This window comes from Phyllostomus hastatus, unplaced genomic scaffold, assembly GCF_019186645.2.
Source record: "Phyllostomus hastatus isolate PE091 unplaced genomic scaffold, TTU_PhHast_1.1 phas_scaffold_11, whole genome shotgun sequence".
Taxonomy (NCBI): Eukaryota; Metazoa; Chordata; class Mammalia; order Chiroptera; family Phyllostomidae; genus Phyllostomus; species Phyllostomus hastatus.
Genome location: NW_025334005.1, coordinates 6,639,316 through 6,775,606, shown reverse-complemented (window position 1 = coordinate 6,775,606; position 136,291 = coordinate 6,639,316). Strand labels below are relative to the sequence as shown.

Here is a 136,291-nt window from a genome sequence, read left to right as displayed (position 1 = left end):
GGGCTCCCCAAACGAGCCAGGGTCTGTGTCTGGGAGGCCAGAGTGGCCAGGGAAAACCCCATGGTGGAGACAACTTTCAAACACGAAGAAGGAGCCAGTCGTGCAGAGAGCTGGGAGAAGAATATTCCAGACTCGTGGCGGGGGAGGAGGGGTACAGGCAGGGAATAGCAACTGCAGGGACCCACGGTAACGGAGCTCAGCACACTGCTCCCGTTTCACCTCGTCTCCCTTCCGCACTTGGACACACCGGGGACGTCTGGGCCACAGGTCACCCTCATGACCTCCTCACACCCTGGGACCATTTGGTTACCAGCAATGACTCATCACCCCCGTTCCCAGAATAAAACCTGTGGGGCCAGGTACAACCCGAGGCATGAAGATCAGGGCTCCCACTGGAGCCAGACTTCCCTCTGGGCCCGGGGCCACGTCGGGAAGCTGGTTATCGCAGCCCCGCCACATCCCCGGAGGCACGGTGGACGTCATCGCTGACGACTGACCCTCCGGGTCGCTTGACCTCCTGGGCGAAACCTCCAGCACACCGATGGGACCCACAGGAAACAAAATGTTCTGGTTGGACCTTCCCTGTGTGATCAGGAGGCCCCCAGAGGTGGTCGCTCCCTGGGCAGAGCCTGGTCACTTCATTCCTTCTCAAAGGGCGGCCATGGAGTTTCCACAGGGGCCCCTGAGCCCGAGGCCTGGTGTCTGGGACTGAACTTTCCATTAGTGGGGACCTAGGTAATGTCCAGCCGTCCCCCCGCCCCGCCCGGGGCTGCCCCAGGCTGCCCTTTTTCTCCATCCAGACCATAAAGCAAAGTCCCCATACTGCATGAGTGGGTTCAGTCCCAGCCAGGGCCTTCCGAGCTCCAAGGTCTCTCTTGAACATCAAAGAGGCAACACGTTTCTTGAATCTAGGCTTGTCCAAGCCTCCTGACTCAGCCCAGTATTCCCTGAAGAACAAGTAAGACATTGGGAGCTCTGGCTGGCGTAGCTCAGTGGATTGAGAACGGGCTGCGAACCAAAGTGTCGCAGGTTCGATTCCCAGTTAGGGCACATGCCTGGGTTGCAGGCCACAGCCCGCAGCAACCGCACATTGATGTCTCTCTCTCTCTCTCTTTCTCCCTCCCTTCCCTCTCTAAAAAATAAATAAATAAAAATCTTTAAAAAAAAAAAAGACATTGGGTCTCAATTGCCAAAGGCTGGGCAAGAGATTTTCATTGCTCTAAATGTGGACCACTGCCACGCAGCCCCAGGTGGGTCAGTGTTACCTGAGTGAGGAGGGGGAGCCGTAGCACTGCCGAGCCGGACACGAGTCAGCCGCTACCTGCAGGACTGCCTCCGGCCTCCTGGTGCCACTGCAGCTGGGGCTGCCCCACTGTGCCTGGCGCCTGGCTTTCCTGTGGCTACGAGACCGCAGGGCTGGTGAAACAGCAGAGGACAAGCAGACTTGAGGAGGAAGGGGAAAGGACTCCAGTTTTGGCCCACGGAAGCCGGCAATGTTCTCTGACCTGTCCCTTCTCAGCGTTCTCCCAGCCTGAGAACCAGAGGCCGGGCCCAGAACTAAGCTAGCTTACCTTACAACCTCTTATGACCACGGGGGGGAAGAAGCAACGGGCTGAGGCCACATCCAGTGGCCAGGGGTGCTCCGATCGCCTGGCGGTGTCTGCTCTGGGTCCAGGGTGGGGAAGACCAGGTGCCACGTAACTGCCACCCATGAGCTGGGAGGCCTCTGGGCCCTGCCCAGTGGAACATCCTGCCATGCGATTCGGTCGGCTGAGATCAGGTAGTTAGAAGGCAGAGGTTACCATCCGGGAGGGTTGTGGATTCTTCGATGGAAACCCAAGCAAGGCGGAGGGATCGTCTCTCCTAAAGAAGTGGGTCCAAGAGAAGGACTCTGGGTACAAGGCGTGCCTGGGAAGTTCAGTGACTGAGAGAATATTTTTCTTGAAGGGTTACACTACTTTTTAAAAATTTTTTTAAATTTATTTATTTTTAGAGAGAGGGGAAGGGAGGGAGAAAGAGAGGGAGAGAAACATCAATGTGTGGTTGCCTCTTATGTGGCCCCCACTGGGCACCTGGCCTGCAACCCAGGCATGTGCCCTGACTGGGAATTGAACTGGCAACCCTTTGGTTCACAGCCCATATGCTCAATCCACTGAGCTACACCAGCCAGGGTAAGAGAGAATATTGTAAATGCTTTGAAGGAACTGCCCTTTTCTTCTCCAGCTCGAAATGATGCCAACAGTTAGAGAGTCATCAGAAGGCCACTGGAGGTGGCTGTCCCTCTTCCCCGTGGCTCACCACCAGCGAGTGTCTCTGGATCGCCTCCATGTGCGGAGCAGGAAGGATGCCCCCTGCAGCACAGTGACAGGAAGGCCCGGGGGCCCGGAGCTCTGGCAGGCGCTCTTCCCCGCCCCCACCCCCAGGGCCTTCTTCCCCATCCCAGTCCCTCCTGGGTCCTGCACAGGCTGCCCTTCTCTGTTACTCCCACCCACTTTGCCTTCCCGCTGTGCATCCCACCCGCCTTGCCTTCAAAGTATCTCACGGCTCCCCGCCTTGGCAGCCGCTCCCCAGGCCCTATCCCTTACCCTGCAGTAAAGAAGAGGAAGTGGGGGTGGTGGAGGAGGGGAGCTGCCCAGTTTATTTTTCCTAAAAACTTCCTCATTCCTTCCACCTCCAGGCCCTGACATGGCTCCTCATCTCAGGCTGGACAGTCGAGCAGCCCTGAGGGGTGGCAGGGTCATTCCCAGGACAGAAGCGGAAGAGACCAGCAGGTGAGGCTCCCATAACTCAGGCCCTGGGGGCCTTCCCAGCTCTGCTTTGCTTGGGCCCCTCTCCACATTGATAAGGACAGGAACTTCAAAATGCAAGTTTTTAAAATGCCTTATTACAAAGAAATTTCAAACACAACAAGAGGTTTCTTTTTAAAAAAAAAAAAGTGGTATCACAAATGCCTTATTTGATCATTCAGCATCAAAAATCACAACATTTCTGTCTTAGTCAGCCCAGGCTGCCACAGACGGGAGGCTAGAAATCCAAAAGCAAGGTGCCAGCCAGTTTGGCTCCCTAGGGCCCGCTCCTGGGCTGGCAGGCAGCTGTCTTCTCGCGGTGTCTTCACACAGCAGGGGGAGGGGCAGGCGCCCTCACGACCTCGTCTGACCTGATCACCTCCCAGAGGCTCCTCTCCACACACGGTCCCGCTGGGAGTCAGGGCTTCAGCATAGGAATGGACGGGTGGGCACGATGCCACCCACAGCCACTGCGCAAATCTTTGCTCTAGCTAGATCCTCCTTTAAAAGTTTTTGCCCTTTATTCATTTTTGCTGGAATATTTTAAAGCAGAGATGATCATTTATCTCTATATACGATCTCCACAATGCTATTCTAGCCCCCCAAAATGAACAACTTTCATGTCATCTAATATGCAGTCCATATTCAGATTTCTCTGAGTCTCTCGAAAAATGCCTTTCGACAGTTTCTTGTGCAAATCAGGAATCAGCATCTAGAAAACGTAGGTCTCTGTTGCATTTGGCGGTTGTTTCTTAAGACTTTTCACAAATAGCAGTCTCCCCCCCTTTGTATGCCATTCATTTGTTTGGAAAGTGAGAGGAGGTTTGTCCTACAGAACGTCTCATGTATTGGGTTTGGATGATGGTCTTCTTGTTCCTTTATGTATGACAGTGGTCTTCAGCTTATGTGCCTCAAAAATTTCTAAAACATACAGTACCTGTCTATTTCATCAGAGGCACTGACCTCTTTTCCCTTAAATTGTCAAATTTTTAAAAAAAAAATTATAGCAGCCAATACAACAATAACTGTCCAGTGTGAATGAATGAAAATTATAGCTATTTTTTTGGTCAGCTTGGCAAAAGGTATATTTTTCGGTGTGGTGCGGGATTTTCGTAACTAGTGTATGTGTGCCATGAGATGGAAAAGGTTGGAAATCGATGATGTACTATTTCCTGAAAACTGGTGGTTAGGTCTAGATTTGAGTCTGTAATTTTTTTACTGGAGTACTTCCTAGGTCGTCCCATAAACTTCTCACTGCATCACCTCGCTTCCCGAGGCACACACTTTCTAGCCGCCCCACTTTTATAGGTGCCCAGATTCGTCTGCGGGCCCTGATGTTGCCAGCCTCCTCCGTTCAGCACGAACTGCCTTTGACCTTTCGTCTTAGGTCTTAGCATCCACTGGTGATCTTTGCCTAGACCCACTGTTTCATTAGGAGTTGTAAAACACTGATTTCCTGATACTGCCATGCCTGGTGAATTGAATTGCTGATATTCTTCAATTAAAAAAAACAACTTTCACCCTGGCTGGCGTAGCTCAGTGGATTGAGTGCAGGCTGAGAACCAGGCATCTCAGGTTCGATTCCCAGTCAGGGCACATGCCTAGGTTGCAGGCCATGGCCCCCAGCAACCACACATTGATGTTTCTCTTTCTCTCTCCCTTCCCTCTCTAAAAATAAATAAATAAAATCTTTAAAAAACAACTTTCCTCCATCCACTATGTGCCTGCCCTCTGTGAAATACACGTCACCAGTATCGCAGGTTCGATTCCCAGTCAGGGTACATGCCTGGGTTGCAGGCCATGACCCCCAGCAACCGCACATTGATGTTTCTCTCTCTCTCTCTTTCTCCCTCCCTTCTCTCTCTAGAAATAAATAAATAAAATCTTTAAAAAAAAAAGAAATACACGTCACCCAGGCTAAACCAGCAGCAAACAGGAACCCTTATTTCCCTGCTCTCCCGATGACCACGGTCATACACTGGCTCCCTGACAACCTCCCATGGTGACAGGTTAGCTGTTGCACGTCCGATGAAGCTCCTGGCTTTTTACATATTTAACTTGTTTCAGCCTATTTTTGGCCAGCAGAAGCCTCTTCCTACCCATTCCCGAGCCCTCCATCAGGCTCGAGTCACGCGTCCCGGCAAGGCGCCCCAGGCTCAGCTAGCACAGCTGCTGGCCCCGCTCTGGAATGCGCCATCTCTTCGAAAATCTCCACGCCCTTTAGTGGAAAATGCTAGAGGCCACCTGCCAGGCCTCGGGCTAATTCACTGTTATCAGGTTTTCCTTGCTTCTAGTCTTTTCCATGTGCCGAGCCGGAAAAATACATACTTTTAGAACAAAAATAAGTACAAACTTACATTTCCAATTCAAGTTTTAAGATTGCAGGGTTTTACTTAAACTTCCTAGTTGTATGCTTCCATCTCGTTTCCACGAACAATCTTGTTTCTTAACAACATCAGCACAATTACTTACGTGCTTTAACCTAGAGTGTACATTGAGCAGTTTCAAAGGAAGAGGATCACCCACAGTAAGGCTGCCGGGTGCAGTTTCAGATTTCTTGGGGTTTCTTCTTTTCTTTTCCTTTTTAATTTTATTTTTGGGCTGTATAAAATATCTGCCAGTGAATGCAGAGCCAAAAGCTCTCCATTTTAAAGCCACCGGAAGTAATGTTTTGCTCTGGATGGATGATACAATGAAGCCCATTTGTCTTAGTTTGTTCTAAATTTCGAGGGCTGTGATTTCTATGCATTTATTTATTTTTTGATTCTGTAGCACATTCCCGTGATTGCCATGTCAAACGTAAAACAAGAACATTCTCACTCCCATCCCTGCTCTTCACCCTCCATTACAATTTTTATTAGTGTCCTGGGGTACTCTTCTACTGCTTCTTATTGAAAATATACATATATGTGTGCCTGTCTATGTGTACATAAAAGCAGCGAATCGTAAACACGGTTCTGCCTCCTCTTAAAATGAATCAATAGGCCCTAGAGATCTTGCCCATTCATCGCTCTTCCCACCTGCACCGCCCCCAGGTGGGTGAATGCGCGAGCACCTGTCGGCGGCGCCCCTGCTGATGGCCACTGCTCGTGTGCTTCTGCTTGTGGAAATGACATCACAGTGCACAGCTCGTGCCTATATCTTTCTTTGTTTTTGCCAGTGTATCTTTGGGATAGATCCCTAGAAGAATGGTTGAGTTAAAGGCCTTATGGGTGTGTCATTTGCTACATGCCGTCAAATCCCCTCGCGATTTGACCACCCAAACCTAATGTTCACAGTGTTCCGTAAGAAGGGGTGAGATGCAGAGCCCCCACTCCATCTGCCACCTCAGCCGGGAGACTAGGCCAGCCCCTGCACAAGGAATAGCTCTGGACAGACCCCACTTGGCACACCAAGACCCTGGGGGTCCTGGGAGGAACCATAAATCCCAGTCTCCCTACTTTGGCTGGGATGAGACTGGTTTCACGGGTATCCCTGCCCATTTCGGGCTGAGCAGAACCTCTGATGGTCGATTTTTATCTTCTTTGATTGGTAAGACACTTAAAAATTGATCGTGTCTTCGTATGGTTGGTTTGGCACACGAAATGTTTCTAAGGCATGGGTCCAACAGGGAAATTACATGAGGGGCTGGGCAAGTGGAAGTTTTTAAGTCTGACGGTTTATCTGACCCTGGGGTTCTTTTGATGACCAATGGAAGGAAAATTAACATGGGTCGCATGCTTCCAGTCATTCAACCAACATGAATTGAACATCCCCCCCCCTCACCCCGCAATCCTGTCTCCTCCACTCCCACCTCTGGGCAAGAAATACCACCTGCACAGCCTGCAAGCTGAATCCAGCCCACAGTTGCTTGAAGTTTGGCTCACACTACAATTTTGAAGAAAAAAAAAATTAATTAGTTGCTAACATTTACACATCAAGGGAGTTCACATAAATATCCAGACTTCAGACATCTCTTGAAAATTTGGTCCACCGGCCTGCGTGCTAGCATGGCAACCGCTGGTCCGAGCCGAGGAGAGGCTGCCCCTTTGTGGTGGGCGGGGCTGCCCCAGGCCCAGGGAGCCATCCAGCCCTCCCATTCCTTTCCCTTGCCCTCTGGGCCTTGAGCTCATGAGTCCTGCCCCAGACGGCAAGCTCCCCAAAGGCAAGGGCCACCCATCTTACTGGACTTCCCAGCATCTAGCCCAGACCCCAGCCTATTGTGGGTCCTCAATAACTAAATGTTTGTTGGATGAATAAAATATGTTTTGGACCCATGCATCACATTTCTTCCAATATTAAAATCGTACTGTCGTAATACTGCTCTGGCCTGGGTGTTTGAAGCAGAGTGGCGCCATAAGTACCCCGGATTTGTGCCGTCTCTCCCATTACCTAAAGCCACTCGCATGTCAGGGGGCTGCCCCGACATTGTCACTCTGCCATTTGACATCTATTCCTCCTAGCAACCTCCTCTCCAAGCGCAGACAGCGATGCGCGGCTCCCAGGATCCCTGCGAAGATGACACGAGACCAGGAAAGTCAAGCATGGCAGCTAGCATTTCTTTTTATGACATGATTAGCTGTGTTTTATCTCCAAGATAGTGAGCATCTTTCCAGTCTTTGTCAGATCATGTGGTCTCGGTTTTTTTTTTCCCCCAGCCAAGCCCCAAGGAAGAGATTACGACAGAGATCTCTGCATTCTGAAAATTTTCTAAGTCTCGTCCTTAGGAGCACAGATGGGAATAAAGATCTTATCGGGAGGCTCGTATTTCTTATCAGGGCCATCAGCAGCCCTCTGAGGGGGCAATGAGGCCAGGTGAGAGCAAATATAACCGGCAGTGCTCGCCCATCACTGCATGCTCAAAACTCCCAGTCTCCTGAGTGCGTGGATCCAAGAAGGAAGCATGAAGTGGATTGGGTTCCTCGGCCTGGTGGCCCTCTCAGAGTGCTTGGTCACGTGAGTACGGGGACTGCGGGTAGCACCAGCTCTCTTCCAGGCTCTTCCTCATCGTCCTCTTCTCCCTCCACCACCCAGGGGTAGAGAGGAGAATGCCGTCATTCCCTGTCTTGAAGTCTAAGTCTCCGTTTATTGATGAGTAGCAGCTGGTCGCGTGCACCGTGGGGCCCAGGGGTCTTGGGACAAGCCTGTGGGGAGCCCGGGTTGCACGTGGGCTCTGTGAACGGTGCTCCCCGGAGTTGTTCAGGGCACAGCCCGCGCAGCTGGAAGTGTGGTGCCACCTAGGGACAGCTTTTCTCTCCAGTTTGCTTCTAGATCTTCTCCCTGCTCCCTCTCGGTTTCCAGGTGCACGGGCCTCCGTGTCTTCGTCTCTGTGTCTCTCCCCCACCTCTCTCCATCTCCTTGGGTGTCTCTGTACACGCAAAACTCTCTGCAGTTTTTTGTTCCTACTTTGAGTCTTGTTGCTCTATCCTCTGAATTTTCCTAACGGATTCCCCACCGGCTGGCCTCCCCTGTCAGCCTTCTCCCCTGCTTGAACCCTGGAGAAAGACCAGGAGGGCTCCTCCGAGGTCCGGTTTTGCTCCCCAGGCAGTGTGACCAGCGCCAAGTCACAGACTCCCTGCAATTCAGATCCCCCTGCCCCCCATAAAAGAAGATAATGGTCCCCACTCTCCCTCCCTCCCCAGGTTTCATTGAGAAAGAGACAATGAGGCAACAGTAGCAATAGTAATGGCTCTCATTGTCAACATCTCCCCTATGTCAGGTGTGTTATGTCCATCATTTCATTTAATAACCAAAACATTCTAAACCCTGGCTGGGTAGCTCAGTGGATTGAGCTCGGGCTGTGAACCAGGCATTGCAGGTTTGATTCCCAGTCAGGGCACATGCCTAGGTTTCAGGCCATGGCCCCCAGCAACCGCACATTGATGTTTCTCTCTCTCTCTCTCCCTCCCTCTCTCTCTCTCTCTGAATCTCTCTCTTTCTCTCCCTTCCCTCTCTAAAAATAAATAAATAAAATCTTTTTAAAAAATAACTAAAACATTCTAGTGAGGGGGGCATTATCATTCCACTCCTTCACAGATGGGGAGACCAAGGCTCCACAAGGTCATAGGGCTTACCTGGGGTCACAGCAGAACCTACAGGCGAACCCAGGACCGTGGTCTTTTCATGTTGGGTGACCTGTCGTGACAATAAGACGACACGCATAAACATACTTGGAAAATACAAAGTGTGATTGCAGTGCCAGGTGTGGCAGTCACGTTGAAACACGGGGCAGTGAATTGTTGTCTTATATTTGTTTGTTTCCCTTTCCCAACGAAAGAATCCCTCTGACGAAGATCAAGTCCATGCGAGAAAGTCTCAGGGAGAAAGACCTGCTGAAAGATTACCTGGAGGAGCATCCTTACAGCCAGGCCTACAGGTTCATTCAGAAACAACCCGGAGTAACTTATGAATCCATGAGGAACTTCCTGGATGTGAGTGTGGCCAGGGTAGCACTCCACAGCACCCCCTAGAGTTCTGGGGAAGCACTAGCATTCATCTGCAGGTGGGAGCCAGCATGTTGGGGCTGGGGCTGGGGAACAGGGGTCCCGTCTCCAGAGGAGAAGTCACTCTCACCCTCAGCTCCTGGTCTGTGGTGACTGGGTCCAGCTATGACCAGATGGCAAGTAAACACCCATTTTAATGCCAGGGGTACGTCATTGGGCACCTGTGAAGCACAGCATTGGTTTGACAGATTCCGTTCCTTCTGAACTGAATGACCACTGTGTTATAGTTGAAGGGTGAGCCATGTCCGATCAAACAACAAAGCCAGTTGTGAATCAAGGTTGATACCCTGGGCAGAGGAAGTTTGGCTTCCACAGCCCCAAGAATGGCACCATTAAAAGGTTAGTGAGATTATAAAACCAATAACATTATGGTTATTGTTATCGATAACAAAGGGTCTCATCTCTTCCACAAGAAGAGACAAAGAGAAAATAAATCAGATGAAAGGGCCACCTGCATAATATGGACATTACAGGTTTTGAGTCTGGAGAAAGTGGCCTGGGGTAACCTGGGAAGGCTTCCTGGAGGAGGAAGCACTCCAGCTGGGCCATGAAGGGTTTAGGGAGCTGCAGGGGAGACTGGAGAAGTGTTCAAGTGAAGGCACTGGCCGGAGCCGTGGCTGAGAGGTGGGGTGGTTGGAAAGTGATCTCAGGAGACTCGGGGCACCCTAACAGAGGCAGGGACCCTGGGGACCAGGGCTGGCCAGGGCAGCCAGGCTTGGCCTAACCACCCCTCTCTGACCCCGGCAGCTGTATTACGTTGGCACCGTCAGTATTGGAACGCCCCCTCAGGAGTTCAAGGTCATCTTCGACACGGGCTCCGCTGACCTGTGGGTGCCCTCCATCTACTGCTTCAGCCGAGCCTGTGGTGAGTGCCCCGAGCCCCGTCCCAGCACCCACCCCACCCCACCCCCAGGCTTTGGGAGGCTGACGGACACGCACTCTCTGTGCCTGCAGTCAGACACACCGTCTTCAACCCGAAGAAGTCCTCCACCTTCCAGGGCACGAACCGGTCCTTCGCTCTCCACTACGGCTCTGGGAGCATGACGGGATTTCTCGGCTATGACACCGTTAAGGTGAGGTGGACACCAGAGGCGGGGGCAGGGCTGGCCCTGGGAGCAACCTCTGCCAGCAGGACCGGAGCAGGGTCAGCTGGAAGCAGCGTCTTCCCCAAAGTCTGTGTCCCTTGGGGAGAGAGTGCTTCTGCTGACGAGCTCTCTGAATGGCTAACCCAGAGAGTGGGCCGTGATGCTGCAGGGGCTGGGGGGTGTGGGCCTGCAGCCCTTTCTCCCACGGAGGGCTCAAGACTGATTTTGCTGAGAGCAGCACAAGGTGAGGAAAGACCTACTGGCATATTCTCAGTTTGCACCGGCACTGTGCTGGGCACTTGCACGGCAATAACATGTTTAATCCTCCAACAACCCCATGTAGTGGGCACGGCTGCTTCCTCTGTGACACAGACAAGGGGGCTGCGGTACAGAGAGAGGGAGCCCCTTGCCCGAGGCCCCAGACCGAGTACGCGGCAGAGCTGGGATGCGAGTCGGGATTCACGCAGGTGTGGGGAGTTTTTCAGGAGAGGGTGGGGTTGATCTGAGGCCTCTGGGGGCTGTGGAGGGCTCCAGACAGCAGTGCCGGGGATGCAGGGGGACGCAGATGCCAGAGGGCCCCCTGTGATAAAAAACCTTCCTACTTGGGGGGCCTTTGAGAATCTAATAAAAACTGTGGACTGCGTCCCCAAAGTGCCTGAGTACACACATACACGCACACACACGCACGCACGCACGCACAAAAGCAGACTTTTTCACTGGAACTCCAGGGGCTAGATGGTATGGCTGGCTTCTCTCTCCCGGGGATGCAGGATCCACAGTGAATCGCGATGAGTCCCCTCCACGTCTGTCATCAGACCCCGGCAATGCCAGAGAGAAGACGAGCTGCTCCCTGCTCACTTTGTCCTTGAGTAGGAGCCCCTTGGTCCCACTCTGAGCCTCCATTTCTCAGCCATAAAAAAAGGGGGGGAGGGACAGAGCATGCTTTATGAACCAGGGTGATGTCAGCAGGGGGAGCGGGTGCTGGCCGGACTCCCCAGCAATGCACAGTGCGTCCCTGCTCTGGCTTGTCGTCACCATCTGAGGGCAATGCGAAGCCGTGCCTCAGTTTACCCCTGGGGTGCCAGTGGCACCTCCCTGCTGGCCTCCACCCCAGCCCAGGCCCAGCCCTGCTCCCCAACATCCACACTAGAGCACCCCCTCCCTCTCACACAGATCGGGAGCCTTGTCGGCCAGTCCCAGGCGTTTGGCCTGAGCAAGACGGAGGTCAGCAAGATCTTGGAATTCGGGGCTTTCGATGGCATCCTGGGCCTGAGCTACCCTGACCTGGCACTCACTGGTACCACTCCCGTCTTCGACAACTTGTGGGCACAGGGCGCCATTTCTCAGAAACTGTTTGCCTTCTACTTGAGCAGGTAAGTCTGGGCTGGACAAGCCCTCCCTCCGAATCAGCTGTAAGACACTTTCCTGTTGCATAAAAAATTGTAGATGACCTCATCCACAAGTTTCCTGAGAGCGAGCCCAGTCCAGGGGTCAGCCAATAGTGGCCCGGGGGCACATCTGGCCCACCAGCTGTTATTTATAAATAAAGTTTTATTGGAACGCAGCCCTGCTCATTCAGTTACAGCCTGCCCATGGCTGCTCTGCTCTACAGTGGCAGCATCGTGCAGCTGTGTTAGAGGTCACGCAGCCTGCAAAGCCTGGAATAGCGACAATTGGCATTGTAAAAAGTGTGCTGATCCCTGCAGTTCAATTCCCTGCTTTGCTAGATTGGGAAACTGAGGCTCAGAGAGGAGCTCTGCACACAATTGCCCAGGCATACACTGGTAGTGGCAGGGCTCGAACTCGGGCCACAGGACTGACTGCCCACCCCCCCCACCCCCGGCCTCGTGATAGGTGATGAAGCCATTAGCAGGTCTAGAGTCACTGGGCTCAGCAGCAGGAAAAGCTAATGTCCCTGACTGGTCAAGGGCCTCAATGGGGTGTGGAGGGAGAAGCAGAGGCCACCGGTGGGGGCAGTTGACAGTTTTGTGTTTTCTCACCAAAGGCAGAGGCTGTCCCCCTGCATCCCAGGAGGAGGCAGAGGGTGGGGTTGAGGCTGTGGGCTCTGTGGGGACCCGAGTCCCGGGCTCTAAGGCATGAACTGAAGCAAAGTGTTTCACCTCTCTAAGCCTCTGAGATGCTCATATCCAAACAAAGGAGCTGACTCATTTAACAAGCATTTACTGAGCACCTGCTACGTGCTGAGTACTGCTCCGTGCACGTGAGGGAGACAGACAGGAGGGAGAAAGGGCAGACGGAAGTAAGTAAATAAATAAAAAGAAGAGAGAACTCCAGAGAGTAGCTGGTTCTGGGCAAGGCGATAGGACGGACAGCGTTGAGACCGTGGTTTTAGAAGGCCAGTGGCAATGACCTCTCCGAACTGAGAGCTCGTGATGGGAGAGGGGCAAAGGCCCCAAAGTGCAGCAGGGGACCGGCAAGGGGCCGGTGAGGCTGGAACACTGCAAGGAGAAAGGCAGAGGGGGAGGGCAGGAAGTCTGGAGGAGGCAGGGGGGCGGGCGTGGAGGCCTCCGGCATGGGCTTAGGCAGCAAAAAGACACGATCCAAGCTCCGTTTTTGAAAGCTCACCCTGGGCCCATGCTGGAGCTCGATGGACCAGAGAGAAGGCGAGAAGGCCTGTGCAGCCTCTTCAGGAGAGGGAGGGTGGCGGCGTGGTCCAGACAGGTGGAGGGAAGAGGAAGAGCTGTGGAGGGAGTCAGGACACGAGTGGAAGGGAAAGGCAACAGGGTCTGCTGACAGATTCGATGACAGGCAAACGGGAGAGCGGTTTGGCTGGAGTGTTTTCTCCCTCACTAACATTTTGCCACGAGCCTGGGACCAGCTGCAGAATGTGCAGGGGCCGGTGCAGAATGGAAATGTGGGGCCTCTTGTTCAAAAAGCGTTAGGAATTTCAAGACAGGGACAGCAGGGGCGTGGGGCCCCAACTAGTGTGGACCCTGCAGACGGCACAGGTCAGAGGCCTGGAAAGCCAGCCCCGTGGGAGCCCGAACTCACGGCCTGTGGCTTCCCAGTGGCTTCCGCTGTCCGAAAACGACAGGCTAGACCCCGCTGGCCCGGCATCCACCGGCAGCCTCTCCAAGCACTCCGGCGGCTGGAGGGGACCTGGCTGTCTTCAGAAAGGTGGGTGGGCGGTCAAAGCCCAGCGAGACTGTCCATGTTCGGGCCTTAGCTTTACCACTCACTAGCCCTGTGACTGGCCTTGGGTGAGCACTCACACAGCTGTGCCTCAGCATCCCCACCGGTACGGGGGAGACCGCAGCCGTGCCTGCCCCACAGGGCTGTGTGATGTGAGTGTAAGCGATTACTGCAAGAGCAACCCTTGGGCCGGGTGTGTCCCCGAGCTTGAGAAAAGCCACCCACCCTTCTCCCCTCACCATGAGCCCTCTCTCTGCCTCCTCCCCTCAGCAACGAGAAGAAGGGCAGCATGGTGATGTTTGGCGGGGTGGACGACTCCTACTACAAGGGACAGCTCGAGTGGGTGCCCGTGAGCAGAGAGGGCTTCTGGCAGATAACTGTGGACAGGTAAGTGCCCCCCTGTGTGGGGGCCAGAGCAGCGCCATCCCCACGCAGGCCTGTGCACACAGGCGCAGGTGCAACGGACACAAAGACACACACGAGTAGAGGGAGGGTACCCAGTGACCCCAGTGCCTGCTTTGTCCCCTGCCTCCCAGGATCTCCATGGACGGGCGGGTCATCGCTTGTGAAGGCAGCTGCGAGGCCATTGTCGATACCGGGACCTCACTGCTGACGGGCCCAAATTACGATATCTTCGACATCCTGAAGACCATCAACGCCCAGATGACCAGCACTGGCGAGGTGAGGCATCCTGCCACAGGGTCGTGCCTGGGCTCTCCATGCAGAAAAGGGTCCCCTGGACCAATCGTCTCCCTCCCCCTGTTTCTAACAGTACGTGGTCAGCTGCAATGCCATCAACACCCTGCCTGACATCGTCTTCACCATCAATGGCGTCAAGTACCCGGTGCCTGCCAGGGCCTACATCCGGAAGGTGAGGGGCCCGCCCCGGGGGCTGGTTCGCAAGTCTGGGATGGGCGGGACCCATTGGGCTGCGGCTGGAAGAGGCCCCCTGTAGGCCAAGCCGTGTCATTGCAGATGCTGCTCAGCACTCCTGGCTGGGAGGGCCCTTCCCACACAACAAACCTCTCCACAGCCAAGAGCAGGCGGGGGCATCCCTCATCCTCGGATAAACATGGAGTGGCCACCCCATGCTGGCACGGTGCTGGGCTCAAGGAGACGGGACACAAATGGCCTCTGCCCTCTTAGAGCTTCAGTTCAACCAGGGCACTCAGATGGGTGAATGTGGATACTCAGCCTCAGCAATCCTGGAAATGGGCAAAGGAATAGGGGCCGGTGGCCTTGGCAGGGGACAGCCCCAGTGTGCTGTCCCACCATAATTTTTAACTGTATCCCCTTCCCATCTCCAAAGTGTCCTGATTCCACTGACAGATCAAATGGCCACCCTGGTCCTAGTTGGAAACCCCCTTGCGAAGCCCCAACCCCCCTCTGTGACATGGGGCGCCGACTCCTCCCTTGGTGGGGGTGGTCAGATGCTGTGAATAAAGGATGCAAGGCAGCCACAGTTCCTCCCTGGCACATAGTTGAGGCTTCATGAATGTCAGTGTCCCTGTGGGTGTTCAGAGAAGGTGTGAATGGACTCAAACTAGGCCTAGAGGAAGAGAGGAATTTAAATAATCCTAAGCCCCCAGGCTCACGGAGGCAGGAGGAGGCCTGCCCGGGTCCAGGCAGCTCTACCCTGGATCCCATGCAAACGGCACCCCAGAGAGCTGTGCAGAGGGGTGCCCCGGCAGATCCAGTGTGACAAGGGCTAAAGACACAGGGAACTCCAGAGAAATCAGCGCACCCAGCTCGGAGAGGCCAAGGAAGACGGGTGCAGGTCCAGGAAGGCTGCTCAGAGCTCAGTCTTCGAGAACGAGTTGGGGTGAATTGGGGGAGGAAGAGCAAGCTCTGCAGAGGAAACAGCCGGAGCAGGTTCCGTGCCTGGGTGAGCGCCCCGCGTCTGCCACTGCAGAAAGAGCCACGCGGCTCCTAGGAAAGCCAGGAAGCGAGGCTGAGAAGCTGCCAGCTCTAGACCCCCAAGCGGGTGGCAGGCGAGGGCTCAGGCTGTGTGTTTTCTCCTCCCGCAGGGTCTCTTTGACACCTGCTACAGCAACTTTGATGACACCTTAAGCCACTCTACTCTCTGGATCCTGGGGGACGTCTTCCTGCGGCTGTATTTCACCGTTTTCGATCGGGAAAACAACAGGATTGGCTTGGCCCCTGCGGCGGCATGAAGGCTGGTGCTGCTCCAGGAAGCGGCCCCACCCACCCCAAACACGCTCCCACACAGACTCTAGGTGTTCCCGCCCCGGGGGAACCAGCTACAACTACATCTGCTGCTCCGAGAAGCCCTCTTCTCGGTGGAAAATAAAGGATCTCATTCTCAAGGGTGCAGACATGAATGGTGCCTCTCTTTGTGGGTGGGAAGTGCCTCAGAACCTGGCAGGACTCGAGAACCTAGCCTGGAGCAAATGTGAGAAGCCCAACTCCAGCTGGCTTGATTGAGAAAGGACATTTATTAGAAGGAGACAGAGGACCCAGGATGTGGAAACCAGAGCGGGTCCAAAAAGCTTGGTGGCTGGACCCAAGAAACCAAAACCCATGAGCACACTCTCTCCGTCCCTCTCCCTCCTCTCAACTTTGATTCCCTTTCCTGACAGCTTTCTTTGGTCAGGGTTCTCCAAGTAGTTAAGGACTTTGCCATTACCTGCCCCAGAGTTTTACACCCTTAAGGCATCCAGCTGGAAAGGACAGAAGCTGGGGGGGGGGGGGGCGAGGGAGAAGCACCAGGGAGGGATCTGATTGGTCCATCTCAGGTTATGTATCCAGCCCTGGACCAATCATCGTGACCAGGGCATAGAGCACTATGATTGGCTCTACTTGGTCCCACAGCTCTGTGCTGTGGGTGGTGATTCATAGTTTCCTCCAGAATCACTGGCTGGAGCTGGGTAGAAGCCGTCCCCAGAAGCAGGAGAGAGATGTTCTAGATTGTAGAAGAGTATGTGACTCCCTCCATCAACCCCACCACACTTCGTTCAGAGGGATGACAAAAACAGATTCTGTTTTTCCCGAGTCAGAAGACCTTTGGCAGTACCTTCTGTTTTAGGGCACTACTGGGATGGTTCCATCCCGTCTCCCCAACACACACACACACACACACACACACACACACTGAGGAAGGCAAAGACCCCAGGCACCAGCTCTCTGCCACCCAGGCCTGCTTCCCAGATGATGAGCCCACACGGGTGCTTGGGCCATTCCTACCTGCCAGACACCCAGCATGGCCCTGCCCTTGGCCTCCAAGGCTATCTTGGGGAGGGGGACCCTCATATACAGGGAGACCCAAGGTGCACAAGGCCTTCCAGAGCACGCCATCCTGCCCCGCCTCCAGGCGGGCAGCTCCCGGTTTGAGCTGCCACCGTTCGGCAAGTTTGGGGTCGGGGCATCACTTCTTCCCACGTGGAGACCCCAGGCAGAGGCCGGAGAGGGGAGCAGCAGGGGTGAGAGGCAGCGGAAGGGGGCCCAGACGGAAGAAAGGGCAGGAAAGAATAAAGGTGGAAGATGGCCCCTGTCTCAGTGCATCACACTGCCCTCTGCTCTGGTGAGACACACATCAGAGACAGGTGAGGTCTTCTGTCATTGGTCTGTCGCTTGGTGTGCATTTACTGAGCTCCTACTATGTGCGGGGCACTAAGGCAGACCCCTGGGCTTGAGGGCTGGGTTAGGAACCCACCGCTGAGTTGCACAGAAATATAAGGAGATAAATGGTAACACCAACGGTGGGAGCCGAGTGGGGAAAACAACGGCAGTGCCGGACAGGTGATGGGCTTTCTCTTCAGGGTGCCCGGAAGAGGTGCCCAGAGGTGTGGGCGGTCACACTGACCACAGCCTTGCCACTGCACCCCCAAGCCCCTCAGTCTCCATTGCCTGCAAATCCGCAGCACGTCCACAGTTGCGTGCGCCCAGTCCCTCTGCGAGGGAGGGCCCAGGGTTAGGAGCCGCGTAAGGGGAGGCAAAAGAGGGCTGGACGCAGAGCTGACAGAGGGCAGGGAAAGGGCGGGATCGGAATGTAAACAAACAGTACATATCATGAACTGGGCTTAATGGAGACTCCAGTGAACTGCTTGTTTGTAAAATGTATTTTCCAAGCAGGTTTTCATGGACCCATAAGCGACAGGTCTCTCGGTCAGAAACCAGCTCTTGCCCCACTTGCTAGTGCAGTAAAAGCAATGACAGTATCTCCAGTCGGTGACCTAAGCCATCTCACTGTGTCCCACGGCCCCCTGCATGGCAGGTAACGTTGCCCCTGTGGCAGGGGTGAGGGAAGTCTCCTGTGATCTTCCGCCTCCAGCGCTGGGTGCCCGCACACAGTAGGCCCTCAATAAATACAAGTGGAGACACTAAATGGCGGCAGCAGGGCGGACTGCCATTATATCAACTGTAAAAGGTCAGGCTTTCCTCCCTTAAACAAGCCCGTGGCCAGGGCTGAAGCCGTGTCCATTAAAACGAGCCACACTGTTCCTGAGGCTCCATATTTGTAGCCTGTGCTACCAGCATGAGGGTCAATTCTGATCCTCAAAGAAAAAATCCGCCCCCCACTCCTCCCCTTACATTCTTTATCATTTGCAGACCAAAGAGACTTCCTGCCTTTGGTGAGAGAAAATATGAAGAAAAAGGAAAAAGATAGCTCTTGGACACTTCTTGTAACAGTGTAAATTGGTACAATCTTTTTAGAGTTGATTTGTCCTTAAAGGTGTCTGGCCTTTGTCCCAGCAATTTTGCTTCTAGGATTTCTGCTAAGACAATAATCGGAAACGCCCACAAACATGAATGAGCAGGGGTGCGATCCTCCGAGTACCTGACAAAATGGAAAACCTGGGACCTCCCCTGTCTATTAAGCAGAGTGTCCATGGCATAGCTGGCTCGGCCATGATGCAGCCACCTAAAACTCATGTTTTAGAAGGATGTTTAACGTTATGAGAACTCATTGTAATGTGACGTGAAGAGAAAAGCACAGGACACAGAGCAGCATGAGCACAGGTGTGCTAAGCACCTGGAAGGCGGGGCCGCACGCCCGCCAGGCAGGCACATCCAGGAGCCGTACCGTCTGGGTTCAAAGCCCACCTCTGCCACACACGACCAGTCGTGTGACCTTGGACAAAGTCGTCTCTGGACATCTGTTTTCCATTCTGCAATTTTGAGAGAGGAAGGGTTCCTCCCTCGTGGATCAGCAGAGAAATGCAAATCTAAAGGACAGTGAGCTATCACCTCACGCCTGCTGGGACGGCCACTATCAGAAAAACAAAAGCTAATGAGTGTCGGTGAGGGTGCCCAGCACTGTGTACTGCCGGTGTGAGTGCACAGTGATGCAGCCACCGTAGAAAACAGTGTGGAGGTTCCTGGAAACGTTAAAAATAGAATTTCTATAGGACCCAGCTATCCCACTTCTGGATATTCATCTAACAGAATTAAAATCAGGATCTTGAAGAGATATCTGTCCTGTCGTGTTCACTGCGTATTATTCACGAGCACCAAGCTGTGGAGACAGCCTACGTGGCCGTCGACACATGAGTGGATAAAGAGAATACGGTGTGTACACACAATGCAATGCTATTCAGCCATAAAAGAAAAGGCTATTCAGCCACGTGCAACCGCAGAGATGAAACCTGAGGACTCAGGCTAAGTGAAATAAGCCAGTCACACAAAGACGAATACTGTACGGTTCCACACAGATGAGGTGTCTTAAGCAATCACTCACAGACGCAGAGAGTGGAGTGGCAGTTGCCAGGGGCTAGAGGAAGGGGGGAATGGAGAGTCGCTGCTCCACAGGGGTGAAGTTTCCCTTGGGCGAGATGAGGGCGTTCTGGGGACCTGTTAGACAACACTGCACCTCTAGTTCACAATGCTCTATTGTGCACCAAAAGTTTTTTTAAGATGTAGCTCTCATGGTAAGTGTTTTTACTATGATAAAGGAGTTATTAATTAATTCATAACAATAAAAGAATAGCCTGTTCTAGTTAGGGGAGAGGGCAAGGCTGGGAACGGCAGACAGCAAATGTGTATGGTGTTTCTTTTTGTGGTATCAAAAATGTTCTAAAGTTAAATCATGGGATGGCTGTAGGACTCCATGAATATGCTAAAACACACTAAACTGTGCGCCTGAAATGGTAGGGTCGATGATACACAAAATCAGGCTATGTGAGTACTACATATAAAAGAGTAACAGGAAAAAGTAGTCCCCACCTTCTCGGTCTATAGTGAAGACTCAATGAATTACTCTGCAGGAAACCTCGGGGACAGTGCCTGCCACAGAATGGCACGAGCTATTACTAACTTCACACACACACAGCAGAAAAACACCTGAAGTATCTGACGATGGTTCTGTCTAGGAGTCAGCAGTATGGGCCAATGTTTCCTCTCATCTTATACTTTTTTTTTCAGCGACGGCTTTTAAGATTGGGGGAAGCTAAGCATCATTCTCTGAAAGGCAGAGGCTTTCTGCAGAGAGAGCCAAGAGGGGCTCTCGGAGGGAGAGAGGACCGCCTGCAAAGAGAGAGGACCTCTGTGCTGGGGCTGCCTGCCGGAGCCAACGGATTCCCTTGGAAAAAGCCGTCCAGAAACAGATGGCGAATGGCTGACACCTAGCGGCCAAGATGGGTATTACGTGCACACGCCATGTGGTCTTGACCTGAGGAACCTGCCCTTTGGTTCCATGTACCTAGATTTATATATCTATATATAGAGATATATTTAGCTACAAATTATTATATTAATTATAAATATTTCCCCATGGGGTCTGTTTATACTAGTAAAAGTTGGAGTCCACCCTAGTTTCTAACGGCAGGGAAATTATCGCCGGGAAGGAATCTGTTCCCGGCTGTTAAAGTGATTAATGGGGGCTACATCCATGGAGGAAAAAATGAAGATAGGAAATAAATAAAACGGAGTCACTTTAACCAAGCTACTAAAATCATTAGCATTACAAAGGTTGAGGCGTGAGGAGAGACTCCATTTTTGGTCTAACTAGCCTGGGAACTTGAACTTTTCTGGACCTTGCAGTTCTGTGCCAGTGCCTGGACACATGTGTGGACACACATGAGAACTCCAGACAGTCCTCCGATGGTGCCCTGAAGCACTCAGGTGTCCAGACCACTGACATCATCCCCAGATGGGACCAGACCACCTGGCACCATCTTCCGGGCCACCTGGCATCTGCCACCCCGACGGCCTGACATCTGATTGGTCGTCATCCGGACCAATCACAGCGCTGAGAGTGTAGGACTGATCATTCTCAAGAGTGCACCTTTTAAGAACTTGTAACTTTTCGTTCTTCCTTGGAACACTGTTGGGGTTTTGCCTAGTTATGGTCAAAGTTGGCAACCTCTAGGACCCTTGAAAAAAAATCCTAGTCATTTATTTCTAGCCAAGCCACCAGATGCTTTCTGAGGTTGTTCAACAACCATACAAAGAAAAGGGCAGCCCGTGTACACCCGAAACTGCTGCAGTCAAACCCCAGTTCTCAAACAAGTTGGTTCCCGACCAAGTTATTCTTGAAAAAAAAGCATCCTGGTGGTCAAACAAAACTTCGGGTCTTGAGTCTCTACCCGACGACCCTTTCGTGCCGACACCTGTCTGGTCAGTCACGTGTCTCTCAGGCAACAGACAAAGGAGATTCTGCTTTCAAACAAATCGCTCCTCAAACAGTTTTCCAGAACCTGTTAAGTTTGAGAACCGAGATTCCCCTGGACGTAATAGTGTTGAATGCAAACAGGACTTGGCAAATAAAATTAAAATAATAATAATAACAATAATCGCATGTCATACAGCACTATTTTGTAGAAAGATGCAACATATCACAAATTAAAAATAAAAAAACTGGTCGGGAAAGGCGCAGCCCAGATTGCAGGCCACAAGCACCCGCCTTCCCTCCCCTGCCCCTTCAGATCCCTGTGCTAATGGCCCCTTCCGGGCGGGGCCTCCTCCGGTCCCTCTGTCTGCACTGTCGGTCCTCGCCAACACTCCCTGTCCCCTTCCCGGCCTTCACTCCCCTCCAGCGCTCTCACTTCAGGCACTGTGTAATTTGGTTCTCTCTCCTGCCCCCGAGTGTCACCTGGAGGACAGCGATTTGGGCTGTCTTGTTCTTCAGATGATCGAACCCCGCTGTCTAAGTCAGGGTCCGAAACACAGCATATACCGAATGAGTATTTCAGGGGGATGGACGTTATGTGAAATCGGGATTAAGGAAACACAGTGCTGTGGGCTCACACTAAGCACTATTCTGCAGAAGCGAGAAGTGAGGAAGGACCTCGCCAGCCCTAGCAGCGTGTATCCGTTTGCCCAGGCCGCCAGCGCAATCCCACAGGCTGGGTGGCTTGAACAGCAGACATGTGTCTTCTCACAGTTCTGAAGGCCGGACACCTGAGATCAAGGTGTCTGTCTGCCGGGCTTTTCTCCTGAGGCCTCTGTCCTCGGCTGGCAGGGGGCTGTCTTCTTCCGACAACTTCGCGCGGCCTTTCCCCCGTGTGAATTTGTGTCCCCATCTCCTTTTCTTGGGACATCAGTCAGATGGAGTAGGGCCCACCCCGGTGAGCTCGGTGTACCTCGGCCACCTCTTTAAGGACCCTGTCTCCAAACAGAGTCACATTCAGAGGTACTGGGGGGTTGGGACTTCAACATATGAACTTGGGGAAGCATAAGTCAGCCCCTCACACGGAGAAGGGCAGCGGGCGTGGCTGGTGTTACCGCCCCACCAGCAGTGGGATTTCCGAGCCTCCAGCCAGGATCCAGAGCCTCCTCCACCTACCCAAGCTTCAAACACATTCCTGAGGGTCAGCGTGCAAGCTTAGTGCTCAGCCACTTACTTCCTCAGCACCTTCTCTGTGCTCAGGGTTCCGATCCCTGTACAAATGTGATTCCCCCTGGGAAGGGAGAATATACTCCTGGCTGATGTCAGCTTCCAATTTAAAAATTATTAAAACAGCTCAAACACCTCCTCCTCCATAATGGCCCCCCAGATGTCCTCTGGAAGCGCACTCTTTTCCCTAAACAGCCCATAGCTCTTGGTCTCTCTCCACATCCTGCTCTATTTGGGGTACTCAGGACCCCAGCCCAAGTGGGAGGTTGCAGGGCAGGGAGGACATAAGAACGCAGCCAAGCCTTGCACTTGGACTTGCAGCCTTGCACTCCCGCCCCCACCCCAGGCCAGGCGTGAAGACCCTGAAGCCGCTGCTGCTGCTGCTGCTGCTGCAGGTCCGTTGGGCAGGGGAGGCTGGCACCCCAGCAGCTTGGAGACTGGCTTTGTCCATCTGGAGCAGGAGGCCCCGGGACAAGGGTTTTAAATACCCTTCCGCCACACCCCAGCTCTCTCTGCTGTAACCAAACATAATGGTCACGGGTCAGAAGCCAGGACCCAGGTCCCCACCGAAAGGAACAGGGCACAGGTCAGATCAGATGGGATCAGAAAACGCAGAGAGACGTGTTTACCAGGGAGTAAGGTAGCATAGAGATACGGAGGACAAAGACGCTGGGGCCCCATGGGGCGGGACCCATTATCAGCGGGACCTTGACCTTCTTTGGTCCACAAGAGGGGCTCACCCCAGGCCACCAGCTCCAGTAGGTTCTTGCTGGACCCCAGGGCAGGTTCAGCTCAGGGGAGCCACCACGAGGAGCAGCTGGGGGCTGCAAGGGGAGGAGGGGGGCCTTCTGAGAATCCCTTTGTCCCTGCTGTGGGCCTGCAGGCCAACTCCTTGGTTACGCTCCAGTTCCCAGGAATTTTCCATACCCTGCTTGCTTAATATCTCTGTCCTCTGCCAGCCCCCTCCCAGGTTTCAAACATTTCCTCAGCTGCCTCCAGTTAACCCCTGCTCTGCCCAGCTCTGAATTTCTGCTTCCCCCCAAGCCTTCCGCCTGCCTTCTGCCCAGAGCAGGTGTCAGCTCCCTTGCTGAGGGCGGCCAGCCCAGCCATGGGAGGCTGGGACTGGGGCTGTGGGCCATGCCTCTCCCCCCCAGGGAGCCCACACAAGCACGTCCCTGACGCCAGTACCCACAGCCTCCTCTCTGCTTCCTGACTGTCCACAAGCGCTTGGACCACAGCATCCAGGGCCGTCCCTGCTCGAGGGCCCCCGGAGTAGGGGCTAGCGGGGTCCGAGATGGCTCTCACTGCCCATGCTCCTGGCTCCTGAAGATGAGTGGGCTCCTCCTGTGCCTGGGGGTAGCTCATTCATTCAATCCATTGTTCATTCATTCATTCACTCACACTTGCATTCACTCAGTTAGTGGGTAGAGAAGGTCTGTGTTGCACCAGCTGCCAGACGGCGTCCCAGCTGCTGCTCCCAGGCCTCCCGTGCCGCAGAGCTCCCTGCCCGTGGGCCGCCTTACCCATGGCCAACAACTCCATCTGCTGGAGCAGAGCTTCCTCCCCCGTGTGGGCCCCAGGACGGGCTTCGGGAGCTCTGAAACTGGGTGTGTGTCTGCATGTGTGTGGGTGTGTCTGCGTGTGTGTCTTCGTGTGTGTGTGTCTTCCTGGGAAGGGGGCCCTGAGCAGTCGCCACGGGCTCAGAGGCAGTAAGTGCTTGCAAGTGTAGGCTCAGGATCCAGACAGCCCAGCTTTGAACCCCAGCTCTGCGCCCGCCTGCAGCATAACCTTGAATAGTTACTGGGCCCATCGGCAAAGCATGAATAAGAGGAGCACCTACATCACAGGGTTGTTGAATGGGACTTAATTCACATAACGCACGTGCCTTTATACATGGTAGCCATTGCCACGCTCACGGGCCTCTGTGCCTTGCTGTGTCATCAGCTGCGATCGGCCTCCTGGTCCTGGGGACCTGTCTGGGAGGGAGGGGCTTTGTTCCACCTGCCCCAAGGAGAGGAGCTGGGCTGGGACAAGCGTTCTCTTGCCCAGGAGCGCCCGGCCAGCCCTCCGAGGTCTGGACACCAGACCCACTTAGCGAATGAGGAAGAGCCAGAGCCAGGATGAGGGGACTACCCCCGAAGCCTCTCGCATGGCTCCATTCCAAAGAACATTCTCCCCATCTCTCCCGGGCACCTCCCAGGCCCTGCAGGACAGGCACAGCCAGCATCGAGACCCTCGCTCGGAGCAGAGGCGTCGAGGATGCCAGCTCCGCCTCTTGCTTCTCTGCACCCTCAGCGAGCTGCTGAGCCTTCTCTGCGCCTCGGTTTGCCAGCTGTGCCTCTGTAAGATGGAGCTCCAGGACCCTGCATCGACCTCCCGAGGAGAGACCACGCGGGTCCTTGGCACAGCACACACAGGTGTGCTCGGCGTCGGCAGACTGTCACTACTGTTCACTTGACTGGGGACAGCTAGAGGGGAGACGTGTTCTCGGGGACGGGAGAAATAGGGCTCCCACCTCTGCACCCCACACTGCCTCTAGTTCAGAGGTTTTCCAAACTGCGTCCCTTTGACTCCCAGGGGTTCCGTGGAAACATCTTGCACGGGCTGATGGGTCTTGACCTGTTCTGCTGCCGGAGCAACTCACCTCCCGTTTTCTGTAATGGCATCGCGTGCAAGGAAGGTAAAGACATTTTTCTCCTAAAAATTAAATTACTGATGCAAAGTTCTACACATTGTAACAGAAGACAACCCAAGGTTTTTACAGGAGCGGGCACTTCCTACAAGGACACACAAAGGGCTGGCGAGCTCAAGAACACGGGCTCAGCGCTCCGATTCATCAGGAAATGCAAACTGACCCGACGGTGGGGGATGCCTCCTTCTACCCCTGCCCCCACACGGGCTGAAGCGGAGACGACTGACGCGGCCAGTGTGACGAGGGCGGGGAGCCACGGGAACCCTCACCCACGGCTGCGGGGAGGACTAAAGGACCGTGGCGCTCTGGAAGCGGAACACCTGCTCCCCTGTGGTCCAGCACTTCCGCTCCTGGGCCTCCGCCCAACAGAAACACGTGCGTGCGTGCATTCACCCAGGGACACGGCCTAGGCCACGGGTGGCAAACACAAGGCCCACTGGCCGAATCCAGGCTCCACCTTGCTTTATCCCTCCGGGTACCTTGTTTCTACCCAGCAGGAGTGCCGACTCCTTGCCCCTAGTTAGGGAGTTGTTACATTTATACAGTCCTGACATTACATGTGGCCCTTTGAAGGCCACCGCGAGGCTGCTGTGGCCCCCGGTGACATGAGTTTGACACCCCTGGCCTAGACTGTTCAGGGCAGCACTGTTCCTGAGAGCCCCACGCCCGGAGCTGCCCAACCGCCCATCAGCCAGCAAAGAGATCGATGAATGTCGATGCACACGGCGGAAGGACACACAGCAGTGCGAACAACCGATCCGTGACCACACGCAGCCCAAGGCGACCCCTCAAACGCGGTTCTGAGCACAGAAGTGGGACGCAGGCGCACGCGTGTGACGTGGGGCCGTGTATCTAAAGGGCGAGAGCAGGTCAAGTTCATCTTTGAAGTGAGAGAAGTGATTGTGCTTGGGGTGGAGGGGTGTGGCTGGAAGGGGGCTTTGGGGGTCCTCGTAACGTTGTTTCTGGGTCTGGTACCAGCAACACGGATACGTGCAGTTCTCGAAAACTCATCACGCTGTTCCCCAGGACACGCACGTGTCTGTGTGCATTTTCTATTTCAAGAAAAGCTTTCAAGGTGATGATGTAGCGTTGTAAGAAATCACTTGGGCCCCGACTGGTGTGGCTCAGTTGATGGGGTGTCATCCCGCAGAGCGAAAGGTCGGCAGTTCAAGTCCGGGTCAGGGCACATGACCGGGTTGTGGGTTTGGTCCCCAGCTGGGAGCGTGCAGGAGGCAACCGGGCACTGTTTCTCCCACACATCATGTCTTTCTCCCTCCCTTCCCCACTCTAAAAATGAGTAAATAAAATAGTTAAAACAGAGAAAAAGACATCACTTGGAAAATACATGAGCACTTAATTCTCCTTTAGAAAGTAACTCGCAAACACAGTGTGCACGGTACTATGTGGCCCCATCTGTGTAAGTCAATAAATACGTTCCTCTGCAGCATTAACGATGGATAGTCCTGGGCAGTGGGATTGAGTCCTTTTGCAATTTTTATTTACCTGTAAATAATTGACAATAAACATGCACACGCCTTGGTATACCTGGGCCAAACATGCTATTGCAAATTTAATTTGAAACACTTGTGGCCGCCTCTGGAGAAACCCGCAGGCCTGGGCCTGGGACGTACGTTCCCTGTGTCGTGGGAAGACTTCGTGCCGGGGCTGAGCGCCTGACGGAAAATTCCAAGGGGACCGGCCGTCCCCAGGCCTGTCTATCTGGCCAGCTCGATAACACCCGGCGTGCAGACATGCGCCATCCCGGCCTGGCCGGGGCTGAGCCCTTTAGATTACATTCCACTGCTTGATTGGGTGTGTTCACAGAACGTTGCTGACTGAACACCTGTGCTTTTGTTGGGGGCTGCCCTCCATCCGAGATACAGTTCCCAGCGTCCCTCAGAGCCCAGGGCCAGGCCAGGCTAATGGCAAAGTAAACGTCGTTGTCTAATCTTTGTGCCAGGCCAGTCTAGCCCGCTCAGGTTACATGGGCTCCCCGCTGGCTGGCAGCCACCCATCAGCCCTGGCTGGCGGTCCGCCCCCAGGGAGAGCACGCGGCGCTGGGATTCCACGTGTCCTCCCAAGAGTTCCTCTGGGGACTGGGTAGAACGGCTTCTCCGAGTGGGCCTGTGGCGAAGGCCGGAGACCGAAGACCTCACAGAAGGTCCGCCTCACACTCTGACCAGTGGGCAGACGCCAGGTGGATGGTGTGGGTGCAGAGCCTGGCCCAGGACAAGCACCTGCCAAGCCCAGAGCCTCTGGGACCCCAGTTCTAGTCCTGCTCGTATCACGTCTTAGTTTGAATGAACCTGAGCCCATCACTTACACCTGCTGAACTGTGTCTACAGGGGTAGTGCAGGGACAATCATTTTTATGTACGTATGTACGTATGTATGTATGTATGTATGTATTTTTAAAGCCTCACCTGAGGACCTGCTTATTGATTCTAGAGATCAGGAAGGGAGGGAGAAAGAGAGGGAGAGAAACACCGATGTGAAAGAGAAACATCGATCAGTTGCCTCCCGTGTGCACCCTGACTGGGGATGGAACCTGCAGCCTGGGCGTGTGCCCCCACCAGGAGTCAAACCCTCAACCTTTCGGTCCGCGGGATGGCGTTCCAGCCCAATGAGCCACACCAGCCAGGGCAGGAATGATAACTTTTTAAAAGCTCACGTACCCCAAAGCACTCAGAAAAGCACAAAGAGCCATGGGGATGCGCACCTCGCTGTATCGGTGCAGGTTCACCCGCATGCAGACCCACAGTGCCGGCGCCGTCCTCTGATCGCTGCCGCTGCCCGCGCAGGAAGCTGCCTCGCCGGGCGCTGAACCGGCCCCCAGAAGCAGACAGCCAGGTGCGCCTCGGTGGAGTTTGCCAGGAGGTTTCAAACCCCCGTAACACAGTTTTTATTGCTGCTGACAAATTAACACAAACTTAACGCAACTCACACTCACCTCACAGCTTCAGTGGGTCAGGAACCCAGGCTCCCGGCTCCGCTGGGCTGGGCCCTCGGCTTCAGGGCCTCTCACAAGTGCAGTCGGCCGGGTGTGGTCTCCTCCGAGGTTCCAAGGGCTGTCGGCAGGATGCAGGTCCTTGTGCATTGTCGGACAGGGGACCTCAGGTCCCGGCTGCCTGTCGGCTGGAGGTGACGCTCCGTCCCTTGCCTTGTGGGCCTCTCCGTGGTTGCTGCATCAGAGACAGTCTGAACAAAGACAGACGTGACCGCCTCATATAATACAATCACAAGAGCGACATCCCATCTGCTTTGCCGTACCCCGCTGGTTAGCCGCAAGGCCCAGGCCCTGCCTGTGCTCGGGGGAGGGGCTGACAAGGAGCAGGCGACCCAGAGGCTGGGGTACTTGGGAACCACCTGAAGTCTGCCATGAGCCTGGAATCGGTGCCACGGAGCGTGTCAGCCCCCAGGCCTTAAAACCTCTAATGAGAGGTGACAACTGTCTTCACCTACCCAAGAGCTCCCCATGGGTGTGACCCCAAGACCTTCCCGAGTGGAAAGGAATGAGGCCTCCCCTTCCGCCCTCTCCTGGGCCAATCAGAAACTCCTTGACGGCTCGGGCCCGTCTCCATCCTGCTCATAGAGGGACCCGCAGCGTGGACGGGGCCTGCAGGCGACCCGCCAGGGCATCTTCTTCTGCTTCCCGAACACGGTTTTCTGCTGCCCAAAACCACCACGTGGGCCCCACGGACAAGCTGTGCCCCCAAATCCATGCCCCTCATTAGACCCCGAGGCCCACAAGTCAGCTCTGGGGCGCGCAGAGGAGCCTGGGCGCCATCTGCTCCTCCGAAACGGATCCTGGCCACCGGCGAGCTTTGCCTCAGCCTGCCCCCTTGTCACGGCCATCCTTCGATGAGACGACAAAAGCAGGCTGGGCACAGATTTACCCACGGTTCCAAGGACAGAAGTAGAAGCAGGGCTGGTGAGCAGGCTGTCCGTGCCTTCCTCACCAGCTCCGGTGGCATCGTGGCAGTTTATGCAAAATGAATCCAGCGTGTCCCTTCTACGATGCCTCCCCAGGCACAGCCTACTGCCCAATTTTCCCTCCGCTCCCATGGGTGGGACTGTCACTGGCTGTGTGTGTCACCTGCTGCGAAGTCAGGTGCTTCGGGTCTATTGTCACGAGGTGCAATTTACCTTTTCAGGTGTATAGTCTAGAGACTATATTTCTATCACTCCAAATAGGGGTGAAATATTTCTATCACCCCAAAAAGGTCCCCCACACCCCTTGGTAGCCAATCTCCTCCCCCCCAGCCCCTGACCTGTTCTCTGTCCCCGTTTACTTTTTTAAAGATTTTATTTATTTGTTTTTAGAGGGAGGGGAGGGAGAGAGAGAAACACCGACATGAGAGAGAAACTTCAATCAGCAGCCCTGTACCCACCACACAGTGTGAGACACCAATCACCTTTGAAGACCCCGCCTGACCCCCACCCCAGAGCATGCCCCTCCCTCCCTCCCAGCGGCAGCCTTCCCCCAGGGGTTCCCATCTGCTGCTCCTAGGGCTTGGGCAGCCATCTTTAGGACCATCAGCCCGAGGGTGAGAGCGTAGCTCTAAGAAGAAAGGCTCGAGGGGGAGGGACAGAGTGAGAGGAGGAAGTAGGAATCAAACAAACGATGTGAAAGTGGAAAATACAGGTCAAGGATCCACATCTGTGGCATGAAACTGACTTAACAGGCGAACTGGAAATACAAACAGGCTTTGTACTAACGAACCCCACCCCTCTGTACTCACTCAGAGGCACGGGGTGGGGGGTGGGGGGATTTGGAGCTTTACTGGAATCTATGTCTCCTGATACTGAGAAAACCTGGGGTGGCCCAGGGGATCTGATTTCAGAACAAGACCGGCAGATAGACCTCACCACCTACTGCTGACCTCCCCCCAATATCTCCCCATCCCCACCTTTCCTGAATCAAAGTTTTCACTCCACTTCGTCTACTGAATAAACCCCATAGAGAACCCACTGGGTTGGTAAGCATCCTCTTTGAAGAAGGGACTCTCTCAGGACTTTCTCTTCAGGAGAAATGACTTCCTGAGTCATTCACACTTTAGTCTAAATTTTCCCAAGATGGCTTTGCTCCACTGTAACTGAGTCAGACAAGTTTAAGATGGAGAACATGGGAGAGCCAGGCCCACTGGGTTCTCAAAGGTGGAAGCTTCAAGCAACCTGAGAGGGCGGAACAGGAGCAGCGGGATGGGAAGGTGGACAGAAAGTGAGGAGCACAGATTCCGAAGACACAGCTGGCCTGATTCAGAAAAGGCAGCATTCTTCCACCTGTTCCGCCCTCTCTTCTTCCACTGCTGCGCGCACCACTTTCCGGGACTCGGCCCAGCTGCCACTCAACAGCCGCAGATAATGACATTTCTGTAGGGACATGTCTGGAGTCCCAAGCCACTGACCCATGAATGTGCTTTGGGGTCGCAGCTACAGGAACATGGCCCATCACTAGGTGGGAAGCTGGTCTCCGAGAACCCGGCCATCTCTCCCACTGGGACAAATCAGGGTAACTGAGCTCCTTGGGCATCGGTTAAACGTGAAAGGCACGTTAGACCAATTTCGTTGACATATTCAGCTTGTCCAGATGCAATGCATTTCATGACCTAAGACGTACGCCTCCAGTCCATCACTCGCTCTTCCAGCCACAGGGAGGGGTTACCATGGAAAGCTTCTGTACCGGAAACGTCTCAGAACAGGGCTCAGGGGCAGGGGCAATCTTATCGAGAAACGTTCTGTTTGGGTTGGGAGAATGGGTGATATCTGAGGGCTGATAAGGCCGACTCCTGAGCACTTGGGCAGTATATAAGGAGCCGCTCCTGCCTGCGGCTGCACACTCTCCACCGCCTCCGCTTCTCTGGACACTCGGGCCCCGGGAAGAACCATGAAGTGGCTGCTGCTGCTCAGCGTGGTGGCACTCTCTGAGTGTGTCCTGTACAAGTGAGTTTGCTGCCTGTCACACTGCCTTTCTTTCCACCATCTTCTTCTTCCCTTGTATGGCGCCTCTCCTGACCATTCCTCAGTGCTCTCTCTGCCCTTTCGGGAAGCCAGCACTACAGGTGTGGTTAACTGCTCAGAGGAAAGGAACATTATATCCATGTAAACGAAAGAGAGCGGGACCGAGAGCCCAGCATGACTCTCTTGGGAGGACTTACTTTTTTCCAGTGAGAGTCTCTAGACCCCACGGAGTCAAGTGCTAATGGTGGAATTTTGTTAGAGACCTCAAAACGCTCCCAAGCCCGAAGCGCTCCATGCAAGACCTACCCAGGTGGCACACCCAGGCGTAACTGACTGCCTATGGCTTCCTCAGGGCCAGCCTGGGGTCGGTTCCCACTCCCCCAGGGGGCCAGGCGACTCGGGACAACCACAGGGCCCCCTTGTGTTACTGTGCCCCAAAGGGGAGCATCTCCCATCTTGACTCCCTCCTCCCTGCATCTCTCTTGGGTCAGCTTCCTTTTCCTTGCTGGGGTCCCCAGGAGCACCCCAGGAGCAGGCTCCTTGACTAATTACTCCTCTGCCTCCAAACCATCCCTTTGCAACATTCGCCACAGGGTTCCTCTGGTCAGAAAGCAGTCCATGCGGCAGAAACTGATCCAGCATGGCCTGCTGGAGGACTTTCTGAAGACGCACAACTTCAACCCAGCCAGCAAGTACTTCAAGGAGGTCGCCGACTTGGCGGCCACCCAGCCCCTTGAGAACTACATGGACGTGAGTGCACAGGCGGGCGGTGGGGGCTTAGGAGAGAGAGGGCCCCAGGGGTCTTGGAAGATGGACCAGAACTCTGAGGCCCCAGGCAGTCCCCCAGGAGTCTGCTCCCTGGATCTCAGAGGCACAGGGAGGGCAGGAAAACTCGCTCATTCCTTCCTTCCTTCCTTCGTTCACCCAGTGTCACGCATACAGAGCTCCTTGTGGTGTGGTGGGCACGGTGCCGGGCCGGGAAACAGCAGTGAGCAAAACCAGGCCCGGCCCCCACCCCCTTGGAGCTTACAGTCTAGTAGGGAGAGACAGACAGCACTCCGTGAGCCTCACAAAGCATGAGAAGTACAACCAGGCAAGGGCCACAGTGAAGTGACACCCTGTGCCAGTGTGGCAGGTGGCAGGTGGCAGGCAGGGACAACCCCCTGGAGCAATGAAGGAAAAGTGAGGGTTCCAAGAGGGTGGCAGAGAGTCCCGGGGAGCAGGAGGGACCCCTGTCAGACACCGTGACAGCGGGGAGCAGAGTGCGTCGGAGGAAAGGAAGCCAGGTGAGCGTGGAGATCAGGAAGAGAGGGAGGGGGAGGAGGTGCAAAGTGAGCTGGAGGGTCAGTGGGAGCAGCCAGGCGGAGACTCTGATAACCATCTGTATCTTAAGTGCCATGGAATCATCCTAACACATGGTTGACAAGGTCAGACTGAAATTACGGGAAGATCACTCTGACCCTTCTATTTGTCCTTCAGCAAAAACACTGCGTGTCCCCTGTGTGAGTGGCACTAGGCCAAGGGTGCAAAGCAGGGACACCTGTCATTAGGAGTTTAGCCTCTGAATTCTGCCAGGCCTGGTGCACATCTAGGCACTAACGGTCCTGGTGACCTTGAGCAAGTAGTTTACATTCTCTGAGTGAGCCCCAGGGTCCAGTCTGTCAAACAGAACCGCTAATACCCACTATCAGAGGGTTGTCCGAGGAATTAGTGCAATAATGTTTGTTTGTTTGTTTGTCTGTTTGTTTTGGAATACTTAGCACAGGGCCTGGCCCCTGGTAAAGCTAGCCCATGTACTTGCATGTTTATGAAGCACCTACTATGTGCCAGGGGCTGTGCAAGGAGCTGAGAAAACGGTAGTGAATAAGCAAAGTTCCTGGAGCTTCTATTCTGGAAGAGAAGGCAAACAAGTGACAAATAAATAAGTATGTAAGATAATGTCAGGCAATGACAAGTGGTAAAACATTAGAGTAATTGGAAAAAGACTAAGGAGGAAGGGCTAACTTAGCGTGATCAAGGAGGGCCTCTCGGGGGAGGTGACGTTGGTTAGCGCTCTGAATAACTGATGAGGAGGAGGCAGCCGAGGAAAGATGGAGAGTAAACATTTCCCAGGCACAAGACACAGCAAGGACAAAGGCCCAGGGATGGGAAGGAGGCGGTCCTCATCGAAGCCCAGCAAGACCAGCATGGCTGCAACCAACAAGGAAAGTGCTGGCACGGAGAATAAAAACCCTGACTACGCCCTTTTGCGGAGCCTGCGGTGCCCACTGAGATTCAGGACGAAGATATACGGGCGGGTTTCAGTGCCTTATGTATCTCCTGGTCAACAATGTAACGAACACGCGTGTCAGCCTTTCCTGAGCCGGGCACATTGAGGGCCCACGCTGTCCTCCAAGAACACGCGAGACCAGGACAGACAAGACGAGGTTACTGGGAGGTGTTAGTGGTGCGCAGAAGAGAGCAGTCAGAGAACTGGGGACAATCCGGGAAGACTCCGAGGAGGCGGGGAGACCAGGCTGGGCCTTGGAAGAGGGACGCATGGAACAGGGAGGGAAAGGCAGGAATGCAAAGGGGAAGGCGGGAGGTGGGCTGAGGAGCCCAGCCAGAGACAGTCGCTGGGGAGGCGGGGGTGGGGAGCTCCGTGTCGTGAGCTGTGCTGTCCCCCGCCGCCGCCCGGCAGATGGAGTACTTTGGCACCATCGGCATCGGAACGCCCCCTCAGGAGTTCAACGTCATCTTCGACACCGGCTCCTCCAACCTGTGGGTGCCCTCCGTCTACTGCTCCAGCCCTGCCTGCTGTGAGTGCCCAGCCCTGCCCACCCCGCACCCGAGGGCCCAGGGGCCCCGCACGCTCGGGGGCTGCAAGTCGGTTCCTTTCAAGCCTGCTGGGGCCACTCGGGATCCGCTCAGCAGGCATTTGCTGTGTGCCCAGCACTGCGCTCAGGTGCCTGGGGGGCAAAGCGGTGACTCACACATGGTCCCAGTGCCCCAGGAGTCCAGGCCAGTGGCAGAGAGAAGCAGGCAGCCACGGGCCTGCACCTCGCAGTGTTTGGCTGGGGCGTCCTGTGGGGTCAGCTGCGGACATTCCATCAGTGAGATTGTCCCAACTGGTCTAACCAGACAGCATGAAACCTGGGAACGCTCGGGCTCCAAAATCTAGGGAAAGGTAACCCATCTCCTCCAAAGCACCCACCCCCCCCAGCTCAGAACCCAGGCACCCACCCCAGGAAGACCGCCCCGGACCGTGACTCCCCACCAGCTGTCGGAGGTTGACGGCGTCGCTTCTTGCCCCCACAGCCAACCACAACCGCTTCAACCCTCAGCAGTCCTCCACCTACCAGGCCACCAGCCAGACGGTCTCCGTGGCCTATGGCACCGGCAGCATGACAGGCATCCTCGGATACGACACCGTCCAGGTGAGCTCCTGCTGGGGGGGCCGCCTCACCCTGCCCAGCCCTGGGACCCACTGCCAGGAAGCTTGGGGGCCCACCACCACCAGCACCCCCCAGAACCAGCTCATTCCAGCAATGTGGGTCTCCATGATCCCAAAGTCACCTGATGGGGGAACTCGGAAGGGGCAGTGGCAGAGGCATCACAGACATTTCCAGGTAAGGCAGCGGTGGGTAAAGGGTGGCGCCCAGTGCCACAAGCCCGCCTCAGCCCCACCCAAGCCGAGTGCTATGGAGAAGCTGAGAAAAGGCTCAGTTCTCTTTCAGCACCTCCTCCTCCTCCTCGCCCCCACTGCGGGGGCCCCCACCCCAGCCCTAACGCTCCCCCAGCTCCCCTCTTCCAGGGCGCAGCACGGGGGGTGGGGGTGGCAAGGGCTCCAGTTTGCCTGGGGTCTGCCCTGCCTCCGACCCTCAGACACACGAGCGCACGGTGACCATCTGCTCTGCAGCAAACTCACACACCGAGGCGCCGACTGCGGCCATCTGGAGCTCAGCCGCAATGGCCCCTGCAGCAGAACAACCAGTGTCCTCGGGGCTCGGCCCCTCTCCCGTCCTTCCATCCCGCCTTTACCCAGAGGCAGAGTCCGGCACAGGATGAGCCGGGACGCTCTGGGACCCGCGCTGGTGGCACCGCTGCTGCACAGAGCCCGGGGGGCGGGAGCCGATCACGAACCACGCGGTTTCCCCTGTCAGGTCGGAGGCATCGCTGACACCAACCAGATCTTCGGCCTGAGCGAGACGGAGCCCGGCTCCTTCCTGTACTACGCGCCCTTCGACGGCATCCTGGGCCTGGCCTACCCCAGCATCGCCGCCTCCGGGGCCACGCCCGTCTTTGACAACATCTGGGACCAGGGGCTGATTTCCCAAGACCTCTTCTCCGTCTACCTGAGCTCGTGAGTCGGGGCAGACAGGTCACGGTCCCCTGGCCCCAGCACGGGGCTGTCCAGGGCTGGGGGTTGTGAAGAGGGTCTTAGCAAGCGAGGGGTGGATAGGGTCAGCGTCTGCGGCTCGGGAGGTGTGTTTGTAGCGAGGACGGCGCCGGGCCCTCTGGGACCAGCCGCCTTCATCCGTCTCACCTGGCCAGCGAGCTACCCTGTCCCCTGGACTCACCCAACCCCAATGCCATTAGCCGTTTGCTCGGCAGCACCGGCCCCCTCATCGCCGGCCCCCCAGAGACCACCATCTGAAGTGAATCTGCTTGAAACGGGGGCCAAAATGTCACAGCCAGAAATGAAAAAAAAAAATGGGTTGAGATTTATATCCTGAACAGCGGAACTTGTAAAGGATGAAAGCACGTCTCTTTCGTTAGTTAACACCAGGTGTTGACTGTGAGTTCATTCCACGACCATGGAAAGTGAACCGGGTGTCGGTTGAGTAGAGGTTTGGGCAGGAATACCTGAGGGTGTCTCCCCCTTCCCCCGAGACGCCCAAATCCTCCTCTTCTGAAGCGGTTTGTCACGGCGGGTGTGTTTCCCCAGTTGTCCGCGGTTCTGTGACGCGCGGTGGGCCGCGTGTGCTGTCAGACGTGATCGGGGGAGGGGGTGGGGTTCGCGGAGTGGGGACTGTTTTACCTGCGGCCAGTTCTCTGGCAGCTCATTTCTCCGTCCGCACCTGCCCCCCTGCCTAACCCGAATCTGCGGGTTTAGACCATGACGATTCCAGGAGCAGGGACCTCTGCAGCTTCCAACAGAGAGGCCCTTCCATCCTTCCCCTCCCCCACCCCCCGGCGGGGGGGGGGGCACTTAATACCCAAGTCAGCCCTTAAACGCATTGGCCCTTACAGGTATTTCATGCAGGGCCGCCTCCTCTCTCAGCTGCATCAGTTTCTCAGTCTCAGCACTATTGACATCTTGGACCAGATGGCCAGCAATTCCTTGCTGCCGGGGGCCGCCTGCGCCTTGTAGGATGTTTAGCAGCCTCCCTGGCCTCTCCCTCCCAGACGCCAGTGACGGCCCCTACCCACATCCAAGCATGCCCATCAAAAACACCTCCAGACACTGGCGCGTGTGCCTGGGGGGTGAAATGCCCCTGGCTGAGAATGAACACGACACTCTCAAGTCCTTCAGAGCAAACATGGATTCATTTCACATGCTCTGGAGCCAGAAAGACCTAGGTTCTAATCTTGGCTCTGCCACTCCCTGGCTGTGTGACCTTGGGCAAGTCGCCTCACCTCTCTGTGCCTGTCTGTAAAGTGGAAATCACCATCATCATCATCATGGCCATAGCAGGGGCCTTGGTGGCCTCTGTCACACACTCAGCAAAGCTCCTTGCACAGGCTAGAGACCAAAATAGAGAGCAAACTTCCATAGCAAAAAAAAAAAAGAAAAAGAAAAAGAAAAGAACAGAAAGAAAGAAAAAAGGCAGCTCTTAGAGTACATGTAGTTTATGTTTGTTTGAATGAATGAATGAAGGAAAGAATGCATTCCTGGTTTTCCCCCCACTTTTCACAGCAATGACCAGAGCGGCAGCGTGGTGATGTTCGGTGGCATCGACTCTTCTTACTACACTGGAAACCTGAACTGGGTGCCTCTGTCCTCCGAGACTTACTGGCAGATCACCGTGGACAGGTGAGACCATTGTGGATGGGCGACGTCCTGGCTTGGACCCCAGGCCCTGTTTCCTTACAGAGTCCTAGTCAGCTAAGCTTTTCAGGGTCCTGCTGGAACAGCCAGCACAGGGACGGGTACCCCGGGAGGTAAAGGTGGGAGCTGGCCAAGCCAGAGAGACCCTGGACAGGCACTTCGCTGGAGGAGGAGAGCTGTCTGAGCCCCCAGACACTCTGCAGGGATGAGACAGCCACTTTCCTTCTGGTCGCAGAGGCAGGACAATCTACTGGCATCCCCAGGGAGAGCTGGAGGACCTGGCTGTCCACCTGTCTCAGCACTTAGGGGACCTGTGAACGGGCCCGTGCTCCTCCTGTTCCAGGAAAAATGTCACTGTTAGTCTAGGGATGGGGCAAACCGACTGAGAAGTTGTTTCAGCTGTTCTGTCCCTGCTTCTCCTACGGGGCCTGCCCACCCCCCACACAGCCTCACTCCCCAGCTGTCCTTGCCTCCCCTCCCCACCCCCCGCAGGCCTGCTAGAGGGACCAGTCACCCAGGTTTGCCCAGGCCAGAGCAGGGTCCTGGGACATGAAAATCTTCAGGACTAAAACCAGGACAGCCCTGCTAAACCAGGATGCGCTGGTCCCCCTATGTCTGTCCCAGCCAGGCCGCAACCCTGTCAGTTCTTCCAACTCCCGCCCCCGCTCCTCTTGTCTCCATCCCTGCCCACCTGCCGCACTACACCTGCCTCCAGCCCTTCACCTCCTGGCAACCTTTGGGCACCTGCTTCCCTGGGAAGCCTCCCTGGCTGCTCCTCGTCACCACCACCCTCACTCTGGATTGTGGTTCCGTCCCCCTGCCGTGTGCCCTGTTCACCCTGCCCTTCCTTGACCGCAACTTACCTTTCCAGCTAGGCTGTGAGCCCCCGCAGCCAGAAACTGCGCGGCTGTCTTGTTAGGCTTTGCATCTCCCAGGCCTGGCACCGAGTCGCGCTCAGTGCATAGCTGCGGAGAAATTAGTGCACGAACGAATGTACGCGTGAAGGAGAGAAGCTGACATTCCATATATTGGCCAGCGGGTGGGGAAGAGGGACCCTCTGGAGTCCCTCGGTTCCTCCTGGGGACGAAGGAAACCCTAACTCGCATCTCGCCCGCAGCATCACCATGAACGGCCAGGCCATCGCGTGCAGTGGGGGCTGCCAGGCCATTGTCGACACCGGCACCTCTCTGCTGGCTGGCCCCACCAATGCCATCGCCAACATCCAGAGCTACATCGGAGCCAGCCAGACCTCGAACGGCCAGGTAAACCCGGCCCTGGTGGCCCTGGTCTAGGCCCAGGTGGCGGATCTGCCACACCGAAGGAATGCAGCCTGAATTCTAACCCTTCCCTCCTTCCAGATGGCGGTCAGCTGCTCGGCCATCAGCAGCCTGCCCAACATTGTCTTCACCATCAACGGCATCCAGTACCCGCTGCCCCCCAGCGCCTACATCCTGCAGGTAAGGGGGGTCCGGGCCTCCCACCTAAGCGGGCCCCTAGGATGTGGCCACATCCTCCCCCTCCGCACGAGCTGTGGCTCACATCCGCCCCGGACAGCCTCCAGAGAAAAAGAATACATTACAGATAAAGGCAGGAGTGAGGGCGTGGACCCAGTCCCCGCCCCACCCACAGGAGAAAAGTAAGGCACACAATGGTGGCATGGAAAGAATTTCTAGGTGAACACCTGAGTCCACACCCCAGGTTTCCATCGCTAGCCTGTTGATGCGCGTGTGGTTTAGCGGCGCTGGGTGAGAGGAACCACCCTGAAGCCAGTAAGGGTTGGGCAAATGAAAGTCACAGCTTGTATGGGGTCAGGGATAATGTGCTCCTATGTCTCTACCAAGTAACACACCTTCGGTCAGACAAAGCACAGGAAAACCCCTTACTTTCTGCTGTGATGCCAGGAGGGAAACTTGTTTCGCCCAGGAGGTCGATACTATCCAGCAAGAGGTCCTTGTGTCCGGGCCACTCCCCACAAGATGCTGGTTAATTAGTAGGGTGAACCCCTGAGCATTGGGGTTTTTCAAAGCTTCCTAGGTGACTCCAGCATGCACCCAAGGTGCCCACAGCCTTGGTGAATGACAAGGACTAATAGCCGACCTGGTTTGTCGCTGAACGGGATCAGGATCATGAGAAAAGGCTGTGTCACCAGGGCTTGTCCAAAATCCTCCCCGGCAGCTTGCTTCCTAAACCCCTTCGCTCCGGTGCTGACGTCAGGCTTTGCGCACCTGCCAGAGACACTGGGCGATGTCTCGTAGCCCCTGGAAACCGACAGTGCAGGGAACAGCTCCTGCAGGCAGGCCCCAGGCAGAAAGAGCCCAGTCCCCGGACCCGAGCCAGGAAGCTCCTCCGTGCATGTGCCTGGCAGCGGGCCGTGGCCCCTGGGGCTCCGTCCGCCAGCGCCCGTCCCTGCGGAGTCTGTGTCCCATCTCCAGTTCCCTTCTCCTCTCCTCCAGAGCCAGCAGGGCTGCGTCAGCGGCTTCCAGGGCATGAACCTGCCCACCGCCTCCGGAGAGCTCTGGATCCTGGGCGACATCTTCATCCGCCAGTACTTCACCGTCTTCGATAGGGGCAACAACCGGGTCGGCCTGGCCCCCGTGGCCTAAGCCTGCGTCTTTCCGGCTCCTTCCCGGGAAGATCCGGCCCCCCCGCCCCCCTCCGCTCCGCGCCCACTCGAGGTGTACATAAGTCTCCCCGCTGCCCTGCCCGTGAGATCGTGGAGGTGGAATCTCTGTCCTGACCCCTACAACGCCAATAATGTAGAATAAAAACATGACCTCCTGAAAAAATGTTTCATGGTGTGGCTTCTCTTCGTTGGTATTCCTCTTCACGTCGCCAGGGTCGGGTCACCAGGGCAGGGGGGCAGACGTGGCCACATTCTCTTGGACAGCACCGAACACGGGGACAGGGGCAGCACACACTTCACGTGGAAGCAGGAGGACCAATGGGCCTTGGCAGGCTCTGCTGGGAGCACTGCATACAGAATTGGGAGTCAATTACACCTCAATTACAAAACAATAATAATACAATAAGTACCCTGGCTGGTGTAGCTCAGTGGATTGAGCTCGGGCTGCGAACCAAAGGGTCGCAGGTTCGATTCCCAGTCAGGGCACATGCCTGGGTTGCAGGCCACGGCCCCCAGCAACCACACATTGATGTTTCTCTCTCTCTCTCTCTCTCTCTCTCTCCCTCTCTCTCTCTCTCTCTCTCTCTCCTTCCCTTCCCTCTCTAAAAATAAATAAATAAAATCTTAAAAAAAAACTAACTCTTAAAAAAAGTTTAAAAAATAATAATACAATAAAACAGACCAAGGGACCAGAAATGCCAGGCTATTGCCTTCTCATGGAACAGGGCACCTGAGTTCTTTTTTTTTTTTGAAGATTGTATTTATTTTTAGAGAGAGGGAAAGTGAAGGAGAAAGAGAGAGAGAAACATCAATGTGTGGTTGCCTCTCATGTGGCTCCCACTGGGGACCTGGCCTGCAGCCCCGGCATGTGCCCTGACTGGGAGTCAAACCAGTGACCCTTTGGTTCACAGCCCGTGCTCAATTCACTGAGCTACACCAGCCAGGGCAGCACCTGAGTTCTTGGTGAAGGAGATTGACTTCTTATTTCTCCCAAACCCAATAAAGTGATGAGAAAAACCAAGGGACCAAGGACAGGTGGCCACCGATGACGACATCCCCAAGGAGGCCAGGCAGGGTGGTGTTGAGGGTAGGACGGGGGCTGGAGAGGCACAGAGCTGACACCCCACAGGCTGCCCTCCGTGATTGGCTGGCGGATCCAAACTAACAGTCCGGGATTGGCTGGCGGATCCAAACTAACAGTCCGTGATTGGCTGGCAGGTCCAAACTAACAGTCCAGGGCCCTTCCCCACTCTGGGAACCAGACGCTGAATGGACGTGTTTCCCCATCAGGAAGGAGGGTGCTTTTGCCCCCTGAACAGGGATTTCTAGAAAAGAAACTGAGCATGCTCGTTAGCAGATATGCCCTAGAAGTGCCACCAGGAAACAGAGCAGGGTTTCTCCGTGATTCTGAGACCAAAACGTTCAAGGAAAACCAAAGTTTCAAGATAAGTGTGGAACACAAGCTGTTCTAGGCCGTTCTTTGAGGCTGACCAGGCACGTGGTGGCCCCCCACCCCCACCCCAGCAAAGGCCCTGAGAAGTCCTGCTGCAGAGCGATCCGTTCCGCTGTAACTCAGCTGAGCTGGCCCTCAGCTCCCCCTTCGCTGTGAACCTACACAGGCTGTGCTCCTCCGCACGCACGTTGGAACCGTTCCCACAGCTCCTGCCTCTGCCGGCAGCTGGATTCCAGACTACTCGCCGGAGACACCGCCTGCCGGTGGGAGCTGGGCCTCCCCGCTGCGTGGGAGTGACCTTGGGGTGACCAGAACAACAGAGCGTTAGATACTCTCTTGTCATGCCATCCTGCAACTGCGTCATCCGTCACTCCCACCAGTGCAAGATTAGGGCTCCAGGAAGGAACAGCTGAGCGATCTTTTTGCAACATAAATTTGATCTCATCCCTTCCTTGCTTGCAACTTTGAATGAATGCCTTCCAAGTGCACTTGGGTAAGACGATAAAGCCTTGGCATGGCCTTCAGGCCCCGCAGCTCCGGTCCCTGCGTACCTGCCCTGACCCCTCTTACCCTGAGGTCCCACCGCCCTGGCCTTCCTCCACCCCCACAAACACTCAAACATCTTTCCCACCTCCGGCCCTTTGCACACACTGTTCCCTTTGCCTGGGTTGCTGTTCCCTTTCTCCTCACCTGCTAACACCTAGCGTCCTCTCAGCTGAAATGTCACTCTCCTGCAAGGCCGGCCCTGACCACCCTCCCCCAGATTCCAGCCTTCTGCTCCTTTCCAGCACCGGGCACAATCGGCCATCATGCTTCCGTGGGGGTGCTTGTCTCACACCCACCAGGGCGGGGGCTGTGATGGTCTCCCTGTCGGAGCCCCAGGGCCTGGCACACAGTAGATGCTCAATAAATATTTGTTGACTGAGGGATGGATTTGAGAAGATTTTTACAGGGAAACAGTTCGGACAGGAGGAGAGAGTGCATCTGATCTGACTGAGGTCATGCTTGAGACAACAGGTGGGTCTGCGGCCCGCCCCCCTCCCACCAGCATTCTGTCCCCGTCATATTTGGTCATGGGACCAACAGGTGGACTTCTCAGATTTCTGGGGAGGAATTTCACGGTGTCCTGGCTCACTGGCATTTCTGACATTTCCCGAGCCTCCCCGTGTGAGCCAGACCGTGTGCGGGGCTCCGAGGACGCAGGCAGGTCCTCCCGGACCCTCCCTGCTCTGGTGCAAGCCACCGGCTGCCTTCCTCCCCATCCTCAGCTCCGCCCCTGCAGCCTGGCCTCCCCCTCCCGGCCCGCTCCTGCTCCCTGGCCCTGGGATCCCTGCATCCGGACGGAATCTAAAAAGGCTCCCTGTGAAACGGACCCTCTGAAGTGAAAAACGCTGCACTGACACATCTGACCTGACACTTGCCGCTTTGCTCCACAGGATGAGATGGACTCACCTTCCTTCTCTCCGGTCTCAGGACCCTTCTCCATTCATTGTGCCTTATTTCCTGCGGGCCTCGGGGGTCCAGGAGCAGCTCGACCCCTCCTTTCCACCCACACTTGTCCGGGAGGGTTATTTTCACCTCACAGGTCTCTGCTCCACTCACCTGTGGAGCGCCCCACCTCCCCGAACACAGACTCTCGCTCCTTTGGTGGGAGCCCAGATTGGTGCACACCCGACAGAGTCGGCCCGTGTGGCAATACCCGTCAAGATCAGAAATGCGTCTGCCTTTGGCCCCAGTAACTTCACTTCTGGGAGTTTGTCTTAAAAATAACACGTGCACTCATGCAAAGTGTCAGTAGAAGGCTATCCTTTGTAGCATCTTTTGTAAGCGCAAGATCTGAAATGACCCGAATGTTCACCCACAGGGCATCGTAATTAAACGGCTCTCAGTGCGTGCACACCAGGGGCTGCTGCGCGGCTGTGGAAAGGGGAAGAGGAATGAGCTTGCTTGCTGGGCCCTGGGGCGCCGAGGTCCGGAAGAGAGACCGCCAGGTGGGAAAAAGCAGGTGCCAATAGGGCCTACACTACACTGTGTTTGGATCACAAAAATAATAATAAGGTTTGCTCGCATTTGCACCGGGGAACCGAGGCCCCCAAGAACCGGAGACCACAGAAAAGAGAAGGGGGAGCTGGGTGGATATGGGGTGGGGCAGGCCTCGCCCCAAATACAACTGTACACATTTTTGTTTCTAAGGGCGTAGATGTACTACCCATTCAAAGTAAGTGGAGGGAAAGTAATTTTAAACCTCTGAGAGCTTCTCCTAATTTGAAACCTCCTATGGCTTGTCTGGGGGCCGGTTCTCCCAACCATCTCCACACCTGGGTCTGGTGGGTCTGGTTGCTCAGCCCTCGGGGAATCCCCCGATCCCGTGACACTGACCTCGCGTGTGGAAGGGGCCCTGGCACACGGGAGGCTGCGCAGAGCCCTGGACGTGGGGTTGCAGGCCTGGGCACAGCCCGGGCGTGTTCACCCAGGGACACCCCCTCCTGCGTGTGCGAGCCCGGGCAGCTGGGAGCTCAGAGCAGCCCCGTCCTGTTTGTTCAGAGCACCACACGCCCATGTGGGGTCCTGACAGCGGTCTCCCGGCCTCCTGGAGCCAGCCCTGGGCAGCGGGCCCTGCACACTGGGGCTTACTGTGGACAGAGCATGTTCTTGCCGAGTCAGATCCCACTGGGGCTCTCCCAGCTTGTCACCCCACTGCCTGCCCACGGGGAAGGGAGGACTCTCCGACCCCTGCCCCTAGGGGCCCTCAGAAGGGACTGCGTTGACCACAGCATGAGGCTGTGAGAACCCTGGCCCAGCCGGGGGGTCCTCTGCAGATGGTCCCCGCACCTCTTCCCCAGGAGCCTTCTTGTGCCAGGGAGCAAGCAGACGGGAGGCAGGCAGGGTCCTTGGGTGGGGGCCAGCTGGACGTGCCAGGGACAAGAGTGGCAGCTTCAGGCCCTCGCTGGGGGCACCCCTGAGGCCTATGCCACATGGAATCCCAGAGGGTCCGCAGGACTGCGTGGCAATTGCCCACAGCAGTCACCCCTCTCATGCATCTTGACTGGTTTTCTTCCCTTCCCCACCCCACTTCCCCCTTCTTCACCTGCTTCCCAGGGTCACTTCCCAGGTCAGTGACTCACACACACCCAAACACTGACCTCTGGGCCTGCCCTTGGGGGAGCCCAAACTCCGCTGAGGTGGTCTCAGTGCCCTCTCATCGACTGTAGCCGTCAGCCGGCTCTCTTAAACCCCCGCAGAAGAACCCACCCACGTGCGGTGTGAAGGGACAGAGCCCAGACTGGGGGTCGGAACAGGGCTCTCCTCCCAGCTCGGCCTTCATAACCTGTGCAGCCGCAGGACGCTCGCCTAACCTCTCTGAGCCCCTGTGGTCCCGGCTGCAAGCTGGGGAAGGGGGCGGTGAGGGAGGCTCCAGATAAGCATGCTTTTGTGCTTGGACCAACCTGGGGAAAACGTATGCAGCTGTCCTGCCCCCTTCCCCCATGCTTTTTTTTTGGGGGGGGGGCCCTGTGCATTTTTTTTAACATTTAAAGTAACATCATTTACTTGAGTTCTGGGGGGCGGTGAGGGGGAGGCCAGTATTAACACTGAGTTGCACCCTTTATTAAACAGTGGGTAACGACGGGACAGTCAGCCCTGACTTTCAGCCGCCACCACCACGTGGACAGCTGGCTTGTTCGAGAAGCTGCCCCGTGGAGGCAGCCAGGGTCCCGCACTGTCGTCCTGAAATTAGATCCCAGGTGGCATCAGGAGGCTGGGTGGCTGCACAGCGTCGCATGGAGGCGACACCACCAGGGAGGGTCATGGTCCCACCGCACGGACGAAGGCGCCGAGCCCCGAGGTCCCTCGGCCCATGGCGGCGGAGCAGGGCTCAGAGCCGGTCAGGGCGCCCAGCCTGCACCCTTAAGTTAAATACCACCCGTCACGTCTGAGCCCTTTGCAGCTCTCAGCGCTTTCTTCTGCAGCCCCCCCGGGCTTCGGTGGCAGCAGGCGGGTGACACGGAGACATCCTGGTTCCCTGTCTCCCATCTCCACCTGACAGGCCCCATAAATGACGGCACTGTCCTCTTTCCACCTGCCATGGAAACTGGGCTGCACCGCCCAGACCCACCCCCCCCCCGCCCACACACACTGGCAGGTTTAGTCCCCCAGCTGCTGGGAGGGCCACTGGCTGACGGCACTCAGCCATCGCCCTCGTAGGGAGCTGCCTTGCCCAAGGTCATGCTGCTTTCCTGGGGCAGCCCAGATGGAATTACTGGTCAGCATGGGCACACAGAGCTGTTCCTTTGCCCCGCCTCGGGACAACTCCGAAGAATGAGGCGTCTGGCCTCAGAGGTCCTGGAGGGGGCTGGCTGAGTGAGGCCTGGAGACTCGGGGCAGCCGCTGACCTCTCCCTCGCGCCCGCCCCACAGGTGTGGATGACGAGCACCAGCTGCCCGCTGCTTCCTTCCCGCCCAGGGAGCCCAGGCTGCAAAGGCCTCTCCACCGTCTTTTTCCTTCTCACTTCCGAAGTCTCCCAGCATCAAAGGCCACCGGGGCTTACACCAGACACCTCCCCAATGCAGCCCGCAGCACCCCACCCCCCCAGCCCGAGTCTGGGGCAGGCTTTTCTCCCAAGTGGGGCGGGGACGGGGGCGGGGGGGGTGGAGTTTTCCCACCTTTCCAATGAGAGGTGAATGAGCGAGCAGGGCAGCCTGGGGGAGACCGACACAGCCTTTAATCGGGAAACCTCAAGTGAGGACAGTAACGCTGGTGCTGGCGGCACAGTCCCGGTGGAGTCTCAGGCCCTCGCCACCAGCCCTCCTCCTCCGGTGGAGGCAGCTCAGCAGCCCGGCCTCCCTTGAAAGAGGCCTGGCCTTCCAGGGACAATGCTGCCCCTGGGGAAGGCATCTGCTCATCCCCACGGCGCGTTCCAAATGCTTCCTGGGAGCAAGGCGTTATCAGCCCTGAGGGTCTGCCAGGCCCCCAGCAGCCCTGCAGGAGCGAGCCTCGCCGGCCCCCACGGTGTTCCTGCATACTCCCAGGGCCACTGGCAGCTCCCTCTGTCCGGCGTCTCCCAGGCGTGGCCCTGCGATGGAGGCCACCTTACCCTGTGGGCTCCTCTTTGCGTGAGGTCCCCCTCGTGGGCTGCTGAAGGCTGGGGCTCGCGGTAGCCACAAGGGCTGCAGACAGTCTGGAGGTGGTGGGAGAGAGTCTGCGAGGCCTGAGGGGGGTGGCAGGGGTCTCTGAGGGGCTACGGTCTATCGTGGAGCGGGCTGAAGCATCAGTCAGGATGGTTGCAGGCAGAAAAGGCTGCCTGGCTGCCGTGTGGGCCCCGGAGGCCGAGGTCAAAGGCTCTGGAGTAACGGGAGGTGGCCCAGGAGCCCCGGGAGAGGCCGGAGGTAGAGTGGAGGCTCCTGGAGGGAGGGAAGGCCCCGGGGATGGCCCCGCGGGGGGCAAGGGTGAGGCCGGGGCTCCTGAACGGCTCCTGGGGAAAGTCTGCCCATCAGACACGTTCGTTCCTAGGAGGAGCTGGAGGAAGCGGAGCACTGGCCGCCGAGGCAGGGCTGCCGGGGACCCCGGACAGGAGCTGCAGTTGATGGGGGCCTCAGGGTCTCTGCGGGGACCCTGAGCCGCGTTGCTGAACTCCACCTCGCCGGAAGGGCCGAGTCCCCGCCTTTCTTCCAAGGAATCTAGAGATGGGTGGAGGGAAACAAGAGGCCTGTGGTTCTCCCGGAAGCTGAGGCCGCTCTGGGAGGAGCTGCATGGGGACAGATGCCCAAGCCCTATCCTCTGCCGGTCCTCGAACACCCGGTGAGGGCCAGCCAGTGCCTGTCCTGGGGTAGGACAGACCAAAAAAAATGACTGAGCCCTGGCTGGTGTGGCTCAGTGGACTGAGCACCAGCCTGAGAACCAAAGGGTCAACAGTTCAATTCCCAGTCAGGGCACATGCCTGGGTTGCGGGCCAGGTCCCCAGTAGGGGGCACGTAAGAGCAACCACACATTGATGTTTCTCTCCCTTTCTTTCTCCCTTGCTTCCCCTCTGTCTAAAAAACAAATAAATAAAGTCTTTTAAAAAACGTGAACGGAAGGAGGCGGTGCACCAAAGCGGCTGTGCCAGGCGCTGGTCTGTGATGCTGTGTGAAACACGCAACTCCCCCGAGCCTCCGCCTCCCCACCTGTACGCTGACAATCGCACGGGCCTGGCTAAAGCGGCACATGGGACGTCTCAGCCTAAACCCGGGTGCAAACTGTGGACTTCGGGTGACCATCCTGTGTCGATGCAGGGTCACCGATGGTAACACAGGTACCATCTGCTGCGGGGTATTGACAGTGGAGACTGAAACATCATGAGGGCTTAATATTCGGGGGGGTCAGGAGGAGGGGACAAGTAAAGGAAGGAAGAGATAGGCAGAGAGCACATGCAGAGTGAAGAAGCAAACGAAGAAAATGTCAGGAGGGCATGATCACAGAAGAGAGGGATGCTGTTAAACACATTAAAAAACTGGACGGCCCTGGCCAGTGTGGCTCAGTGGGTTGAGCGCTGGCCTGTGAACTGAAAGACCGCTGGTTCGATTCCCAGTCAGGGCATATGCCTGGGCTGCAGGCCAGGTGCCCAGTAGGGGGCGTGCAAGAGGCAACCAGTTGATGTTTCTCTCGCACATAGCTGTTTCTCTCCCTGCTTCTCTCGCCTTTCCCCTTGCTCTAAAAATAAATAAAATCTTAAAAAAAAAAAAAACCTGGACGAATGGTACTTTGAAAATCGTCCAAGGACAGTCACACAACTCTGTGAATACACCCAAAGCCACTGACTGTGCACTTGGACCGTGTGCATCGTATGGCCTGTGAACTACACGTCAAGCAAGCTGGGTTTTGGCTTTGGGGTTTGGTTGTTGTTTTTTTTTGGTTATTAAAAAAAGCTTTTTTTTTGTTATAACCAACAAGCATTTTTTTTTGGTTATCAAAAAAAAACAGCTCATATTGTAGTTCAATAAAAAGTGGGTTGTCCTTACAAGGAGTTCTCATGAGAAAAAGTCACATGGAGAACAAACTGAGTGAGGCCTTGCGCTTCAGAAGAGCTGGCTCAGTACCTCCCTTCTCGGGGCTCACCTTCCCCATCTGGAGGGAGGAGGCCAGAGCGAGAAGGAGCGGGGGAGAGGGGATCCGAGAGGCCGGGCCTTGAGCCCGACACCAGCCGGCACAGCACAGCTTTAAAACAGATACTTCTGTCTGGCATAGCTCAGTGGATTGGGCGCGGGCTGTGAACCAAAGCATCATGGGTTCGATTCCCAGTCAGGGCACATGCCTGGGTTGCGGGCCACAGCCCCCAGCAGCCGCACATTGATGTTTCTCTCTTTCTCCCTCCCTTCTCTCTCTAAAGATGAGTGAAAAAAATCTTAAAAAAAAAAAAAAACACTTAAATGCCCTCAGCCCCTATTTCCCCATCTGAAGATGGAGATGACGGTAACGGCCCCTCTCAGATATTGCCAGTAGCACTTAAATGAGACAGTACAGGTAAAACGTTCCGTACCCTGCCCAGCACCTTTGCTAACAACTGGTCTCTAGGCAGCATGGGGAACACCACCTATGAGCCTGCAGGGCAGTTGGCAGTGGTTAAACTGAAGAAGGAACTATAAAGCTCTCGGTGGTCTCCAAGGTGGGCTGCACAGGCTCCGGCTGTCTCCGGGCTCCACTCCCGACAGCAGCTCGGCACCCGCAGACCTGAAGGGCTGCCCTAAATACAGGATACCCTCTTCAAAAGCCCAAAGGTGTTAAAAGCTATTTTGTACACGAGGAGATCCAGGCCACAAATCAGTGGGAAAATTCACCGTCTTCCTGGAAGTTTAAAAACCATAAAAGAGCCACATTTAAGGTGCTTTATGGACAGGTTAAATTGGAAAAACTGAATTGCATGCATTCAGGGCTGAGCTGGTGGGTATGTGGGGAACCAGCGGCCTCAAGGTAACTGTCCTCTTTCTCCAGGACCCCATTGGGTCTCGTGCTACCGTCACACTGTGCCAGTCAGCAAACCACGCTGGCGCCCTGGGACTCTGTCACTCCATCTATTGACCGTGTGTCCGAATGCAACTCACAAAATGAAAAAGAAGTTGTCTGGCCCTGGCTGGTGTGGCTCAGGAGATTGAGCGCCAGCCTGTGAACGGAAAGGCCACCAGTTTGATTCCCAGTCAGGGCACATGCCTGGGTTGTGGGCCAGGTCCCTGGTTGGGGCTGTGCAAGAGGCAACTGATCGATGTATCCCTCACATATCAATCTTTCTCTCCTTTTCTTTCTCCCTCCCTTCCCCTCTCTCTAAAAATAAATAAATAAAATCTTTTTTTTTTTTAAAGCTGTCTGACCAAAGATTTTTCACCATAGGTCCATTATGGTTAGAATAAAAAAGAAAGAAAGAAACCACCTAAATGTCCACCAAAAGGCAGCGGGTGTGCCAGGTATGTAAACCAGAGCATCTGGGAGCTTTTCGAACGACCAGCTAAGGGCCACATCGATCCTTCAAAGCTGCGTGTCCCAGCAGGTCAGCTGGGCCCTGCCTTCTCCTCTGGAAGCAGTGAACATGGACAAGCATCAACAACGGAGAAAGACAAACAGACAAGAGTAATGCTGAGCAGTCAGGACAGCGTAGGAGCTAAAAGCATCGACTCCGGGCTCAGATCCTGGCTCTGCTGCCCGACAGCTGCGTGACCCCGAGCATGTCGCTTTGCCCCTCTGTGCCTCAGCTTCCCCTCCTGGAAAACAGGGGTGACGACAGTGCCCGTCTCCACGGGCCGCTGTGAGAAGGGGATGCAGTCAGACCTGCGATGTCCCCTGACACGTGAGTGCTCCACGCCTATTAGTGACAACACTTCTGCCACATGGGTTCAGTCCCTGAATTCTGACTTTTCAAAAAGGAGGAACTCGGAGGAAGAGATTACGGAAGGGGATAGTGGAGAAGGAGGAGGCACTATAAACAAGCAACGTGTCACACGGCCTGTCGGGGGTGGCACGAGGATCACGGATGAGGGCCGCGTGTGACCTTGAGCAAGCCACGTCCCCTCTCTGAGCCCGGGTGTCTCACACCCAGGGCCTGGCGAGGTCTGCGTTTCTAGGAGGAAGAACAAAGTAGGAGCAGGCGGTGGAGGAACTCCGGGACCCAGAGGCCTGCTTACCTGGGCAGGACGCGCAGCAGTGCCCGGGGGACACGGAGGGGTCCGCGCAGGCCCGCTGGCAGGGGACCTTCTCACAGCTCACCTCTCCCAGCTGGGGAAGCACAAGGGGACACGTGAGGACGCCCAGAGCACCTCGCCCGCCCGGAGCAGCACCCCCAAAGGCCTCTGGCACCAGCAGTGGGACCCACGGGAAGATCCGGAGACAGGGGCTGCAGTGCCTGGCCCTCACCTGAACAACAGGAGAGGCCAAGGCCAAACGCAGCAGGGTGGCCTTAAGGACACCGCAAAGAGGGAGGATACAGTCACACCCAAAGGTATTCCGGCAGGTGATTCGAGTTGAAGAAAGTTGCAGGCAGGCAGGAGGAAGAGGAATTTGGGCTTACACGGGCTAAGGGGCTCCGGAGTTTGCAAAGGGACGCAAGGCAAGAAGCAGCCCCTGGCCAGGCGGCTCCCAGTTCCCAGGCCCCACTCACCTGGCACGTGCACTGGGTACAGGGCTCATCGTCCAAGGTGAACACCTGGCCGTTCACCACCTTCCTTCCCTCGTAGTTGCAGTCTGCGGGGGCAGGGGAGACAGGGGCCCGTGAGAGCCAAGGCCCACCTGGGAGCCTCTGACGTGGGGTGGCGGGTCCTACTCACCTCGGCACACCGGGCAGCACTCCCCGTCGGGGTGGAAGGGGTAGGTGCAGGTGATGGGGCAGTCCACGGGCGAGCAGGCCACGGAGCCCAGCTGCAGGACACAGAAAATGCACAAGGCCCTTCGTTCCGGGGGGGCTGATGGGACCCTCGGGAAGGACAAGTCACACAGCCACAGAGTGCCCGTCAGCACCCCCAAGGTCGGGGGAGCCGTCCATGGCGGGGGCAGGGGAGGGGGGTCATATTCCCTCAGTCAGAGTCTGTCTTCCTGCTGGGACACAAGCGCACAAAGTCGAGGCCCTGGCCTTGTCCACAGACCTCACCTGTCAACAGGCGCCTGCTCAAGGAAGCCGTGAACTGCCCAAGAAAGGCGAGCACCAAAACCCCAGGGGAAAGAAGGACCCAGGAGCCGAAGCTCCCGGAAGCACACGGCTGTGCCTGAGCGGGGGTGGGGGGGTGGTGGGGGGGGGGCACTCGGAGGCCCGAGACATTCACCCCAGCTTCTTCTCGGTCTTTCTGCAGGCCCTGTCCCTTTTCCCGCTGCGCCTCACCCTCCACCCGCAGGGGACAAACAGTCAGGATTTTCGCTCCAGCTCCCAAACGCTAACTGACACCACCACCAAAGGTGCTTTTCCGGACTGAGGGGCAGCATGGGGAGGGGGAGCAGTGCGCTTCCTGGAGCGCAGGTCCCGAGGGTGAGGGCTCGATTCTTGGCACCACAGTCCACGGGCTGTGGGGTCCGGAGCCTCGGTTTCCCACCCAGCAGATGGAGAAGACGGCAGTGCCTGCCTCCTAGGGTGCTCACGCAGATGAAGGGCTGGGCGCCGGGCTGGCCCACGCCAAGAACCTGAGATGTGAGTAGAGGGCGTGGGCTGGAGTCCCCCACTGGCACCCTGTCACATGCTACGGACTGGCCCCTAAGCCCCTCCCTGGTCACCAGAAGCAGAGGACTTCGCCAGGGCAGAGAATGAAAACTGGTCCCCGGGCCCTGGGTAAAGATTGGCCCTGGGCAGGGCTGGAGGGAGCGGACTGTCACCAGGACCCAGAAGTGACCTTTCTCTTGGAGGTCTCTGGACTTTGCCTCCAGGGTTCAGGAGCTGGTGGCAGTCCCTGGGGAGTTTCCGCAGACAGGGGTCAGGTCTGGGTGGCCGTACCAGGCAGATGCAGCTCAGACACGGGTCCAGCACAGACGGAAAGGTCTGGTTGTTGTGGAAGATTCTGCCTGTGTAGGTGCAGCCTGCCAGAGAGAGCACGCGGTGAGCGCCAGTGGGGTGGGGGCTGGGTGGAAGGTTGGTTAGTGACCAGGCTCCTGCCAGGGTCAAGGTCCCAGGCTGATTGGGGTGGTGAAGGCCAGGTGCCTCCTGGGCCAGTTGCCCCAGAGGTTGGGGACGGGACAGAACACAGGTCCAGAATGGGCGCTGGCTTTTTTGCTCTGGATTCAGCAGAGGGGCCAATGTATCTTCACTTCAGGGTCCTCCCACCCTCCCAGTCCCCCCTCCCCCCTCCCCCAGGATAAAGTGTTTCCCCCTCCCCCCCTCACCAGGCAGATCAGGACAGAGGGACCAGGAGACACAACCTGGGAGCCTGGCACCACAGCCGTCCTCTCCGCCCCTCCCCACTCAGCCAAACCCCACCTTCCAGAACATTCCTCCGCACCTCTCCCCTCCCTGTCTCCTGATGCCCACAGAGACCCAGTCTAGACGGTGCCTCCTTGATGGCATTTACCACATACTAGTAAGTAAAAAAACAGGTGATAAGATGGTAGGGAAACATTTTAAAGGAAAATATATGTATAACATATATCTATTCTACATTAGAGAGAAATACATATTACAGAGATGTTGTTATATAGAGGTGTAGATATTCCATCACAAAGAGACTAGAAAAACAAAAGCATGAGGTTTAAAAGCGATCATGGAATCCCTGGCTAGTGTAGCTCAGTGGATTGAGCACGGGCTAGGATCCAAAGTGTCCCAGGTTCGATTCCCAGTCAGGGCACATGCCTGGGTTGCAGGCCATGACCCCCAGCAACCACACATTGATGTTTCTCTCTCTCTCTCTATCTCCCTCCCTTTCCTCTCTAAAAATAAATAAATAAAATCTTAAAAAAAAAAAAAGTGATCATGGGCCCTTCTAAATGTTCTGTAACAAAACATGACTTTTGAATCCGGGGGAAAGGTAAAAGTCGCTATAAATGAAATGTCACTTTCACTTGTTCTCCCTGTTGCTTGTCACCCCACCTAAGCTGTAAGTTCCGCACCTCTTCCTATCTGCCTCCGGCACCAGACAGGCCCTGCCACGGGCCAATTCTCTACGTCTCTGAGCCCCAGTTTCCCCATCTGTGAGATGGGCTGCCCCATGGGGCAGGTGGTTGTGAGAATGACCCGAGGTGAAACCTGCGTGGTGCTTTGCACGGAGGGGCCCGGTACAGGGGGGCACGAAGGCGACGGCGGGGAGGGGTGCTCTGCAGCCCCCACAGGGAGCTACCTGCTGAGCAGTCTGGGCAGCACTGTCCAGGGATCCGAATCGGGTGCGGGCAGGAGTCCACGCAGTCTGTCCTCTGGCAGCTCACGGAACCATCTGCCTGAAGAACGAGGAACTTCACCAAGATCCCACCTGCGCACCGGTCTCCGCCTCCAGGCCCCGCTCCACCCTCCCAGTCCCACCCCAAAGGGCGGCAATGCTGCCAATTGGCCAAGGCTTGCCCTAAAGGGCACCCTGGTGCAGCAGGAGGTGGCAGGTCTCCCCAAAAGGGGACCAGCTACTCGAGAAGGGGTGTGAGGCTTCCAAAGATGCTCGTGTCCAGAGAGAGGGAAGGTGCGAACTGGGGTTCGGTCTCCTCGGCTTCCGGTCCCCCTGCTCCATCCTGCCACAGCAGCCAGGGCTGTGCCGTCACACCCCAGACCCCCCACCACTCCAAATTCTGCTCTCAGCGCTGGAACCCTGGCTCACCCCACACCCACGGAGTGTAATACAATCCTATTTTTACACTCCACCTGAAATGCCTATTTCAGAAGACAAAGGTGCCATGTAGTCTTCCTTTCCCTAACAGTCTGAACGTTCATGAACGTCCTGCGTTACTTTCTCGCAACCCGAGTGCCCAGATCAGTCGCGACCGAGAAAGACGGCAGCAGACGCACTTCCCTCCCAACTCTAATTCCGATGAGCCATCTCTCAGGTCTGTGAGGGTCTGAGGCTGTTTAACAAACGGCACATCAAAGGACTGGAAGGCCGTGCTTCCCACACGCTGGTGCGCCCCGCCCCACCCCGCTCCCTTCGCCCCCGCAGCCGGCGGTAAAGCGCTGCTTCTGCGCCACAGGTCTGGGCAGCCCCGAGACTCTGCACGTTCACCAGGTTCCGTGTGACGCTCACCACACCGAGGGTACAGGGGCTTGGCTCTGAGACACAAAGGTCTAGGAGAATCTGAATTCTTTTACCGTAGAAAGGAAAGCCAGCGTGCCCTTCAACAAGGAGCTAAAACAGTTTTGCTTCCTGGCAAGCAGCTATGTTGCCGTTTCCATCCATCTGACTCTAGAACTCAAGCACCCGGTCCTTACCCACATCTGATGAGATGAGGTCACGTGATTCACGTCAATGACGAGAACACCGCGAGTTCACAGAAAAGGCCGGGACCACGGGCTGCCCCAGGTCCTCACTTATCTGCGCCCGGGGGGACCTGCTGTGAGGCCTCCACTGTGGCACGCATGCGCAGCACGGCACACACCGCTCTCAAGGCAGAGACCACGCCCCGTTGGGTCCCGACCTTTTCTGTCTAAACGGAGCCTGACAGCACGGGAACCAGGCTGAGGGCAGGGATGGGTGGCCCAGCGTCCGGAGGGGCAGGGTGCCCCGGACCCGAGCACCCGGGGCCGGGCCGTGGGGTCTGCTCAGGTGAGGCGGGAGCAGCGGGAAAGCAGCTGAAGGCGCGCAGGTTGTCATTCACCTGGCAGATGCATAACTCACAGGGATCACCGGGAGACCAGATCTGTCCGACCGGAAACTCAACCCCATTGTCATCGAGAGAGCAGCCTGGCCGGGGAAACAGGGAGGGAGAAAGGGCGATTGGGCACAGAGGCCGAGGACTGTCCTGAGAGTCCGCGGGACCTGCAGCACCGCCCAGCAAGGACAGACGCCTCCACCCACTCAGGCCATATGTAGACAGCTCCGAGGGCGTGCGCTCACCCCGGGGGCTGCCCACAGCTGCCTGCCGGCTCCCTCACTTGGTGAGTGTGCCCTCCAAACCTGCACCTGGTGTACACAAGGCAGTCACACCAATGTGTGCTTCCATACACACCCATAAACACACACATCCACACACAGAAACCACTCACATACACACACAGATATACAGACACATGCACAAATACACAAACACACACTGATACACACTTACACAAACACTCACACAGGCACACAGGCAGATACACACACATGCAAACTGACACACTCAGACTCATTCTAACAGTGCAAGGGGTGCAGCCCAGCCCCCCTCCTCGAGGGCCTGTGTTGCAGGGCTGCAGCCCTGAGACGCAGGGCTGGGAGCCCTCACCTGTCATGGGCGTGGGCTCCCGGCAGGTGAAGCAACACTGTCCAGGGCCCAGCCACCACTCCTCACGGGGGCAGTCCAGCTCTGGACACGGTGTGAAGGAACATTCCACTTCCCCATTCTGGAAGAAAGCCGAAGGGCATGGGCCAGTGAGGGCAGTTTCCCAGCCCTGGGTCGCTGGAGGGTTGCCATCCCCCTCCTAAAAGTGACAAAGGAAGCTCCAGGGAGCAGGAGAGACAGGAAGGGCGAGTCCTTCCCTGGGGGCTGGGGTGAGGCTCATCCTAGGAATGTGCCAGCTGCTTGTGTGGAGGGCACCCTGCCTGGCCCGGCTGCAGCCATCAGCACCTCTTCCCTCCACGTCTGCAAAGCAGCTTCTGTCCAGGCTCCCCTGCTTCCTGCCCTCTCTCCAATCTGCTCTCTCTCTGCAGCCAGAGGACTTGCTCTTACACCCATCTATCTGATCACATCGCTCCCCCACCTAAAACCTTCAGCAGCACTGCCAAGTCCAAAGCCCTCAGCCTGGCTGGCAGAGCCTTTCACGCCTGAGCCCAAGGCAGAGGCTGTGGTAACACCTCCAGGCCCCTTCCCCTAAGTGCTACCCTTGGCCAGTGAGGACCGTGTCTTCCAGGTGCCGATGGTTCCTTCCCCCTGACTCCCTGGGGGGTGAGGAAGCATGCACAAGTGACTAATGCTCCCCGGGCTCCCCACACGCCCGTCTGTGCCGTGCAGTGCCCACTCCAGAGGCCCAGGGTTGTCAGCCTGAGCCCCAGTCCTCACTGGGCTCCCTCCCCTGACCCTTCTGCTTCCCTCACCTCAGAGCACTCCCTCGGAAAGTACCTCCCACAGGAATCCCACCCCAGGCCCTGTTTCTTGGAATCTAACCCAACCACAATCCCAACCCCTGCCTGAAGCCTCATCTCTTATCTGCCTCTAGTCGGATGCGTTCTGTGCTCCAGCCAGGATGGCTGCACGCCATGCCCTCTCTTGTCACCTCCTGCCCCGCACCAGGCACACCTGTCTCAGCTCCTCACCTGCTCGGTACTGGTCATCCCTCAGGTCTCGCCTTAGCATCCCTCCCTCCCTCCAAGAGGGCTTCCCTAAAACCTGAAACCTGCAAGTCTGGCTAGGAGCTCCGGTCACCTGTCCATCATCTACCTGGACTGTGGAGCCCCAGCACTCAGCATTGCTCCAGGCACATAGTAGGTGCTCTACAAATAGCACTGCTGAAGGATGAACTTCAAGGAGCCTGCGGAAGGCCTTGGTGAGTGCAGGTCCCTTTAGTCCCTTCCCTGCCTCGGTCCCTCTTTCTGCACGGCAACCCCTCTTCTCCTGGAAAAGGGCTGTGCCCTGCACCCTCCCGGTCACCCACCAAGTCAGCCCCTACCTGGCAGACACAGGTGGTGCACTCGTCACCACCCCCACTGAACACGGCCCCGTCTGCATACCACCGGCCGTGGAAATAGCACCTCACTGCGGAGAGGAAAGGGAGAGCAGCTCAAGGTTTGGGTGCGGGCAGCTAAAGAAAAAGGGGAAAAAACAGGTGGGGGACCCTGGGGAAGCTCACACACTCCCACAGCACAGCCCACGCCCGAAAACCTCGCTTACTTCTCCCCTCCAAACCCCCGACAAAAAATACACTATTCCTTAAAAATTGACAGACAATGAACCATGTGTAAGACAAGGTCCTCAGCTGAAAGGGTGAGGGAAGCCCAGAATAACTCTGGAGGAGGAGGAAAGAAGAAATGGAAAAAGACTGAGCCAGACACCTGAGACGGCTTGGGGAGCCGTGCCCTCCAGGGGGGGCTGGGAGGATTCAGTGGGGGCCTCCCATTTGAGGGTCCCCCACAGGAACAGGCAGCCTCAAACCTGCCCAGGCCCACCTGGCACTCGTCTGACTGCCCTGGGTTCAAATCCCACCAATCCAACCCACCAGGGAGTGACTGCCAGCACGACACTGAAGCTCACTGAGCCTCGGTTTTCTCATCTGTTCAGTGGGGTTGATAACAGTTCCTACTTCCCAGGGACTATATCACCTATTCAAAAAAAATTAGTTAAAAATAATACAACGGTTAAAAGTTAAGAAAAAAATTTTAAAAGGGGGCCAACTTTGGAATCAGGTAGACTTGAGTTCGAGTTCTGTTCTTGTACTAACTGGCTGTGTGTCATTGGGCAGTGACTTGACCTCTCTGAGCCTCAGTTTCCTCATCTATGAAATGGGGCTATGAACAGTACTCCCTCAGGGCAGTGACACCCAGATTCGGTGAGATCAAGGTCTGTCAAGTGTCCGCACGGCGATGGCACAGAGCTGGCAGGGAATATCAGTGATGGTGGTGAGGTCATCCCAGGAAAGAGAACCACATTTTTAACAAAGGACCAACTCACTAGTGGGGAAGATGATGCCCAATCTCTGTTGAGCAGTGCTCAACAGAGTGGGCTTAGTCCCCTTCCTGCCTGTGTTGAGGGTGACTCTGGGGCCAGGGGCAGGCCAGGCTATGAGCCCAGTCTAGCACCCAAACCACTGTGCGCATAGTAGGACTTCAATTAAAATGGGCACTTTGAAATGCAATACTTGATCTGAGTGCCTAAAGCAGAAATCAATCTCCTTCCTCTCTCCTCCACTCTAAAAGACACCCCTCCCCAGAACACACAGAAAAGCTAAATCCACCCTGGCTGGTGTGGCTCAGCGGGTTGAGTGTGGGCCTGCAGACCAAAGGGTCTCCGGTTTGATTCCCAGGCAGGGCACATGCCTAGGTTGCAGGCCAGGTGCCCAGTTTGGGGCGTGCAAGAGGCAACTGATCAATGTTTCTCTCACACGCCGATGTTTCTCTCCCTCTCTTTCTCCCTCCCTTCCCCTCTCTCTAAAAAAAAAAATAAAATCTTTAAAAAACAAGTGCTAAATTCCTACCTGGAACACAAGTACAGCAGTCCGACTTCGGGGAGGACTGACAGGGGCCGGGAGGACACTCGGGGGAGATGCAGGACACGTTCCCAGCCTGAGGAGGAGAGACCGTGGTGGGCGGGGGAGGGAGGGGAGAAACAGGCGCTCCTCAGGCCCATCAGGAACCAGCTCTCGCCCCACCCATCTCACACCACAACTCCGGTTTCCTGTCCCACGCACAAGCCCGAGAAAGCCTTCCCAGACCTTTAAATGCCACCATGGTCACAGCAAGGACAGTCTGCGGGGACCCAGTGCCTGCAGTTCATTACAGGATGGCCAGAACATCTCTGTTCTGGAGCAGGCTGCTTCCCGGTGGAAACGAGGCCCCTTGGTAGCGAGCGGGTGCTCTGGAAGGTGCCGAGAAGCGCGGGACAGAGGCTACTCCACCAGGGACACCTGCCAGCACGTCTGAGTTTTGAACCAAGTGACTACATTAGCTACGCCAAGAATCAAAGTTTAAAAACTTGAAGTTAAGGCCAAAAAGCCCCTGGCTTTGGAGCCAGCCAGCCAGCCCGCCCCGAGCTCCAGGGTCTGCTCCTCCACTAACGAGCCGAGTGACTTTCGGCAAAGCGCGTCACCGCTCTGAGCCTCGGTCTCCCACCTGCCAGGGGACGCAGAGGATTACGTGGAAAGAGATCACCCACAAAAGCGCTTGGCCACCACCGCGCATGCGTGGCGCGGCACCCAGGAAGAGCTCAGCAATGGGTGTGGCAGCTGTCTACGTGCCCCACCCCCGATCTCACACCGCAGCTTCCGTCATCGCTGCCAGACCCGGGGCTGCTTCTCAAGATGGTCAGAGAGGGGGGCAGTGAGGGTTGGTGGACAAAGTCCAGGCTTTGGATGCAGACAGACCTCAGTTCAAATCCCACCCCTGCTCTGTCCCAGCCCCAGTCTTCTCATCTGTAGAACAGGGACAGTAAAGCTGGCCTTGAAGAGCTGGCAGGGGCCTCAGGGGAAGCATCAGGTGAGAAGCCCCAAGGCCCGTGCCTGGTACACACTGGGTGCTCATAATCAAATCCGTGTGAATGCCTCTGGCAGTGTCTGGCACATAGTAGGTGCTTCATAAGTATTCTTGGAGGAGGGAATTTGCCTAGAGCAAAACACTCATCACAAACCGAGTCCGGTAACGAGCCTTCTCCCTCCCAAACGTGGAGACCTTCATTGTGCTGGCAAATATTTTGCCTGGAGAGAAAAACAGCCTCCCCGATGGGAAGTTTCCGAGGGGCTTTCGTCCCCTCCCCTTCCTAGACAGATGGACCCTGTTTGCCTGTTGGCTCTTCCCTGCTCAGCAGAAGCCCCCCTGATTCCACAGACCTACAGGTTTCCTGCCCCCCCACCCCTCGCTTTTAAATCCGACAGGTTCTGACCAAAATCTACAACCTGGGAACTCTCCCTCCATTCAGCCAGCTCACCTCTAACATCTGGTCTTCCCCCCTTCCTCTAAAACCCCCAAAGGTTAAGAAAACACCCGGGAGGTTCCAAGGCTTCGGGACTCCTGTGATGCTCACCAGGCAGACACAGATGGTGCAGTTCTCCGTGGGAGGGGAAAACACGGCCCCTTCGGCTCTTATGACGCCACTGTGAAAACAGCCTTGGGAAGACAAACAGGAGCGGAGGAGGCATCAGACCTCTTCAAAGCAGAAGCAGCTTGTGGTCTCATTCCTTTTCCAAGCGTAATGTGCCTGGAACCTTCTCTCACTGGCCGGGATGCCCCAGGAGTGGCAGACCCAGGTACCCAGAACTGCGAGGTCCCGAGACCCCAGGAGGACTAGCAGGGAGCATCCCCACAGGATGCCCCGGGGGTTCTGCGCATGCCTAATAAAACCACAGCTGTGCAGAGAGTGTGGACTTTTGTTCCATTTAGGTAGGAAAGGCAGCCAGACAGCCGTGGGTTCAAAACCTGGCCTGCCCGTTCGGTCACCCGAGTGGCCTTGGACATGCCACTCAAACTCTCTCAGTTGATTCAGTTGTCTTTACTGTAAAATGGAAATGCCGCCATGTGCCCTGTGGGGGACTTAGAAGGACCCACAACCTCAGACGTATAAAGTACCCAGCACTTTGCGTTTAGGGCTCAGGGTGAAAAGTAGGGACCCAGTAAAAGGTCACGATTATCATTCAGCAAATCAGTAGATGCCTTTTTATTCTAACTCCTGAGAAAACTTTTTATTGTTGCTGAAAGCACAGCAACCGTGGCATCGCATCACCATCGAAATGCAGATGCTTGGGCCTCTCCCCAGCTCCACTGAGTGAGAATCTGCATCCTAGGACTTGTTAAGATTTGGGGTCTTTATCCTAACAGCAATGGGAAGCAAATGAAAAACTGTAAACAGATTGTGGGAGAGAATCAGAAAAGGGGAAGAATTCACAAGGGATTACTCCTCTGGCTGTAGGGTAGGGCAAGGCCAGGGTCCTGCAGAGTGGAAACGCAGAAACTCACTGAATGCATGAATGAGTGAGGGATTGAGGCTCAGAAGGGATCCCCAGGAGATGAAAAGTTGTCCTTGAGAGAGCTCACAGCACAATCCAGAGCTCACTCACAGACCAGTGGTTCTCAAGCTGTGGCCCCCGGACCAGCAGCCACCAGCATCACTTGGGACCTTGTTAGAAATGCAAATTCCTGGCCCTCCCCGACACCTGCTGAATCTCTGGGGTGGGGCCCAGAGGTCCCTCTTCAGGTGATTCTAAGGTATGAGAAAGTTGGAGAAGAGTCTTTCTGTGCTGCAGAAGGGCTGGAGAAGGGAAGAGGTGGGACCCTGTGGGCACTCACGGCCGCCCCAGGACCAGCTCCCACCTGCACACGATGGACAGCACTCCCCGTCTCCGGAGGGGATGGGGTGGGAACAAGCAGCTTCACAGGTCACCTTTTCACAGGTCACCTCCCCGTCCTGGAAGCAGACATGCCGATCACCACAAGGCCCCGGCACCAGACCAGGGCAGCCCCGAGGACCCTCACACCCACCTCGCACCAGCACTGGGAACAGCCGGGCTCTGTCCAGTGGCTCCCCGACTCATACGTGGCTCCCAGGTGCCAGCAGGCAGAGGCCCCTGGTGCCGGCTGTGGGGCCGTGGGGCCCCTGGGCAAGGAAGGGGTGCCCACCGCCTTGTCCTGGAATTGTGAGGGAGGTCTGAACGTCCCCAACAGGGGGACACTAGGCACTGGGGTGTCCACCGGGCTGGACGGCAGCCTCGTCGGGGCCGAAGGGGAAGCTGTTGGTAGCGCAGGGGTGGGAGACGGCAGGCAGGTGGTCCTGACTCCGGCAGGAAGCCCAGGAGCCCCAGGAGGAGGGCTGTGTCCGGGGGAGAGGGCAGGCCGGCCGGCCTCTGGGAGCAGCAGCAGCATCTTGGGCGGGTGCTGCAGGGGCTGCAGGATGGCGGAGGGGGCCAGCACGGCTTTCGGGAAGGCTGAAACAGAAGCACAGGGGCCTCTTGAGGGAGGTGAGACTGGGGGCCTGAACTCAGCTCCAGCGCCAGAGTCCATGCGAGTCTCTGGGCCAGTTTCTTCATCCACATAATGGGTCTAAGACCACCAGTTCACCTCTGAAGTGCTGGGGCTGCGGACACAATCACACAGAAGGACAGAGGGAGAAGAACCCCAAGAGCAGGCCGAGGGGACAAGCGGGACGGTGTTCTGCCCCCCACCCATGTGCAGCTTCCTGGGATGGTGTGCTGAGGCCGGGGAGAACTCGCCACGCACCAGAAAGACCACCTTCGGTTTTGTATAATGTTATACCTCTAACTACGGGCATACTGGTAAAGCATGGCGGAGTGACTGTCCCTGGGAGCCCGGGTTACTGGGGCTCCTATGTCACATGCTCGTTTTTTCCCCCCTTTTACCATTTGGAGGAAAGCAGAAGGGCTAGGGAAACAACAAGGTGATAAGGGAGAAGGAATGGATAAAGACATGGAAGGAGAAAGGAAGAAAGTGAAGCCTTGGAAATAAGAGGAACGAATACAAGAGTGGGCGGAGACAGAACAGGGTCGGCTCCGGGAGGGCGGGGCCTAGGGCCAGGGGCGGGGCCGGAAGCTGGGAGGTGGGGCTGGACGCTCACCTTCACAGGACACGCGGTCAGCTCGCAGCCTGAAGCCAGGCCTGCACGTGCACAGGAAGCTGCCCACGGTGTTGTGGCAGGAATGGTGACAGACTCGCTTCTCCTGCGGTCTCCGGCATTCGTTAACATCTGCAGGAGAGCCTCGCTGTCTTGTCTGGGGCTACCGAGCCTTTTTCCCATCATCCCTTAGACCAAATGGCTAGGGGAGTCTCCGTGCCCCAGGGTACGGACGGGACTCAGACGTCTGGCAGTGGCGCTGAAATACATGCTAGTCCCCTTGGAAGGCTCCCACATCCAGGAGACACTCAGTGGATGCACCAGTGACTCGCCCCCAGCGTCATGCAGTAGTGATTAAGTGCTGGCGGGGATGAGCCCGCTGGGAATCTTATCTCCAAGCCTTCCACTACCCCACCTGTCAAGGGTCGGTGGTGTGGCCCCTTCTGGGGAAAAAAGGAGTCTCCAAAACCACTGTGCTGCTCAGGGGAGGTTTCAGGACAAAGCCCGCACTCTGCTAGAACAAGAACAAGACCTTTTTTCAGGCCCATGGGACCCCACCTTCAACTCATGAGCCAAGTGCAAGACAAACATGCCAGTCCCTTTCTGGAAATTTCAGCTAATGGGCTGAGAAAACAGGGGTCTCCTTCTAAACCAGAGGAACTGAGGAAGACATAACGTGCTTTATTTACCAAGGGGAGCAAAGGCAGCCAAGAAAATGGGTGAGCAGAAAGGGCTCCTGGGGTGTATCTGGGAGGAGGGGCGGAAGAGAAACATCACAGGATGAAAGGGGCACGTGGCCAGGAGGAGTCCAAGCGGGGTCTTCCGTGCGGAGCCACGCCAGCCCCAACGAAAGGCGGACTGAGCAGAGGCTTCAAGCGCTTACGGGCTCCAGGGCACGGGGAGGTCAAGACAGGCACCCCGCCCCGTCCCGTCCCTGGGCGTGGCCTGTCCATCTTCCTGATTGGCAGCCTAAGCGTGAAGACAAGCGGGTCCTCCCGACCTTACCTACACAGGAGTGCCGGTTGCCGTGCAGGTGGAAGCCGGTTCTGCAGGAACACCGGTAGCTGCCAATGCTGTTTTTACACCTCTGCTGGCAGGGGGTCCCGAGGCACTCGTCAGTGTCTGGAAGGGGACCGACAAGGCTGGAGCTCTTTCGCCCTTGGAGTTGCGGAACTACGTGGTCCCCTCATGTCTCTCACAGACACCCCCTGCCCCAAGCAGGGCTGTGGGGGGCCATCTTAACCCCTGCCTTCCTCACTGCCCACATGCAGCGGATCAACTCCTAAGTCCTCCCTGGGCCACCTCTGTATACAGTCTGGAGAAGAGAGGCAGCCTCGTGCATCGCCCTGCCTCTCCCTGAGCCATCCTCTGTACATCCAGCCGCATGTCCCCGCCCACAGGCGCCTTTGATTGGGCCACCCGCCCTCTGTGGCTCCCACAAGGACCAATACAGCCTCCCAGTTCACAAACCTAGGGCTGCCTTTTTCACCTCCTTCCCTGCCCCTCGCCTTTGCTCTGGCTTAAATTCTTGCTGTGTTCCAAGCACATCAAACTCTTGGGGGCCTCCCCTTCGTCCATGGTCTCCGGTCTGCTCAGACTGCCTTTCCATGTTGTCTGGCTGGAAAACTCCTACTCATACCTCAACACTCAGCTTCTATAGCACCTCCTCTGTCAACCCTCCCCCACGCTGGGATTTGGGACTGTGAAAAACTAGAAATAACCTCCATGTTCACCAGGGAGAGAAAAGTTAGTAAACCATGGAGTGTTTGCACTGCAGACTACCAGGCAGCAGTTAAAAGAACAAAGCAGGTCTGTTGAGCCCGAGGAGAGGTCTTCGAGACAGACCGTTGAGGGGGGAAAGGCGTGCAGAGGAAGGACCGGGTTCCCATCCCAGCTCTGCCATGCATGATCTTGGGCAAGTCATTTAATGTCTTTAGGCCCCAGTGTTCCTCCAAGGAAAATGGAAATAAACAGTACCAACGTCACAGGATAATTTTGAGGGTGAAACGAGAAAATGCATGTATAATGTTTAGTGCAGTGCCCAGACACAGCAGTTCAGGGCAGTGAGATGTTCGTCTCTTAGTGTCATTTCTGTGTGTGTGTGTGGGCATGTGCTGGGGAGAGGCAGCCGGGCACTCGGGTGCCGTGCTGAATCGTGTCCCCCAGGTTCCTATGTTGAAGCCATAACCTCTCATGGGACAGTGTTAGGAGGTGGGCCTTTGGGAGGTAACCAGGTTTGGATGAGGTCTGGAGGGCGGGGCCCTCATGATGGGACCGGTGCTCTTAGAAGAAGAGACACCAGGGATCTTGCTCCCTCTCTGCCATCTGCAGGCCAGGAAGAGGGTGCTCACCAGGAGCTCAACAGACCGGCACCTTGAACTTGACCTTCCAGCCTCCAGAACTGTGATACATTCCTGCTAAGTTGTTGGTATATTGTTATAGCAGCCTGAGCTAAGACATCCGAGTTATTCTCTGGGGAGAGCGGAGTGCAGGAATGGAAGTGAGGGCTTGGAGCTAGCAACTTGTAAAACCTTTTTTACAATGGATGAAAATGTCAAACACACAGAAAATACTACTGCAGCATCAAGGGGGAACTTTCGTCTTCGCTGCCTTGTTTACGAGTGTTTCCTTCCCTCACTTCTGTAGAGAAAACCCATCTTGAGAGAATGAGTAATTATTTTTAAAAACCACTCTCGAGCCCTGGCTGGCGTAACTCAGTGGATTGAGCTTGGGCTGCGAACCAAAGTGTCGCAGGTTCGATTCCCAGTCAGGGTACATGCCTGGGTTGCAGGCCATGACCCCCAGCAACCGCACATTGATGTTTCTCTCTCTCTCTTTCTCCCTCCCTTCCCTCTCTGAAAATAAATAAATAAAATCTTTAAAGAAAAAAAAAACACTCTCATCCTGCTCCTTTAGGAAGAGAGATGTCTTCTCTTCCCTGGGTCCCACAGCACTTACGGTCCCAACCTCGTCGCTTTGCTCTCCGCCAGACTGGGGCAGCTGGAGGGCAAGATGCCTCCTAACTGGCCCTGGGTCTCCAGAGCCTGGCCCAGCGGGGCCTGCAGAACCACAGGGTCCACGTCAGAGCCCAGCAGCGGCAGTGACAAGCGTCATCATCACCCACCCCACCTGAGCGGCTCACCTTGGCAGCTGTGGCGGTCGGCAGACAGCTGCATGCCCAGCCCGCACTCGCACACAAACCCACCTTCCGTGTTCACGCACTGGCCCTCGCAGGAGGAGCTCAGACATTCATTGACGTCTGGGGAGAGAGAAGACACCCTTGCACAGCCCGCTGTCAACACGGTTGGGGTACTGGGAGAAAACACCCCACATGGACCCCGTGTTCACACCCGCCTGCCCCGCCCCGCCACGGGAAGAAAGACCAGGCACCAGGAAAGTCGTCAAACGATGCGGGAAGCCCCAGAAAGAGGCCGAGGGGCCAGGCCCCTCCCCTTTGACCCATGCAGACCGATGACCAAAAGGATGCTGTTTCCCACCCACAGGGCAACCCCGCCGGGGCAGAGGGAATGGGCAGAAAGGCTGAGTGAAGCCCCGTACATGTTCACAGTGCCGCCTGCACACGGCGGGAATGGAGGGGAGACAGTGGGGACACAAATGGGACTGAGATACAGTGCTGGCTCTCCAGATGGTCACAGTCTGATACGGGAGGAGCCAGGACACACCCATGAGAGACACACGGCTGGGTGACATGGCCCCCACGGGGAACGCCCGCCACAGCAGGAGTGTGCTGGCAGAGAGGTGGGCTGAGAGGACCAGGAGGCTGTGGGGGAGGGGCCATCAAGTGGAGGGAGTCTGAGGAAGTTCCAGGAGCCCAGGGAAGATGTGGAGTCCAGCCTGGCGGGACCGAGGCATCGGGAGGCAGGGCTGGAGAGCTGGGGGCAGGCTCGGCTGGGGAGCACCAAGGGCTCTGCCGAGCTCCTGCCCAGGGTCAGGTGACTGGGTACAGGAAGTGCTTTGGGGAGGTCCTGAGGGGTGAGGGGGCTGGGAGACAGACCTCTGCACCCCTGCGGCATCCCTTCCTCATCTAGGAACCACGGTGGTTCTGGAGGACCCACAGGAGCAGCTCTGCCCACTCCTGTCTGCACCTGGGTCTCCGCCCTGTGCCCTTAGGACACCTCCATTCTCACTCTGGACTCTTCAGGAGCATGCCCACTGCTTCCAAGAAGCCCACCCTGACTGACACCATCCCACTGAGCCACCTCGGGCTGTGGCCAGTGCCCCTGCCCTGCGCTTGCTTCCACATCATTCTCTGCCTTTTCCTTGGCCCAGTTTGCCTCTGCAGCAAGAAGTGTGGGCAGAAACTACTCCCCATGAAAGACACTCGGGGGGAAATGAATGACTTCATCCTTCCTGAAGGGGACGGTGGGGCAAGGAGCCCCAGCAGCAAGACTCTCTCGAGAGACCCATTCTGACCCACCGGGTCTTCTAGGAATAATCAAGGATGCCGCCAAGGAGCAATTCATTGCAGCGTTACTGATAGCGGCAAAACACAGCAGACAAGCTTGGTGATGGGTAGCTGTGCTGGGTGCTCACAGGAGCCACATATGCAGCTGCTAAAAATTATGTTGCACAGACTATTTCATGCTCCCAGTGCAAAGTTTAGCGAGAAAAATAATGAACAAAAACTACAGACAAGGCGTGATCCCAATTTTATAAAACACACAGATGCGTGTGCTTAACATACACAACTGTAGACACACGATTACAAACACACACACGCGCACAAGGAAAAGGGCGGGAGAAACAACCTCGTTTTTGCAACAAATATCTCTGGGCAGGGCCCTCTGGGACCCGGTGGATTTATTTTTCACCTGCTACCCTTCCTTTACAGTCCTTTCCAGATGTTCCAAAACGAGTCATCTTTTATTTCTGTATTCAGGGGAAGAAACATGATTTTCACCAAATCGAACCTCAGAAAGAGGCTTTCCCCTCTCGGGAAAGATAAGCAAGAAACTGGTCCGAGTGTCTACCTCTGGGGAAGGGAACTGGCTGCCAGCAGGAACGTTTCAAAATCCTAAACAAAGACGACACTTTGGGGGTTTCGTGTCCCTCCTCTTCCCGTCGTTCGGCCGGCCTCCTCCAGGCACACCTTGCACACGCCCAGTTCCGGTCCTATCCTGTCCACGTGTGATCTACTCTTACGCCCCGCCCCCCCTGGGTTCCTGCCCATAAGAGGAGCGGTGTAAACTTTTGGGAAATAGCAGGAGGGTCCTATCCCTTGGGTTCGCACGCCTCCCTGCCCGCCCCCAAAGTGCAGAGCTCATCCAGGCTCAGCTCTGGAGGCTACACCCCGGCAGGAGGGGGAGGGGACATCATTCCCGCCCGCCCCTCCCCCACTGCTCCCCGGGTCTCTCACCGGTACACCTGATGCCCACGGCCGTCTCTGTCATCGAGAAGCCCACAGGGCACACGCGGGCCACCTCCTGGCAGCCGCCATGGTTACAGGTGAGGTCGCAGCCGTACTCGCCGCAGGGTCCGTGGGCTTCTGAAATAGGCACCGCGCACGTGAGCGGCACCGCGCCTGGGTCCCAGCTGCCCCCGCCCCCCCCCCCACAGGGGCTCCTGCATTCTGTTGAGAAGGTGCCTCTGGAGGCAAACAGGCCCGGGGTTCCAGTCCGGCTCTGCCACTTACTAGCCGTGTTACCCTGGGCGAGCCGCTGGCTTCTGTGTCTCCATGCCCTCGCCTACCCAACGGGACTAAGACGCCTGCGGTTCTAACAGGGCGGTGTGGGGATGATCCACCAGGACCCAAGGCCCAGTGTCTGGCACAGGATCTCAGTGTGAACAGAGTGCTTCCCATGAGCCACTGCCCGTCCCCAGTTACCTGGGCAGGTGGCCCCTTGCTCTCCGTCCTGGCAGGAGCAGACATTGGGGGCGATGCAGATGCCACTGCCGCAGCCAAAGGAGCAGAGGGCTGAGAGAGAGACGCAGGTGAGAGGGGAGGCCTGGGCCCCCCAATCTACCCCTCAGGCCAGTCCCAGGGAATGCTCGCCCAGCCGGGGAGGGTGTTTTGGAGCCCGGGGACAGGCACTTACGAAGGGTGCAGTGCCCGCTGCCCACGGAGGGCGCCCAGCCAGGGCAGCAGCCACTCCCAAACCCTGAGAGGCAGACGTGGGGGCCCAGCCGGCGTCTGCAAGAGAGGAGACAACACTTTCCACCTCGGATGGGTCTGCAGAGGGGGAGGAGCCTCCCAACCCAGCCATTCCGTCAGTCAGCAGACAGTTCTCGAGACCCTCCGGAGAGGCAGTGGGAAGTTTCCGAAGAAAAATGACCCTGACAGCCAGTCCTGGAGGCAAGACAGAGACAAAGGCACCAGTGTCCTACAGATTGCTGCCGCGGGAACACGGAGCAGGGTGGCCGGGGGAGGGGGCCCTCCGAGGGGCCTCGGCGCCGAGGAGGAAAAGCTGCAGCGGGTGGAGAGCCCAGGGCGGGCTGCCTCAGGGCCTTTGCACCTGCAGCGCCCCCTCAGGAAGGTCCCTCCTAGGACACACACCGGGTGGTTCCCTCCTTCCACCCAGGTCTCCCTGCTCACGCCGCCTTCTCAGAGGCCCTTCTCATCCACCCTGACCTTGTTTCTTTCTTTCCATGGCACTCACTTCCCAGGGCAATACATTACTTATTCACTTGTTGATTTTTTTTAAAGATTTTATTTATTTTTAGAGAGAGGAAAAGGGAAGGAGAAAGAGAGGGGTAGAAACATCAATGTGTGGTTGCCTCTTGCACGACCCGCCCCCCACTGGGGACCTGGCCTGCAACCCGGGCATGTGTCCTAGACTGGGAATCGAACCAGCAACCCTCTGATTCGCAAGCCCTCGCTCAATCCACCGAGCCACACCAGCCAGGGCTTAACTTGTTGATTTGTTCATTGTCTGTCTCCCCCACGATTCCTGGGGGACAGGGCTTCGTCTTTTTGTTCACCTCCGCACCAAGAGCAGTGCCTAGCACACAGTAGGGGCTCAGTACCTGGCGGTTGAGGGAAAGGTTCAGAATGGAAGCCAGCAGAAGAGAAGAAGAAGGAGGGCAGCCCCAGGGGGGCTAGACAGATGTCATTCCCCAGGTGACATCTCTGGGGTGGGGGTGGGGACGCTGGCGAGCTGCCCAGAGGAGCAAAAGGGCACCAGACGCTGGGCGAGGGCCAGCAGCACAGCCAACAGCCATTGAGCAAGCCACCTCCCCACCTTCAGGGGCACGGGGCAGCCGGAGAACCAGGTGATAACAGCATACTGTGACACGTGTCACAACAGGACCAGCTACAGAGGAGCCCAGAGTAGAGCCAGGTTTCCTGGAAGGCTGAGGGGGGGGCGGGGGAGGACGGACGGGGGAGCGGGGGAGGAGACAGGCCTGAAGGGAAGCGGACAGCATCCCTACAACCGGTTCTTTGTGACAGGCAGGGCAGGGGGTGGTCCACACGGCAGAAGAGGGCCAAGAACACCCTCCCACCTGTGCTCCACCTGTTTGGAGGATGAGAGGAACAGTCTGCCCGCCGGGGCTGAGGACCTGGGTGGACAGGACAGACCCACCCCGCCCTTGAGGAGAGTACTCCGTGCCAAGTGTGACATGCAGTCTGAGAGGGAAGCTCGGGGCGCAGGGCAGCACAGAAACGACGGCAGAAAGCAGCCCCTGGAGCCCCAGGGAGCCTGTTTACTCTCTGAAGTCAACGCAGAAAAAGAGGGGGCCCTGGGGGTGGGGACTGACAGCGGTGTCCCATCCGCTGCCCTTGCTGGAGTGATTTTGTCAGCAGCCTAGGAAGGAGGAGCAGGCAGCTCCCGCTCCTCAGACCCGCCTCTGAAAGGGACAGGGATGCCACCACAGCGGCAGATGTTAGAATGCGCAGGAGGAGCCTCCTAGGCCCGGCCATGGTGGGGAGACAGGTGGCAGGAATGCTCTGAAACGCGCAGAGCCTGCTGGAACTGAGTAAGAACTGGCGGCAGCGGTGGAACGCACGTGCGAGCGGCGGGACCACCCCCTGTGCACCCCCCCCTCTCCCTGGGCAGTGGCGGAGAGCCAGGGCGCCTGCTGACTCCGCGTTCCCTCGCTCGGAGCATCGCGCACACACGTGCTCGGCCCGCGGCAGCCCGGCTTCCGCCAGGAGGGGACCCGAGGGGAAGGCGGCATCCGTCGGGAAAGAGCAAAGGGACAAACACCCCACCCCCGCCCTCTCTCGCCCGCGCACACAGGCGGAAACCGAAACATGACCTGGCGAGACCCCGGCGGTTCCAAGGTCCACAGCGTGCGCAGAGCCTGGACACAGGGAAAGCCCCCTCCCGGGAGCGGCCGGTGCCGCGGGGAGCCAGCCCCTGCCAAGGCAGAGGCACCAGCACGTTCTCAAGTGAAACCAGCCAATCTGGAGACCAGGTGGCACATCCCGGGCTCCCCTCGCCCCAGGTCTGCGCTGCAGGACAGACTCAGATGGGCTCATCCAGCGCCTAGGTCTCTGTCCTTCCCTCAATGTCCCAGCCAGGACAGCCCCGGACAGGGGCACAGAAGATGCACGCGTCCGGAGGCACATGCTGCAGTCTCTTTGTCCGTCCCCCCAGGGATGCGCCCGCGCGGACAGAGCCCCAGAGGGGAGCCCCTATTTGCAGCTGCCAGAGGCACCAAGCGCCCCTCCGCGCCTCCCCGCTCCACACCGACAGCTCCCTCGCGGCAGGGCAGGGGGAGGGTCTTGGGTGCTTACCTCTCCGTTGCGAAGTGCCCAGGCGGCTTCCTCCCAGTGTAGCCGCGGGCTGGGGACCCCGGCAGCAGGAGCGCGACACAGGCGGCCCGGAGGAACAGTCCGAGTCCGGCCCACATGACCGGCAGCGGTGCGTCCCCCCAGCTCGGCTGGGCTCCGGCGCCGCGCACGGGGGAGGGGGCTACCGGCCCTCGCCCCTCCTCCTGGCGCCGCGGGGAGCGAACCAGCGAGCCCCGAGCTGGCACGCAAAGCCGAGCAGGGGGGCTGGGGACGCTGAGAGGAGGGGCTGGGGGCCCGCGAGGGGACGCTGCGCAAGGCTGGGGGGTCTCTGGCACCTCGGAGGGAAACACACAAAAGGCAGTGACTCCCGCCTGCCAGTGGCCTTCAGAGTAGAAGGCGCGAACCCCGGGAGGGGTCAAAGATCAGGGACCCCTGAGGGCGGGGTTTAGCCCTTGGCCCCCACCCCCTGCCCGGGTATGGGAGTCGGCTTCCTGAGAAGGGCTGTGGGCGTCAGACTGAGGCCCGGGAAGGGAAGAGACTTCGGGAACAAGGCTGGCGCTGGAGGCTGATCGTCCCAGGCATTGCTGGTCTCGGTGGAGCCCAAGACGCCTGTGTCGTCAGAAGGTGGGACGCGTGGAAATCCGTGCCCAGGACTCTGGGTCCTTTCACTGCTGGGCAGTCTAGCCCTAACCCTGGGTGAGTGAGTCAGAGGGTCCATCTGCTCTCTGGTCAGGGGGAGCTAGCAGGTGTTGACCCCACAGGCTCCTCTTTGCCCCCTTTCTGCAGCTGCCCCAGGCCAGTCAGAGAGTGGTAGGCAGGCAGGGACGTGGTGAGCAGGTGGTGTGGCTGGGTAGGATCATCCAGCTGGGAGAAAGCCCAAAAGATGACCAGAAAGCTGAAATTCTGCCTTCTGCTGTGTGTGGGGAAACTTCCCTAGCCACCCGGACCCAATTAGTCAAGGTTTGCTTAAACACCTCCAGGGACAAGGACCTCACTACCTGTCAAAAGGGAGACCAACCCAGTTTTGAGTAACTGCCTTTGCTAGGAAGCGCTTTTACTTCCCACCTAAATGACCCATCCCCTGTTCCTGCCTCTGCAGGTGCCCGCCCACCGGCTCCCTCCGCCTGTCACTGAGGTCCTCGATATCCATGGCCACAAAGGAACACGGTGTGCCCACAGTGGCCTGGATTCTTGCACTCTTCCTTTCAGATACCACGTTTATTCACACGTCCTGCTACTGCTTGGCTTTGGGGACAACCCCTGCTGCTGCTGGTTCACAACACAGTTTACCATGAAGGAGAACCTGGCGTGGCCACGTCTTCATGTTGCTGTTTATTATACACCAGCCGCCGCCGAGCCGGCCGCCCTCCCTGGACCCGTGTGGTTGAATGTTTGCAGATGTTCAAATTCGGGCAGGTGATCTCACCTTCTTAGTTTTGATCCACCCTCTAAGCTAAGCAGTAACTTCTCACCAAGCAGGTTGCAAAAATATCCTGTATATCCTGAATTGAATGCGGCATCCATAGGTACGTCCCTTCTGAGTCCGGCGGGCCTGCGGAACCCCAGGGCGCCTTGCCTCCGAGCCTCAGACGCCAGGAGGCGTAGCTTCTCCCTCCAGCGCCCACACTGCCTTCTTCCCCATGACTTACAGAGAGCTTCCATGTCCGCCTTCAGGGGCCAGGTAGCCACAAATCTAGCTCTGAATCATGCGATAATGACCATCCTGGATAAAGCCCTTCTCTCGGTCGGGCCCCCAAAACCTATTGCAACACTGCCCTTATTCCTGCCTAGGCCACCCCTCCGTGTCAGACGGGCACTCCACCCAGGCCCCAGAAGCCACCCACGAATCCTCACGTTTCCACAGGACCCACGTTCCCTTCTACACGCCTGCCACCCCTCGTTCCAGCTCCTCCCACGCTCCAGCACGCCTGCACCCCACTGCTTCATGCATGTAGCCTGGCCCCTGCACCGCAGCCCTTGACCGGGCAAGGTCTGCCCTGTAGTGGTCTCCTGCTCCAAGAAAACCCTCATCCACCCTCAGGAGCTCAGGGTATCTGAGATGTCGCAAATTCCTCCTGGCGCATTTCAAAACAACCCTCTCAACAGCCCTGGCGTTTCTCAGCTCCCCAGTTTCCTTGACCTTCCCGCAGGCTTGCTCCTCTTATCAAGTGTGTTTCTTTAGTTTGCTTCCCTCTTTTTCCTCCTGTCTTTCTGTTTGTTTGGCCCGAGGCTCCAAGTTTGGTGCCCAGGAGTCTCTAACTTAATACGGGTCATCTTCAAGGACTAGTTAGGGCACGTCCCTTAGTTCCGCTTCTTCAGGGTTGCCTCCCCACTCCTGTGGCTTGTGGCTTCCGAGTAACAAAAGCGACCCTCCTCGGAGGGGGGAGGATCCACATCGCTGGCTGCAGAGAGAAGGCCTCTGGCCTGTGACCCTTCCAGCCGGCCATGGGATGAGTCAGTGTTTCTGTCCTCCCCAGGGTCCACGCTTGCAAAGGCCTGGGGCGAGGCTGGCGCTTCAGCAGCGTCTGCTCACGCAGGGGCCACTCCAGCCGGCTGCGGCCGAGCTCCACAGGCAACCTTTCACCCCTGGAGTGGGGACGGGCTGTTTTTAAAGTGGGGAGGGGGACGTGAACGTGTGGCAGCACAATGTCGGAGTCTCCAAGAGATTGCCGGATGCAATCCTGAATGTTCCCAAGAGTGCAGGGGACAAAAACCGTGAGGACCCTGCAGCTTCCCAAGTCACGCCTGAAGCCCCTGGTAAGGGACGCCCATCTACTGGACGCAGCAGGTCCCCTTGGCTGCAGGTCAGACGGCTGGGGGGCCCCCGCAACACTTCACACTACCTTCTGTCTTCCTGATCTCGGCACCTTATCCTCCGCCCTCCCGTCTAAGATCAATTTTTAAAATCATCACAATCTGGAGGCCACTGCTTGCCTGCCTCATCAGAGCGGTCTCTGGCGTGGGGGCAGGCCCTTTCAATTTCAAACCATGACTTGAAGAATTCAAATCAGTGTTGAGTTTCGAGTTCAAACTGTGGTTTTTGAGAGATGTTGGTTATTTTTTTCCCTGAAGACCCCGAGTCCGCACCCTCAGAGAGCCCAGGAGGGCAAGGGGAGGAGCACGGCAGGGAAAAGCATGGGACCGGACGCCTCCTCCAGGGAGGGAGCCTCACTCCGGAAGACCTCCAAAGCAGAGACGCTTCCTTGCCCTTTTCCTTTTAAGCTAGAACCTCTCAAAACCACAGTTTGAACATGAAACCACAACTTTCCTGACACTGTATCAAAGGCTGGCCCTCAAGGAGCCGGCCAGGATGCCCGGGACCAGCCCCACTCCGCTGCCGGGACAGAGCAGCCTTTATCCCCACTGGGCCACCGGTGGGAACGTGGGCCCAGACACCGGCCCGCTGAGCAGAAAGAAGACGGGCTCTGTTCGCCGGACAGAAAGGGGAACCCCAAATGTGCCCTACTCTTGTGTTTTCAAACTAAAGGTACTGAAGGTTTACTTGATTAAAACCAGAGGACAGAAAACTAGAATTCAGGGAGTACGTGGCGACAGGAAGCTGGCGGGGCGCACGAGAAGTTACCTGCCTGGGGCCAAGGAGCAGTCCCCAGGGGCTGGGCAGTGGGAGGCTGCATCTGGCTATAGACTGACACCGGGACAGGCAGCCCAAGCAACCCCCAGGCCCAGCAGGCTACAAACGGAGGCAACTGGGAACATCCAACGATGACCCAAGGCAATCAAAGACCACGGAGTTTCAAACGCTGGACACCCATCACCCTCAGGATCCCGCGTGGCGAAGGAGAGGTGCAGACACCATCTCACTAGTGAGCTTGAGAGGACGTGTCCCGACAAGCAATGGCCAGTGACCGCAGCAGCTGCCGTCAGCAGGGGCAGCGACTCTGGAGGAAACTGGGCACAATGGGACCCGGACGCTGGGGTGCTGGGCGGCCGGAAGAAAAGCAGAAACAAACGGATCTTTCTTCTTTCAATTCTACTTTTATTTGGTAAAACTCAGAAACTAACCACCAATCCACGTCCACCCACCTCCTTCTCCCTGAAGAAGGCAGCTCCCCAGAGACAAAAAGGCTGCGGCCTGGGGGTCGTCCCCCCCCCCCCAGGTTTTGCACGCTGGCAGCCCACGCCTGGTGGTCAGGTCTCCAGACCCAAAGCTCTCGGAGGCGACAGAAGAAAGTAAAAGGGAGTTCTCACTCAAAGACAGAGAACCCTCCCCGCCCCTCATCCTCTCCCCACAACCTCCCCGCTCCCCCAACCTAAATAAAAAGATAGCAGAGGACAATGCATGAGTGAAACACACAGAGCTTCCTTTCGGCCAAAGAACTGCAAAATCCCTCCCTGGAAGGAGAAGCTGCGGCACCAAGCAAGGCTCGGTGGCCCCAGGTGGTGGCCGGAATCATGCGAGACTGGTAAAAATCTAGGGAGAAAATGATTTCCCCTTCAGCCCGTTCCCAGGTGTCCAGTGAGCTGGTTTTAGTTCTAAGAAATCCCCATTTCCACACAGGCGACTGTGGCTTCTGGGGCAGCTGGCTTAGGGAAAGGTCTCCCGCGGCCGAGAAGACAGTGGGGGTGGGGGGGAGGCAGGAGGGCAAAGCCTTCTGGGAGGATCTGGGAGAGGGACTCCCTGCCCTTGGCTAATGGATCCGCGTCAGCTCCTCCACAACCTTGATCAGGTCGTCCGCGGTGGCCTCTCGCTTCATTCCGCTGCCGTCGTCATACTGTAGTGAGGAAAGAAGGGGAGGTGGTGAGGGCCCAGAGCGCGCTCTCTCTCCCTCCTTCCCTCCCTCCGGAGAGGAAGCCCACAGCAGGGAGGAAGTGCTCGCCAGAAGCCTGCACCTCTCCTCTGGGGCACAGGTCAGCGAGGCCCACTGAAGGCAGGGCCCCCTGGAGCACATCTCTCTCTCCCAGGAGAGAGTAACACCCCAAACGCCAGCACCGCCAGCATCTCTCTGCCCTGTGGTCCGGGCCTGCCTCCCTCTTGTGGGTCTACCGCGAGCCCAGACACGCCCTGACGTGCCCTGATCGGGGAAGCCCAGGGGTCACACAGGGAAAGTTGCTCATACAGTGCCAGGCGCCTGATGGGCACCCAGGAGCCAAGCCTCAGCTCCCTCTCCTCACCCTCAGACGCCACCTCCCACACAGCAGGACACATAAAAGGGCCACTGGTCTCTGGGAAGTAAAGGGGGGGGGGCGCACCTGGAGTCCTGACGGTCTCCCGGCATGCCCCGCCCCGCAGTAAACCTGTGTGACCAGCCCGGCGCCGAACACGGCACAGCTCACCTGAAGGTTGGCCACGACCTCCTGCATCTTGGGCCGGCTGATGTCCAGGAAACTCTCAATCAAGTCCCCGTCGATGAAGCCGGTGGCCGGCTCCGTCTTTCGCTCAGTATGAAAGGACCTCCAGGTGGACGGGGAGTTAAGGAACGTGCGGTTACATGGTAGCACCCTGCTCTCAGTGCCCCGCCTCCGCCAGGGACCCCAGTCTGAAGCAGTCGGGGGAGAACAGGAAACAGACTCAACCACACACCTCTCTGCTTTCCCAAATTTTGGAATTGAGACGCCTGAAATTATTACCTGCTCCAGCAGTTCTCAACAGGGGAAATCTTCAAAATAACGTTGAAGTTATCAAGTCCAGGTCATTCACCTGGAACCCTTCCACCCACCCACACACCTCCCTGGACGTTCGCAAGTGCTCCCGGTGAGTGAAGCAGGTGTGCATGCCTGGGAAGGACCCCTCTTCTAAGTCTACCCTGGCCTCGCCGACGAAGAAGGGGGCCCAGTAGGTGTGCCCGAAGTCCTGCCGGCCAGCACAACACCAACACCTCGCCCGGCTCCTCCCTGGCTGCAGCCAGGCCACCCTCCTTGTCACCGCATGACCAGCGTCCCAGACTCACAGCAGGAGCCCCTCCCACCTCCTGCTGGGGAGGGCCCTTTAAATCTCCCGTAATGAACACACTTCCAGTGCTACCTGAACCCTGGGGGTCCCTGGGGAGGCTGATCCTTGGGCTTCTGGAGTGTTCAGCTTCTTTACTTTTCCCAGCTTCTGCTGGCCTCTCTAGCGAGGATCCTCAGACCCTACTGCCCCCAACAAAATCAGTGAGAGATGTTCCTATGTTGTCATCTAAACTGACCTACAGGCATTGCCGGGAAGGCCAGAGGCAAACACATTTCAGGAACATCATGTACATTTCCAAGGTCAACCAGTTGAAGCTGGGTGATAAGTACATGGTGATTCATTACACTATTCCACTACCGTGTTTCAATTTCCCTGTGAGTTAAAGTAAGGGGAAAAGTCTGTTTCCCACAGGAACATAGTTAAGATGTTTCCAGAAGCAGCCAGGCATCACACAGCCCCCCCACCAGTGCCAGGACGTGCTGCCCGGCAGGGGAAGCCTCTGGGAAGGATATAAGGAGTGCTCAATCTTGCCCACACTTTTGATGACTTTGTTGAGTCGATTCTGCATGTCCAGCAGGAGGTTGTACCAGCTCTCTGACAGTGAGGTCACCAGCCCTGCAGAAGCAAAGGGAGAGTGAGCCGCACAGGGCTCCGGAGCCCGTGGCAGGCATTTTCTACCAAGGGCAGCCCCCGAAAGCAGCACGAGGGGCCAGCTCGAGGCAGCCTCCTCTGCCAATGCCCGGCTCCCCTGGAACGGCGGCCTGGAGGAGGAGGCCGTGTGGGAGCGCACCCCGCAGGGGGGACCCTCACCAATCATGCCGTTGACTGTGCCGAAGAGCACGGAGCCCTGCGTAGGGGTGGAAGTCTCGCCCAGATTCTGCATGACCAGAGAGCCGTGGCAGAAGACATTGACGAACTCGCCCAGGTGGAAGAGACCGACCTCCTGCAGGTGCTGCCGCTCCTCATCAGTGGTGGCAGCGCTGAAAGACAGTGACAAACTCACTATCCAAACCTCCTGCCCCACGTGGTCAGCTCCACTGTCCCGAGCCTCCCAGGTGACCCGCACACCCCACAGCAGAGGAGCTGGCTCAGAGAAGCTGCTTTTCGTGGCCTTGGTTCTCTGCAGGAGAAACTGGACCTCTTGAAGAGCAGCACTGAGCCCGGGAGGGCACCCAGTGCCCTCACCCCCTGCAGACCCAGGGCTCCAGCCCCTCCCGCCACCCCCGCCACCGGCCGCTCACCTGTCCTTCTGACACACAAACAAGTTGAAGGCGTTCTCAGCCCCCAGGAAATTGTCATCATCCAAGATCTCCACGGCACTCATCCAGTTGGGGTTGAAGTCCCGAGCGATCTTCAGACAAACACGGTGAAAGCAAGAAACACAATCAGCAGTGTGCACGGAACCCAGTTCCAGGCCTGTCTCCTCTCGGCCAGAAGCCGAGGGCCTGCCCTGAGTTCAACAGCTGCCACTCTGCAGAGATTCTCCCCCAGCGTCTGGCGAACAGAGCCCATCTGACTGCAATGACCCAGAAATGGAGGCTGCTCAGAGTTCCAGACGGGGAGGGTGGGGGGAGGGGTCTGTAAAAACCCTTAATGCAGAGTGTTCGCTCCAGGGAAAATGTTTCTGTCCCTGTGGGCCTGGCTGCCCCTCACCCCCGCAGAAACACCTGCAGGGTCTCGGCATGAGCGAGAAGCCGGCCCCACCCCATGCTACCTCCTCGAAGTTCCCCTCCATGGGCTTGTAGGCGAGCAGCAGCACGGAGCGCATGAGGTCGCCCACCAGGATGAAGTCGCCCTTGGTCTTCAGGTAGAGCGCCATGATGTTGTTGTAGTGGTTGCACTCGGTGCGAAGCTCCTTCTCCGTGGTCCACTCATAGAGCCGCACCTGGGGGGGAGGGCACGTCCGCCTCAGCCCGAGGGCCCCCGACCCTCTCACTGGACATCTGCGTCTGCGCCGGCCCTGCCCCTGCCCCTGCCCCTGCCCCCGCCCCTCCTGCTGCAGCGCCAGTCACTGAACGGAGCAAGCATGGGCCGGCAGCGGTCTGATGAGGGACTTGCACGGCGTTTCAGTATATATGTGGTATTTGTGAAACATGGAAGTAGAGCGAGCACATCGCACTAACGACACGAAGTTTCCCTTTACACAGAGCGAGCGAGCGAGAAAGATGAGCCCTGGAACACTGAGTCAGCGGTGACTCACGTACGGCTGCAGGGCTGCTACGGATAGGACAAAGGACGGCTTCTTGTGACTGAAGTCTGGGGACAGGGCTACAGGGTATTTCTACACAGAAGGTCCATCTCCAGTTCCCAGAGCTGCCTCCCCGAAAACCGCCGGTTCCGGCCTTTCCCAAACTCGTTCGTTCCTGGAACCTTCGCCGTGAGTCCCGCCCCGTGAGTGGAGAGGACTAACGGGAAGTCCACGGGCCACACGGCCACGTAACAAAGGACTCCCACGCGCTGCAGTCTGCGGTCACTCTCCCACCCAAAACAAAACTCTGTTTCTTCCGCACTGCGACGTCTCTTCAGTTACCCACAGCCGCATCTCCAGAAGGATGGAGATGCTTTAAAAGCAGCGGGCAGATGACAGGTGTTTGGCACAGCCCAGCCCGAGGAAGACCCACTCGCTACCGGGAGAGGCCTGCCCGGGCAGACCCCTCAAGGTCCGGGGGGCCCCACCTGTGGCCTCTGCGCCTACGGCAACTCCTGGACAGGATATGTTAGGCCATGATTTCTCGAGGTGTGTCTGAAGAACCTGGGCTCCACAGGGGTGCCCTCCAAGAGCCATTCACAGTAATTACAGCGGCTGCCACACCTCCACGGGCAGGGCCGAGGGGGTCTAGCACACCCTGCCTTTGTGGGAGCCCGGCCTCACTGGACCCCCACACCCTCAACCGTGAAGAGTGAAGGAGTGCGAGTTCTGCACACTGCTGGCAACACACCCCACCGGCCCTCTCCACACTGTCGGCCTATCTGCCATGGCGACGGTCATGACCGAGGTCAAACGCCACTGAAAACCACACAGGTTCCAGACCTCCACAGTCTAATTACGTGGCAGCCACTAGCCACACGTGGCTCCAAAACACTGACACGCGGCTAGTCCGAACCGAGGTGTGCTGTGAGTGTAAACAAAACACACCCCAGGTATTTGAAGTCTCAGTATGAAAAAAGTAAGACACTGCACTAACAGTTTTCATACTGATTACACGTTAAATAGTATTTTAGCACTATTAAGTGCATTTTACCTGCTGCTTCTTATGTTTATTCACGAGGCCACCAGAAAGTGTAAAAGTACACCTGTGGCTCCTGTGACATTTCTGTGAGACACCAAAGGACTAGACAGTAGCCCCTGATCCAGCCTCATGCCTGACCCCTCCCGATTCCAGCATCAGCCCGCGCGAGTCTCTGGAACATGCTGTCACTGGTCCCAGGAGACCTGTTCTCTGGCCAGTCCCTTGGTACTCCAGCTGAAATGCAGGTCTTGTCACAGGGCCCCGTGGCCCTCTGCACCGGGCTGTCTGCTCTCACGCAGTCCCTCATACCACCGGCACTGGGGAAGGACAGCCCTCCAAGACCCCCTCGCCTGCCCTGTCAGACTCCCCCACCTCCCATGCAGGTGCCAGGGCCTCACCTAACCGCTCCCAACACCGCCCATCCCATTACTCTCCCCCACACACATCGCTGTGATCCTAGGTAACCTCGGTATTCACCCAAAGACCTTTCCAATACCCTGACCTCTAACCTTGCCTCTCTTTCCCGCTTACCTTGTCCTGTGGTTGCCCCTTAGAGCCTGCCATTAAAAACAACTCCAGAATGTCCTGTGCTCAGTTTCACCTTTCCAAGGCCACTGCCACAACACTTCTCTCACAGATGCTCCACTCCCCGGCCGCTCTCTCCCTGGACCATGCTCACCCCACAAAACCGGACTTCAGTGAGATTCTACCCTCCAACTACGGCCGAGGAAGAACCACCCACCAGGAGGACTGCTCTCCCGCTCGGCAAGCCCACTCCTGAGAGCAGGCGCTACACTTCCCAGGAGCCGTCGGTTTCCTAGTCCACCACCCCTCAGGGCCTGAGATGACGAGTCCGTACCCCTCCCCTCGGGCCTCTGATCCCCCCCTCCTCCCCTTTCCTCTCGGCCACTTCACCACAGACCAGAAGAGGACTCCAAAGCCTGCAGCACCTAGCTAGGGCCACACCATGCACAGGTCCCGCCCCACCCCTTGCCTGTCAAACCACGGCTCCAGCAATTCTTCTCTAACGGGAAATGTGCCCCTGCACTTCCCAACTTGAAAAGTTGAAACTCTCTTGCCCTGCCCTCCCTGTACAAACCCCATCATCACTCTCTTCTCCTTTCCTCTCTTCTCTCCCCCCTCCTCTGGCTACCTACCCGACGTCTTCACTAGGACCACTGAAACTCGGCACACCCAAACGCAAACCTCTGATGTCCTCACTGTGACATATATATTTGGTCTCTGCCCCCACTTCCCTTGTGATTTCCTAAGTGATATGGGTAACAGGAGCCTCTTACACAGAGCTCCCAAATCCCTTGGGTTTTCTGGATGATAGAAAGGAGTCTTTGGTTCTAATAAGGCCACTCGTGGTGACTCCTGGGTATCTTCAGAATGGGGCGCCACCGGAAAGACCAAGCCGGGATTAGAAGCTTGTAACTTTCAGCCTCCCTCATCCTCTAGGGAGGAAACGGGCTGGAGACTGAGTTAATAAGATGCCATGCCTACATGATGAAGTCTCCACTAAAAACCCTAAAAGACAGGGTTCAAAGTGTTCTCAGGGTGAGGAACACACCCATGTACTGGGAGGGTGGTGCACCCCAACTCCAGGAGGGCAGCAGCTCCTGCCTCAGTAGCCTCCGGGAGCAGGTGCTTCTGCGGCTCTCACCCGTCTCAGCCCCCATGAGCCCTCAGGGTCCGACACTCACGGAGGCTCTCAGAGCCAAGTCTGAGAGCTGGTCCAGCCCGAGCCTCCCAGATTCCCAGCTCCACCCCTCCCCCCATTACTCTGTCACCCTCACAATTAGACACGCGCTGCCCAGGGGACACAGGGGAGATGGGCTCTGTGGACGACGGTGTGCAACCTAAGGTGCATACACAGATACCAAGCGGTACGGGCCTCACCGTGCTATTGATGCTGGCCAACAGCTTCCCGTTAAATTCCACCATGGAGTACACGGCCCCTTTCACTTCCTTTTCGGCCACAGTCTGCAATTTTCCTGGGGGAGGAAAAGACACTCTTGAGTCTCCTTTATGAGCCCACACAAATCAAAAGAAACCTCTGGTTCCCCCTCGGGCTCTAGCTCCCACCCAAAACTACTGCTCTGAAAGCAAACGCACAGCCAGTGCACACTGAGGTCAGCCACTGCCAGCAGTGCGAGCCTCCCGGTGACGTGCAGTGGTGCAGACAGGGCCCAGGACCTGCCCACCCCGGAACTCCAGGTCGGTCTCTTAAGAGGGGACCAATTCCATCCTGGCCCTGATCCGAGACTGCTCGGCAAGGGACATGAGCAAAGACACGGACGTGAACACAAAGTTCTGAAGCTGGAAAGAAGTCCGAAATGGTTGAGGAGCCATGCGGAAAACAAATCCCGGATTCGTCACCCTTACTCCAGTCCCTAGGCTCTCTTACCCATCGTTCACCTCTCCCCCTTCTCCTGCCTGTCAAAGAGCAGAAAAGGAAGAAACGCACGCTGGGCCGTGCGTGCCCCTGCTCACCTACTCCAAGGCGCATTCAGAGCACCAACGGCTTGAGAGGAGGGAACAGAATGCCTCATGCACAACAATTAACACAAGTTCTACTGCCGCTTAACTGAGGCTCTGAAACCTACAACAGTCCGCTTACTCTCCCAGAATTCCCAATCTCTCAACAGCTGGAGGCCGTGTCCACTTACCGTCTGAATACTGAAACACCACGATACGACCCTGCTTGGGCTCCGCCTCCTCCGGGTACACCATGGCCGTGCCCACGATGAAGTACGTGTTGGGGTCTTTGCCCAACTTGCAGGAGACCAGGCTGAGGGCATACTCGTTCTGCAGAAACTGGTGGGCGTGAAGCACTAGAAGGAGAGTACAGAGGGGTGATGGCCGATGACCCCCACGCACACGCAGCCTTGCGCTTGAGGCTCACAGCTCAGCTCCAGGCAGGGCACAGGGGGTAACCACACACTCGCCTCCTGAGGCTCCTGTCTCTGCAGAGTCTCCCTCACCGGCCTCTACTGACCTGAGGAGGCCCCACCCCTCCTTCTCCTCCCCTGAGGAGGATCTATCACAGGGCCCACCAAATTCTGCAATACATCCGAACCCAGAACAGCCTAGTTTAGGGAGAACGGAGGTACAGAGTGAGAGAAAGAGCTCGTGCACCTTCAAAGGTGTGCTGGTCGATGATGAGGAGGTTGTGCACCTCCACCTCTTCCCCGAAGGAGGTCTCGTGCGGGGCTGTACTGCTGGAGAACAGCTTGCTGGAGCTGACGCTGCTCGACAGGGCCTGGGAACAGAAGGCACTCGCGTCACCCCCGCGAGAGCAGGACGGGGGCCAGCAGCAGCAGCAGGGGCTGAACAGGCACGACCGGGAGCAGATGCGGGGTTTGAGTGAGGAAAACTCTGACGGCCAGCAGCTCGAGTGCCGCCTGGGGAGCAGAGGCTCCGGAGGACACGGAGACCGAGGACGAGGGTCTGAATCCCACGTGGAATTGGCACAGCGGTCCAAAACACCACAGGAATGGAAGGGCCATTAAAGAGCATTAAATCAGCGGTGCCACGTCAATCAAGCAAGGCTACCAAGGGACTCAGGACACCTAAGAAAGTGACAGGCTCCACCTCTCCCAAGGGGAAGGGCAGGGGAGCGCTTCATATAGAAACTACAAAGACCTTCTACTCCAGATCGGGGAAAAAGCCCTCTCCCAGATGTCTGCCAGAGAGAAAGGTGGAGAAGACACGGAATAAGACCATCAGCTAATATCCCCGTGATGTGTGACTCCAGATTGTCCTGATTGCCATCATTTGCAGATGAGAAAATTAAAATTTAGATTTGCCCAAGGTCACGCATTTAGCTATAAACCTTGAAGCCAGTTCTGTCAGACTCCAATCCCACTCTCTTAACCGTTATGCCATGCTGTCCCCAATTACGCACATGCTACCAAGTTCCCAAACTGATGACGGGAGAGGAGGAATCACTCCTCTGGCACCGCTACCCAGCAGCAACATCACGGAGCGCCCCAAGTATCCCAAATCTCCTGCACCCTGCAGCGAGGGGGCCACGCCCAGCTCCTGCCTGCTTCTCGAAGAGGAAACTGCCCTGGAACCCCAGCTGTGCCACCTGTTGCTCGTGGCTGCTCCCCTCAGGGTGGGAGTGAGTAGTGACGGAGACCATATGGCGTGCAAAGCCGAAAATATCTGCTCTCCGACCCTTTCCAGAAAAGTCTGCCCCTGCTCTAACGCCACCTGTCTTCCTCCGCTGCCCTCACCTGGGTGCTGGCACTGGGCCTCAGGGCAGTGGTGCCCCCGCTCGTGTCCTGGACTTCAATGCGGCTGGAGAGGACCCCGAAACACTGGGACACTTCCTGATAGCAGATCTTCCTGCAGAACAAGGACAGAACAACGGCGCCTCTCAGAAGAAGTCTGGAGCCGCCCCCCGGCTCCCAGATGACCACGCCCTGCCGCTTCCCGACCCCCGCCTCACCTGGGAGACTCGTAGAGGGGGACGGTGCGAATGTGCAGCTTCTGGATCTCGTCGATGGTGCCGATGGTGAGGGTGCTGTTGTTGGCCAGTGCCAGGCTGGAAGGGAGGGTCTGGGTTTAGCGTGAGCAGACCCGAGGAAAGACGCGAGGTGGTAACTCCGCGAGGGGCAGGAAAACAGGGCCGAGATACACCAGTTCACGCCAAGGCAGTGGTTCTCACCTTCAGCCCTCCAACTAAAACACACCCGGGGAGACTTCAACATTCTGATGCCTGGGTCCACCCAGAGATTTTCCCTAACTGATCTGCGTGGGCCTCAGCTAAGATTTCGCAGCTTTCAAATGCAGCGCTCATGTGCAGCTCCAGAACACAACTCTCCAACTATCGAGAATCGGCTGGATGCTGCCCCCAGAACCTCACACATCCAACTAGTTCCAGGCAGGGCCGTGACTGCTGGCAGGGGCCCCACTCTGACAGCTCCTGCCTGGGGGACACACGGTCGTCGCTAAATCAGGAGTTCAGTCATTTGGATCACCGGGGAGGTTTTCTGAAAACACAGACCCTAGGCCCCAACCGCAGATCTGCCGAAGCAGAATCTGAGGTGGAATCAAAAAACAGCTGTGCTTTAAAAAAAGTTTCGCCGTACTGCGACGGGTGGTGGGTCTGGGAACCTCTGCTCCGCCCTTCCCCCCTCAGCTGTTCACTGACTGCCACGGTGGAGAAAGGCGGGAGGAGAGGGGCGGGGCGGGAAACACCACGACGCCCTCAATCCGTCCCTCAATCCGTGGCTCCTGCTGAAGACGGAAGAAGAGGCCCACCTGTCAGGATAGCCGTCCGAGTTAAGGGGACACATGTAGTTCACCTCCTTGAGGTTGACGTTGGAGAAGACCAGCTTGTGGTTGCTGCTGTAGATGACAGTGGGCCGGTCAGAGCACGCGAAGACGTTGGTGGTGGAAAGAGAACGGAAGGTCCTCAGTACCGTGGGCTGCGTGCCCAGGGTCACCTTCTTGCGGTCGCTCAACAGGCCTACAGGAAGAGCGGCGTCCCGAGAAGGAAGGAAGGTAAACAGGACAAAGAGCTGGTCACTGCAAGTCCCAGCGCAGCCCCTGCAGGGTAAGGACTCTGCAATTCCAACCACTTTTCAAAGGGCCCCCCACTCGGGAAGTACTCTTCTCACCTGTCTCAATGTTGAGCCCGAAGTAGAAAAGCGCCCCGTCCCCCAAGGCACAGAGGAGGTAGTGGCTGCTCTCAAAGGTGGTCATCAGGATGGAACGAGGGATGATCTCTGTGGGAAAGGGGTGTGTTACGTTCTTGTCCACATTCCGCCTCTGACCCCAGCCCAGGTCCCCGAAAAATCCGCACCTCCGCCCAGCATCTCTTTGTGCAGCAGCTCAAAGGAGGGCAGCTTCAAGATCCGGGCCGAGATGTCTGTCCAGAGGCCGATGGCACAGAGAGGGGACAGCCCGCTGCTGTCCCCCAGTGGCGTGATGTCCAGGCAGGCCACCTCGTGCTCCATCTCCGTGTGGCTGAGCGAAGAGGAACACGGCAGCGGGAGAAAGGCAAGGATGAAAGCAGTCCCAGAGAACGAGGGAGGGAGACGGTGCGGGGAGATAAGCACTCACCTGATCTGCCGGAGCTCCTGAGGATGGATCTGCAGGTAGTAGAGGGCCCTTCCCACGGCCACCACCACCTGGCTGCTGTTGCAGGAGGCCACGCTGATGTTCTTGCCCTGAGGCTCCTTCCACTCGCTGACAAGGGCTTTGGGTTCTTGAGAGACCAGCCTCACGGATGCAGAAGTGATCTAGGGACAGAAACGCAGTGTCCAGGAGTACCTGCAGGGACCTGCGTGGGAGCTGGGGAGGGCTCACACACGCCCTAGGAGAGCCCTAAGAATGAGCCACGAAGTCCTCTTCTGCCATGTTTCTAGCTGAAGCCCAGAAGAAGACTGGCTTAAGGCAATTTATAGCTTGCATACCTACCACCAGAAAAAAGGGCCTGCTTCATTCTGATCAAGGCTTGGGTAGCTCAACCGCATCCTATGGGAAGGAACTGGACGCATGAAACCCTGTGACTTACCAGTCCAGCAGTTCTCAACCCAGAAATGAGACCTCTAAAATATCCAAGGTTTTTAAAAAAGATTTTATTTGTTCATTTTTAGAGAGAGGGGGAGGGAGGGAGAAAGGGAGAGAAACATCAATGTGTGGTTCCCTCTTGCACATCCCCTACTGGGAACCTGGCCCACAACCCAGGCATGTGCCTTGACTGGGAATTGAACTGGAGACCCATTGTTTCACAGTCCAGCACTCAATCCACTGAGCCACACCAGTCAGGGCCCAAGTTCTTCTTCATGCATATTATAACATACCAATGTTAATAGCATATATATCAAAAGTAAAAGTGAGCACTGGCTGGCATGGCTCAGTGGACTGAGTACTGGCCTGCAAACCAAAGGGTCACCAGTTCAATTCCCAGTCAGGGCACATACCCAGATTGCTGGCCAGGTCCCCAGTAGGGGGCACTCAAGAAGCAACCACACACTGATGTCTCCCTCTCCCCCTCCTTTCCCCTCTTTAAAAACAAAAACAGAAACAAATCCATATCGTTGAGTGAGGGTTAAAAAAAAAAGTGCCCAAACTTCTAAAAAAAAATAAAAAAAGAAAAATTAACTAGCAAAAGTGCATTCTTTAAGAAAGTGGTACTAGCAAATGACCTATCTTTATTTTTAGGGGATTGGAAAGCCTTGAAAAGATTATGTTAACTATGTAATAACATGACACTTCTAACATTTTTTAATATCCAAGTTCTCGACTATGCACAAATTAAAATTATTTAAAGTTCTTTAGTAAAGGCAACAAAATTGTATTGACATGTTTTATAAATGTATTTCATCACCAAAGCAAAACAAAAAGTAGGTTGATGACGCTGTATCAATTCACCTTGACCTATCAAAGCTGAGCTGGCATTTAATTAGGAAAGGCCTTTGGTAAGCCACTGCCCAATCAGGAAGCCACTATTTAGCAAGCCATCACCCACTGGCTAAAAGGAAGACCAGGTGGGTGAAAAGAGGGAACCGGTTCAAAACCCCCCCCAGCCAGTCCAGTGCTGTCCGCTCGCCACTGGCAAACACCGACTCTGGCCAGAACGGGGGGAGCTCAGAAGGTGAGGTGGGTGCGGGACCCAAGAGCAAAGGGGTCACTCCAAACACGAGAACACGGCCAGGGGCTCGGAAATCAGGCTCTCGGGGATGACAAGTGCCAAAGCGCTATCTGGCCCCGCACTGCGGACAGATTTAAAATGAGAACCCGAAAAGCGTGAGAGCTCTGGTTCTAACAAGCAGTATGTGCGGAGTGCAGCCAGCAGGCGCACATGGAGGGCAGCACTCTGACTACTTGTTTCTCTTCTTCCTGCGTTTCTCCCAGTACGCATGCATCCATATTATAATGAGGGGCAAATGCCTGCCTCAGAAAACAGGGTATACTTAGTGCTAAAGAAGAACCCCCCAAGACATACATATATATACACACATATATATATGTAATAACACCAGTCTACTAACGAAAGCATGAATAAACAATACATATCTATATTTTGCAGAGGAAACAAAGCTAAAAGCAATAACTCCAAAGCTAAGAGTTGTGAAATTGTTATTGCTGAGTAGTGGGTTATCAGTAACTTATATTTCTTCTAACTCTTTAACAGTATTTTTACAGCTGTAAAAATGGACTGTTCTAAAATCTGGTGGTGCTCTGTACTACACTCTAGGTCAAATTCAAGGACATGGGGCCTGCCCCCTTCTCAGCTGTTACCTGGATGAGTTGCTGATGCGCCACGTTGCCACAGAAGAAAGTCTGCTGGTCGTCCACAAAACCCATCAGTTCGGTCTCTTCCACCTCCTCCCCATTCAACATGAGAACTCTGCGGCAGAAGGAGGCCGGGGTCAGCCGGCCCAGCCTCCCCCCTTGCCACCCTCACATGAGCACTTAGGGCTGGCACCAGACTCATCCTACCTCGTCTGGCCCACGAAAGAGAGCACCAAAGTGTCATCAGTCTCCCGGCTAGGATCAGACCGCAGCGGCCACAGGCCTGGAACAAAGGTCGAGGATTAAGATGCATAGCACAGACCAACACATCTAAGGAAGGGCCAGCTGACCCCACGGGAAGAGCGGGAAATTTGGAGTCAGCCCTAAATTTAGGGCTGACTATGCCCCCCCAGCATTAGGACTCTGAAGAAGTCGGATATTCTAAAAACTGTTTTGAGTCTGGTATTTGAAGGTTTTTCATTTGATTTCAGGTAATACATCACATGACTCAAAGTCAAATTTACTTTTAAAACGTAACAGAGCCCTGGCTGGTGTGGCTCAGTGGATTGAGCACGGGCCTGTGAACCCAAGGGTCGCTGGTTCCATTCCCAGGGCACATGCCTGGGTTGAGGGCCAGGTTCCTGGTGGGGGGGGCGCACGAAAGGCAACCACACACTGATGTTTCTCTCCCTCCCTTCCCCTTAAAAATAAATGACTAAAATCTTAAAAAAAAAAAAACATGTAACAGAAGGCTCACTCCTATACCTCTCCCTCCAACCTATCCCTCAAATAAGTCATCAAGGACAGTTTCTATTGCAGTTTGTCCTTCCACTATATTTCTCATTTAATTTAATTTATTGGGGTAACACTGGTTAATAATTGTTTGTTTCAGTATTACTTTTTAAATTCTCACCCAAAGACATGCTCCTTGAAGAGAGGGGAAAGGAGGGAGAACGAGAGGGAGAGAAACACTGACGAGCCACCTCCCGTACACCCCAAACAGGGACTGACCCGACAATACAGGCACTGCCCTGACCGGGAATCGAACCCAGGACCTTGCGGTTTATGGGACAACGCTCCAGCCAGGGCTCCAGCGTATTTTCTAAATTTAAGGAAACAGGTCAACACTGCATGACAAGCAAACACAAACATAGACCAACCTACTGCACACTGTTCTGCACCTCGAGTTCTCACTGGGTGTGTGCCGAGCCCGTATCAGAACGGGGCGTCCCCTTGGTTCTGACTTCTGCGCAGCGTCTGATCGTGGAGCTGCACCAGTTTATGAGTCTGTCCACCACTGGACACTTTGGCAGTGGACTTCAAGGTACCATGCAATGCCACGAGGAATAGTCTTACACTCACGTCATTTTCTACTTGTGAAGGTCTAGGGGGCAGAGGCCCAGAACTGGGGTTCGAGGGTAATTCACTAAACGCAGCCACGGTGTTGGTGGGTACTGCCAACGAGCATGCTCACTTGCTCACAGCCTGACCACTGTACCACGCTGCCAAGCCTTTGGGTTTGGTCCTTAGGTAGAGAATGGTGTCACTACCTTGTTTTGTTTTGCATTCCTCCTGATACAAAGTGAAGCCTGGTACCTGTCCATTCATGTCCTTTGCCAAACTGGGGACCGAAAGTTTGGCGATCTTTCTAGAAATTCTTTTTTATAAGTTAGGGAGATTAGGTCTTTGGCTAGTAGATGACCTTTTTAACTAATTTCCATTTCTTCTACCTTTATAGAGTTTTGTTTTTTGGCATGCAGAAATGTTTTATTTTTATGTTGAAGTTATCAATCTTTCTTTTTGGCCTCTGTACTTTTGAGTCCTACTTTGAAAAGACCTTCCCACTCCAAAATCAGAAAGGAATTCACCAAACTTTTTATTTCAGCTTTTGTGCTGCTTCATGCTTTACATTAAGTCTCTAATCCATTTAGATCCTAGCAAGGTACACATTATGCAATAGGGGTCCTGCTTTATCTTTCCCAAGTAACTGTTCTCCCAATACCGTTGAAATCAACCACCTTCACCTCACTGAACTGAGGGACCACCACGATCATATCCTAAATTTCCACATATAATTGTGTGATTTCTGGACTTTTGAGTCTGCCATGAGACTATCTGTGCACCAAAACCGCACTTGCAGTTGCTGAGGTTCACTAGTACGTTTCAGTATCTGGTAAGGGCAGTCTGTCTCACGGCCCTTAGGTTTCTGGGCTTTGCTTGCTTCTTTTCCTCACTTGGACTGTGGCTTGTCTAGGTCAAGGAAAATGACCTATTGGTACTTTTAGTGAGAAACATTATGTCCGAACAGTCAAAGACAGAACAGCTTCATAATGATTTGTAAGAACTTGGGACGCCTTTCTCATTTCATCAATCTAGCCTTTTAGTCCTTCAAGACTGCTTTGAAAGTTTTCCATGTATAGATTCTGCACGTTTCTTGATAAATTTATTTACTTGGTACTCTGCCTTTTCACTGCTATTGCAAATTGTCTCTTTCCCTCTACTATATCCTCTGTGTTTTTAACTGAAAGTTACTGATTTCAGTACATTAATTTCATATTCCTGTACCTTAATGAATTTTGTCTATAGTTTTTTCAGTTGATTCTCTTGGGTTTTGTAGTTATATGACCTCTTCCTTGCTTATTCATAAACCTCTATTTCTTTTCTGTTTCCACTTTTTTATGTTCCAAATTACTTTATTTTAGTTGTACCTCCTCTATACAACTTTAAACTGGTTTTGCCTTAGGATTCAATCTGATCGTCTTTTTCCTGTAACAGGCGAATTTAGCCCATTTACATTCACTGATGTGGTGTCAGGCCCTGACCTGAGATGCAGGTACTCATACGTGTTTGGTATCGTTTCTGTCATGTTACTTTGGGTTATGTTTACTGTAAGCTTCTCATTATGCAGTCTTTGTTTGGTCTTTTTGATTATATTAGTTCTCCTGGAATTGAAAAAATTTGTGTAGTTTTGTTCTACAAGTTACTTATACCTTTCTATGATATCCTCTGTCCCCGTTTTCTATAGGGTAGGGGTGTCAAACTCATTTTCACTGGGGACCACATCAGCCTTGCAGTTGCCTTCAAAGGGACAAATGTAATTTTAGGACTGTATAATATATAGTCCCAACACAAGCACTACACGTTTTACACAGTCCTGAAATTATATCCAGCCCAAGGCTGACGTGGCCCCCGGTGAAACTGAGTTTGACACCCCTGCTTTAGGGCTTCTATCAGTTCCCCACAAACATTAAATTTAACCTCTAATTCTTTTCCTTCCCATTCCTCTTTCCATGATTCAATTTTGGTCAACAGTATTCTTTTTTTAAACAAACTTTTATACTAAAGAATGTTAAAGTATGTTTAACTTTGTTGTTACTGTGACTTTCTTTACTCTTCATCTGACCTTCTTTTCTCTAGCTACCACCCAAGCCCTCAGAACAGGTAACAAGGTCAAACACTAAGGTCATTCAAGTAAGATCTGCATCCTATGTCCACCAAAAGGCTACCTTTGATGCCTGGTAAGTCAATGCTGGCATGCTCATGGATTCCAATTCCATTCCGGATGATCCGCAAGGAACCTTCCTTGAAAGCCCCAGAGCAAGTGACCAGCTGCAAGGAGAGAAAAGGTTTCTAAATAACCCCCTCCACAGCCTGAGGCCATCGCACTGATGCCCAGAAAGTGCACTAGTTGCACCTAAATCCAAGGCCCCTTCCTGTGGAGCTGGGTGTGAGAACACAGACTCGCTGGGTCTCCAAAGGCCCTCAAATACACTGAGCAGACAGAACGGCCTAGTCCAACAAGCAAACAGCTCCCCCTTTTCCTCCTAGCAACCTTGCTTCCACCCTTGGAACCCGGTTTACTAGAGAGGCCCTAGGACCTGGAGTCAGACACATTTACCACTTAGCAGTTACATGACCTTGGACAAGTTACTTAATCTTCCTCAGCCCTAAGTTTCCTCTCTTCTGAAGTGGCCGAGAACCCCCATCTATCCGGGTGCCCACGTGATCACAGGTCACGTACATAAAGTGCCTGGCCAACCAGGACAGGCACTCAGCAAATGGCAGTGACCCTTCCACCAGTGGGATTAGCGAGCAAGGCTCTGACAGCGACCTTCAGGGCGCGTCCCCATGCTGCACGGGCAAACCCAGGAGGACACAGTCTGACGGGAACAGCAGCCGCCCGTTTCCAGGCTGACCCCCTTACCTGCCCTTGCCCCTGCCTCTCCAGGTCCACCACGCACATGTCCACAATGGGTCCCAAATTTGTAAAGGTTTCCATAGCCACGACATAGGAGCCTTGTTCATTGCTGTCAACATTGAGCTGAAAAGACGAAAACCCTGTCAGTCCTGCAACGCTGCTAACAGAGCCTTCCCAAAAGAGAGTCTTCGCCCGGAAGAAATTCGGTCCTACTGGACCTGCCCTCTGGTGTTCCACTGGAGGTTTCCAGGAGGGGATCGCTGACCGAGGAGTGTGGCTGTGCCACAGGGGACCACTAACCCCGGGCAGTGGTTTCTAAGGAAGCAGTGTGGAAACTTATGTAAAGTGTTTGCATGCACGTTTCTGCACAGGTCCAAAATCTTCTTATTTTAGAGGGCATCCCGTACATTAAACTATGAGCTTTTGAAGTCAGGAGCTGGGTCTTGTTCATCATTGTCCACAGCACCCAGCACCCTGCCTGATACATTTGCTGAATGAACCTTTAGGACAAAGGGCTAGTCAGGGTAGGATGTTCAACCAACCACGTAGAGAGCTGAACAGCAGGCATATGCGTGAAGTGAAGAAATGCCGAGGGTACCCAACACAAGAGACACCTGGGGAAGCAGCAGGGAAGCCAGTGAAGAAGAAGCTACAGAGAAAAAATCGCCTCCTCACCTTCACCAGCTGCGAGTCACCAAGGCGAGACCCGACAAAGACAACACCATTGTCAAGGTACGTCAGGCACTCGGCAATGGAGGTCTAGGAGAGAGCCAACAGCAAGAAAGGCATCAGAACGGACCCTTCACGGGACCCAGACACCGTCCCGCCCACCTCTCAGCCCTGCGCTGGGAGAACGCTGGACTGCAGCTGTCATGGCTGAAACAGCTGTGCATTTCAAATCCCCGGTCACACTGAAAAATGCTCCTACATCTCGGACGTTTGTGACTCTCCCTTTTTTACACCTTTACAGCCAGAAAACCCTGTAATTTATCTTGAGGTGCCTATTCCAAAGGATCGCTTCAATCCCAACCACTTCGGTCTCCTCAAAACAATTAGAAACCTCTAAAATTCAGTGCGTAATCCTTAAACTTTTTTTGGAATCTCCTCCCAGAAGTGAGTATCAGCATTACATTAACCTTTAATTCTTTTTTATTTCTTTCTGCTTCCTTTCTGTTTCTTTCTCTTAAAGTGCTTCAGATAGGTAGTGCCAGACTGCCTCTAAGATTCTTCAACATCTAACTCATTCCAAAACACGCTTCTAGGTCATGAATGACCATTTGCTGCCAGGAAATGGACCTCCCAGCTGCAGCACGGGACCACACACGTGGGGTCGCCAGGCCCCTGGGAGAACACAGCAGCGTGGGAACAAGCCCTACCTCTCCAAGCAGCTCTACCCGGAGGTCCTTGAGGGTGACGGTGCCGTCCATCTGCTCCTCCTTCTCCAAAAGCAGCATGAAGAGCCGTCCCTCCATGTCTCCCAGCAGGTAGCGGGAACCGTTGGGGTCCACACGATTGTGACACACAATTGTGCTTTGCTGCCCAGAGGGAGGACACCGTCACTGGAGGCTGAGTGCCTTCCACAAGCAGAGAGCAAACACTCCCTTTACCAAACTCAGCCACTGCCTGAGCAAGAAGTCCACTCAGCGAACACTGCGTGTGTGACTGAAAGTGGGGGCATTTTTATTCTAAGACAATTTTGTGAGTTCAATATACCTAAAATGTTTATTCACACATTATTCTCCTGGAATATAGGAACAGAAAGAGTAGAAAGCAGCTCTAATCATTCACTGGACCATAAATGCTACCACAGACTGTGTTATTTATACTAAAGGGTTAATTTTTAGGACTTGAAATTTTAAAGCTTGTAATTTTTATGACTAATTTTGTCTATGTAATTTATCACCATAGTACTTACACGATGTGAGACCTACAAATATTCAAAAGAATTCATAAAATGTTTCCCTTCTTCAAGTTGGCCCCAGTCAACGGAAAGGTGAACCTGTTTCAGCATTTCTCTCTCTGAGAGGCAAGTGGGGTCTTTTTAAGCAAAACCAGCCCACCTCTCCTTGCATTCCCAACGACACCGTGTGACAACGCAGTGTCTCCTGTGCTGAGCGAGCAGCACAGCCGACCCTGCGCATCATCTCCTTCTCACAAATGGGGACGAAGAGAGGAGCAGGGTAAGAACCAGGGGGGAAGGGGGAGAAAGACAGAAGGAAGAAAACGGACAGGAAGGCCACTCACCTTGATGATAGGAGGCGCAATCGCCAGGTACTTGTCACCATTGTGATAGGTGATTGACTCCTGCCCAATGATGATGGCCCCTCCAAAAGGCTCTGGGACTGCAGGAGAAAGGGCAGCATTGGAGGGCTCCGCCCTTGGACCTGCCAGACCCTGCGACAGCAAGGGCACTGACCCAGGCGCACGAGGCAAACTTGAAGACAGTCATTACTCTTATACCTCAGCCCACGGAACATGACGGTCTTCTTCTGAGATCTCTGTCTGAGAGACTGCAGGCCGGCACTACCTAACCCTGGTGATATTTTTATCGCCACTCGTGGTGCGTCTGAGCTCCTAGGGTACAGTCCGCTCGGTGCTCTTCCACACGCATCCTCCCCACTTTCCTCTCCTGCACCTCAGATCCTTCCAAAGGAAAAGCTTTACTCTTCTCCTTATTCCTTAGTTTAATCTCCCCCATGCTCAGGGCCGCCATCTAGAAGAGCCAATTTGCACCTAAGGGTTTACACCCTCCGTACTAGCCGAGACACACAGCACAGTGCCGGGGCTACAGCACAGGTATGGAAGGGGCAAACGGGTCTGCAGCGCAGCCCTGGCTCTGCCACGTGGGCACAGGCACGGGCGAGTCCCTCGGGCCCTGTTTCCTCACCTATGAGATAAAGGAACAGGAAGAGCTAAGCTCTACCGGCTCCTTTCAGTTTTTTAAAGGTTGTGCTCAACAATAAAATAACGAGACTAATTCCCATATGCCACTCTGTAAATCAATTTGTCTTAGTTAACCCCAAGCAAAGAAAAACTATACTTTGGTGGAAAAGTAAAACACAAGACAGTCCGCAAACCAGAAGTGGAAGAAGCAAAGGAGAGCACCCTCACAGAAGAGGCACAGGGAGCCCTGGCCAGTGCACGCGAGACGGCCCTGAGCGCTGAAAGGAAGCAGCAGAGCAGGCGAGGAGGGAAGAAAATCGGGGAATTGGCCGAGACCTGAGACGGGGGCAAATTTCCTGAAACCCCCAACCAACCTGCAATCACCATGGAAGCTTCAGCTTCTACGTTTTCCTGTTTCCAAGGGCCCTTATTGAATTCCTTCTCTCGGAGAGACACCTCATAGGTCTTCACGTGCCGCCCCTGAGGGTCCTAAGTGGGAAAAGATGGAAGGACTGGCCTTTAGGGAAGGAGAGGGGCCCTGGAAGCGACAGGTGACCACCGCCCAGCATCTGACAATCCTGTCGTGCCAACCTTCCTGTCTGTGACCGTGCCTGTGACTGCCTGGGTAGACCGTCACTGAGGCCTACTGTCACCTACAGATCACCCAACCAATAAAGGTTTAAGAATTAAAAAGAAGGAAACTGTCCTGCTGAACCAGCCACTGTACGATACAAGGTAAACATGTAAATTTCTGTGTGTGTGTATATGAAAAGTACATATTCCATACTCCTTAACCACAAGGAACTTACAAAATAACTAAAGAGAAAAAGGGCACTAAGAAGCTACATGCACCTAAATCCTTAAAAGTCTTAAAGGCATTCTTAAAGGTATGTGATAAAGTCTTAAAGGCATCCCGATGAGGTGGCAGGGAGACAACACGGCGCTCCCCTGGGGTCAGTCAGCACCCCCCCCCCCGCCCCTCCTCCTTCTGAGTCACAGCCGCCATGTCCCGGAGCAGCCCTCCTTATGCGGCGGTAACTCGGCAGGCCGGGAGCAGGCTGCATCCTGATGGCGGGGGACAGCCTCGCAAAGGCCAGACCAGGGTCTGGGAAGTTATGAAAGGAATTCGACGATGTTTTCCAGTGCAGGGACCACACCTTAGTGACTGCTACAGCCCATGAACTATCAGCATAACTACCTTTCACGTGGTAAACATCAGTGAAATGGAATTCTGGACACAAAAAACAGACAAAGGAATTTTTAGTTCATGAAAATTCGATTTTCCCATCAATAGTGGGGTAACTCTCAACTTCACAAAGTTTGGATTTGGGCATCCTGAGACACACAAACAGGAAAAGACTGTTCACACTGGCAGACCTGAGGCTGCAGACAGGCAGAGTCACAATAACCAGCATCAATGTTTCAATGACCTGATATTTAGAAAACTGAAGGAGAAAGAGAAATTCTAAGTTTTTATTTCAACTCTGATAATTAAAAGACTGTAAAGATGGTTTTTAGAAAGATGTCCCAAAATAGTTGCAACCTTACTCAACTGAACTTTTTCTAACCAGCCTCAGAACCATAACACCTCTAGTGACACTGAGAAACCTACAAACAGTTATACATCAGTGTACTTCCAATACTTAACGCAGCTCTCAGTGTGTTCATACCCACACAGATTACACGGACTTGGACGGTTTCCTTCTGTCATTTACACAGCAACATGCTAGTGGAGTGACCTCATGCTGTATGGCCCTTTGTTAAAAGGCTGAGATTTCACCAAGACACAGGCATGTTAATCTGGTGCTCTGCCACCCTGTCCCCCCACCCCCAGCAGATCTGGCCCAGAGAACAGCTGCCCACGATCAGCTCTGCTGAAGGTTGAGGCACAGACTAAAATAGAAGTCCAGAGCCAGCAAGTCACCAGAAAGTGAATGCTGAATAAAATGCCAACCTCTTCTTAGAAGACATAAATGCATCAGGACATTTTTCTCTCTGCTTGTAAAAGTAACTTCTAGATCATTTCTCTACAGCCAAGCTTTACCGATCCCTTAGCACGCCAGTAAGAAACAAAGAAAAACTAAACTGGGTCACCCTACAAAATCTCCAAGGCCCATAACCAGGATGTAATCTCACAATTAAAACCCGCTACAAGCCTCAAAGAGCTTCCAGCCTCCACAACAAGTGCTATTGCACTCAAGACACAGCCAAAACCTGACCCTATTAATTATGTTGCTCAAAACATTTCAGGACAAACACATGAACCACTTCTGCCTACCCTACTAGCAGCGAAAATGAGCTCCTACTATGCCAAGCCACACAGCGTCTCCCTCTTTCCTCCCAGTCCAGTACCTGGTAGACAAAACAGATGGTAGGGGCTTGGCAACCATATAGGAACTTGACATCGATGACATGCAACTCCTCCAGGCGGATGTTAAAAGCCTTGAGCTCTTTATTGTCCCGGTCTAGCGGAATGACCTTGAAAAGGCCATCATAGAGTCGCAGGCCAATCATCCGGCACTCAGGATCAATGATGCCAATAATGCCAGTCTCAGAGGGGCGGCCAATTCGGTCCTGAGAAGCAAAACTGGGGTTAGGAAAGAACCTCAAAACCCAGAGCACAGAGGACACTAGGCACCACTTTCCCAGAATGATTTCGGGAGCAGTGGCATCTACGTGACAAACCAGAACGCCCAAATGTCAGTGCGTGTGTTTCTGTGAAACACTGAACTCCGTGAACTGTTTACCCTGTCCCTTGGACTCTGAGTAAACTACAGAAGTCCTTTCCTCATAAAAGCTCAAATCCTTAGTGTTTTCTTTCTCCTTGGTTCTCTGATCATATAGAGAAAGCTGCCCCCGGCACTTCAATTTTCCTCATCAAACCGTGACGGCCCTCCTTGGAAAACACTCCTCAGCCCAAAGCGGCCCCCTCACCTGCACATTGCCATGGGCTCGAGTTATGATGTCAATGCTCTCACCACTCTGCTTATACTCCAGGATGCAGGCATTGTACTTGGCTGTCAGGATAAACAGGAGGTCCTTGCTCTCCCCCTGGAAACGAACATCATGCTATCAAAAAAAAGGTTCTTTTAAAACAGGAGTCCCCGTCCAGCCTTTAAGCATCATTCCTGAAGCATGCGCATTTCTGTAAGAATTTGTTTGTCCTCCCTGAAGAGAATATCCAGTGAGTTCGTAACAGACATAAGCGCGCGCGCACGCACACACACACACACACACACACACCCCCACCCCACCCCCTGAGGGTGTGTGCCAAAGGCCAGGACTGAGACTGGTAAACATCTAGTCCTCAGCTGCACAGCCCTCTGCTCTCCGTAACAGTATCTTCATCGAGTGCCGTATCAAGCTAATCTCAGCCATTCCATTCAAATTCTGAGAGATGAATGTAATGACTCCTCTAATCTTTTCCAAGTATTTGGAGAAAGAGGAAAAAATGTGAATAACAATAAAGCTAAAACGGATCTACAAAGTCTTACTCATTAACATAGACCCCCCCAATGTATTTTGTTCTAAGGGTTAAAATCAAAATGTTGAACCCATTGCTTTGTCAGATTCAGTTAAGACATAATGAAGCCAAGTGGTGGTTAGTTGAATGAAAACATCTGAATAATAATAACGATGATACTAATTGTTAACGTAACAATGAGTGCTTGCTATGTCCTAGGCCCTGTGCCATTAAATTATTTCATCTTCAACAATAACCCAGGAAATGGATACCGTTATCCCCATTTTGCAGATAGGGAAGTAAAGGCTCTGAAAGGTTAAGTGCCACCCCAAGTTAGAATTAAGGAGGAACGAAGCTAGGACTGCCTTACTCTACAGCCAATGCTCCCAGTCGCCATGATGACCCACATTTCAATCTGCTTTAATTTCCTCCTTTTTTAAGAAGTCAACTTGATCAATTTTTCCCCACTTATAGAAAGCTTGTTCAAGAAGAATATAAATTAAAGTCTGCCATTCAAAATGGGTTGTTTCTCTCCTAAGCCTTCTCAAGCAATGATTTAAAAAAAAAAAAAAAAACAACCCCACGAAAACATAAAACCATCTTTGTTGCTGGGCCCAACCCAGAGCGCGTGCTTACCTTGGGCCTGAAGAGCTCCATGACGGCGATCTTCCCGTACATGCCCACCTCTTTAACGGGCCGGAGCCCCTCGGCTGTGACCACATAGATCTCTAATCTCGTGTTTTTGGCAATCAGCAGGTTTAAGTCTTCAGCTGAAGTAAAGTGTCCTGAAAGAACAGATACCCTAACTTTTGAAGCCACAGCAGTTTCTAAAAACTCCAGAATTCTCGCTTGATTCAGCTCCCTCCCTTCTCACCAAATCCAGCACCTCAAAGAGTCTCACTTCGGACATTCATGGAAGCTACTTCTCGAATCATGCCAAGAAAACTGGACCAGCTTACGAGCAGCATGTCCTTCAACTGGCAATGACTGTGAAAACCCTTCATCTTCTTCAGATGGCTCTGCGCCCTCGAATTTTCCTTTTCCTTTTGCAAGGGCATACTTACCTTCTAATTAAGCGATGCTAAGAAAGTGTTTATCTCTGTTCGGTCATTATCTACCTTTTCACAAAATATACACCGCAAAGACCAGGCTGAATGAAGAAAATTCTCAGAGCTTTATATCAAAACATTGCTTTGTCCAGACTGCTTGCGCCCCCGCCCCAGTAGTCTACTGAAACCCTTGCCCACACTCTCTTACCACTTCAAACTGACAACTGTTTTGTTCTGTAATCATAATAAGTATTTACAGAAACACACAAGTTTGAGATCACCCTAATTTTGCTGAAAACCTAGTTCAAGACGATTATTCCCGGATTCGGGACATCTGTCTCCTTAATCTTTCCACAGTCAACAAGGCAAAAACAGCAGTAGGCAGGGCCACCCTAATCTTCCTTTCCAGCAGCTCCTTGGTGTAAACAGCCCCAGGCGAAGAGGACTTCAGTCCCGCTCCGGGTGAGTGCGAGCATTCCTCACGTCCCTCCACCCGCCAGGCTCTCCCACAAGAAAATTCTGACTCCAAAATCGCCATCACCACCGCCCCTTCCCCTGACCACACGAGGCCAATGAGGAGGCCCAAGCAACACAGCACACAACCAACTCACACTTCGCTCTCGGTCCCACTGGGCCCGTCCTTGTCCTCGAGGCCAAGTGACCTCCCAGGACTTAAGGGGGACCCTCGAACGAGGTTTTACACCCCAAAAGGCGCATGTGGAAACAGCTTCTTTGAAGCCGTGGACTAGGAGAGGATCCTTGGCCGCTGGACCCTTCCATTTCCTCGGCCCGAGCCCGGGCCCGCCCGGCTGCCCGCCCCAAGGGCCGCGGGCCTCCCTAGGCCTCGGGGTCCCCCCCTAGGCCTCGGGGTCTCCCCAGATCCCTCCCTTGCCGGGGTCTCCGGCCCGGGCAGACTTACCGGTCACGCAGCCGTTCACGGCGGTGGGCTTCTGTGCCGTTACCACGTAGTTGTACGACATGTCGAGATCTGGAGCGGCCTGTAGAGACTCGAGAGCAACGACAGAGAGATGGACACCAGCAAAGACACAGGCAGTCCTGCCCGCGCGGCGAACTCCGCGGCCGCTGCCTCCGCCCCACAGACACGTTGCAGGCCAGAGCGACCGGGACGCGGAGCATCACGGGACGGCCTCACCGGGCCTCTTGGAGGACTCAAGGCTCCCCAGGCGGCCAATCAAATGAGGCCACGCCCCCTGAGGCCCCGCCCCGTCGTTTACCGCCTGAGCCCGGGTACCCGGATGTGGGCGCTTGTTGTGAGTCCCTGTGGAGTGGCGGCGTCATCTGGGCTGGTGAGGGGGGAGTGAGTGCTTGGGCGAATTGCGCTGACGCCCCCGAAGCCGTCATAGCTGATCCGCAGACCTCAACCCCTGTGCGCGACCCTCACCCTAACCCAGGCCGTCTTATCCCATTCCGTTGCTCCAGAGCCCTCGGGGGTGTTCATTCCTTGGAACCAGAACTGCAGAGGCCTGGAGAAGGAAGGGAAGTGTAAACAATTTGCGCCCCTCCCAGACTAGAACCGAGGCCCGTTCCTCCCTCCCGTTAGCCCCCCCAGTTCCTCCAAACGCCGCTGGCACCCTCACTCGACCCTAGAATGGTCTGCCACCCCGCCTTACCTGGACAGTAGGGGGAACACCGGGAGGTTCGCCTCTCCCCTTGGAACTGTTTTATTCAGACTTTGAAGGACCCATCCAGGCCACTTGCCCAGCATTGTTGGCGCCCCTATTGCTGTACAAATTCTGACCTCAAAGGCAAAACCCGAATTTCCCCAGTGAGAACCTTAATGACCCAGGAAAGCAGTTAGCTCTGCAACTTCTGGCGACGCCATATCACGCAGGCTCAGCCAGGAGGAGGAGGAGGAGGAGAACCACATGGCCTGGAGCAGCTGCAGACTGCCACAGAGGGCACAGCCCCCATTTTACAGATGAGGAAACTGAGGCTCGGGGGAGTTGGTGTCCCTAAGATCCCCCAGTTAGTCAGAGGCAGGGCTAGGCACAGAGCCAGGTTTGGATTCTTTGCATTGCAGACTCAGGCAGCCCACGACCGTGAACGGCCCCCAAGACACCTCTGAACCGGGCTGAACTGAGGGGGGCTAAAACGTCTTCGGGGTTTACCTGTGTTGTTTCCCACACCAGGGACTCTGCCTGACTTTGGAGGCATCGGATTATCTGTGGAAAGAATAGGCATGGGTTTAAGTCCTGGCTCTTACTAGCATGACCTTGAACAAGTCACCAGAGCTCTCTGTGTCTGTTTCCCAGAAGTAACGTGCTCACAGACCCAGTTGCCTTCAGGTGTGTGAGGAGCTTTGTAAACACACTCAGTGCATATGATACTCACGGAAGAAATGAAGTCGCTCTTTGTGTCTTTTTGCCCCTGGGAGACGTGGGTGTTGCTCTGGGGCAAAAAGGCAGCCCCGTGCCCAATGTGGACAGATCTGTCTTCTGCAGCCAAGCGCAGACGTGAACCTTGGTCAGCCCCATGCTCTTGTCCACCCACAGCCCATGTTCTGGAATTTAGACTCGGATCAAAGTCTGGGGCAGCTCCCTAATTACTAGGGGCCCTGGAAGCGTGATCGTGCCAGTAGGCTGCGCGTGCCTTCGGCAGCACCTATCCTTACCTTCCCCTGCAGGTGCTGCTGCCACCCTCGCTGTGCTCAGACCCAGGGAGCACCCACAGGATCACCCACCCTCTGGCCCCACCATGGTGAGTCTCATGAGGGCCAGGGGTGGGGAAGGACACTGTTGGCTTGGAGCAGTGGGGGTTGGAGAGATTGCCAGCCCTGGGCATGCTGGAGTTTCTTACGCTCTGACCAAGAGGTGCCTTCTAAGGTTCAGAGAGGTTAAAAGAGAGGGTCCTTCTCAGGGCCTGGTCCCTGCTTCCCTCCATTTCCCAGCCAGACCCAGCCACACCTGGGGCTGCAGCCTCTGAGTCCCTCCAGGTCCATCTGCCCCCGGTCTGGGTCATGTCTTTAGATTAGAACATTAACAGTTACCTACTCTGTAATGGACAGAGTACCGGTCACAGAAGCAGCCATGAAGAAGGACCTGGTGCCTGTTCCTGAGCCTGGGCATGTGTGGCTGGTCCCATAGGTGGAAACTGCACTTTGGAAGCTCAGTGTTGCTGAGCATTGCTCCATGCCCACTCTAGAGCTGATGTGAACCTTGAGTGAAAGCAGGCCTTGGACAGACCTAGGTTCAAATTTCAGCCTGCCACTGACCAGCTGTGGGGCCTCTTACAGAGACTTGACCTTTCTGAGCCTCTTTCTCCTTGCAGTATGAGGCAGATTAAGGCTCGCCTCCAAGTGGCTGTGAGTTGTTTATCAGACCAGAGCCCCAGGGCCTTGCACAATGCCTAGTCAACTTCCTTTCCCCTCCTGTTCCCTCAGACCACTGGGAACCAGGGATGGCCCTGGTCCCCAGCCCTCCTCTGACTCTGGTGTAGGAAGGGTTACAGATTCCAGGCAGGACAGGCTGTCCGTGATGGCAAGGGGTCACCGTCTTGGAGACTGTTGACGCTGAAGGCTGGGCTTGGAGTTGAGACCCATCACAACTTCACTGCATATCCAGCCCCTGGCAGGCTCTGAGAGCTACAGACCCATATCCTTCCCAGGGCAAGACCTCTGCCACTCCCAGTCTCCCTTCCGCCCCTGGGGAAAGCTGCAGGATAAGGCCAAAATGGAACCAGCTTTGGAGCCAGGCAAACCTGGACGCTTGCTGGCTGTGTGACCTTGGGCAAAGCCATTTAACTGTGTGTCGCTTTCCTCATCAGGCTAATCTTTCCTGCATGGGGGTGGTGGGAAGATTAAAGGAGACACGTGCAAAAGCACTCAGAGGCAGTCTGGCTCTCAGTCGCTGCTTGGGAGTGGGGCTGAACGAACTTACTATTCTGCTCTCTCCCTGTTGACCTGGGCTGGTCTCCTTGTCTGAAGCAGGTGGCTTGGCCCTGGCCCCTGCCAGACCAAGGGAAGATCGAAGTTTACACAAAACAACCTGCTGCCCGCAGGCTTGAGGAAGGAGCCTCTGGAAGTGCACCTTGCCAGGACCTGGCTCAACTGCAGGCTGCCCCCAGGGCCAGCAGGTGGCACTGGGGGCCTGGCCTTCTGAGTCCCTTTGGGGGCCCGTCTCACTCTCTGGGACAAAAGCAAGAGCTGCATTGGGTCTGCAAACCTCCTTTAACTAGCTCCAGCTTTTTGAAAAAGGAAGTAGTTCCCTTTTATTCAATTTTTACTATGTGACAGGCATATACTCTGGTAAATCCCCATTTTGCAGAGGAAGACTTGAAGCTCAGAACAGTGAGGTGTCGTCACTGAGTTCTCACAGCTGATGGAGGCAGATGGGATTTGAGCCCAGGTGCCGGTGCCTGCAGACCGCAGGCCTTAACCGCTCTAGCCCCATGCCACCCTCTTCTTCCCACACACCCACGTCAGCTCAGCTATAGCTCTCAGGCCAGCCTGCCCATGACCCCCCGCCTGAGGCTCTGGGTGGCCGGAGGCCTTCATCTGCTTGTGAGGCCCTATCTACCTCCCCCCGAGGGTCTCTGGTAGCTCAGGTCATTCTGTCTTGCTTCCTGGCCTGGCCGCCATACTGTTTCACGCCTCCAGACCTTGGTGTATACTCTCTCCCTACCTGCAGTATCCCTCTTCCCTAGGTGCTCCTCACTCCCTTTTACCTACCGAACTCCTGCTTACCCTTCACAGCGATTTCCAGGATCCGCCAAGGAGGCTGAGGTCCCCCCTCTATGCCCCTGTGGCACGTGCGCATTTCTCTGGTGCAGCACTTCCCACAGCGTGCAGAAACAATCTCTGTGTTTTCCACCAGGGCAGGACCAGCGTTCTACTGTGTCCTTACACACAGCGCTGAGCCCTGGGCCTGGCACTGCAACAGGCTCAGGCAGCATTGTTCGCTCCCATCAAAGGTCCACGTGGAACAACAAGTGGGTATGGGCCTGTCTGGCCCCTCCCCCTGGCACAGGAGCCTCAGCCTGGGACTGCTCCTCCTTTGGCAGAGAAGGGCTGTTGGGCCCCGGGTGTATTGAATGTTTTGTACTCAGTATTCCACTCCCCCATTTTCTTTGCATTGAAGCCATTCTTCAGGATACTTTTAAGTCACGGTCCAAAACGTTTCATAAATTAGGCAAAGGATAAAAAGATGCAAATGAGGAGGAGAAGTCCTAGAAATAACCACTTGATAAAATGACACCCAATTTTGTGTGTCCCTGGAGTTCCTGAGTGGACATGGAAGAGGGGTCTTGGCCATAGCTCTGTGACTGGGAAGGGTGGGAGCCAGGCCACACCTGAAACCTCCCCCTCGCTCCGCTCCCCCAGACCTCCAAGAAGCTGGTGAACTCGGTGACGGGCTGCGCTGACGATGCCCTTGCTGGCCTGGTGGCCTGCAACCCCAGCCTGCAGCTCCTGCAGGGCCACCGCGTGGCCCTCCGCTCTGACCTGGACAGCCTCAAGGGCCGAGTGGCACTGCTGTCAGGTGGGGGCTCCGGCCACGAGCCTGCCCATGCCGGTGAGTAGGCCAGGGGTAAGGGGGGGTGCTGAGCAGAGCGGGTGGGGGCTCCGGGGAGGTCATCGGAGCTGCTAGAAGGTCCAGAGCCCAGCCAGTCAGGAACCGGGTCCTGGTTCCTGCTCTCCCACTCTGGGCTGTGATTTGGGGCCAGCTGTGGCCGCTCCTTGGGCCTCAGTCCCTGTAGCTCATAAAAGTAAGAGGTTGGGCCAAATGGTCTCTCAGGCTCTTCCAGCCCGGGGAGTCAGTGATTCTGTGAACCCTCCTGGCCTTCCAGCTGACCCATCACCTCCTCCATGAAGCCCTTCTGACTCTTCCAGTCTAGAGCAACATCTCTCTTCTGAATTCCCACCCTGCATGTTCACATGCAACATGAACAGTCCTAGATTGTTCCCTGTTCAGCACCAGGCCTGTGACTTCTCCTTCAGAGCTCCTGGGCACTGGGACCAGGCTCTGTACCCTCTGTACCATTCCTGTCTCCCTCTGGCAAGTCCTTCCATCCCTTCAACAAACATGAATGAGCACCCACTGTGTGCCTGGACTGCTCTGGGCACCAGGCATGCAGCCGTGAACCGGACAGACAAGGCACCTATTCTCACGGACCTTCTGCTCTCCTCTGGGGAGACAGGCAGTAGTAACCAGGTAAACACACCAGTGAAAGAGATCACTCCAGAGTGTGTGAGTGAGGCCGTGGAGACAAGAGCGCAGGGAGAGGAACAGCGAGCCAAGGAGCTGGGTGGGTAACAAGGCCTGCCCAAGGACATAACTCCTGAGTAAAGGTCCGTGGAATGCAGTGCAGGTGCTTGCCTGGCATCAAGTGGACAGTGGGGCTCACCACCCCACGGAGCTCAGGAGTATGGGAAGGCCCAGGTCCTCACCCAGCATCCTCCCTCCACCCATCTCCAGGTTTCATAGGGAAGGGGATGCTGACAGGGGTCATCACAGGAGCCGTGTTCACCTCCCCGGCAGTGGGCAGCATCCTGGCAGCCATCAGGGCCGTGGCCCAGGTGGGCACAGGTAAGCCTGGCGTGTAGGAGGGGCTGCTGCCAGGAGGACCAGCTGGGGGTAGCATGGGGCAGGCACTGATGGGGCCCGCTGGCCGCTCCTGCAGTGGGGACCCTCCTCATCGTGAAGAACTACACTGGAGATCGGCTCAACTTCGGCCTGGCCAGGGAGCAGGCCCGGGCTGAGGGCATCGCCGTGGAGATGGTGGTCATCGGGGATGACAGCGCCTTCACCACCCTGAAGAAGGCAGGCAGGCGGGGCCTCTGTGGCACCGTGCTCATACACAAGGTGAGGCTCCCCACCAGGATGCGGGCTGGCCACCCCTCCCAGCCTGCTGTCTCCTGGCAGCACCCGGTACCTGGACCTCTCCTACCACCCTGCCCCTTAGGAAGCCACCCCTTCCCCAGTGCTCCCTGATCCAGGGAGGCCCCACACCCCCACCCCTAGCTAAGCCCAGCCTATGAGCATTCTCTCAGTCCCTTCCTGTCCGTTCCCCACACACAACCTTCGCCCTGTCCCGGTGACCTTATTCCCGACTGCCTCTGCAGCACGCGTCCTCCTCAGAGCCCTGCCCTTCCTGTCCCAGCCTTGGCTGGGGGCTCATCCCCAGGTAGCTGCTGCTGCCTCCTCACTGGGCTTCCCTGCCTTCCTCCTGCTTACCCTTCTGTTCTGTTCCCACTCTTCCCTGGAGGTGTCTTTGGAAAACATGTGTCTAATCAGGCTGCTCGCCTGCTGAAAACCCTCCAGGGTTGCTAGAGTCAGCCCAGGCTCCTTGGTCTGGCGCCCACCACACTCTTGCACCTTCTCCCTGAACTCTCCACGTTCATCTCCCATCACCCCTACCGTGCTCTCATGCTCCGTTAATACCAGTTCCCTGTACCACCAGGCTGCAGCTCACCTCTGGGGCTTTCCTCATGCTGTATCTACAGCTTCCGAAGTCCTTTCTCCTGACTGACTGCTACTGTTCCGTCAAGGTTCCGCTCTGATGTCTCCCCATCTGGGAGCTTTCCCCTCCCACTGCACTGAGCTGGTTCGGAGCCCCTCCTTGGTGCCCCCATCACACCCTACCATGAGCCCTACCGTTGCATTTGCCACCTTGCATGGAATGTTCAATTTGTGTGTGTCTGCTTCCCCAGCCCCTCCCCAGAGTGAGAGTTCCTTCAGGGAAGGGACTGTGACTTAGTCACTTTTGTTTTTCATTTCAGCACATATTAGATGCTCAGCAAAAAGTGGGTGGGTGGATGGATGGGTATGTGGGTAAATGGATGGATGGATTAGTGGATGGATGGATGAGTGGGTGGGTAGGTGGGTGAGTGGATGGATGGATGGATATATGGGTAAGTAGATTAGTGGGTAGGCAGGCAAAGTGAGCCACAGTGTATATGCCCTGGCGAAAGAACACTAGACTAGGAATAAGGAAGCTGGCCATCACATGAGCTAGCTGTGTGACATTAGACAAGTCATCTCCACTCTCAAGGCCCATTTCTTTATCTGTGGAGTTTCTTCTGGCTCCAGCACACTGGGGTTCTTAACAGTTCCTGGCAAGTACTTTGTGAATATGGAGCCGCACTGTTCTGCCCTAAGCGTGACGGGCCAGGTTGATGTGGCAGTAGTCAGAGAGCGCCCCCCCCACTCCCCGGCCAACTAGAAACTCAGTCCCAGCCTCTTCAACCTTCAAGTGCAACAGTGACTCTTTCCCCATTGGGGGCTTATTTCTGTGTGGGCACAGGTGGCAGGTGCCCTGGCTGAGGCAGGTGTGGGGCTGCAGGAGATCACGGAGCGGGTGAGCATGGTCGCCAAGAACATGGGTGAGTTCCAGCCCAGGGACTGGGAAGTGGGGAGGGGAGAGGAGGCTGACCTTGGGACCAGGAGCAGGTTCCCAGCAGCTGTGTAGGAAGGCTTGCCATGTTACATCCCAGGGGCGGAGGGAAGGTCTCCCTGGGGGACCCTTGAGGACTGGTAGCCTTGGGCCCCAGAGCCAGGGGTCTCCTCCATCGGAGATGAAGGGGCTGCCCTGTCTCATGCCTGCTGCACTGACTGACGCCAGCAGCTGAGGGGTCACCCCGTGCGTACCTGGTTTCTCCTAGGAACCCTGGGAGTGAGCTTGTCCTCCTGCAGTGTCCCTGGTTCCAGACCCACCTTTGAACTTGCAGCTGATGAAGTAGAGCTGGGCCTGGGTAAGCTGGTGGCCACCCCTGTTCCAGCCGGGCCTGTTCCCTGGGTTCTACTACCCACACCTTAGGCCCTGGGACCATCTACCTGGTCCTCTCGGGTTACCTGGAGCTGTCACCTAGGTGGTCTTGGTGTTTTTAAATGGGCACTGGAAGCCCTTCTGGCCCAACCTGCCTGGTTCCTACCTGCTTTGCCATCCATGCCCTCGGCCTCAGCCACGTGAGGCTCTGCACACCGCCCGCCTCCCTGCCTTTGCCCCCGTCCCTCCCGGGTCCTCTGCCAAAATGCTGCCCAGCTTTCCAGGGCCGCTCGGAGGCCACCCCAACCACGGCGCTTTCCCTCTCTCCTGTGCTTCCGAAGTGGCGGGCAGAGGCCTCGTGCTTCTCCACTGTGACGGCCCCTGCTCAAAGCTACTTAACTCGTTCAAATGTAAGCTCCTGGCCACCCCTGCCACCAAGCCACAGCTCCTGAAGGGCAGAAACGGCGTGTTTTCCGTCATTCGGCCCCTTTCTGCCTCACTCCCCGTGTGCGTGGCACCTGGCCTAGCGCTGAGTAGATCTTGCTGAAAACGCGGTGAGCAAACCCCCAGGCCTCCGCGTGTCAGCAGTGACTACGTCTGTCCACAGGGATCCACGGGGAAGCTGGCGTGCGCCGGGTCAAGGTAGGTGGGCTCCTTGGGCCAGGCTGGTGTGATGATGGCAAGGCCACGGACACAGCTCACTCCTGGGTCCCCTCGGCAGATGGCAACCGCTGACGAGATCGTGAAGCTCGTGCTTGACCACATGACCAACCCCTCCAACGTGTCCCACGTGCCCGTGCAGACCGGTGAGGGGCCGCCACGCCTCCTGTCTCCCAGCTCTCCCCCCAGCCCCACCCCCAGCCCTACCCCCACCCCGGGTAAGGGAGCCCAGAGAGCCTCACCAGGTGTCACATCTGTCCCCAGGCTCCTCAGTGGTGCTGATGGTCAACAACCTGGGTGGCCTGTCATTCCTGGAACTGGGCATCATTGCCGACGCCGCGGTCCGCTCTCTGGGTGAGCCCCGCCCTGGCAGGGGACCTCCCAACCCCAGGAGCTGCTTCCCTCTAGCCCTCGGAAGCTGAGGTGGGGTCTCGAGGCAGCCCCGAGTGTGGGCTGTGCCGTCCTAGGAGCCCGAGTGGGATCCTCACTCTGCCTCCTAACTGCTGCACGCACCGAGCCCGGGCCTTGTCTGTCTGTAGAAGGGGCGTGAGAGTGGCAGTGCCTGCCTCCTGGGGCTGTCGAAACGAGACTAAGCAAGCATAGCATACTTAGCACAGTGCCTGGCACTGGGAGGCGCTCGGCAAATGAGACCTAGGTGACCTAGCTGCCTACAGGGGGACTTTGATGCCAAGGAATGCGGTGATTTAGGGCCTCAGGGAGGAATGCCCTGAGCGGATCTGACCGTGTCCCTCCTGACCTCAGGGCCCCAGCTTCCAAAGTCCTTGTTTTCCTCTTACTGTTTATCTGATGCTGGAGGGGGCGGGGGCAGGCAGGTGGGAGGTGAGGTACCGCCCTTCCCACCTTCCCTCACAGATGTCTGTCCTTCGCTATTGCAGAGGGCCGGGGGGTCAAGATTGCCCGCGCCCTGGTGGGCACCTTCATGTCGGCCCTGGAGATGCCCGGCCTGTCTCTCACCCTTCTGCTGGTGGACGAGCCCCTCCTGAAGCTGATAGGTGAGACCTGGAACCTGCGGCCATCCACACCAGGGCCCCTCATAGCTGGAAGGAGCCAGGGGGACCTGGAGAGACCCCGTCAGGGCCAACCATGACGGTCAGTCCCCCATGAGTGGACAGGCCCTTTCTGACAGCTCCGGCCTTCTCCAGCTCTCACAGGACTGGGGGTGTTGGCATCAGGGTCCTCCCCAGGGACAGCCCCACTTGACCCTGGCCAGCCGACCCAGGTTGAAGAGAGTCATCCTGCTGTCACTAGATGCTGAAACCACCGCGTCAGCCTGGCCTGCCGTGCCCAGGGTCTCCGTGACTGGGCGGAAGCGGACCAGGGCAGCCCCCACCGAGCCCGTGGAGGCCCCTGATTCCACTGCGGCAGGAGGTACCGAGTCCTGCTGTTGGGGCAGGTGGCCTGGGCCGTTGGCCTGAGCCCCGAAGGGTGAGGGGTGTGCGGGGGCCCTGACACCCGTGACTTCTACACCTTCAAGGGCAGCAGAGGCAAGGCCCAGGCACACGTCTTCCTCACTGTCCCCCCCTCCAGGCTCAGCCCCGAAGCAGATGGTGCTCGTGCTGGAGCGGGTCTGCAGCACCCTGCTGGGCCTGGAGGAACATCTGAATGCCCTGGACCGCGCTGCCGGTGACGGGGACTGTGGCACCACCCACAGCCGCGCCGCCAGAGGTTGGTGCCCGGGGCCCCTCTGGGGTCAGGGAGGGGCTGGGGACACACCAGTTCTGAGGTTTTGGCATTTCATGAACCAGAACAATTGCAAAAACACTTGGAGTGCTGGCGCGGGTTGCCAAGTTTCATTTTGCCAGGCACAGTCATTCACAAAACCCAGCACCCCCTCCACCTATTGTCATGGAGAAAAGGCCCTTTTTTTTTTTAATTTATCTCTTTTTTTTAAGTTTTATTTTAATCATTGTTCAAGTACAGTTTTCTCCCTTTTACTCCCATTCCAGCCCACCCACCCAGCCCTTCCCACTTCCCTCCCATTACCACCCTCCCCCTAGTTTTTGTCCATGTGTCCTTTAAGTTTGTTCCTGTAAACCTTTCCCATTCTCCCCTGAAATTCCCTCTTCTCTCCCCTCTGCTCACTGTCATTCGAAAAGGCCCTTCTGACACTATGCATGTGGGAGGGTCATTACTGTAGAACAAAATATACCCTTTGCAGCAAATAATAACTTAAGATTGAAAGGGAACTCATTCTGTAGCTCTTATTTTTCTTGGCTTACCTAGACTAGTGAACAGTTCTTAATTGTCCAGCATCATTTGGTCAAGAAAGATGTATTTAGCCCTGACCACCGTGGCTCAACTGGTTGAGCATTGTCCTACAAAGCAAAAGGTTGCAGGTTCGATTCCCGGTCAGGGCACATGCCTGGGTTGTGGGTTCAGTCCTCAGTTGGGGCACATGCAACTGATTGATGTTTCTCTTTTAAAGATTTTATTTTTTTTTTAGAGCCAAGGGAAGGGAGGGAGAGAGGGAGGGAAACATCAACTTGCGAGAGAAACATCGAGCAGTTCCTTCTCGAACTCCCCCTCACCCGGGACCCTGGCCCGCGACCCAGGCATGTGCCCTGGCTGGGAATCAAACCGGTGACCTTTTGGTTCACAGGCCGATGCTCAATCCACTGAGCCATACCAGCCAAGGCAAAATAAAATAGTTTTTTAAAATGTATTTAGTGCCTATCACAGGCCAGGCACTGCTCTCAACTCTGGATACAAGTGAGCAAAGCAGATAAAAATCGCTGCCCTCGTGGCTTGTGTTCTGGTGGGGAGACAACAAACAACCAGTAAGAGATCAAGGATCATAGTGCAAAGCGCTGAGGAGGAAAAGGAAGCAGGGAGGCAAGGGATGGGAATGGCAGGTGAGGGGGGTCAGGCAGGCCTCTCTGCTGGGGCACTGCCGAGGTCACTGTCAGTCACCACTTCCCACTCCTCTCTGGAGTTCACACTGGACTTGGAAAGGGAGCCTTGGGATCTCCCCACGGGCGTTCCCTCAGCCTCTTCCAGGCGCGGGGCCTGGGTGTTGGTTGGGAGGGCGGGTCTCTGAGTTCCTCGCCCTCTCTCTGCCTGCAGCAATCCAGGGGTGGCTGAAGGAGGGCCCACCCCCTGCCAGCCCTGCCCAGCTTCTCTCCAAATTGTCCCTCCTGCTTCTAGAGAAGATGGGAGGCTCATCTGGCGCAGTGAGTGCCGGCAGTTCCCAGGGGCGGAGGGCTGACACGGAGGGGCCCCGGGCTGGCTGAGGCCCAAGCCACAGCCCAGTGCTCAAATCCCGGTCCTCCCCAGCTCTACGGCCTGTTCCTGACAGCCGCGGCCCAGCCCCTCAAGGCCAAGACGGACCTCCCGGCCTGGTCTGCCGCCATGGATGCCGGCCTGGAGGCCATGCAGAAGTGAGCCAGAGCCCTGTGCCTTAGACCAGGGGTGGCCGGGTGACGTGGTGGTTGTCACCTGCTGCCAGCCAGGCCCTGTCCCCGCCCCCTAAGTGATTCCCTACAGTGACCCTCACTTGTTCTCTTCCCCTGCAGGTACGGAAAGGCTGCCCCAGGGGACAGGACTATGGTGTGTACGGGCCCAGCCATTCCCCCTTTTGCCCACCCTCAATGGCAAGGCCTGTGCTGAGCTCCCCTCCCCCTCCCCTTGTCCAGCTGGACTCTCTGTGGGCAGCAGGACAGGAGCTCCAAGCCTGGAAGAGCCCGAGGGCTGATCTGTTCCCAACCCTAACCAAAGCTGTCAAGGTGAGTGAGGCTGGGCCCAGCCACCCAGGGGAACAGGCCTGGAGCAAATTAATATCCTCCCTGTACCTCAGTTTCCACCCCAAAAAATGGAGATGAGTACCTGTCTCAGAGGGTGCTGTGAAGCTAAAGAGACAACTAGCTCCCCGGCATGGTGTCTGGGGCATAGCAGCCCCTGAGTGACTGGGGCCCCTGGCCCTGCCAGAGACCGGTGGGAGGTCACCTCTCCACCCTGGTGACAGGGCAGAGGGTCCTGGCAGAGCTAGGACAAGAGGGTCCAGGGTCGATGGCAGGAGGGAGGCCTGGTGGCTTGTGCTTACACCTGCTCCTCCCAACTCCGGCCCCCACAGAGCGCAGAAGCTGCAGCCCAGGCCACCAAGAACATGGAGGCCGGAGCGGGAAGAGCCAGTTACATCAGCTCGGCACGGCTGGACCAGCCGGACCCCGGGGCAGTGGCAGCCGCAGCCATTCTTCGAGCCATCCTGGAGGTCTTGCAGCGCCAGGGCGCCTGACTGCTCCCTGGGCCTCCGTGCCCCTCACAGTGGCAGAGCAGAGGCAGCCACTGCCACGTCCTTCCGCCTCCCAGCTGTCACCTCCCTGGCCTCTCAGGCCCAACCTGTGGATCCAGCTTCCAGAACGGCTCCAGTGTAGAAGCTGCAGGCCAGTGGGTCTCCTGCCTCTTCAGCACTGCCCCTCCCTCCTCAGGAAGGGTGGGGTCTTGGGGTCAACCCACTCTGCCCCCAGCCAGCTCTGGGCTTCAGCAGCAAGGCATTGTTCCTGGGTGGCAGCACAGCCTTTAACTGGCTTTGCTAACTCGGTTTTAAGACTCTCGGGGAAAGGCCTTCTGCACCTGACCTGAGCCAGTGCAGAAACACAAGCTAATAAACCACATTGACACAGCAGCAGAGCTTCTGCTTCCTCTGAGGGAGCTTTTCCCAAGTGCGTGAACAGGTGGCCCCACCGCTGCCCCAGGGGCTGAGACCCCAGCCCCCGCTGGGGATGATCAGGGCCCATGTCCCACCCCCTGAGACCCAAGGCGGGGTTCACACAGCCAGGTCGGCTCCACTGGGGTCCCCAATCCTTTCCTCCCCCTGAAACTCACACCAGCCCTGACAGTGGCTTGTCTCAGCACCACACCAATAGAAACCCCCGATTCTTCAGGAATCAAATGGGACACCGAGGGGGAAAAGCCACCATACCTTAAGGCTCAGTGGTGGAACAGAAACCACACCCAGGCCGGCCCCCGGGGGTCTCTAGAGCAGTCGCTCACGGCACTGCTGAGTCCGGCACAGTGGATGGGACAGCGCACACCGACCCGCACTCAGTGCAGGGGAGCAGTTACAGGGACCGGCGCGGGCGCACATGCACAGGGCGCTGGGCCCTGGTGCTGCTCCAGACCAGCTGCGGAAACTCCGGCCTGTCACTGAGCCCCTTGGAAAATCAGAGTGGTGCCCGTCTCGTGGGGTGTGGAAAAGGATTCAAATGGACTGACGCTGGAGCCCTCAGCACAGTCCTGGGCTCACCCACTGGCAGCTGCTGGAGTAGCTAGCCGGTACGGCTGGCGTCTGCACCCAAGTCCTGCCAGCTCACCCGCTCCGCCACCAGGGGGCATCTGCAGCTGGTCACTCTGGGAGGGAGGGGCCCCTTCACTTACTTTGCCCCAACTTGGCTGCAGGCTCCCTCAGTCCCCGGGCTTCTCTGCCCAGGGTCCCCTGCCCAGCAGCCACCCCGTGGCCCCCAGCCAAAAGGTGCAGTAATCATCAGCGTGCACAGGCGCGCACACCCAGCAGCCGGGGAGGCGGCTCTGGCGTCCGACACCTGGCCTGCGGCTCCCCTCTCCGCCACTTCCTGGTCGGGTAGCCTCGGGCGGGCGAGTCACACTTCTCCTTGTGTTCCAGATGATCACACAGGAGACGTTTCTTCCTTGTGAGATAACAAGGTGCTCCAAGGCCATGCAATGTTAGGGACAGCCGCACGTACCAGGAGCGGCACGTGGCTCCCGGAAGAGAATCGTGTGGATCTTCGGTGACTCGGGCTCCTCCTCCTTCAGGTCTTAGCGTCAGAGCTGTCCCAAGACTCCTACCCGCTGCCCAGAGCTCATTTCCGCACAATCTCAGCAAAAAAGGCTGATTCTTAAAAACACATTTAATGAAAATCAGGCTTCATAAACCAGTGAAACGCCCACCCACGTGACCTACCATGTGACCGAGGTACCTGGCAGTCACTGGAGAGGTTCAGTCACAGCCACCCTGCCGGCACCTACCTGGCTGTGTGGGGTTGTGCGTGGGGCTGCCACCGGCCAGAGAGTGAGCACAGGTGTCATGGTGCCTGGGACCTAACCACACCAGCGTGGCACCCGAGACCCAGCAGGACTCATCTGGGGGGAAGGGGCAGGAAAAGCCGCAGCACCCACACATAGGAGAGGAGCCAGACTCCTCGTCTTCCGCCCGGGAAAGAGCTGCAGCTCACACTCGAGTGTGGCGCCCGGGATGGGGTTTGGCCCTGCAAGTAGCCACGGTGGGGGGCAGGTGAGGCACTCGGGTGCTCAGCAGAAAAACACCTCTGAAGGCAGCCACGGCTCCTAGGCTGCGCTGCGTACAAAGCGCCACACCCTGGCGTGTGTCATGGCGGGCTGGAGTGTGAAACTTAGCGAGGGCCCTGCCAAGGGAGCAAGGTTGAACCTGCCCAGGGAACCCTCATTCGGAAGGGGGGGTAATGGGAGTCTGGGGCACCCTGCTACCCATCCCTGTGGGGACAGCTGCTGGGGACAGCAGGTTACCGGGGCTCCCTGGGCTGCCTGACGGAGACAGGCACGTAAGCCACAAGGACAGGCCAGCACCCAGGCCCCAGCTGCAGCCTCAGCTAGAAAGCGTGGAGATACACGGCTCAAACACAGAAGGCAGGGACGGGAGAAGAGCAGTCAGCGCCTTGGCTTCTCCTCTGCAGAAGCTGCTCTGCCTTCCCCTTCCGTCACCTGACATTCCCGCCCAGCCTCACTTCAGTCCGGGAGGGCCAGGTGGAGGTGACAGTGCTGAGGAAGCCCAACCCCCGCCCCCCATGGGTGCCTAAATGAGATGCACGCACTCGAGGAAGCTGAGGGGTGCGTCACCTCCCTCGCTTTCCACTTCACAGATTGCACTTGAGTCCGGCTCCTCTGAGCCACGGGGATTCCCTGCCACATCCCCAGGGGCCTACAGGGGAAAGCAGCTTGACTTCAGCCAGACAGCGGGAGTGGTGGGAGCAGCCAGGGCAAGAAGGGCCCGTGTAAGTGGAGGACTTCAGGAGCCAACGCCGAGAAGGGGTGCAGGAGCCAAAGCCCCCGAGAAAAGCCGTGGACAGTGAGTTGGTGGAGAGAGCAGGCCCAACACGGAGGGAGGGAGAGGTCGGGGCCCAGGGCCCCAAAGCAAGTCTGTTGACAAGACCAGAGGGGAGCCCAGGCACAGCAGAGCTTCTGAGGGGAGTCCGACTGCACCCCTGACTGCTCCCGGGAGCCCCTTCCTGCTTCACTCCCTTTCATGCAACAGGGGCTGGAAAGACAGGCAGAGGCACAGGGGTCAATGGCATGTGTCGCAGTGGCCCCTGGCCTGCAGGCATCATACCAGTTGAGCAGTTCATACAGACCCCAGCCTACAGGGTGGTCCCCGCCCAAAGCCCCTCGGCCTGATACACACCCCATCCCTCAGATGCCCGAGTGGCCAAGAAAAGGCACAGCCTGCCCCAAGCACTCCACTTGTCACCAAGCACCTGCTAGACAGAGCCCCCGTCCCACTGGGCTAGCCCCAAAGCTGGAGAAGTAGGAGTTCCGACGCCCCTCACCATGCTCAAGCCCTTCCTTGGGGAAGACGAGGCCAAGCTTCCCCTCATGAAACCACAAGACTTTGGGGAAGGGAGTGACCCCCGTCCTCCCCCAGTGGACGGGTCCCTGGGAGACCCGCAGCCTGAGCAGCTGCACCTGCTGTGGTGGCTGGGGCGTGCTCCCTGGCACCAGAGCTTCCCACCAGCTAACCTAACCCCACCTTCGAGCTACCCAGTTTCCCACCGCGTCACTGGGTTAGTCTCTTCCTGGGAAGGCCTCAGCCTCTTCTGGTGACCCTTCTGTAGACCTGGCCCTCCCCCCCACCACCCCATCCTGGTACGGGAGATCATGACCCCATACCTGTCCTTCGGTTGTCACGCCCACCTCCGGGCGTTTCCAAGATGAAGCCTGGAGGATGTAGAGCACCAGCAGCCCGAAGATCACCACCAGCAGCCCGGTGCTGTTGGCGAACACAGCCTCGCCGGGCAGGCTGGAGTACGGCTTCGTGGCGTTCTTCCTGGGGACGGTGAAACAGGGTGGGCCCCTGAGAGACTTTTCCACTTACGTTCGCCCAGCGGGAGAATCAGCCCCGCCAACAGAGGCCTGGAATGTTGACACACTTCTGAAGTCCCCGCCACGACAGGTGTCTACAGAATGCTTTCTACCTCCAAGGGGACTCTGCCTCAGGTCTGGCATTTGTAAGTGGCAAAGACAACAGTATCGATGCTGTGGGGCCATCAAATGGTTAAATTTGAGGTGCTTAGTGTGACACACAGTAGGCACTGAGTCAACTGGATGCTGGAGAAACACCTGCTGGCTGACTTATCAATCTCAACCTAAGACCATTACCTTCCCGATCAGGAGTGAGCCCAACCCCAAAGCCCCTCACACCCCGCCCTTGGGTGGGTCCAGTGAGCACAGGGCATGTCTCTGAAGGTGATTCTTTCCTTCCACCTTCGAGTTGGGGCCCCGTCCCACTCACAAGCTGAAGAAGAGCTTTTCATTGATGCCAGAGATGACAGATGCAATGGCCAGTGAGAGGATGGAGGCGCCGAAGAAGACGTGGACAGGTTTTAGGAGGCTGCGCAGCCACAAGGACGCCCAGGGCAGCAGGAAGACGGCGAAGCCCAGGAACCACTGCGGACACAGGGAGAAAGAAGTACCTGACCCGCCCGTGTGTGTGGTGGAAGGCGCTCCGGGTCATCCCATCTCACCAGCGCCCCCTACTGGTCAGTGAACCGTCTCCCTTCTTTCCCAACTCACACCTCCCACCAGGAATGGCCCCAGCACCACCAAGCTTCCTCAGTGTGGTCTGTCTGTCTCTCTTACACAACCTTTCATGAAACGCTTAGCTACAACCCCTCTCTCCCGAAAACACAGCCATCCTTGTTTGTCTCTGCTTCCTTCCGTGCCTGGCTCATAAAACTCCCTTGCTCAGAGTGCTCTGGCATGACAGGTGGGCAGAACAGGGTGAGTATAGGGACCACCATCTCCAATGGCTTTTGAAACGGCGCATTCTACGGGATGTGCTCGGCTAAGGCCGCCGTCTCCAGGCAACGAGCAGCGGGAACACTGGATGCTGATGCAAGCAAAGCCCCAACCAGAGCCCTTGGCTGCCGCCCAGCCGGGGGAACCCAGAGGAGGGTGGAGAGCACCCACCTGGCAGGCGAAGAGGAACACGGCGGTGATGCCCAACCAGCTGTGCAGCGAGTAGAGGTTGGTGATTTTGCGAGTGTTATGATACTTAAAGACGGCCACCAACCCCAGCACGGTCAGGATGAAGGCCATCAGATGCAGGGACGCGTGGGCGATTTTCCAGGGCAGCTTGGGGCCCACCCAAGACTGGGGCAGGCGGTACACCAGGGACGCTGCGGGAGAGAGCAGTGCCGGGGCTTGGCTTCTTCCCCTCGCGCTCACCACCCACGAGGGGCATCGGCCCTGCACGGCCCCACTCAGCCTCCCGGAGAGGGGACGAGGACATGCTGAAAGCAACGTCGCTCGCTATTCACCGAACTGAATTCTCACAACATGCTCGGTCATCAAGAACACCGGCGGTAAGGCTGGGTGACCTAGGCCCCGATCCTGGCTCTGCCTCTCAGCTATTTGGCGTCTTCTTCCTAAGTCTCAGTTCCCTCGGCTGTAGAAGGGGGATAGCAATGGAGCCCACCTCACAAGCAAAATGGGACGCCGTGTCTGAAGCACACGGGACACACTGAGACTGTCCGTGTTACCGTCATTCCCGCTGTGCACATGGGGAAATGGAGGCCCTCTGGGACCCACGGCCCGGCTCTGAATGCGTGGGGCAGCTGGGTCCAGCAGCAGCGGGCAGATCCCTCATGCTGGGATTCCCCCATGCCACCAGGGGCCTCAGCCTCCTGCTCCCTAGAGCAGGGATGGCAAACTCCAGCTCCCGGGCTGAATCCAGCCCGCCACCTGCCACATTTTGCCGTGTACAATGAGCTCCTGTGTGTAATGTGCACCCATGTGAAAACTGTGCGTTAAGCACCACCCATGTATAATGGACATCCTTATTTTTCCCTCAGAAACTTGGGTAAAAAAAGTGTGCATCATACACAGCAGAATATGGTATTTCTGTAAATACAGTGTTACTGGAACACAGCCATGTATGCGTTTCCATGTTGCCTGTGGCTTCTCTCACAATGCGACAGCAGAGCTGAGCAGCCGTAACACACGTCATGTGGCCTAAAAAGCTTCAAATCCAGCTCTGGCTGGCGTAGCTCAGTGGATTGAGCGCAGGCTGCAAACCAAAGTGTCGCAGGTTCAATTCCCAGTAAGGGCACATGCCTGGGTTGCAGGTCACAGCCCCCAGCAACCGCACATTGATGTTTCTCTCTCTCTCTCTCTTTCTCCTTCCCTTCCCTCTCTAAAAATAAATAAATAAAATCTTAAAAAAAAAAAGTTTCAAATCCTTGCTACCTGGCCCTTCGTAGAAGAATTTTGACAACCCCTGACCTAGCTGTGTATCTGTGAGGCTGCCCTTCTCAGATGCCCTCGGTCTCACTGCTACTGCCTCCAGAGGACACCTAGGCCCACACACAGACCCACCCACCCAACCTCCGTAGCCCTGCACCCAAGGGTGACAAAAACCAACCCCAGAGAGAGACTGCTCTGCCCCGTCCAGGTCCAGGCCTGGGCTGTAGGCAGGGCGTCTCCCATGCTGACCTCATACTCACCAGCGCTGTAGAGCACCACCATGCCGGCCACCATGAGCACCGGGTGGCAGTTGAACGTGAATATGGTGCCGTCCCAGGCAAAGCCACCGTGCCAGCTCTGCATCCAGTAGACGGTAAACAGGACGCACATCAAGCCCAGGGCCGACAGCGCCAGGACAGTCAGGTAAAACCATCTCGCAGCCATTCTGACCAGGCACTCCTAGAAGGAGCAATCACATGTCCCTGCTGGCTGAGGTGCGCCCCGCACGCCAGCCAGAGAAAGACCTTGCTCTTGGTCGGAAGGGTGGATGGTTTTTGTTGCCCTGCCCCTGCCTGCCATCAGACTGGGCACCGCTCCCATGGGGCCTTGATGGCTGGGTGGGCCCACTCCCTGGTTAGGGACAGTGCCCAAGGACCTACCCTAGTACACAGTACCCCCAGCCAGGCTCTGAGAGGTGTCTCCTCTGATGTGGCCCGATGCCAAGGCTCTGGGCCCGCCCAGAGCCCTGGGGTCAGTCTCCCCTCATGGGACCAGAAGATAAAGAATTACCTCCTCACAGAAAAGAAGGGAAGGGAAGCAAAATCCAGGCTGGGTCACACAAATGCCAGGCCCTCACTCCCAACACCAGGAGGCAAAATCGTAATCGACAAGGAGCACACCATTAGGCCAGCGGGAGGAAGTGCCCCGGGCTTCCCGTGCACAGAAAAGTTCTCACGCAGACGTCCTCCGCTGGGGCCGAGCCTCCCAACGGGGAAGGTGAGACCAGGCCTTCACTCCCAGTCCCCACTCTCTCCACCTTGAGGTGGGTGACAGCCCTCGGCTCGCCCACAGGCCTGAGACTTCTGCTTTCTCTTCCTCCGGGGAAAGTCCAAAGGAGAAAAGAGGAAGCAAGAGCTCACGGTCTAGAAAGCAAGACTTTCCAGCGTGCCCTCGCTTATCATCATCGGCAGGTTCTTGGAACGGTGGTGAAAAATACCCAACGAAGCCAACTCTACCACAGGTTACTTGATGTAAGGGAGAGTCATGTTCCTACAGCATCTCATCGATGTGAAATGAGATGGCGTTATTTTGATAAACTCAGAGACTGACTCTGGTTTCAAGCATGGAGAATTCCCGAGTAGCTCCTCTTAAAAGCCAGGCCAGTGGGTGTGAGGGTGAGCAGGCACGCGCACAGAGTCACAGGGCTGCCCAGCCTTTGGCTAACGTGTACGGAGCATGGGCCCAGGTCTCAAGGAAATCACAGCATCCCATGGACAAATACCAAGGAGGCGACACTGTGGCTTCCTGCCATTGAGGTCCCTGGATCTGCACCAGTTAACAGGGAGAAGAGGCCCCTAAAGTAGCCAAGAATTCCCAAGGACCTAGAACACTTGATTCCTTACCTTTACACCTGGTGGCAGGCTGATAGTCTGGGGCCTGGGCTCTAACTCTCACGAGGTGAGGCACCTTGGGCAGATCCCTTAACGCTGTGGGACTGGGCCTTCTCGGCTGGAAGAAAGGCACGGCTATGAGAATGTTGTTCAGTGAAAGGCAGCACTGAGCAGACACCACTCGGGAACCTTACACGATGCCATTTATTCCTCCCGCCAACCCCGTGAGGAGCTGGGGGATCATCTCCATTTTACAGATGAGGAAACGAAAGCTCAGAAAGATTCAGCAGCTGGCATTAAGACCCAGAAAGTGGGCAGGGAGTTTCAAACCCTTTTCTGTTTGGCTTCAGGGCCCATGTTTTTTTTTTTCTTTGACCACAGGTTGTTAGAAGGTCAAGTGAGAAAATGTATGTGAGGTCATTGTGAAAGTAAAGTATTATACTTCCCTTTGTTGCAGCGTCTCATCCTAACTACTGACAAAACCCCAAAGCTCACCACCCCCGTGCCTGCCCCGGGCTCTCAGTGGCCCTGACTCTGTGCCAGGCCAGCTCCCTCCATGCCAGGTGTCCACCTAACCAGAAACAAAGACACGGAGCTCTCGTGTGGTGACCCAAGTTGGCAATAAGCTCTGATAAAGGATGACCTGAGGTCTGGGGTCAGGGGGACAAGTTCCCATGGGGCTGGAAGGACAAAATCAAGCCATCAGCTTCCAGAAGCTTTGTGACTCAACTACCAAACCCAGAGCTGTCCCCTTAGTCCCTGCGAGAGCCAAGGAAGTTTCAACCCTGGCATGTGTAGCTTGGTGGATTGAATGCTGGCCCTAGAACCAAAGGGTTGCCAATTAGATTCTCAGTCCGGGCTCGTGACTGGGTTGTGGGCCAGGTCCCCAGCAGGGGGCGCAACAGGCAACCACACATTGATGTGTTTCTCCCTCTTTCTCCCTCCCTTCCCCTCTCTAAAAATAAATAAAATATTTAAAAAAAACAGCAGAGGAAGTTTCAGATCACCAGATGTTTAGTCACCTAACCCCCACCCCCACTGAAGTGTGAAGTCAGCATGAAGGTCCTCTTGGTCAGAAGGCTCTGTCCATCAAACAATACCTACTTTCAGCATTTTTTCCTTTGTCTCATCCTAACTACCGACAAAACCCCAAAGCTCACCGCCCCTGTGCCTGCCCCGGGCTCTCAGTGGCAGAATACTGAGAAATACTTTCAGCATTTTTTCCTTTGTTCAAGGTAAAAAGAAACTGTAACTCAAAAAGGACTGTACCCACTCCCCTAGGAGGGGTCCTGGATTACTGCTCCGGGGCAGACTTGGAACAGACAGTGGGGACTTTCCGGACTGAGGTCTGAAATATACTACTGCTCACAGAACACAGATGAGCGCTCCCTCCGTCTGAAATAGAGAGCGAAAGCAGAGAAAGGGGAAGAATGCAGTGAAAATCACAACCCAAATGCTAAAAATGTCCTCTCAACTACTCCGAGAGCGTGATGTGCTGACTTCAGGCTGCGCTCACCTCGGTGTGGTCCCCCACTCCGCCCTTGCTTTGCGGGGCCCTGTTCTAAGACAGGGGTCCGCCACCTCTCCCATGAAGGGCCGGGACGGTAAGTACGTTAGTCGTCGCCAGCTGTGCAGTCTCTGTCACAAGTACATCCTCCACTCTGCTGATGTAGTAGTGCAAGAGCAGTCACAGACAATACTTGCACAAATGGGTAGAGCTGTGTTCCAAAGCAACTTTATTTACAGACACTGAAATGTTTACTTTCATATCATTTTCACATGTCACAAGATATCACCCTCTTCATTCCTTTTCAACCATTTAAAAATGTGGAAACCATTCAGGAGAGCCACATGTGGCCTGTGGGTGAAGACTGTCGACCCCGACCTAAGGAATCCTCTCTCCAAACTAATACTCTCCTCAATCACAGTGGCAGCAAGGATTCTCCCAGGCTGCGTGAACACAGACCAGGCCCCGGGGCAGGAAATGAGTACAGGCATACCTTGGAGATATTACGGGTTTGGTTCCAGACCACAGCAGTAAAACGTGTATGCAATGCAATAAAGCCCGTTGTAATCTTTTTGCTGGTGGAGGGTCTTGGCTTCCTTTGTAAAAAATGCAACAGCCGCGAAGCGCAGCAAAGCAAGTGCAACAAGTATTTCCCATTCAGCCCTTAGACAGAAAAAGGCTCTATTTCAAACTCTTACAATGTTATTACTTTTATAATTTAGAACCACAAATAGATGAAAGAACAAAGTCATTTTGTTGTTCTCCCTTCCCAGATGAATGGCTTTAGGAATCCAGAATTTCAAGTCCTAAACTCAAACATGCTGGGCTTGAAGAAGGAATGTGTGCCTTGGCCAAGGTGAGTAGCAGAGCTGGTACAGGAATCCCATTCACTCCCCTCAGCTCCAAGGACTCCGCACTTCTGAGCGTAGCTCCTGTGAAGTCCGGACTGAGGAGCGAGGGGTCCTAAATTCCAGTCAGGAGGCAGATAAGCAAAGCCCTCCTCAGTACCAGAGTGATTACAGACCCGCCCTTCGGACTATGCTCTGGTTTGGCTCAGGTGCCCCGAGAACCATTCCAGGAATGCCCGACCAATCCCTGACTCCTCTACTGGGACCAAGGAGGTCCCAGCTAACCCTGGGTGAATATTAAGGCGAGAGGCTCCACCTGCTGACTGCGACTTTCGAAGAGATTTCGTGCCTTTACAACCACCACTGGTGGAAGGAAGGGCACGGAGAACGATGTCCACTTCCTAAAAAAGGAAACTGAGGCCGAGCGAGGGGTCGCGACAGTGCGAAGCGAGGTAGCAGCGGAGGCAACGCTCGAACCCAGGTCCCAAAACTCCCAGCCCGGGCTCTTTCTCACCCCCGAACCACAGTGGGACGCCGCGGGGTTTAGGGTATCCGAAACCCGCTTCTGCCACCCGGCGCCCGCCGCCGTTGCCGAGGTTCCTTGGCGAATTGACTCTGAGAATCCTCGCAAACACCGCACACCACACACAGCCGGCACCACCGCGTTAGAATGAACCGGCAAGGCCACTTCGCCCTTTAAAGGCTCGTACTACTTCCGGGCGCGCGCGCGGCCTCCTGGGAAATGAAGTCCGGCGTCTCCCACTCCTAGCACGCCAAGCAGCTGAGTGCAATTCCACTTCTTCCGCGGGCGTTTTATCCCCAAGCCCGGGATCCCAGAGGCCAGCAACGCCGTCACGATCTGCCCTGTCCCTACTCCCCATCTTGTGGAAGCGGAAATGTTTGGGCCGACGCGAAGCCTCTCGTCAAGGGCCCTCAGCAAAGCCACACGCCAACCGGGCAGGAGGCCTCCTTGGTCAGCGGCTGGGAGGGCCCGGAACGGGGCGGGATAGGAAAGCGGGGGCCCAAACACAGAGCTGCCCGTAGAGTGGGGTGAAAAAGCCCAGAACCCGCACGTAGCACGGCGGGTGCAGAGCCCTCCTTCGCCATCTACTTCCGGAATTTAAAATCGACTTCCGGAAGCCAGGACCGTGTCCCCATGACAACCGACGTTGGGGTTTTCAGGTGAGAGTGCTTGATGATCAGTAGGTAATGAGTGCAGGAGCCGGAATTTTTGTTGTTAGTGTTTTGGTTTTGGCTTCTTGCCAAGGCAGCCCCCTTTTAAAGTGGGTTTGGAAAGGTGAGGGAAAGTGCCCTGGGGACAAAGGGAACGCGGCTGGGAGCGGTGGACGAACTGTGAAGACCGCTTCTTTACCTCGCGAATCGCCGCTGCTCTGAACCGGAGGAGAAGCTCATCCTTCTCGTAGAGATGGCGGCGGGCGGTTCTGTGTAACGGACCCGCACAACAGCCCTCTGGTGGCCTGTGAAGCAGCGGCTGTGAGCACGGGCGTGGGTGTCACACCTAGTCGTGTCTCCTGGATCCGGAGAAATGACTTGAACTCTGGCCCCGTGCCCTTGCCTGTAGGATGAGGATGATTCTTTTCCACGTTGCGGAGTAGTTGCGAGGGTTAGAGGAAATGATCTGGGTTGATAAGTTTATCGTGGTGCTGGCGGGTACGTGATAACTGTCAATATCTGATGAGTGAGCCCGCTGGGCTCAGAGAAACCACGTTCATGCATCCACCCACCCAGGCGGGACTTGCCACCAGGTGAGGTGAGCGAGCTTGCTTAACCTGTCAGAGCCTCTGCGTAAAGTGGGGATTGTATACATACTAACAGTGCCTGCCCCAGATGGGTGTAGGATTAAATAAAGTAATAAACATGAAGAGCTTTTAAGTTGTGCAACATTTTACAGATGTTAATTTAATCTCAATCTCTGACTCCTCAAAGCATTTTGAAATTTGTTTATAAATTTAATCCAGACGAAGGGGTCACAGGATGCCCCCCGGAGCAACTTCTGGGTCTGGTAGCATGGAAACCCAGGCCCAGCCCCCCTTACCTGCTGCCCACGGGGTTGCCGCCGTGACCTTGCACACACAGTTTTGCAGGGGAGCATGGTTTCCTCTCAGCTTTTCCTGCCGACACCACTTCCCACTTCTGTGCCAACATCTTCCTCGCCCGGTTACACATCAGCCTAGCAGTAACGTGACAGACAACTTTGTGCCATAGTTAAGAGCACACGGACTGTGGACCCAAACGGCCTGGATCTGAGTCCCAGCCCCGCCACTTAGCTAGCAATGTGACTGCAGACAACTTATTTCATCTCTGGACCTCAAATGCCCCCATCTGTAAAATGGGGGGAGGAATAGTGTGCCCCCCCGCCTTATGCGGGTACTGTGAGATTTAAATAATGTCAGCACTGGGACTAGGCCCTGGCCTGTGGTAAGAGGTGTGCAAGGTTTGGTGCTGCAGCGAGTGTGAGCGTCAGCGTTGGTCTCGTCACACGACCAGGCAGTCACCCTTTGTGGCACTCCTAGCTAGATCCCTTCGGACTCGAAGTGGGTAGGAAGAGTTCTGAGTTTAGAAGGTTTCTAGCGTGGAGAAAGAATTGAGGGTGAGGGTCCCTCTAAGGGGTGACTGGTTAGGGGTTTTTTTTGTTGCTGGTGGTGGGGATTTTGTTCACTGATGTATTCTGAGCACCTAGGATGGTGCCTGGCACATAGTAGGTCCTCAGTAAATATTTACTGTGTTAATAGATTTTTCATTTTTTTCCCCTCAGCAGGCTCTTGTTTTAGAGCAAAGGAGACAGCTGTGATTCTGAGGCACTAGACGCTCGTCCCCCGGCGCAGGGGAGAGGGTCGGGAGCTGTGTTCTGGGAGCTGTGGCATGTGCCCCCGGGGGACCAGGAGCGCAGAAGGAAGATGCTCCAGACCAGTAGCTACAGCCTGGTGCTCTCCCTGCAGTTCCTGCTGCTGTGCTACGACCTCTTCGTCAACTCCTTCTCGGAGCTGCTCCGCACGGCCCCCGTCATCCAGCTGGTGCTCTTCATGTGAGTTCGGTGGGTGGGGCTGTGCAGCTGGGCCCTGCCGGTGCTGCGATGGCCTTGACAGTCGTGGCTTTGCATTTCAAAGTCGGTAATGGAAAAACATCAGGGAGGGAAAGTTCCCGTTGTCCTGGGGTGCACAGACACGTCACACAGCCGTCGTGAGTCCTTCCGACAAGGGCGTGGGGTATGGGAGCAGTTCACGTGGAAAACGAGGGTCAGACTGCTAGCCCAAGTGTTTTCCACGTCTGTGAGTGGGAATCTGATCTTACGTTGCCGTGAAAGAGGACTGCAAAATGGTAGATGCAGAGGGTAATCCTATTAATAATATATATGAGTCTCATAAGATTGAAGCTGTTGGCATTTTCCCTCAAAAATAATTTACAGAGACTCCATGAGGCAAATTCCAGACAGGAAACCACAGTCCTGGACACGATCTGCCACGTTTCGCAAGCGTCCTTGGCCAGCCAGACAGCGTGCTGGCTGCAGTGGTGAATCTGACCGGTTCCTGCTCTCGTGGGGGGTTCCAATCTAGTGAAGGGAGACAATGAATACATTGAAAAAAAACCCCAAACATAATTTCAAGTAGTGATAGATGTCATACAATGGGTATAAAGTAGGTGGGTGGGGAGGCAAGGGCTACTTTAGGTAAGGAGGCTAAAGAAAAGTCTTTCTGAGGAGGGGGACTGCGACTTGAATGGCACTAAGGCACCGGCCACGCAAGGGTCAGAGGAAGTGCAGTGCTGCCTCGCCAGATGAAAAGGTCATGCGACAGACAGGCTGGCATTTTCTGGATGTAGGGAGGAACGTCGCTTCCCCTCTCCGGCGCCTAGGAGGTTTGTTAGGAGAGTCAGGAGGAAAGCCGGGTCCGTGGGCTGCAACTCACCAGCCGGGGCCACGGGGTCGTTTTCGCTTCCTGTCACTTGGGGCCCGAAGCGCATGCCGTCTCTCTGGGGGGTTTCAGAGGACCATCCCAGGGAAGGCCAGACCGCGAGGTGCTCCTTAGCACGGAGGGCCAGCTCTTGGGTCCGCACAGGCCTCCATGGGGCTGTCCTTTGTTTTGTGTGTCTGCAGCATCCAGGACATCGCGATCCTCTTCAACATCATCATCATTTTCCTCATGTTCTTCAACACGTTCGTCTTCCAGGCCGGCCTGGTCAACCTCCTGTTCCACAAGTTCAAAGGGACCATCGTCCTGGCAGCCGTGTACTTCGCCCTCAGCATCTCCCTTCACATCTGGGTCATGGTAAGAGTGGGGCAGTGGATTCCCAGTCTCCGAAGGAGCAGGAGTGTCTTCCTTCTGGGAACCCAGTGTCGTTCTTGCACGTCTCGTGGAATCCTTGGTTTAAAAAAGAAAGAAAGAAAAGAAATGAATGTGGTCTGGCCTGGAGCTAAGTGTGCGAGTTTCCGAAGGCACGTGTACCCTTGCCCGACCTTATGTGTTGAAGAACCGCCTTATCCGAGAGTCCAGGGATACTTCTGGAACATTCCGTTCACTTTTGCCCCAAACAGATCTACCGGGGCTAAAACGGGAAGTTGAGTCTGTTTCATCTTCGGTCGCTTGGGTGGGTGTTGACACAGGGTTGTCATAAGCCGCAGTGTCCCAAGGGAAGCAGCCAAGCCCGAGGGCTGCTTGCCGCCTTGTGCTTCACGCCCTCCGCCGCAGCCCCTCGCGTACACTGGGGCACACTGGGAGAACACCCTCCGAGATGCCTCCCTTCCTCGGCCCTGAGATACAGGCCTCAGGGCAGACCCAGCTTTTCTTCTACTTCACAAATCCTTCCATCTTTTTTGGTATCTCCTGTTGTTTCTCAAGTACTCATTTCAGTGGAACACATTAAAACCATAGGGTTCCCTAGTCATTCCTGCACGGTAGCCACCTCCTCAGACTGAACCTCCCGCCAGGTTGTCCTGTGACTCCGTGGAGAGCAGGAGAGCTCTGGGGAGAGAAGCAGAGCTGTGCCGAAGTCCCTAGGTGCTTCCTAAAGAAGGTTGTCTCTGCTCTGGTTCCTGGGGCCGAAATAGGTTCTGGCTTTGCTCTGGAAAGCCGGCAATCTGAGTAAACCCCGGATGCACCCAGCCTTTATCTGGCAGGAGCTGAGCCTGAGATTTTCGAGGCAAGGCAGTGACCACGAGGAACGGAGATCATGGGTATCCTTTCCCCTTGGCCAAGCCTGTGGAGTGAAAGATATAAATAGCTTAGCTCCAACTTCCTCCCTTAGGGTTGGAAAGGATATCCGCTTTACAGCAAAAAAGGGAGCTGGCGGCTCCTTTGAGAAACACCGTGTGGGGGTGTGGAAAGAGAGAAGGGTGAGACCAGCCTGATCTCCAGTCAAGTGGAGTCTCTGCAGCTGGCCCGGCGGCAGAGGTTAGGGCCTCACCTGGCCATTAACCTTGGCCTTCATGTCTCCTTCAGAACTTACGCTGGAAGGATTCCAACCGCTTTGTCTGGACAGATGGACTTCAAACGCTATTTGTATTCCAGAGGCTAGGTAAGGACCAGAGCAACGACCTCGGGCCCCACTGTAGTCCCCCCGGTGGCTCTGGCAGTGAGGGCCTTGGTCCTGGCTTGCCAGCCCGTCACAGCCGCGTGGGATGGGAGGAACCACCGCACCAAGAACAGGAGAGATCACTGCCCTCTGCCATGCTGGGAGCCATGGGGAAGTCACGAGGCAGGGCCCCTCAGCCTGCTTAGGGCAGGTTCTCACCTGAGGCGAATGCTCGGGAGCACCCCTGAGGCCCCTCGTCTGCTTACCACCCACAGCGGCGGTGTTGTACTACTACTTCTACAAACGGACGGCCGTGCGGCTGGGCGACCCTCGCTTCTACCAGGACTCTGCGTGGCTGCGCAGGGAGTTCACGCAGGCCCGGAGGTGACTTGTCCCACGGGTGGATGCCTCTCCTTCCTGACGCCAGCCACAGTTGTGGTTCTGCAAGGGGGAAGTGGGCCCTGTGCTCCAGGAAGAGCTGGACTTCGCTAGGACAGGCTCGGGCCACTCATGTTTGTTCAGCCAAGAAGGACGATTGTCCTCTTGCAAAGGGAAGTGCTCCCAACACAGACTCCAGAACGTACGTAGTGTCTCAGGTCTGCCCCCTGTCCTTTCTGCCCCCTCTTCTGCACGGGGGCCCTGTGGCTTCACCGCTGGGGAACTTCCCACTGAGCCTGGCACAGGGGCCTCCCACACCTCACTCTCTGCACACCTACTAAGGACCAAACAGTGCAAAGGGGTATTTCCGTGCTCCTGGCTGATTGCACCTTGGCCATTTAGCTTTTATGCCCAAGGCACTTTTTACATTTTATAAATAGGAAATAAATTGAATTTTTCCATAAACGCTGGAGTCTGTCTGTCTGTCTGTCTGTCTAGATCTCTTTGCAGTTAAGAGGCATGCCAAGTCCTAGCCTTGACCCGGCGGGCAGATTGAGCCACAGAGCAAATACAGATGAAATTTATTGAGTCCCATTAGGCCTACGGGACATTTTTGCAGAAACTCGTGATGTGATCTGATGCCTGGTCCCCGCCCCCGTAGTTCCAGACTTCCGAGCTTTGTTCAGACTCTGTCCCTGTCAGAGCCCCGAACTGCCTTCAGAAGAGTAAGAATGTCCCTCAGCCTGTTTTGGTAAATGAAATTTTTAAAATTCACGTGCCCCTCGTATCCATTTTCTCTTGCCAGAGGAACGTGTGACAAACCACCAGCAGACTTCAGTGGCATATGGCGACAGAGTTATGTGGCTCTTGAGTCTTGGGGTTCAGGGGGTCTGGCCGGGCTTGGGTGATTTCTGCAGAGCTTGCCCATGTGTCTGCGGTCAGCTGTGGGTCAGCCAGGCTGCTTGTGACGATCTCGGGACCCTTGGCTCTTGGCTAACCTAGGCTGACCTCACCTGGAATGACTGGGCTGCACAGCTCAGGTTCACATGACCCACCCATGACCAGCCTGGGTCTGTTCACGGGACAGTGGCGGGGGAGCGGGAGAACAGGCTCCAGTGTGCAGTTCCATTTCAAGCCTCTGCTTGTATCGTGTCCCTCAGACTCCCCTTGGCCAGAGCAGGTCACGTGACTGGGCCCAGAGTCAGAGTGGGAGAGCAAAGCACGGAAAAGTTCCCTGGCCACGGGCACAGATACAGGAAGGGCCACGCGTTGTCGGTCTGCCCCCCAGAACGCCACTCTATGAGACTTGGTATTCACAGACACTTTGGCACGGGGTTGGCAAACATTTTCTGTGAAGGGCCACATAGTAAATGTTTCAGATTTCAAGGGCCATGTGGTCTGTTGTAATTACTCAACATTATAGCATGAAAGCAGCCGTAAATGATACATAAATGAATGAACACAGCTGTGTGCCAATAAAACTATTTTAGGACACTGAAATTTGCATTTCATATTTTCACATGGTCTTAAAATAATTTTCTTTTTTGCCCTGGCTGCTGTGGCTCAGTAGATTGGGCACTGGCCTACGAACCTAAGGGTCGCTGGTTCAATTCCCAATCAGGGTGCATGCCTGGGTTGCAGGCCGATGTCCCCGGAGGGGGGCACATGAGAGGCAATGGCGCATCGATGTTTCTCTCCCTCTCTTTCTCCTTCCCTTCCCCTCTCTCTAGAAATAAATAGATAAAATCTTTAAAATAATAATTTTTATTTTTCTCAATGATGTAAAAAGATGATTCTATTCTTAGCAGAAGGGTACAAAGCTAAGCTAATTCCGGTGCAGGTACAAGAACAGGCTAGATTTTCCCCAGGCCATAGTATGCTCATCCCTGGTTTGAACGCCTAAAGTTCTGGGGAAGGAGAGACCATAGGTAATGATCTGCTGTGCTGCCAAGATTTTAACAGATATTTTAAAAGAAAAGGTTCAAATAAAATGTCTAAAATCCATATCCTATAATCAGAACAAATGATCTATAAAGTCCTAACAGAGCCACCATCTACCTACTATCCCTTCATCTGTTAAAAAAAAAAAAAGAAAGACAATCAATAGCCCGATTTTGAGTCTTTTCATAAAGGCTCTTGCAGGAGTATTCTAATCCCCTTTGCTCACTAATATCCCTGGAAGGCTGTTTTCTGTGCCTCCAGATAAACCAGGGCTGGATGGTTCTCTGCTGTTTCGCAGCTGGTGAGGACAGCCCAATACCTGTCTCCTCACAGTGCTTGGGGCTCTTTGTGGCCCTGTGAGTCTCTGAGATATTTGTGTGTGTATATACATGTGCATATTTTTCTTAGTAGTTAACAGGTCTACGTTGCACAAAATCCAAGTTGTAAAAAGACTTATGCAGTTAATTTTCCCACTGCTATATCTCAACCACTGAGTTTCTTCTCCCTCCTCTCCTCCACAATCCACATTTACTTACATACTTCTTACAGAAGTAATATTTCGGAAACATTTTTACCAAAAAAAATTGCCATAACCCTACCCCACTCATTCATTTCAGATCCTCGAATACAGTCAGTCCTCCATATCCATGGGTTCCGCATCCACAGGTTCAAAACCCGCAGATGGAAAATATTCAGAAAAAAGACCCACTGTTGCTGATGTGTGCTATGTGGTGAGGCTGACATGGTTGTCTGGACCGAACAGGTACAGACTCTTTTCCTTGTCATTATTCCCTTCACGATACGGTATATCAACTGTTTACATAGCACTTGCATTGCATTAGGTATTATACCTAAGTAATCTAGAAATGATACCAAGCACAGTCAAACCTCAGTTCTTGAAAGCCTTGGTTCTGGAACCAAGCAGTTCTGGACCAAGCAGTCTATGGGGAAAAAGGCCTTGGTGGTCCTACAAAACTCCGGTTCTCAGTTCTCTCCTCAACAGCCCTCTCGTGCTGACACCTGTATGAACAGTCACGTGTCCTGCAGGCGACAGAGGAGATTCTGTTTGTGAACAAATCACTTCTCCAACCGTTTTCTGGAATGCATTGAGTTCGAGGATCGAGGTTCCACTGTGTACGGGGGCATGTGCACAGGTTACAGGCATGCACAGTGCTGTGCCATTGCCATTTCTTATAAGGGACTTGAGCATCCTTGGAGTGTGGTACCTGCAGGAGTCCTGAACCAATCCTCAGCAGATGCCAAGGGACAACGGTATGCATATATATTTTACACACAGTTGTAATTGCGGGGAATATGTCATAAAATAGTTGGGGTTTTTTTCACTTAGCAGTAGGAATATGTTGTTAAGATAGGATGTAAATTGATTTCTTGGGGACAGTCAGCTTTCAAAGTTCAGAGAAAGAAAGTAAACACTTTAAAAAGCACTGAGAGACTTTTAGTAGGATGGAGTTGTTTCTGGTTGATAATGCTCTTGTCAGGAACTGGAAAAAAACAGATAAAATATAAATACCAACTTTTAAAAAGGCCTCAGAGAATTGCTGAAGTAAAGCAGATTGGAAGGTCTAAAACTCTAAAGTAGGGAGAAGCATATAGCCAGGTGAGCTGACACTTTGCAGCAGATTTTACCCCAGGGGGACTGGCTGATTCCGGGCTCGAACAAGAGGCTCGGAACCCAAGCATTGCCCAGACAGAGGACTGCAGCCAGGAAACAGGGAGGGCAGCGGAGTGTAAGGATCCCAGACGGATGGAGGGACGAAGCTGGGGACCAGAGGAGTCTTAAACACTTAACGCAGTTTCTCCTCCAGTTGTTTACCTAAGTCCAAAGCTGTTTAGGGACAGAGGCTATAAAAAGCTAAGCTTCAAACCTCTGAGAAGCAGGATAGAATTTTGGGCAGGGGGTGGGGACTGGTGAACACACAGGGCTTTCAGCTGAAAGCTCAGGAGGGCTCTTTTAACTGGGAACAAGATGAAACAGGTTGATGGAGGCTTATCGAAATCACAGTGCAGCCTCAAACCATATAGACCCCAAAGGGGTGGATCAAGGCGTCTACCCATTCTGTCTCCCTAGCACAGGAAAGAGTGGAGAAAACATCTAGAGACACTACAGTTTTTTATACACAATTTCTGGATCCAGTAAAAAATCACTAGCGAGTCAAAAGATAGGACCATGTTACTTAAAACCAGAATAAAAGCAGAAAAAGAAATAGGTAATGCAAATATTAGATAAAGCAGATGAGAAGTTAAAGTATGATTCATACGCTCAAGAAATAGAGGGAGCCCTGGCTGGCATAACTCAGTGGATTGACCACGGGCTGTGAACCAAAGCATCGCAGGTTTGATTCCTAGTCAGGGCACATGCTTGGGTTGCAGGCCATGGCCCCCAGCAACCGCACATTGATGTTTCTCTGTCTCTCTCTTTCTCCCTCCCTTCCCTCTCTAAAAATAAATAAATACAATCTTAAAAAAAAGAAATAGAGGGAAATGTGGAGGAAATAGATAAAGTAACCTATGAACTTCTAATGGCTGAATAAGATCCTGTGGGAATGAGCCTTCCACAAATAACAACTGTAAAATCTGGACATCATCCAAAAACAAACAAACAAACACAAAATACAAACAGCTACTTGAAGACACTGGAGAGTGAAATGAAGCAAAAGTTTGATGGGAAGTTCACACTCACAAGAAGAGAATTACGCAGAAAAAGTTCCCTATTTCTGCTACCTGTGAGTTGGTGGCAGGCAAAGTGGTATGTGGCATATGCTGCTGGAAAATCACAGTACCAGAGTGCAATTACAGCCGCTGGCGAGGAAGATGGAGATCTCGGAGGGGAAAGAACCGGAGAGAAGAGGAATCCCCGAATTCTGTCTGTGCACATCTCTGCCCAAGCTGCAGACCACACGTGTGCAATTCAGACTCAAGGCAGCCCAGCTAAAGAAAAAGTCTAAACTGAGATTGTTGCCGCCACCCAGTAAGTGTGGTTTGCAGCGTGTCCCCAACCAAGCTACTTACCTGATAAAATGAAAGGACTATCACTCTTTGGAGACGATAGAAACCAGAGTCTCCATGTTCAAAACTGACACTAAGACTGAGATGATCCAGATACTGAAATTAACAGATAGGATATTAAAGCAGCAATGAAATATGTTCTCAGTGAATACAAAGACAGGCAACCTCAGCATATAAAGAAATGACTTTGGAAAGACAGAAATCACAGAAATAAAAATTACAGTAACTGAACATTTTTAAATGGATGCATTTAACAGCACAAGAGGAGGTAACAGAATGAGTCAATGAACTAGAAGATAGAGCAACAGAAATTTCCCAAGCTGAAGAACAGGGGGAAAAAGATTAAAGAAATAAAAAAGCCTCACCACTGGTTAATAATATCACGCAGTCTAACGTACATGTCGCTGGCGTCCTAGAGTGCAAAGAGAAGGAATAGAGCATACAAAATTTTTTTTAAAATAGCCAAATTTCCTAAACTTGATGAAAGATGTAAATTTGTAGATTTAAGATACTCCCAAACCCACCTTGATAGAAAAAAAAAAATAGAAAGGCCACACCTAGGCACATCACAGTCAAATTATTGAAAGTTAAAGATGAATAGCAAATCTTGAAAGCAGCAAGAGAAAAACAACACACCACATAACAGAGCAGCTGACTTCTCACTACTAATCAGGGTCCAGGAGGGAGTGAAATGTCTCTAAAGTGCTGAAAGAAAAAGGTCAACTCAGAACTCTATAGTCACCAAACAATATACTTCCAAGAATGCAGTTGAAATAAAGACATTTTCAGATGAAAGAAAAGCAAGTATTAGTTGCCAACAATCTGGCACTACAAGAAATGCTAAAGGAGTTCTGGCTGGTGTGGCTCAGTGGACTGAGTGTCGGGCTGCGAACCAAAGGGTCACCAGTTCGATTCCCTGTCAGGTCACATGCCTGGGTTATAGGCCAGGTCCCCAGCAGGGGGTATGCAAGAAGCAACCACACATTGATGTTTCTCTCCCTTTTTTTCTCCCTCCCTTCCCCTCTGTCTAAAAATAAATAAATAAAACTTTTTTAAAAAAAGAAATGCTAAAGGAGTTCTTTAGCTTCTGCTGAAAGACAAATGATAACAGACGAAAACTTAGATCCTCACAAATGAATGGAGCACATCAGAAATAGTATCTGGGTTTATATAAGACTATTTTAATTTTTTCCTATTAATTTATTTATAGAGATAAATGCAGAACGCAAATTTTTTCAAGTTCACAGAGGATTGACCTATATATATATATATATATGCACCATATGCTGGGCCATAAAACAATTTTCAATAAATTTAGAAGAATTTAAATTAATTAAAAATGATAAAAAGTGTGTTCTTTGACAATGGAACTGAGTTAGAAGCAAGTAACAATAAGACAGGTGGTTTAGTCTAGGTCCAACCAGGAGACAGAAACCACACACTAATTTAAACGTGGTAAGTTTAATATAAAGAATCATTAAAATAATTACAAGAGAGGAACTACAAAATGTAAAAAGAACTCCAAAAAGGTACTTCAGAGCTGA

At 55.3% G+C, this 136,291-nt stretch overlaps 7 protein-coding genes and 1 long non-coding RNA gene across 14 annotated transcripts; 4 read left to right on the top strand and 4 right to left on the bottom strand.

The window, feature by feature from the left end:
- Positions 1-2,674: 2,674 nt before the first annotated feature.
- On the top strand, positions 2,675-15,726 carry LOC123829538 (pepsin F-like). The gene is made up of 10 exons (XM_045855360.1): positions 2,675-2,771; positions 7,544-7,721; positions 9,043-9,196; positions 10,016-10,133; positions 10,223-10,341; positions 11,527-11,726; positions 13,777-13,893; positions 14,043-14,187; positions 14,279-14,377; positions 15,534-15,726. The coding sequence occupies exons 2-10, from the start codon at positions 7,621-7,623 to the stop codon at positions 15,678-15,680; spliced, it is 1,200 nt and encodes a 399-aa protein (XP_045711316.1). The 5' UTR covers positions 2,675-2,771; positions 7,544-7,620; the 3' UTR covers positions 15,681-15,726.
- Positions 15,727-30,778: 15,052 nt separating this feature from the next.
- On the top strand, positions 30,779-39,769 carry LOC123829204 (pepsin A). The gene is made up of 9 exons (XM_045854728.1): positions 30,779-30,934; positions 31,546-31,702; positions 33,633-33,750; positions 34,250-34,368; positions 35,095-35,294; positions 36,852-36,968; positions 38,101-38,245; positions 38,342-38,440; positions 39,437-39,769. Exons 1-9 carry the CDS (start codon positions 30,879-30,881, stop codon positions 39,584-39,586), a joined length of 1,161 nt encoding a protein of 386 aa, XP_045710684.1. The 5' UTR covers positions 30,779-30,878; the 3' UTR covers positions 39,587-39,769.
- A 5,988-nt stretch (positions 39,770-45,757) lies between these two features.
- Positions 45,758-71,214, bottom strand: VWCE (von Willebrand factor C and EGF domains). 2 transcript variants are annotated; one of them, XM_045854828.1, is made up of 20 exons: positions 71,070-71,214; positions 68,428-68,522; positions 68,217-68,306; positions 67,749-67,877; positions 65,514-65,630; positions 63,377-63,493; positions 62,375-62,503; positions 61,285-61,727; positions 61,117-61,210; positions 59,834-59,916; positions 58,293-58,380; positions 56,772-56,857; positions 55,391-55,508; positions 54,785-54,870; positions 53,329-53,425; positions 51,996-52,078; positions 50,845-50,935; positions 50,679-50,761; positions 50,206-50,296; positions 45,758-46,734 (listed from the first exon to the last, which is right to left on the bottom strand). In XM_045854828.1, the coding sequence occupies exons 1-20, from the start codon at positions 71,183-71,185 to the stop codon at positions 46,148-46,150; spliced, it is 2,823 nt and encodes a 940-aa protein (XP_045710784.1). In that variant the 5' UTR covers positions 71,186-71,214; the 3' UTR covers positions 45,758-46,147. The 2 variants fall into 2 exon arrangements, with proteins under 2 accessions (XP_045710784.1, XP_045710785.1); XM_045854829.1 differs by having other exon boundaries at positions 53,329-53,421; positions 54,805-54,870.
- Positions 71,215-75,042: 3,828 nt separating this feature from the next.
- On the bottom strand, positions 75,043-101,220 carry DDB1 (damage specific DNA binding protein 1). Its single transcript, XM_045854827.1, has 27 exons — positions 100,976-101,220; positions 99,644-99,792; positions 98,479-98,595; positions 97,897-98,118; positions 95,919-96,033; positions 94,906-95,003; positions 94,038-94,196; positions 93,337-93,420; positions 92,668-92,784; positions 91,970-92,072; positions 88,671-88,746; positions 88,470-88,578; positions 86,286-86,464; positions 86,026-86,189; positions 85,841-85,948; positions 85,482-85,689; positions 84,667-84,762; positions 84,452-84,563; positions 83,349-83,472; positions 82,880-83,044; positions 82,110-82,204; positions 78,692-78,862; positions 78,219-78,328; positions 77,788-77,957; positions 77,490-77,592; positions 76,362-76,485; positions 75,043-75,799 (listed from the first exon to the last, which is right to left on the bottom strand). The coding sequence occupies exons 1-27, from the start codon at positions 101,034-101,036 to the stop codon at positions 75,716-75,718; spliced, it is 3,423 nt and encodes a 1,140-aa protein (XP_045710783.1). The 5' UTR covers positions 101,037-101,220; the 3' UTR covers positions 75,043-75,715.
- Positions 101,221-101,344: 124 nt separating this feature from the next.
- On the top strand, positions 101,345-114,079 carry TKFC (triokinase and FMN cyclase). The gene is made up of 18 exons (XM_045854830.1): positions 101,345-101,363; positions 102,701-102,774; positions 105,395-105,584; positions 106,488-106,598; positions 106,693-106,874; positions 108,316-108,394; positions 108,674-108,763; positions 109,385-109,419; positions 109,499-109,583; positions 109,702-109,791; positions 110,334-110,450; positions 110,707-110,826; positions 110,986-111,123; positions 112,522-112,628; positions 112,732-112,835; positions 112,971-113,004; positions 113,091-113,180; positions 113,528-114,079. Exons 2-18 carry the CDS (start codon positions 102,772-102,774, stop codon positions 113,687-113,689), a joined length of 1,737 nt encoding a protein of 578 aa, XP_045710786.1. The 5' UTR covers positions 101,345-101,363; positions 102,701-102,771; the 3' UTR covers positions 113,690-114,079.
- Positions 101,405-102,709, bottom strand: LOC123829296. Its single transcript, XR_006787586.1, has 3 exons — positions 102,409-102,709; positions 102,186-102,239; positions 101,405-101,540 (listed from the first exon to the last, which is right to left on the bottom strand). It is a non-coding gene; the product is annotated as an uncharacterized LOC123829296 (long non-coding RNA).
- Positions 114,080-115,304: 1,225 nt separating the features above from the next.
- LOC123829294 (lysosomal membrane ascorbate-dependent ferrireductase CYB561A3) lies at positions 115,305-124,543 on the bottom strand. Of its 3 annotated transcripts, XM_045854832.1 has the most exons (8): positions 124,387-124,528; positions 123,518-123,687; positions 121,530-121,635; positions 120,168-120,366; positions 118,633-118,841; positions 117,956-118,110; positions 117,334-117,490; positions 115,305-116,704 (listed from the first exon to the last, which is right to left on the bottom strand). In XM_045854832.1, exons 4-8 carry the CDS (start codon positions 120,349-120,351, stop codon positions 116,681-116,683), a joined length of 729 nt encoding a protein of 242 aa, XP_045710788.1. In that variant the 5' UTR covers positions 120,352-120,366; positions 121,530-121,635; positions 123,518-123,687; positions 124,387-124,528; the 3' UTR covers positions 115,305-116,680. The 3 variants fall into 3 exon arrangements, with proteins under 3 accessions (XP_045710788.1, XP_045710787.1, XP_045710789.1); XM_045854831.1 differs by lacking the exon at positions 123,518-123,687 and having other exon boundaries at positions 124,387-124,543; XM_045854833.1 differs by lacking the exons at positions 121,530-121,635; positions 123,518-123,687; positions 124,387-124,528 and adding an exon at positions 120,697-120,831.
- A 201-nt stretch (positions 124,544-124,744) lies between these two features.
- Positions 124,745-130,244, top strand: TMEM138 (transmembrane protein 138). 4 transcript variants are annotated; one of them, XM_045854836.1, is made up of 5 exons: positions 124,745-125,054; positions 126,652-126,918; positions 127,987-128,158; positions 129,329-129,404; positions 129,677-130,244. In XM_045854836.1, exons 2-5 carry the CDS (start codon positions 126,791-126,793, stop codon positions 129,787-129,789), a joined length of 489 nt encoding a protein of 162 aa, XP_045710792.1. In that variant the 5' UTR covers positions 124,745-125,054; positions 126,652-126,790; the 3' UTR covers positions 129,790-130,244. The 4 variants fall into 4 exon arrangements, with proteins under 4 accessions (XP_045710792.1, XP_045710793.1, XP_045710790.1 ...); XM_045854837.1 differs by having other exon boundaries at positions 125,017-125,054; positions 126,649-126,918; XM_045854834.1 differs by lacking the exon at positions 124,745-125,054 and adding an exon at positions 125,092-125,643 and having other exon boundaries at positions 126,649-126,918.
- Positions 130,245-136,291: the final 6,047 nt, after the last annotated feature.

Coding starts and splice junctions, on each gene's coding strand:
- LOC123829294 (XM_045854831.1), bottom strand. CDS start 120,351: ATGGCTGCGAGATGGTTTTACCTGACTGTCCTGGCGCTGTCGGCCCTG. Junction 118,842..120,167: donor GGTGGTGCTCTACAGCGCTG/GTGAGTATGAGG, acceptor TCTCTCCCGCAG/CGTCCCTGGTGTACCGCCTG. Junction 117,491..117,955: donor GAAAAGCTCTTCTTCAGCTT/GTGAGTGGGACG, acceptor CACCGTCCCCAG/GAAGAACGCCACGAAGCCGT.
- VWCE (XM_045854828.1), bottom strand. CDS start 71,185: ATGTGGGCCGGACTCGGACTGTTCCTCCGGGCCGCCTGTGTCGCGCTC. Junction 63,494..65,513: donor CGACCGCCACAGCTGCCAAG/GTGAGCCGCTCA, acceptor GTCCCCTTCCAG/ACACTGACGAGTGCCTCGGG. Junction 46,735..50,205: donor CTGCTGCGCGTCCTGCCCAG/GTAAGCAGGCCT, acceptor ACCCATCTCTAG/ATTCCTTGGAAGAAAGGCGG.
- TKFC (XM_045854830.1), top strand. Junction 108,395..108,673: donor CATGGTCGCCAAGAACATGG/GTGAGTTCCAGC, acceptor GGTTTCTCCTAG/GAACCCTGGGAGTGAGCTTG. Junction 110,451..110,706: donor GCCCCTCCTGAAGCTGATAG/GTGAGACCTGGA, acceptor TGCTGTCACTAG/ATGCTGAAACCACCGCGTCA.
- LOC123829538 (XM_045855360.1), top strand. CDS start 7,621: ATGCTCAAAACTCCCAGTCTCCTGAGTGCGTGGATCCAAGAAGGAAGC. Junction 9,197..10,015: donor CCATGAGGAACTTCCTGGAT/GTGAGTGTGGCC, acceptor TGACCCCGGCAG/CTGTATTACGTTGGCACCGT. Junction 14,188..14,278: donor AGATGACCAGCACTGGCGAG/GTGAGGCATCCT, acceptor TGTTTCTAACAG/TACGTGGTCAGCTGCAATGC.
- LOC123829204 (XM_045854728.1), top strand. CDS start 30,879: ATGAAGTGGCTGCTGCTGCTCAGCGTGGTGGCACTCTCTGAGTGTGTC. Junction 35,295..36,851: donor TTCTCCGTCTACCTGAGCTC/GTGAGTCGGGGC, acceptor CACTTTTCACAG/CAATGACCAGAGCGGCAGCG. Junction 38,246..38,341: donor GCCAGACCTCGAACGGCCAG/GTAAACCCGGCC, acceptor CCCTCCTTCCAG/ATGGCGGTCAGCTGCTCGGC.
- DDB1 (XM_045854827.1), bottom strand. CDS start 101,036: ATGTCGTACAACTACGTGGTAACGGCACAGAAGCCCACCGCCGTGAAC. Junction 98,119..98,478: donor GAGCCCATGGCAATGTGCAG/GTGAGGGGGCCG, acceptor TTTGCTTCTCAG/GACCGAATTGGCCGCCCCTC. Junction 86,190..86,285: donor CAGGAGCTCCGGCAGATCAG/GTGAGTGCTTAT, acceptor CTCTTCGCTCAG/CCACACGGAGATGGAGCACG.
- TMEM138 (XM_045854836.1), top strand. CDS start 126,791: ATGCTCCAGACCAGTAGCTACAGCCTGGTGCTCTCCCTGCAGTTCCTG. Junction 128,159..129,328: donor CCCTTCACATCTGGGTCATG/GTAAGAGTGGGG, acceptor TGTCTCCTTCAG/AACTTACGCTGGAAGGATTC. Junction 129,405..129,676: donor ATTTGTATTCCAGAGGCTAG/GTAAGGACCAGA, acceptor TACCACCCACAG/CGGCGGTGTTGTACTACTAC.